General features: G+C 42.3%; 4 protein-coding genes, 1 long non-coding RNA gene and 1 pseudogene across 9 annotated transcripts; 2 read left to right on the forward strand and 4 right to left on the reverse strand.

The window, feature by feature from the left end:
- The first annotated feature begins 7,898 nt into the window (after positions 1-7,898).
- LOC146554285 (cadherin-12-like) lies at positions 7,899-57,678 on the forward strand. Of its 3 annotated transcripts, XM_085253497.1 has the most exons (15): positions 7,916-7,976; positions 8,081-8,110; positions 15,082-15,151; positions 15,325-15,915; positions 31,542-31,666; positions 33,180-33,349; positions 36,500-36,619; positions 43,192-43,359; positions 43,493-43,680; positions 47,719-47,972; positions 48,429-48,565; positions 49,967-50,088; positions 50,497-50,611; positions 53,937-54,188; positions 55,972-57,678. In XM_085253497.1, exons 4-15 carry the CDS (start codon positions 15,607-15,609, stop codon positions 56,562-56,564), a joined length of 2,553 nt encoding a protein of 850 aa, XP_085109623.1. In that variant the 5' UTR covers positions 7,916-7,976; positions 8,081-8,110; positions 15,082-15,151; positions 15,325-15,606; the 3' UTR covers positions 56,565-57,678. The 3 variants fall into 3 exon arrangements, with proteins under 3 accessions (XP_085109622.1, XP_085109623.1, XP_085109624.1); XM_085253496.1 differs by lacking the exon at positions 8,081-8,110 and having other exon boundaries at positions 7,899-7,976; XM_085253498.1 differs by lacking the exons at positions 8,081-8,110; positions 15,082-15,151.
- LOC146554286 (uncharacterized) lies at positions 25,470-27,026 on the forward strand. The gene is made up of 3 exons (XR_014889398.1): positions 25,470-25,995; positions 26,608-26,668; positions 26,844-27,026. It is a non-coding gene; the product is annotated as an uncharacterized LOC146554286 (long non-coding RNA).
- LOC146554287 (uncharacterized) lies at positions 37,562-38,443 on the reverse strand (annotated as a pseudogene).
- LOC146554288 (uncharacterized) lies at positions 57,000-70,571 on the reverse strand. Its single transcript, XM_085253230.1, has 6 exons — positions 70,549-70,571; positions 68,159-70,389; positions 64,615-64,838; positions 64,075-64,497; positions 62,884-63,666; positions 57,000-57,086 (listed from the first exon to the last, which is right to left on the reverse strand). The coding sequence occupies exons 1-6, from the start codon at positions 70,569-70,571 to the stop codon at positions 57,000-57,002; spliced, it is 3,771 nt and encodes a 1,256-aa protein (XP_085109356.1).
- Positions 70,572-83,622: 13,051 nt separating this feature from the next.
- LOC146554289 (protein NLRC3-like) lies at positions 83,623-107,993 on the reverse strand. 3 transcript variants are annotated; one of them, XM_085254813.1, is made up of 12 exons: positions 107,946-107,993; positions 98,008-98,139; positions 97,822-97,923; positions 96,615-96,693; positions 96,267-96,453; positions 91,647-91,797; positions 91,165-91,338; positions 88,264-88,437; positions 87,875-88,048; positions 86,631-86,804; positions 85,116-85,162; positions 83,623-84,954 (listed from the first exon to the last, which is right to left on the reverse strand). In XM_085254813.1, exons 2-12 carry the CDS (start codon positions 98,094-98,096, stop codon positions 84,407-84,409), a joined length of 1,899 nt encoding a protein of 632 aa, XP_085110939.1. In that variant the 5' UTR covers positions 98,097-98,139; positions 107,946-107,993; the 3' UTR covers positions 83,623-84,406. The 3 variants fall into 3 exon arrangements, with proteins under 3 accessions (XP_085110939.1, XP_085110936.1, XP_085110938.1); XM_085254810.1 differs by having other exon boundaries at positions 91,647-93,447; XM_085254812.1 differs by lacking the exon at positions 91,165-91,338 and having other exon boundaries at positions 91,647-93,447.
- Positions 107,994-132,824: 24,831 nt separating this feature from the next.
- On the reverse strand, positions 132,825-139,534 carry cyp7a1 (cytochrome P450, family 7, subfamily A, polypeptide 1). Its single transcript, XM_085254814.1, has 8 exons — positions 139,376-139,534; positions 138,512-138,752; positions 138,154-138,363; positions 137,766-137,960; positions 137,470-137,669; positions 135,029-135,159; positions 134,711-134,889; positions 132,825-134,612 (listed from the first exon to the last, which is right to left on the reverse strand). The coding sequence occupies exons 1-8, from the start codon at positions 139,456-139,458 to the stop codon at positions 134,310-134,312; spliced, it is 1,542 nt and encodes a 513-aa protein (XP_085110940.1). The 5' UTR covers positions 139,459-139,534; the 3' UTR covers positions 132,825-134,309.
- Between the last annotated feature and the right edge of the window lie 4,645 nt (positions 139,535-144,179).

The following is a 144,179-nucleotide window of genomic DNA, read 5'->3' on the forward strand; positions in this document are numbered from 1 at the left end:
TATAGAATTCATTTTGAAATCGTATTACTGACTTTTAAAGCTCTGACTCGGGACGCTCCTGTCTGAGTCTGTGATCTTTTAGAACCCCAGATTCTGTCTGGGTTTATCTGGAACAAAAAAACACCCAGAATACGCAAGACATATCTTCAAAGACCGAAAAAGATGGGGGGGATGGCTTTACCAAACTTTATGTTCTATTATTGGGCATGTAATATTCGTATTCTCAGGTATTGGCTACAGGGGGAAGACACCAATAATGCCCCGGCCTGGCTCAGTTTGGAGACTTCTTCCTGTGTCTCAGCCTCTTTACCAGCCCTGATTTATGCCCAAAAGCAGCCTTCGAGTACAGGCTCTTATAATAACTCTATTGTCAAAGTTACCTTGAAAATATGGTATCAATTTTGTCGTTATTTTAAGTTGACCTTTTTTCCCCTTCAATCACCCATCTTGAAAAATCCCTCTTTTCAGCCTTCGTTAGCTGATGGTGCTTTTTATTTGTGGGCCTCTTTGGGTATCAGGTCTTTTTCTGATCTGTACATTCAGAATACATTTGCCTCCTTTGAACAGCTCTCATTGAAATTTGGCCTTCCAAAAAGTCACTTTTTTCGCTATTTACAAATCCGGAGTTTTGTTAAGGAGAAATCCTCTCAGTTCCCATCTAGACCTTCTTATCATGACTTTGATAACCTTCTATTGCCTCCGCCCTCATTACAGGGCCTGATCTCCTGTTTGTATGGGAGAATATGTTCCTTTGGCAACTCTTCAATCTCGGCTATTAAATTGGCATGGGAGCAGGATCTGGGGTGTGTGATTCAGGATGACTCTTGGGATAAAATTCTTTACCGGGTCCATGGCTCCTCATTCTGTGCCAAACATGGGCTGATTCAATGTAAGATTCTGCACCGTGTACATTGGACTAAGGCCAGACTAGCTCAAATATACCCCAATCTTAGCCCTGACTGCGACCGTTGTCATCAAACACCTGCCTCTTTAATGCATATGTTTTGGTCATGTTCATCCCTCAAACAATACTGGATTAATATTTTCTTGATTTTATCTAAGATCATCCAGCTAACCCTCCAACCTGTGCCCTTAACTGCTTTGTTTGGGGTTCTTCCTGATTCAGTTGCCTTGCCGACGCCTCAAGCGGATCTGGTCGCATTTCTCACCTTATTGGCAAGACGCAGAATATTGCTATGTTGGAAGTCCCCTTCTGCCCCATCCTGGGAAATCTGGATCAGAGACGTTCTGCATTTTAGCAAACTCGAAAAGATTCAATTCACCCTGCGCGGGTCTACGGCCAAATTTTTTAAGACCTGGCAACCCTTTTTTGATCATGTTCAGACTTTGCGGTCTCGCAATGCTCCCAATTAGCCAGCTCAGACTCTATCATATTTTATTTTTTCTTATCTTATGTTCAAGTAAGAGGCCTAAGTTTAAGTATATGGATTCTATTGTGCCTGCGTTCTATGATGGTATTTATTTAACTACTTTATACATATTTCTTTTCTCTAACAGAATTGATTTATCCCTATAACTAAGCTGACCATTTATCATGTGTGGGTTGTTTTTTTTTGGTTTTTTTTTTGTTTGTGTCTGTGTGGAGGTGGGGGTTTTGGATACTCTCCACATCTCCCTTGTACACTCAGGAACTGTTGTCTTGTACCCTAGGGTTTGTTACTAGTATTATTAGATTGGATTTTTTCCTTTTTCTGTTTGTACACCCACTGGTACTGCTATAATTATGAGGTGGGAGTGTATGTCTTATATTGCTTTATGTTCTTTAAAAAGAAAACGGCATATTGTTCAATTTGTCTTTTGTAAAAGTCGATGCAAAAACTTTAATAAAAATATCGGGAAAAAAAAAAAAAAAAAAAAGAACCCCACGTTCCCTCTTTGCAGCCTGAGATCATCTAATCAAAGGCTGCTGGTAGCCCACACAGATTTATTTGCTGCTTTGCACAGTCTTAGTGCAGTTCTGACGTCAACCAAACCAGTGGTTTTATATATTATCCTTATTGCTCGTTTTTGCAGAATGTATATTATGAGAAGACCAGCAGGTCTGCAGTGTGGTTTGAGGAATACTCTGAGAAAATGACACCTGTCATGGAGGAGAAGAGAAAACCCCACCCACACAAAACCAGCCACTTCTGGTCCTCTGAGCAACCTGCAGCAGATTGCCAGGTGACAACGAGTACTGGTTCTAGCTCTGCTCTGACATACAGCTGACACAGGCTAGGACTGAATCAGGCAGGCTGTGGGCTCCATACAGAAGAGAACCACACCTCTAAAGTTCACAACAGGCAAGTTAATCCAGGATTAAGCACAACAGATGGAGGCTGAGTAGAGCACTACTCTGAGCTGTATGTCAGGGAGAACGTTGTAACTGAAGAAGCCCTGAACACCACTGACTGCATGTGCTAAAGCAGCTGGACAAACCCTCATCTAAAAGAACTCAGCAAAACCCTGGACTGTCTCGCGTCTGGCAGAGAACCTGGGAAACATGACATTCCTGCTGAGGTCTGAGAGTGCTGCAAAGGGACTATCATCATCAAACTGCGTGAAATCCTTTGCCTCTGTTGGAGGGACGGTTCTGTGCTGCAAGATATGATAAATGCCAACATAGTCACACTCTGACATAACAAAGATGACGGGAGCAACTGCAATATTTCTCTCCTCACCATCTCTTTACACAAGTTTCTCTGAAAAGCCATAATTGTGTTGGCAGAGAGAGTCTACCCACAGCTGCCGTTTGGACTCTGTGCCAACAGGTCCACATGGTGACAGCTGCAGGAGAACAGGGACAAAAGGCAGGGAACAATGGTGCCTGTTCATAGCCTTCATAGCTCTTACAGATATGAAAGAAGATTGAATGTCCTCCAAGGCTCTTCAGCATCATCAGGTCTTCTTATGAAGACATGAAGGGTAGTGTTGTGTTTGGCTATGTCAGGGCTACACCCTTGTATCCACCCTATCTGTAATATTCTTTGCAGTTCTTCTGACGCATAGCTTTGAATCTGCTGCAGAAGACATCAACCTCAGAAGCTGGTCATACGGCAAACTCTCCAGACTAACATCAAAATACAAAGTTTAGCTGAAATGCTGATGGTGGAAGTAAACACTAGTTAATATAGTGGAGAATACCTGTGGTAAATAACATGGGCGCACACTCACAGCTAAAAGTCCAGTGTCTGACGAGCTGAGTCCTTCCTTCACGCTAACACGTCCTGGATTGCACCACCTGTCATTTACAACACTGCAATCACACCACCTTTCTTCTAACTGCTCAGCTTGAAGTCTTCTGTTAAAGATATACTTAGTTTGCACAAGTTCACCTTAAAAATATAATTCTACATGATTGTATTGGCATTTGTACATTTTGTAAGCATTTACAGTCATGCACAAAGGTTTTGGCAGTATCACCACTAGCATCTAAGTCTTTGAACTCTGCGACATACTGATGATAGATCATCACTAAATACAAACGTGAATAATAATCTCAATAAAAATGAAGTGGCAAAGTGTATGAAACACAAAATTCATGCAGAAACCTTTGGCCATGACTGAAGTCAGACAAACTGTGAGAAAGTCGACGTTTTATCCTTTGGACTGTGTGTGCACGAGAGGGTCAGAGGGCATCAGGGAGAATGTTCAAATAGCCTGATACATGTTTAAATACATGTTTACTGCCCGTGGAACAGAGCGAGGAAGGTTTATGTCTGGAAAAAGTGTTTATAATCAAAGGTCAAACTCTTCTCACCAAGCTCATAAAGATGTCAGTGTTTTTGCCAGTAGATGGCAGTAGCGTTTTTTTTTTTTTTTTTTTACATCAGTGCCTGGTGCTTAAACATCTCTATGCATGATTTCAACAGTCACTGCTGGAAGGAAGTTCTCAAATGACGGTAATTCGTTGTTGGGGTCACTTTTGTCCATGAAAACATGTAACACACATCCAGAGGTTGGGAGTGCCACAACTGTCAAACATTAAAATAGTTTGCCAATGTTTGGCTTCAAAACTTTGGAAATATTTATGATTGACTTATGATTCTTTACCAAAAATAAAAATTGAAGAAACAAAGTGCATAAAACAATTTGTCTCACTGACAAAATAAATGTGGCCATGACTGTAATCTCCGTTGCAAACACTCGACTCTAGAAATAAAATGCTTTTTTAGATGAACCACTCTTCTCTTAAGTCTGATATTTTCCTCTTAATTCTTTTGGCGCACTCAGCAGCAGCTTGTTGGTAACCCTGGACAGGTTGCCAGAGTCTGTTCAGTGACAGGTTGCTTCTCCCCAAGACAAGAACTAACAGACTTAAAAACTCCTTTGTCCCACACGCCATCAGACTGTTTAACTCCTCTCTGGAGGGGAGAGGGAGGGGAAACAGGAGGACAAAGGAGGGGGGAACAACTAAGCTGCAGTGCCTCTGCACCTCACTGTACAATACCTTGTGCAATACTTTTTGTAAATAGTCAACAGACTCAATACTTGAAATGTGCAGTTCACTTGTATTTTTATTTTTTATTCCTATTTATTCTATTTATCCCCTTTGTATATTTTATTTATATTTGTCTCTGTATTTATATATGTGTGTGTGTGTGTGTGTGTGTGTGTGTGTGTGTATATATATATAACAGTTCTGTAACTGTAACTTCGGTCGTTGCTGTGCTTTTTTTGGAAGTCGAATTTCCCAGAGGAACCCACCCGAGGGATTAATAAAGTTCTATCTTATCTTATCTTATCTTATCTTAGTTTGTCACCAGAACGTTTAATAGAAATTTAAAATATTGTCGTACTGTAAAAATGCCTTCAACTTACTGCAGTTCTTTGTGATTTTCTTTAGTCAGCTTACACATTAAAACAAGTGATGGGTGGAATCAAAGGTTGGGAAGTTTAAAAAGAAAATATTAATTAATATATATTTTCAAGATACTTTATTTGTCATGTACATAGCGTTTCTGATTTGACCCTGATAGTGTGGAACCTTCTGCCTGATTGCAGAAGCTGAAGCAGTTTGTTACCTGGATGGGACGAGTCCTTTAACATCTGAGCTGCTCTGGACCAGCATCTCCTGGTGTAAATGTCCTGTAGGAACGGGAGAACAGACCTGCAGCAGCGTCTTGACACACAGATCACTCTCTGAAGAGCTTTTTGGTCCTGAACACAGATATCCGTATACCAGGATGTGATGTTTTGTGTGAGGATGCTCTTCAAAGAAAACAAAATGTGTGTATATATAATGACTGATTTTTATCCTGTTCTGGCAGCCATTCTTCCTTGTCTAAACAGTTTGAACTTATTTAAAAATTGTTGCAAGAAACAAGCTGATCTGACCATCCCTGCATTTTTTAACCAAAGGACACACCAAGTAGAAATAAATAAACTGTATAAAATGTCAGGTAAAGGTGTTCAAGATTGTGAAACAGTTGTGGTATGGAGTACTGTTGCCGTCATCTTCCAACTTCTGTAAGAAGAAAACTGATGACACGCATCTCCCGCTGTCGTCTGTCAGCCTTCCTTCACTGAAGTCAGGGCCCAGCACAAACAGCAGGACGTCTGCATCCACCTGCAAATGCATTAAATACAACATGGTTTACAATAACATTAACAATGCAAATAACCAAATTAACTGATGCAGTGATGTTCACACAATAAATGTGGGGTTCCTGAGTCCATAAGAAACAGATACCATTAGTAAAAATATATCTTTTTTACAACCTTGTTTACAACTTTACTTACAACCTTTGAATGTCCGGGAACGAAGAGCTGCTGGCTCTTGTAAACCACAGAGCTTTAGTCCCTGAGTGTTGGGATCAGCCGCACCAGTGCATGCAATGTCATGGCACTAAGACAGGGAGGAGATAATACTTTAATTCATTCTGAATGAAGACCAAATATTTATTGATGCTTTATGACTGCTTTTGTAAAACAAGCAAACAATTAAAAAAGAATGAAAGAAAAGGTATTGTTGGACTTTTTGTAAGCATGTCAAATGTTGCATCAGAACAGTTTCTTATGGTTTGTGACTCACTGTCACAGTTGAAATTGTTCTCCTGGTGGTCACAGATACTGTACTTAGTGGCTTTTGCCTTTTTGTCCTTCTCCATCAAAGAAATTACTCCCAGTTCCTCTCATTATTTCTGTGAAAAAGGCCGGTTTCTGTTCAAAGCACAACCTAATTATTCAGATAGCCTGACAGGGACAGAAACTGAAGATCATACGTGGGCGAAAGGGTTGTAATCGGAAGGTTGCCGGTTCGAGCCCCAGTCACAGTCTCGGTCGTTGTGTCTTTGGGCGAGACACTTGACCCGTTGCCTACTGGTGGTGGTCAGAGGGCCCGGTGGCGCCAGTGTCCGGCAGCCTCGCCTCTGTCAGTGCGCCCCAGGGTGGCTGTGGCTGCAACGTAGCTGCCATCACCAGTGTGTGAATGTGTGTGTGAATGGGTGGATGACTGGATGTGTAAAGCGCTATACAAATACAGACCATTTTACACAGTTTACTGATTTAATGAGATCTGCGATCAGCCTTCACTGACAGCCGAACAGGACAAACAGGTAAGAACTGTGCACCACTACTGAAATAAATAGGTTATTACTGAAATACAAGCAAACTATGATATAAATCTAAAGGTGCTATTAACACGTTTAGTTATGAAGGACTCATTAGTTTTCTTCTAACATCCAGAAGTCTGCACGATGTGTTTCATGGTTAAACGTAACATGACCGAAACACCAACACCCCACACAAATCTGATGCTAATCTGATTTTATCCACACTGGTCCACACCACCAACAGTTCAAAGCCATCGATTATCCGGGATCAACTGTCTTGGCTTAGTTTGCACGGTAACCAATCAGGTGTTAGACAAGCTGCAGTGGCAGCGTTAACCCCGCCCCCCTGACTTTGATAACATTAATTAATTACCACAGCCGCAGCGCCAGGAGTGCCAGAATGAATTAAATAAATACGCCATTAAATAATTAATTAAATGTGTTATTAATTAAATACAATTGGAAATAAAGAAATCACTTATTCATTTTTTAAATGAAACGAATGGACATTCAATGAATTATTGAAATATTTATTTAATCAATTAATTCCAATCCTAATTAATTAATGGAACATTTAATTAATGATTTAATGCAGTTTTTAATGAATTCATTGAATCTATACATATACAGAGTTACTTCTGTGCCAGCTACATGATGTAAGTCAGCCTGTGCTGCAGTGTTTCATCTCTTTAAAACAACACTAACAATATCAACATCAACAAATACTTAGACCAAGCAACAAAGCACTACAAACCTGACGTTACCATCGTATATGTTATGTCACGTCAGCATAAATGACAGATACATTTCCCTTTTTTGAAAATGGTGCACAGTAATATCTATTTTCATTTTTGCTGCAGTTTATAAAAATTAATATAACAGCTTTTTTGAGGGATGTATGTTTGACATTTCTGTAACTAGAAAATTGTGACACTTAATACTTACATGTGGACTGAATACATACATATTATACAGTTTTTTAAAATTTGGGATATAATGCTTGTACTGATGCATAGTGTTTGAAACTTGAAATGTTCCAAAAATGCCACAACAGCATGTAAAAATGTGAAAGAAACTCTGGTGGATTTGTTCTATGTTAGGTGTAAAAGGGTTAATTAAATTGTATTTTCATGCTATGGCATTATGGTTTAAAAAACTATTATATCAATATGGAACAACTGAACTGAACTGAAACAAAAGCAAGAGAAAGCGAGCGGGTCAAGAGTACGATGAGAAGGAGGGAGGGATTTAGAAGGAAAGAGACAGAGAGATTGGAGGATACAGAGGGAGGCAGGGGGTGAGTGCACATGGAGCATGGTTTTAGTTCAGTGGAGTGAACTGACAGAGGAGCTCGCCACAGAGGGAGAAATATTTGGACTTAACTTCCAGCAGCGTGGAGGGACACTGGAAGGCTTCTGTGAGGTAAATGCACTGCAAGTACCACGGGGTGCTGACTCTGCACACGGAAATTAAATGGAAGTTTCTGTGATTTCTTAACAAAGCTTTTATTTCTATGTGTCAACAAGCATCAAGGTTAGCAAGCTTTAGCGTGAGAGGTAAGCAGTAAGTCGGGGGGGGGGGGGGGGGGGGGAGCTTCCAGGCTCTGTCTTAAATCAGTTCAAGAAGTGTCAGCTGCAGTAACGGGAGCTGCAACAAGGCCGTGTTGTGCTTTCCCACACAGGAACACATGTTCACTTTCTGCACTGCACTGCAAGCATTGTTCAAAGTCAAAGTCAAAGTCAAAGTCAACTTTATTTGTCGATTCTGCCACATGTACAGGACATACAGAGAATAGAAATTGCGTTACTCTCAATCCCTAGATAAATAGCAAATGAACATTTAAATATATTTAAATATAAAAGTGATTAAAAATGCAAGTAAAATAATTAAAAAGTAAAAATTTAAATAAATACAATTTTACATATAACAAGAAAGCTATACAATATACAATATAATGGGTAAGTGACATTGAGTGTAAACCAGGCAGTTGCACTGTTGCATTCATACACGTTATAATAGTTTGAGAGTGCATCATATTCTTTTAACATGACTCGTTTGCCAAATGTGGACTGTTAAAAAAGAAGCTTCAATTGTGGCATTAAGAGTAAAACAATAATAATAGACACACAAAAACCCTGTGAACCACATTCCCAGCAGCTAACAGCATCTGTGTGATTAACCTCTTTCACCTGACATGATATTTATTTGGCCTGGTTCTTCTAAAGAGCTTTTTCATTATACCTGAGCACTCAGACTGCTTCCCTCATTTACACAGGATGTTTGTTCTACTGTCTATCTAAAACTCACACACATTCACACCCCGATGGGTCCATCGGACAGCAGCTTGGGTTTAGTATCATGCTCAAGGATATTAGGCATGCAGACTGGAGCATGGACTGAACAGGGATCAAACCAACAACCTTCCAATTAGTAGATGTCATATTTGAAAAATTCAGGGCATTAAAAATGAAAGCAACTTGAGCTGCACTTTAAATCTCATTTAAATGTTGAAAAGTTACACAATTGTTGTAATGTCCAAGGCAGCCCTCCATTTATGTCCCTTTTATTTAAAAAAATGTGTTCACTCAGAGAGAATCCATAAGACACTGGGAGAACACAGAGTAGCTTCAAACCCAGGACCGTTCTCCTGTGAGGCGATGATGCTAACCGCTGCACCACTGTACTGCCATAGCCTTATTAGTGTAAAAGCTTCGTCCTGAACCTTTAATTAGTATTAGTTTGTCAAGGAGCTCCTCTGTGTATCAAAGTATTCTGGAGTTAATTCTGCGGCCATCTGTCCGTCAGCTTAAGCTTTTCCCAAATCGGGTCATGCAGTAGGACAATGATCCCAAGCATGCCTGCAAATCTACAGCAAATGGCTAAAAAGAGAAAAGAATCAAGCCAAAGTCTAAACTTCAACCCAGCTGGCATGATGTGTCAGGACCTCAGGTAAGCTGTGGACAACTGAACGCACACAAACCCGAGCAGCGTTTTTCATTTCAATCAGGTTTATGTAGTGCCAAATCACAGCAGCGGTCACCTCAAGAAACTTCATATTGTAAAATAAAGACCATGCAATAATGCAAAGACCCCCCCCCCCAAAGACCCCCCCCCCCATCAGAAAACCAAAAAGCAAACAGACAAACAAAAACAGTAATATTCAAGTGCCAGAAATGTACCATCACATCAAAGTAAAGAAAGTTTCCATAATTAAATTACAGTAAATGTCCTCATGTCATAATAATTTAAATATGGTTGTTTTAGTTTTAAATTTACACAAAATATTGTGTATTTTAAGAGATTTTATATAGTAAATAAAGTTGAAACAATGAAATGACTAATAATATGGTCAAACACAGTTCTTTACATTTACATAAACCTAATATTGCAGAAATGCGCTGTTATTGGGTTTTATTATGAAATTTAATGTAAAACAAAATCTTGTACTTTTATTCCATAATTTAAGTCAAAATACTTTTATTAAACTAGTAACTGGGTTTAGAAATGACAGTAATCTAATGTTCATCTTTGTGCATATGACGTGTATAATTTTTCCATGTATTCTAAGATGGATTCAGCCTTTTACAGTAGCCAGAAAACGGTACTGTAATTATAATATAGTTTGTTACAGATCACATCAAGTAGATACTAATGGTGTGAATATTGAAAGAGCTGACTCCAGACCATCACACTTCCTCCTCCGTGTTTGACAGTCCACACACTATGGAACCGTCCTTTCACCCACTCGACGGTGTACAAAGATCCTGTCTGATGACCCGAAGATATCAAATTTTGATTTATCAGTCCATAACAGTGTTCTTCAAGTTACTTCAAAAAAGTAATTAGTTACTTATTCTCCAAAAAAGTAATCCCATTACATTGCTGATTACTTATTTTCAAACGTAATAGTTACTTTTAAAAACATGATGCACAACCTGAATATGTAGTAAAGCAACAGACCTTTCAGCCCAATTCTACTTTTCTGCATAATCCATCATATAAGATGTAATCCAACAGAAAGCCTCTTCCTAAAAAATGTTTTATTAGTTTTAATCTTTGAACTTTGAGCACATTGCATCGAGCAAGAATTTAATCATATGCAACATTCTCTGACTTGTGTTCAACATTTAAAGCTATTTTCTGCACATTCCAGCAGATAAAGTCAAATCATGTTTTAAGTAGATGCAAGTAAAAAAAATAAAATAAAATCAAAGACTCAGCAGCTCTTAAATCTATTGTCTGTGTTTATCAGGAGTGGGGCGGGTGGAGGTTTGCCCACAGTGGTCATGTCAGTGGGAGGATCCGGGGGTTTCTTGGTGAATGTCACGTTCCTGTGGCAGCGCGCTCGCTGCTCGCTCAGATTTCAAGTTTCATTTTTCGCTGTAAAAAGAAGTTTTCTTCCCACGCAGAGTGAACACCGGACACTAATGTTTTTGTCACTTTTTACAGAATCAAACTCAAAGTAATGTGATTACTTCCACACTTTAAACGCTGCATGGTCGTACTCTCTCCATCACTCCATATGATCCATTGTTGATCTCCACACAGCTGTTGCCACGGACGTCGCACACTCGTACGTCATTGTCATGAGACACTCTCACAAACAAAATCACGGTTTAGTAACGCAGTAACGCAGCGTGACTACAGGAAAGTAACAGTAATCGAATTACTTTTTTTTTTGCAATAGTAATCCCTTACATCACTCATTACATGAAATAAGTAATCCGATTGCATTACTGTCCATCTCTGGTCCATAATACCTTCTTCCAGTCTTCAGTCGTCCCGTGTCGGTGTTTCATGGCCCAGACAAACCTCTGTCTTATTCTGACGTCTGGCTTTCTTTCTGCAACTCGTCCTGTCAAACCTGCAGCTCAACGTTTCTCTTCACAGCTGGAACTGAGACTTTCTCACTACGACCACTATGAAGCTGCTTGAAGCTGCTGTCCTGTGAGCCGCCATCACACAGCTGTTACCTCTCAGAAACTTGTCCTCTGATTCAGTCGTGTCTTTGGGTCTGCAGACGTCTTCCTGTCACAGTTTGTGAGCCTTTGGATGCTGAAGGAAACTGGACTCACTGACACTTTGACTTTCTTTGCAGTTTCTCTGTAGGACAGACCGACATTTATAAGTGTTATGTTGGTCTGTCTCTCTTCCACTGTTAATCTCACGATTTTGTACCAACACACTACTACTGTACTGTACTGTACTACTCTCAGCAGTACAGTACTGTTCAACTGATGCTGACGAGGGTACCACAGTGTGTTCCAACACTGCTTTATGCAGACAGAGGGGGTTGGAAGTAATGCAGAAAATCCAGAGAAGTTGAAACAGCTGTAGGATTGAGTAGCACCAGCTTTCAAGGCTTGCTCAGCCTCCATCGCTGCAGAACAGCTTTAGGTTGTTAACCCACGCTGTGTTCCCCGAAAAAGTCTTTTTGTCTAATTCTGAAATGTACCTTATTTATTCTTTGTTTTTAACCTCTGGCATTTCACCACTTAAATTTGTACAATTTCAAGCTATTCATAGGACTTAAAATGCAACAAATAACTGGAAAAATTAGGATGTTCTAAAACTTGACCAGTAGTATATATTAGAGAATGGTGAGATTTTACTTTATAGTGACAACTCCTAAGCAATTAGGACACTAAATTACTGTGCCCTAATTTTTTAATTATTACTAACAAATAGACCACAACAAAAAACAAACCCTAACAATTTGATATTAAAAAAGAATAACTTATTCAAAAAGGTTTTTAATGAGCCATTAAAAACAGAAATGAAAATTAAAAACATTAAACCCTAAATTTAGAGTCACACTGAATGTGGCAAGTTTCCCTGATGATTCAGGCACCTAGAGATGCTTGAACAGCAAAGATATGTTTGAATCTGAGTGCAGTTAATTTCAGGTAAAGTTTAGGTTAACTGTGAAACGGTGCACAGGTAGTCTGGCTCTACCAGGATGGCACGTCCATAGATGCAGTTGCAAGAAGGTTTGGTCTGTCTCCAAGCACTGCCTCAAGAGTGCGGTAGAGATACCAGGGGATAGGCTATGACATGAGGAAAGCAGAACAGGACTGTGGAAAGGCATCGACTGTGCCTCGGGGCCAATGCCTTCATGCAAGGAGGAAGCGAACAAACCCAGCCATAGCTCACAGTCAGCTCCATGCAAACTGTCTGAGATTCCCCGGAGAATAACAGAACTGGCTGGTCAGCTGTTTACAGTGTTCCTCGTCCCTTTATCATCTTTTTGCTTTGATTTATCTTGATGAGGCATCTGTTGAATTCAGTTTAAATAGACAAATCTGAAGAATGGTATTGAGTGACTAAACATCAGCTTTACATTAATATATTGTTTTATATATCAGCAATGACCGCAGCAAAACAGGGGGAGTTTGCAAACTGTATGTTTGTGGTGTGTCATGGTGAGGATGAGGACACAAAACCAGGACTCAGACAAAAGGGTAACTTAGCCGAGGGTAGAGTCTCAGCTTCTGGTGGCCGGCCGTAGCCCACGGGGCCGGGTGCAAAAAAGTGGCACAGCTCTGTCCTCCTGTGGGCCCACCACCCACAGAAGAGGCCGTAGTTTGGTGCTTACTAGACTTAGCAGTCAGAGGCAGAGGTTCTGGCACTCTCAAAACTAGCTTATGGTACATGTAGTGTCCCCTGGTGCAGAAGGAGCTCGAGCTGGTGCACAAGGTTGGAAGATGCTGACTAGATATAGTCTGGCTCACCTCAACACAAAGCTCCAGTTTGGTGGAGAGCAGTTAGACTCTCTTGCACTGTGCAGTTGTCCAGGGTTAGGTATACCTGCAGCCCCTTGGCTTTCCCCAGTGGACAAAAGAGTTGCTTCCCTGCATCTTCAGGTTGGAACAGGCTCTGGCTGTTATTTGTGCCTATGGGCCAAATGACAGAGTGCCAAGTGTTGTTAGTCACAGGGTGGGGTGCTGGAGAGTGCTCCAATCAGAGTTATAACACCGACTGGTTTTATGAGTGGATTATTCTGCCACAATATTCAGTTAAAAAGGGTTGGACAGCTTTCACATTTGAACTTAAATACTGGTGTACTGTGAGGGTGGCATCACTGTTGCAGTTCTGGTACACTAAAATATTAAATGCTAATGTTAGATTGTTACTGGTTATAGTTGTGTTACATGAGGTACAATGACTAAAACCTCAGTGTGTGTTTGTTTACCAAAAAACAGCATTCTGACGAGAACGAGCAGCCATCAAGTGGATAAATGAATTCAATTAATGAAAACATAAACAACATCATGAAAAAAACCTAATCATTTGCCTGAACAAGATATAGATGGGTTTGACTTTTTTATGGTGGCAACAAATGTTCGAAAGTTAACTTTGGTTTAAACGTTTGATCGGGACTGTGTGTGAACAAACATCCTCTGTGATGAAGAAGAGTCTGGATGCAGATCCTCTCTCAGTGACTGAATGGGACTTTAAGACACTGCGTTCAGCCCAAAATGAATTCGATTTCTGTCACTGAACAAGAAAAAATAAATGAATAATTAAAGATGAAAGAGGGTCGTTCTACAATTACTTAAAAGTGATTTCTTTTTTTTAAATGGAACCTTTATTTGACTGTTTCTTGTAATAAATTTAAGAAAAACAAATAATAAACAACCAAAAACTTAGTCCAGCTCGGGCATCAGAAGTACAAATGTTTGGAGATATTTAGTTGCTGTGCTCAGCACAACAGTTAAGGATGAGTCGCCCTCATAATGAAACGTCATTCAACTTTAGATATGACGTAACTTATATTCGTATAAGCAACTTTCAAAATCAAGCATGCCCCAGTTTTCAGTAGTCAGCTGTTTCTTTTAGTAATTCAGTACTCATCATTTTTCTCATTGCCCAGATTATTATAATAATAATCAAAATGACAGAGCACTGCCAGAAGATTGTGAGTGATTTTTGTGGAAGCCTTTACACGTGCAGTCTGACAGTGTGTAGACAAAAAAGTTCAGTAAGAATTATTTAAAAACACGTGAGAGAAAATCATCAACCCCATCATAAGAACAACGATGATTCAGTCACTGAATCATGGGGGGGTCCATACCAGGTCCTTGGCCCTATGTCACAGTGATGGCAGCCGTTCAGACACTGCCCCTCTGACGGAGAGTACAACAATGTGAGCGTAGGTGTTGTTATGTATTCACTGTAAGTCTGTGAAGCAGGTGCATGACAAGACTAATCAGGTATTAACATCACCTCCCGCTTGTATTTAATGGTTCAAACAAGGCAAAATGAACTGCTTTAGAAAACCATTGAGACAGGAAGGAAGGGAAAAAAATTATGCTTACATAAAAAAAAGTTCATAATCCCACTTAAGTAATAGTACTTAAGTTTTAATAAGATAAGTAAAAATGTATGCTGAGACCACCCATCTATCCATTTTCTTCTTTTAATGCAAAACAAAGCAAACACAATTTAAATTGGCAATAAAACATTAAAATGACAATACCAGTGATCCTGATGTGTGATTAAGATTTCCTGTATGTCCTTGTGCCAGTGGATCTGTGTCACAGCAGGTACTCCACTACCTGTCCAATCAGCGCTGCAGAGCAGTGTCAGGATTACAGGTGGGATAATAGTTTGTTCTCTGACTTTGTCTCCACTAAAGCTTCAAATGTAATAAAGCATTAATAGATTTAAAGTTTATAAGTAAATGTAAGTAACAAAAGTGAGACTTTGTAGCTGAACTGTTTTGTTCAAGTCTACATTATAATGCTGCTATTTAAACCTGTTCTTCCAGGTGTCTCTGCTGAGGAACTGAGGAGAACACGAGGTGGTTCTTCTGCAGTCACAGAACAGGACGAAACTCATGGTCCAACAAACCCAGGCCAACCAACAATGACCTTCAGAGATTTGCCTGATTGAGCAATGACAGTATATGAATTATCTGGGAATACAGTGGAATTCTTGCCCAGTCCGTGCCAGCAGGTCAAATCCAGCTTTGGACGTTCATTCTCAACCTCAAACTAACCCAGTTTGTTTTTAACATTGCTTTCCCTTTTTTTGACAAACACATTCACTGATGATAACAAAGAGATATGTCACTATATTCCTGGTGGGATCCTGCTTGTTATTGGACCACTCCTCCCAAATCCCTTTGCAGACTTCCCTCCACAACAGAACTAGCAGGGGTGCCATTACATTTTCTGGTGGAGGGAGGAAAAATCTGAGTTTGAGGCCTTCTTTGGGGGAAGTTCCATCAGTGGAGGGCAAGAGGAGATGGCGGAGGCAGGGTAGGTTGGGAACTCACCGGATTAAGAGAGGATGGGTGTGGAACCAGTTCTTTGTCCTGGAGGAGTACATGGGATCTGAACCTCAGTATGTTGGAAAGGTAAGCGAAACAAAATCGTTATATACGATCGTTATATATGCTGTTACCAGATTATTTTGAGAGAGCTTGTGTGTACTCTGTACTTGTCTTTAAACAGCAACTTTACCAACATTACTGACTCTTTACCTTCTGTTAATTTTAACAGAAAAGACCTGATGTTTTTAGCTCGTCCATGTTGCTTCATTTTTACATTTTTCTGCTTGGAGCTCGCTTGTACCAGGAAGTGGATTTGGATGAAATCTTTAGAAAATATCCAGATAAGGCTAAAATATATGCTTTCATTTCAAATGCTTTGAGATGTTTTATTTGAAATAAGAAGAAAACAAAAAGGCATGAAAACTAAAAAATCTCACAGAACTCTAAAAATATCAGAGGAAAACTATCAAATCAGATAAAACTAAAGTGTACAAACTCCCAAACTTTGTAGTATAACACAGTAAGATACTTAAAAATGAGAGCAGATGGCTAAGCTAAGCTAAGCTAAGCTATGCTACTACTCCAGTACTACTAAAAAAAAAAAACAAATACCAAAAAACTCTTTGCTGTTGCACCTGTTCAAATTCTATCTAATCAGCAAATCACATGGAAGAAACTGAATACATGTAAGTATTTAAACATAATGAAGACAACCTGGTGATGCACAATAGAAGCCAGTACAGATGATGAACACCCTTCCTTGTTGACTTGAAGTCCACATCAGGGGTAAACGTGTGAAAAACCAAGAAGATAATTAAACCATGTATTTGGAGATTTGTTATACTCCTGCTACTTTATAACTACTACTACAGAGCTGGGCAGCCCAACTTTACTTACACAGAACATTATGACAGATGATCTCCATCTCTCTGTCTTTTTCTTTCCTTTAATGGAGATGGTCCTCTGTGGCTGAGTGCATCACTCTGGTTACCAATAGAATAAGCTGATTTTAACACATTGCTTCATTACAACATAATAGTATCAAAAGGTTGCACCATTTCTTGTCTAAATGAAATTTGCCCATTTCTAAGCCTTGTTTGGTAACGGTGCAGCTGAAGACAGCGTAGGCCCCGCTAGCTGTTCCCCGGCAGACTGTCCTGAGCAGCTGGGGAAAGAGGGCGGCTGGGTGATGGTGAGGAGGAAGCGTAGTCTTAAACAGAAGCCCCAGGTACACCACCAACCATGTGTCTGTTTTTCCCCACTCGGTGACACACCCGCCGGGGGTCAAACTCTGGTAATTGGTGATTCTGTTCTCAGACATGTGAAACCTTCTGGAGGAAACCTGGTCTTGTTAGGAGAGACGGCATCCATCCCACTTTGGATGGAGCAGCTCTCATTTCTAGAAACATGGACAAATTTATTAACCCCCCCAAAATATGACTATCCAGAGTTGGGACCAGGAAGCAGAGTTGCAGTCTTACACGCCTCTCTGCAGCTTCTCTCCTCCTGCTACCCCCCCAAAAACCCATCTCCATAGAGACTGTGTCAGCTCCCAAACAGACAAAAAACAAACTAAAAACCAGCAACAAACAACTTAAACATAAACAATTACAAAGAAAGAACAATACAGTATCCACATCTGAACCAAAGAGTAACACAGTGAGATGTAGATTATTAAATATTAGGTCTCTCTCCTCCAAGTCTCTGTTAGTACATGACTTAATAATTGATCAACAAATTGATTTACTCTGCCTTACAGAAACCTGGTTGCAGCAGGATGATTATGTTAGTTTAAATGAATCAACACCCCCGAGTCATTCTAACTACCAGAAACCTCGAAGCACAGGCCGAGGGGGAGGTGTGGCAGCAATCTTTCACACCAGCCTGTTAATTGTGGCTCAAGAGTTGGGAGTTCGCCTTGTAATCGCAAGGTTGCCGGTTCGAGCCCCGGCTCGGACAGTCTCGGTCGTTGTGTCCTTGGGCAAGACACTTCACCCGTTGCCTACTGGTGGTGGTCAGAGGGCCTGGTGGCGCCAGTGTCCGGCAGCCTCGCCTCTGTCAGTGAGCCCCAGAGTGGCTGTGGCTAAATGTAACTTCATCACCAGTGTGTGAGTGTGTGTGAGTGGGTGGATGACTGGATGTAGTGTAAAGCGCTTTGGGGTCTATAGGGACTAAGTAAAGTGCTATACAAATACAGGCCATTTACCATATATATATATATATATATATGTGTGTGTATATATATATGTGTGTGTGTGTGTGTGTGTGTGTATATATATGTGTGTGCGTGTATATATATATATATATATATATACACACACACTGTGGCATGGGTGTGGTCCCTGGCCAGCTGCAGAGGAGGGGTGACGCAGTGAGCTCCCGGGGCGGCGCAGGGGCGGGGTGAACAGGTGTGCTGGGATCTGACAGTGATTGTGTCTCTTTATATGTTGGCAGTGACAGACGGAGACAGGGGTGACAGCAGAGAAAGAGAGCGCGGGAGTATATGTGTCCACGTACAACCCCGAGTTTAATAAAAAGTTCTGCATTGTCAAAGTCGCTCCGGCTGGTATTTCTTGGGTCCACCGTTACACTGGTGCCGAAACCCAGTCGTGATGTCCGGTCCCCTGCCGGCTCCCCCTGCTCCCCCGGCGGCGCCACCGCCCGCCCCGCCGCCCGCCCCGCTGCCCGCCCAGCCGCTGCAGATCTTGGGCCAGATGATGGTGGACATGGCGGCGATGGCGGCTCGTCAGGCGGCCACGCAGGACCAACAGTTGGCGTTGCTTCGCCTGCAATCGGAGCAGCAGACCGCGGCTCTGGGGCAGCTGCTGGGGAATGCGGCAGCGCCGGCTCCCGCCCCTCCGCTGTCGGTGACGTTGCACCGGATGCGGGATGGGGAGGACCCGCTGGTTTTCATCGAGGCTTTCCAGGCCACGGCGGTGGCCTGTCGTTGGCCGGAGGAGGAGTGGGCCGCCCGGCTGCTGCCGCTTCTGTCGGGTGAGGCCCAGACGGCGGCGCTGAGCCTGCCCCCGGCTCGCGGGGGGTGTTCGAGGACGTGTGCCGGGCGGTGCTGGATCGTTTGGGGCTCTCCCCAGAGGATTACCGCCGTCAGTTCCGGGCCAGCAGGATGTCGGGGGGGGAGCGGCCGTTTGCCTGGGCTCGGCAGCTGGAGGATGCGGCAGCAAGGTGGCTGCGACCGGGCCCCTCGGCTGGGGAGACGCGGATGCTGAACATGGTCGTCCTCGAGCAGTTCGTGGGAGGCCTGCCCGAGGCGACGGCTCGTTGGGTTCGCTGCCACCGCCCGACGGATTTGACGGCGGCGGTGACGCTGGCAGAGGACCATCTGGCGGCCGACCCGGTACCGGGCCGTGAGGAGCCGCGGCGGGGCGCCCGTGTTCCGCCGCCCAGGCCACCGGCGGCGGCGTCGCACAGGAGAGGCGGCGGCCCTGCGGGAACGGAGCAGGCAGCAGGGTTCCGGCCGCTGCTTCCCGCCGGAACCCCGGCGGCCGCCGAGGTTGCCCCGGAGCCACGGGGAGCCGCACAGACGCCGGGGCCGGACTGTTGGAAGTGTGGGCGGCCGGGGCACCTGCGCCGAGACTGTCCGCTCATGGAGGTGGGGCAGGTGTTCCGCGTTGCCGGCGCTCCAGCGCCCGCCCCCGGTCCAGGAGTGACGTACCGCGTGCCGGTAAGGTGTCAAGGGGGTATTCGCCATGCTTTGGTGGACACGGGCTGCACGCAGACTCTGGTCCACCAAAGTTTGGTTCGCCCCGGGGCATTGTTGGAGGCTGACTGGGTGGAGGTTAAATGTGTGCACGGGGATATTCACAAGTACCCAGTAGTGTCACTGTTGCTGAAATTCAGGGGCAAAACGCATAGAGTGAAGGCGGCGGTTAGCCCGCGCCTGTCGCATCCCCTTATTTTGGGTACGAATTGGCTGGGGTTCCACAGCTTACTGGGGCAGTACGCGGGGATGCGATCGCGGTCTGTAAATTCGTGTGACGTTTGCGCAGCGCTCGGCGGTGACGCGGGGTCGACCGACGCTGACTCTGGGGGGGAGGAGGAGGCGGGGACTTCCACGGAAGCCCCGCCGCCTCCCGTTGTGTACCCCACGGAAGATTTTCCACTAGAGCAGTCTCGGGACGACACCCTACGCTCAGCCTATGACCAAGTGATGGATATTGATGGTCGCTCGGTGCGCCCCGACGCTGCGCGAACGTACCCTCATTTCCAATTGCGGAACGATCGGCTTTATAGAGTGAGCCGTGACACTCACACTAATGAAATCCGCACACAGTTATTGGTGCCGCAAAGCCGCCGGGAAATGATTTTCCAGGCGCCTCATTCGAACCCCATGGCAGGGCACTTGGGTGGCGAGAAAACTCTGGAGCGCATAATGGCCCGATTCTATTGGCCGGGCATTTGGGCCGACGTGCGCCGCTGGTGTGCGTCGTGCCCCGAATGCCAGCTGGTTAACCAGCCGGCCGTGCCAAAGGCGCCGTTGCGCCCATTACCGCTGATGGAGATCCCGTTTGAGCGTATTGGCATGGATCTCATCGGGCCATTGCACCGGAGTGCATGCGGCTATCGCTTTGTGCTGGTCCTGGTGGACTACGCAACGCGGTACCCGGAAGCAGTGCCGCTACGCACCATTTCAGCGAAGAGCGTGGCGCAGGCACTGTTTCAGGTCATCTCCCAAGTCGGTATTCCGAAAGAAATACTGACTGACCAGGGCACGTCGTTCATGTCGCGCACATTGCGGGAACTGTACGAATTACTGGGTATTAAATCTATTCGGACCAGCGTCTACCACCCTCAGACTGATGGGTTGGTGGAGAGGCTGAATAAGACTTTAAAATCCATGATTCGTAAGTTCATTCGCGAGGATGAACGCAATTGGGATCGCTGGTTAGACCCTCTGTTGTTTGCAGTGCGGGAGGTGCCCCAGGCCTCCACGGGATTTTCTCCCTTCGAGCTGTTATACGGCAGGAAGCCGCGGGGGGTGCTCGACCTGATTAAGGAAAACTGGGAGGAAGGTCCGAGCCCTGCGAAAAGTGAAATTCAGTACGTGCTGGACCTGCGAGCAAAGCTGCACACACTGGGGAGGCTCTCACGGGAGAATTTGCTCCAGGCCCAGCAGCGGCAGCGACGCCTGTACGACAGAGGGGCTAGACTCAGGCAATTTTCACCGGGAGATAAGGTGCTTGTGTTACTTCCTTCTTCCAGCTCTAAATTGCTCGCCAAGTGGCAAGGACCCTTCGTGGTCACACAGCGAGTGGGGGACGTTGATTATGAAGTGGTACGGTCGGACAGGGGCGGGGCCACGCAGATTTACCACCTCAACCTCCTCAAAGCCTGGAGGGAGGCGGAGACCGCTTCTCTAGTGAGCTTGGTAAGAGGGAGAGATGAGTTGGGGCCGGAGGCGCCAAAGTCTAGCATCCCCGCCTCCCTCCATTGCAGTGACCATCTCACACAGGCCCAGAGGGCGGATGTTGCTGCATTGCAACAGCGCTTTGCCGACGTGTTCTCCCCCTTGCCCGGCCGTACTTCTCTCATAGAGCACCATTTTGAGACGCGGCCTGGCGTGACGGTGCGTTCACGGCCCTACAGGCTGCCGGAACATAGAAGGCAAATTGTTTTCCGGGAATTGAAGGAAATGCTGAGGCTGGGAGTAATAGAAGAATCACACAGTGCTTGGTGTAGCCCCATCGTCCTTGTAGTAAAGAAGGATGGGTCTATACGGTTCTGTGTCGATTATCGCAGAGTGAATGAGGTGTCACGTTTTGATGCTTATCCCATGCCCCGGGTCGACGAGCTCCTGGACCGGTTGGGCACCGCTCGCTTTTTTACGACTCTGGATTTAACCAAGGGCTACTGGCAGATTCCCTTGTCTCCAGAGTCCCGGGAAAAGACGGCCTTCTCCACTCCGTATGGGTTGTACCAATTCGTGACGCTTCCGTTCGGCTTGTTCGGTGCCCCTGCCACTTTTCAGCGCCTCATGGACCGGGTGCTGCGGCCCCACGCTGCCTATGCTGCCGCCTACCTAGACGACGTCATCATTTACAGTGACATGTGGGCGGGGCATGTGCGGTGTGTGGCCGCGGTGCTGGAGTCCCTGAGGCAGGCGGGGCTCACGGCCAACCCGACGAAGTGTGCGGTTGGACGGAGGGAGGTACAGTATTTGGGGTACCACTTGGGGAGCGGGCAGGTGCGACCTCAAGTGGAGAAGACGGCGGCGATTGCATCCTGCCCGCGTCCCAAGACGAAAAAAGAGGTGAGACGGTTTCTGGGGCTGGCCGGCTATTACCGGCGGTTCGTCCCAGGGTTCGCGGACCTGACCAGCCCCCTGACTGATCTCACCCGCAAGGGTGCCCCAGATCTGGTCCAGTGGACGGAGCGGTGCCAGGCGGCGTTTGTGCAGGTGAAACGGGCTCTCTGTGAAGAGCCGCTGCTGTTCACACCTAACTTCTCCCTCCCTTTTTGTCTGCAGACTGACGCCTCGAGCAGAGGGCTGGGGGCCGTTTTGTCCCAGCAGGTGGGGGGAGTTGACCGGCCGGTCGCTTACATCAGCCGGAAGCTCACGGACCGCGAGTCACGGTACAGCACCGTGGATAAGGAGTGCCTGGCAATCCGGTGGGCGGTCGACTCCCTTCGCTACTACCTCCTGGGCCGCCCGTTCACCCTCTGCTCGGACCACGCCCCGCTGCAGTGGCTCCACCGCATGAAGGATGCCAACGCCCGGATCACTCGGTGGTATCTGGCCATGCAGCCCTTTAAGTTCAAGGTGATCCATAGGCCGGGCGCGCAGATGGTCGTGGCCGATTTCCTCTCTCGCTCGCGGGGGGGGGGGGAGTAGGTTCGGCCGGATGGGCCCCGGCCTCAGTCGGGCGGTGGGGATGTGTGGCGTGGGTGTGGTCCCTGGCCAGCTGCAGAGGAGGGGTGACGCAGTGAGCTCCCGGGGCGGCGCAGGGGCGGGGTGAACAGGTGTGCTGGGATCTGACAGTGATTGTGTCTCTTTATATGTTGGCAGTGACAGACGGAGACGGAGGTGACAGCAGAGAAAGAGAGCGCGGGAGTATATGTGTCCACGTACAACCCCGAGTTTAATAAAAAGTTCTGCATTGTCAAAGTCGCTCCGGCTGGTATTTCTTGGGTCCACCGTTACACACACATACTTTTATGTATTTATTCATCAAGATAAATCCAGCCACTTCGCACATAGGATTTGAATACAGATTGTTTAGATTACAGTTCTGGCTAACCAGCTATTGGCTGATATGTAGTTAAAGCTGTAGTGCTGTGTGTGTGTCTGTGTGTGTGTGTGTGTGTGTGCGCGCATTCCTTCTTCTGGAGGATTTGTGCTCCTCCCAGTGACAGCAGGTGTCTCCCCTCATAATCAGCTTTGCGGGTTTTAAAGAAGAAGAAGAGGGGAGCAAATAGAGCTGTTGGGCAGTGTTCACACTGTGTGTGTGTGTGTGTAAGAACACTACTGATTGTCGTGTTACTCCCATTGGGGAGGGTGTGCACTAAGTGTGTTGTTTAGCAGCAGATGTCAGTGGACTCTGGTCATCAGTTTGTATTACTCTGCTTTCCTTTGGAGTTGTTTACCTTTGTGTTTATTTATATACTTTCATTTATTTATACTTTTTTGTGAAGCATCTTTGAGGTTCTTGACAGGGGTTATACAAACCTGAGTTAATATTAATTTAATTGTCCTTGCTGAAATACACAAGGCCTTGCCTAAAAAACAAAAAACAACTGGATTCTAGTTGTTCTACGGATTTTTGGTCATATTCTTCATTTCAGTGCATCAAATGTTCGAAATTGGTGAGCACTGATTTGGAGCTCTCCTCTAAAAATCCAGGCTCCTGTAAGAGGAGAAAATGTGAGGCCTTCCCTGAAAAAGTAGTGTTCTTTGCTCTTGTATATACCTGTCAGCACTTATAGTTGTCAGTTACATAGGCGTTGATGCGCACCAGCTCCCCCCGCCCCCCCATCAACACCACCACTGGGTATTAAGCCGAATAGTCCCTCTCCTTTGTAGTTTTCCAAAGAGAATTTGAATTTGTCTGATCACTGAACTATTTTCCACATAAGCTTTGTACCAGAGCAGACGATGGTATTTCTGGATAATGTTGATCTCTGACTTCTTGATACCACAGCAGAGCTTTAAACAGCAAACTGTGTTCATAACTGATGCTGGAATCGTGCTGATGGCCTGACGGCTTTCAGTATTGGTTTTTAGCCTCGTCAAGATTCTTGGACTCTTTATGTCATTTTGTACGGTAGATGATGAGATTTTTAACGTCTTTGATGTCTATTTTAAATGATTCAAAAATAACTTTTAGGCAGAATTATTTCAGATTGGTTCACTTCTGTCCATCATTACTTATGATTTCTTATAATTGTCTCATTATAAATATTGTATATGTTTTCCTGTTGAGAGAAGAAACAATTCACAGATAAACATATCATGTTTTTATCATTGCATTCGGTTGATTTACATTTTACAACTTTTTTGGACATGTGGTTGTAAGTGGTTGGTTTATTAGCTCGTGTTGCTCTGAGTTTCATGCATGAACTGTTTTTGTCTGACACAGTGATCAGTGTTTGGAACGTGTGCCTCAGTACTGGTCTACCCCCGCTCTGTAACATCGTCACATTTCTACTGCTAAAAATCACCTGCAGCTGATCGTTGAATATCTAGGAGGGACTTCATTTCACAAACTGACTTGTTGCAATGGTTGCAACTTATTACAGTTTATTACGCCAACATCTTAGCCGACTGGTTATTAATTAAACTACAAAAGGTCTAAATAGATCCTCATTGCAATGTTTGGAGCCCACTGGTCAGTTAGTTGTTGACTTTCATATTTCATATATTGAACCCCTTTTAGATAAGTGTAATGCCCTGCACAGTAGAGCTTGTTTTGAAAATATTTGTTGACTTTATATTTATTATGGATGATTTATTTGGAAATAGTGTTAGTTAGTATAGTAATTGTAGTATATATTCTACAAACAAGAGATTATTCTGTTGAATGAGAAATTATGTTGTTTGATTAATACATTGTATTATTATTAGGCGTGGGACTCAATTAAAACAAATAATCTAATTAATTAGAGGCTTTGTAATTAATCATCTCGGTTAATCACATTTAATCGCACAAGAAAATATTCCTCAAAGTGCAAATGTTTTTTTTTTAATTTAAAAGGGTTTTAGTGGGCGACAGAATCAAATAATAAACATGGACATGAATATTGGAAACTCAAGCTCTTTACATTTCTGGAAAAAAAATCCCTGGGCAGGCTTAAAAATGAAGCGCTGTTTTAAGTACTTTAAGTATATTTTCAAAATGGCTTTGTTTTTAAATAATAATAATAATTTCAACATGAGTGAAGTTTAATCTTCTTAAAAAAATAAACATAAAAGGTTATTTGAGCAGCTTCACCTTTAAACTCTGAGTAACCTGAGCCAACATTATTTTGTACATTAGGCTAAAACAGTGAACATAAAACATGTAGCTCCGGCGGTAGAGCATCTAATGATTGGAAGGTTGGTGGTTCGATTCCTGGCTTCCTCCTAGTCTTCATGCCAAATATCCTTGGGAAAGATACTAACCCCCTGTTGCTCATCCATTGTATGTTAATGTTAGATAGGCACTAACGGTGTGTTCACACCGAACGCGATGGACGCGAATAGAGCGTCAGGTTTACATGTAAAGTCAATGGAAAGGCGCGATGACGCGCGATTGCGGGTCCCGCGAAAATTCGGAAGCAGATTTGCGTCGCGAAAACGCCAAAACGCGTGAAACGCGCGTCAGTGTAGCGCGTCTGGCGCGTTTGACTCGCGAATAAAACCACGCGCGTGAGTTTTTGTGTTGCATTTTGTGCATACGCGCGTTTCGCGTGTACCGCTCGAGTTGGAAAAATCTGAACTCCAGCGTCAAATCGCGCCGCGACAACCAATCAGGAGCCTGGTGACGTGGCTGTTACCTAGGTCAAAGGGGCAGATCCAGCCAAAGCCTTTCATACTTCAATGGAGGGGAAGGCTAATCAATGCGGTAGCAAACAACTCGGAGCTGTACAACACCAGCTGCTTTCAGTACCGAGACAGGAATAAAAAGGACCGAGCTTGGAGGAAGATATGTGAAGAGATCGGGCAACCTGGTAAGTTCATTCATTTCTCTTTTGAAAGTTTTTACTGACCCGGGAAGCCGCACAAAAGCTAGCAAGCCACCGCTATTTTCCCACTGACGTACAAATACCGTTCTGCTTTTATGCATGTTGTCATTTAGGAATATATTTTATTGTTTATTAATAAACAGCACACAGTGGTCCCGCTGTTCATCCGTCACTGCTTTGCTTTTTCGCTGATTTTTTATTGCACAGTACAGCATTGCATTCTGCAGCCTGATTGACAAATCTGCTCCGTGTCGTGTCTCCTGCGCTTGCCAAATTTATCACGTTTGGTTTTGATAACCATGGCGTCCAATAGAAAAAACAGCACAAAAACACCCATAACTATGAGCCTCATTCGGAAATAGACACCTGCACCGCGAGGGGAAAAGGCGCACGAAAGTGGCGGGCAGATGAAGACAAACCGCGGCATAATAATACTTTTACGTTTTGCAATCTACAAAGGTTTGCACTTTGAGAATCAATTGTGAGAACTGTGACCAGGGGCTAGTTATTCTGAGAACCCCTGCAATAAATGAGGGACCACTGTCTACTCTACGATTATTATATCCAACCTGTTAACATTTAATACTGTATTGATAGAACCAACTGATTCTGCAGCAGAGCATCCCCTGTCCCTGAGCTCCTGCTGCTGCACCCACAGGTATGTACAGCAAGCACTGATACCTTTTTAGTCGGTGGGATTCCCTTGTGATCACCTTTACTAAATATCTACAACCAATCTGATTATATCCTGTTATTGTTTTTTTTTTTTCAATGTTGAAATTAAAATCTAGTAGCAGCCTTCTCATTTCTTTGTGTTTTGTGCTGTTTTACAGGCCCACAGAGGAGGACGGCTCCGAGGCAGATGAGGGACGGGTCCCAGGACGGTCCATCGGCGGTGGAGCTGGCCATCCTGGAGTCCCTGAAGAGTCCACACCAGTCTCCAATGGAGCATTTCCTCCTCAGCCTTGTTCCTGCTCTGGAGAGCAGCTGGTCCTTTTTATTCCTGTCTCTCTGTAAATTCTTATATTTTATATATTTATGTTTAATGTTTTTCTGTTTGAGAATTTTAATATTATTTCAAATAAATGTTTATAATGACTAATGTCTACTAGTTCTACTACACAGCAAATGTTGGCACACGACTTGACACATGTAGAATTTATTTCATATTATATACTAATGACAAAATATACTGATACAGTGGGATGCAAAAGTTTGGGCAACCTTGTTAATAGACATCATTTTCCTGTATAAATCGTTGGTTGTTACAATAAAAAATGTCAGTTAAATATCATACAGGAGACACACACAGTGATATTTGAGAAGTGAAAAGAAGTTTACTGGATTTACAGAAAGTGTGCAATAATTGTTTAAACAAAATCAAGCAGGTGCATAAATTTGGGCACCACAAAAAAGAAATGAAATGAATATTTAGTGTATATCAATGTGTGTGTCTCCTATATGATATATGGGGTGCCTTTGTCTGGACGTGCTTCCCATCCAGAGCTGCACAGCACAGAGGAAAGTTCCAGCGCTCCTGGAATCCCTCTGTGATGGACCGCCAGTCTCCAGGTGAAGGCACAGCCATGAAGTCGTCCACTAGACAGTCCCAGATGGACGTCGCTGCCTGGGGGGTGATCTGGCTCACCGTGGACACACCGACTCTGAAACTGAACGCGATGGTCCTGAAGGAGTCCCCGGTGACAAGGAGCCTGGACAAAATTGTTCAAAATCAGTATTATGTGTACTGCAGTTACAAAATACATTATTCAAATTCCAAAATACTTTTGTGATGTCAGATATAAATCACAAAACTTAAATCTTACATAAAACATTTTGTAATTATAAGGATAATTACAAAATGTATATTAGATAATATCTAAAACAGTTGTTTTGTTTTAACTTTAACATATCATAATTTGATTGGTAGCAACTTTCACAACGACAGTGAGCCAATCACTCATAATTCCTAAACATGTCAATCAGGTAGGAATGAAGTAAGACATTAATAGAAATACAGAGTTGTGTGTTGACATGTAGCCCTTTCCTTGCTTAAATCATTAATATTTTTGAAAAATTAATCTGTGATAAGACAGCTTATCAAGATAGAACCATGTAACTAGAGATGAACCAAACTGTTCAGTTTTATCTAACTCTGTTTTAATAAAGGCTGTGACCCCTGCTATAGAGTCTGACAGCTGCAGGGATTATATACAAATATTCAACTATCCCAGAATTAAACCAGGTCTAAATAAAAAGGAGTGAGTATCACTACAAAGGTTAACTCAGTGGTCCTAATGCTACAGTTTGATATCAGCAAACACCGAGCGCATACATTGATGTGACACCACAGCCATGCTATCATGCAAACACTGATAACAGCATAAATCGAATTAAATCGGGGCTTGATGAGACCTTCTGAGTATCGCTAGAAATATTATAAACAGTCGTCTCTGTACCACAGTTTGCTTTCAGTAAACACCGACAGCATTCACTGTTAGCATAGCACATCCATGTTAGCAGTGTATAACTGGATGGATTAGCATATTAGCACAGATATCAATAAAGGACTACCATATTAAATAGTTTTACTAACCTCAGGCAGACGGACAGGCGCTCTGCAGGTGGGATTGAGCGTCTGTAGTTGGTGTCTAGGCGGGCGATGCTGGGACCGACGAGGGAAAGCAGGTCCTCAAACTGGCCGACGGTGATATCGCTGGAATCGGCCGTCATCCAGGCGCAGCTCCTGGAGCAAGTGGTGAAACTCACCAAACTGCTCATGCCTCTGGAGGACCTGATGGACCCAGGTACGGCGAGGACGTCTTTTACGCTGCTGCTCTGCTCTCCACAGTACATAGAGAAGGGAGACTCTCTCTTCAAGCGCTAGCTCGATAGCTGCCATCTTGCAAAGATACCGGTCTGGCACAACTCCCTCCCACATTCCTCCCACATTTCCGGTTCACGCGCGATGGATTTTTCTTGGACACGCGTTGAGACGCAAATGTACACGCGTCACATTAGGGGCGTTTGGGGCGTTTTATTCGCGTCCATCGCGTTCGGTGTGAACACACAGTAACAGCTTAGAAAAAGTGCTTGTGTGATTGGGTGAATGAATTAGTTGTATAAAGCGCTTTGATGCTCAGAGTAGAAAATCACTAAATAAGAACCAGTCCATTTACTCACAGTACCTCCATGCTTATTTACTGTCCGTCTCTTTCAGCCAGTTACAAACTAGCCTGTTCACGTGTTCAGAGCAGCTTTTTGTTACTATGTGACCTGCAGGTGAGAACAGTCTGTCACATGGGACAGAAGTGGCAGGACCAATCACAGACAGCTGTGGGTGGGTCCCTGCTCGACTGGACCACCACTGCAGCGGGCAGTCTGTCTGGCTGATGGTGGATTCTGCTCTGTGCAAACTCTTCCTCATCAGAGGGGAGGAGGAGGCTCTTTGTCTCTGCTGGCTCCTTTGTGGTGCCATCTTCACACTGTTCCTGCAGCAGGACCTCAAGGCTGCTGACACCTTTTCTTGTTACTGGGACTGCTAGCGCTAACAGCTCCCACAGTTTCTGTACTCACTGCAACATGTTTTGCATTTAGATGATGCCGTAAGGTTGAAGTGCTTCGGTGGTATGCAAACTCCTTTTTGCACAGTTTGCACATAACCACGCTTTTATCAAGGTTCCATTGGATAGTCTTTAGAAATCAAATTAGCCTCTGATCAGTCTGAGGTGACATGAGCCGGCTCCTTATTGGGAGCCATGGGTTTTTTTTCCTTTCTCTCTCTCTCTCTCTCTCTCTCAGCCTCTCTCTCTCGCACTTTTTTCCGCTTCACTCCGCACGTGAGCCTTGTGCTTTGTGCTGGGCAGAGGGGGGAGGGGCGGTAGTTACACTCAGTAGCACAGGAACAGAGCGGGAGGGAGAGAGAGAGAGAGCCAGGGACAACAACGTCACATTAGAAAGGTATAGTAATCATCCACAACTATTTTCAGTTGCAGATGATGAAGGATTCAGAAAGTTTATTCATGCAGGTCCATATGACAGAGAATGTGCATGTTCTTTTTGTTTTCATATTATAATTTAATTTATTTGTGTTGTGGTTTGCAGTGTTTTGTGTTGTTTCACTTTAAATTTGTTTAAAAGGAAAAAGCTGAAAATTGAAATAGTTAAAAGTTCAAATGTGAATAGTTGATTTTTGTATTATATGATTTATTTATTACATTTTATGTGGAGTGAATAAATAAAAGTATATTTACGGTGGCCGCTAGAGACAAAGCACGTACAAAACACAACAGAAGTGCTCCAGGACGCTAGGCGCAGTGTTACCTGGTGGCTACACAAGCCAGCAAGTACCAACGACCGGATTTGGTGTGTGGTAGTAACAGGTAAATAAAAAAATTTTTTTAATTATTTGAATATATGTGAGTGCTTGTGTATAAATACACAAACAAGATAATTGAATATGCTTTCAATTGTGTAATTTAAGTGATCTAGTAGCTCTGTTTTGGAAGTTCAGTTCATGCTAGAAATGTGTTTTGGAGTTTGTACATGTTTTGTCTCTAGGGGCCACCGTATATATTTATATATAAACATATATAAATAAAAATACTTTTTTTACATTAGTAATTCCTTTTTTGCATAATTTTATATTATTGTTAAAAATAAATTAGTTAAAGCAACAAAACAACCTGAAGAGCCGGTTCGGAGCTGAAAGAGCCGGAAATCCCATCACTATTCTTTGTAGCTCTGATGTGTGCATCAGTGTAATCGGTCTACCAGGAAATGGTGCATTGACAAACGTTCCTCTTTGCTTGGAATGCAAATATGTCAAGCCAGTGTTATTAAATGCGTTATTTTTTTATGTGTTATATTTTTCAAATTAATTAATCACAGTTAACGCTTGTTAACACTGAACTCATTCATCTGTTACAGTGTTAAACCCAAATGTTTCTAGTTAGCATGGGATTTGGACTAAAAATGGCATGTTAGTGAAAAATGTATATTTGACAAAGATGACCCAAATAAACCCAAAAAAATGAAAAAAAAAACTGTTTTAAATGATGATTTCATTTGCAAACAAAAAACATTAACCAAAGTTAGAGCAGTCTGACTATTCTACACTGACCTCTGGCATCAACGTGTGCAGGAAACTCCCAGCAGATCAGGGTTTCAAACTCCGGCCCTCGAGGCCTGCAGCAGATAGCTGCTTCTGAAATAAGCCCAGCCCACCTCACTCCCAAACTATGCCACCTTCATAGTCACTTAGATCACTCTTGTTCCACTTCAGCAGCTTATACTGACCAAGTCTACATGCTTACAAACAGATACACATTACACACTATGTCATGCTGATTAGATACTTGCATTAACAAGCAGCTGAACAGGTGTACCGAATGCAGGAGCTAGTCAGTGTATTCATATCGTTCTCATAGACAACAAATGAAGACTGATGCAGTTAATGTGCATATCATCTCCTAAATAAGAAAACAGTACAGTATTTGTGATGCTTTTCTGACACATAATTTCCTCTGCAGCTCCACACTGAGATGGACCAGGGAGATAATGCAGTGAAATATACACTCTCAGGAGAGGGAGTGGGGTCTGTCTTCACCATTGACCAAATGACAGGAGATATACATGCACAGGTGGTGCTTGACAGGTCAGTACCTCCCAATAATATTGTCTAAACTGACTAAGCACCTGAAAACAGTAATATCTAAGTAGGAACCTAGAGAAGGCACATCCTCCCAAACTGTTTTTCTCAGGAGTTGCAATGGACGGGGAAGTGAGACTTGGACAAATCAGAATCAACCTTTTTCTGTCAGAGAGATGATTGTGTCCACAGAGATGCTGACTTTGGCTGAGATTTTTTTAAAAACGCACAAAAGATTCAAGGCGATTTTTTTTTCCACAAAACAGGCTGAGGCTTGATCAACTTCAGCTGAGTCACCTGAGCAAGAATGTTTGATGTTCAAGACCTGAAACAGCTGCTGACCTCAGAAAACATCACTGAACATATGCATTACCTTTAAAACTGCAGATGTGTTATTACAGCTTTCTCTTGAACTGTCACTGCGGGCGGCCAGCCCTGTTGTTTGGAGACTTTGGGAGTCGTTGAAAAAAAGACCAATCATGAGTAGCATCTGCCTTCAGAGTTTCTACCGTTGCGGCTCGAGGGCTTGATAATATTCACATGCTGCTATCACATTGTGTTGCAGTCATTCGTTGCATACAATACACAGTAAAACTGTCAAATTTATAAATTGATTCTATACAAAATCAGCACGCTCTAAAGAGTGTGTGTGTGCGTGCGAGCGTGTGCGTGTGTGTGTGTGTGTGTGTGTGCGTGCGAGCGTGCGCGTGTGCGTGCGAGCGTGTGCGCGTGTGTGTGTGTGTGTGTGTGTGTGTGTGTAAGAGAGAGAACCCATTCCACCTAAACAGGACACATTCAACAGTGGCAGTTGTTTTGTTGTTGTTGCTTTTTTGCAATTGCAGGTTTTTATCACATGTTTACTTTTGTAGCTGCGTTGCTAGTGCAGTGATCTTTTATTAACAGTGGGGCAGCTTTCCAGCTGTCCTCATCGGCTCTGCACCACACGCAGCTCTCTCGTCAGGTCCCCGCATCTGACTGAAATAGGAAAGGCATGGGCAGGTCCGCCTCCCCCGACACCACACCCTGAACCCACTGCTCCACCCCTCCCCTGCAGCTGAGCCATAAACCACACCCCTCCACAATTAAATAAATAAGATATTGTTGGATATCTTAATGTCACATTAAAATTCAGAAAATCATATCATAAAAGAAAGTTCCTCTTTGATATGATGATAAACTAACTAAAATGATAAACTAAGCTTTGCACATGAACAACCCCCGCAAGTATAAAACTGTGACTATGCCAATAAAAGTCTACCTTTATTCATGCATTTGCATCAATAGACGAGCATTTCTATGGACAAAACACTTTCCTGTCCCAAAATTGAGTCACTACTTGATCTACAGCACATCTAATATTTCCATTTTCTTTAACAGTCTGTTTGGCAGCATGAGTGCAGCCTGACACGGAATCAATGCTGAGACACCATGAGACTCATAGCCTGAACACATAATCATATCAGTTGAGTATGTGCCAGTGAATTCAGTGTGTGTAAATTTAATACTTGATGTTTTGCAGGGAGAAAAAATCGTACTATACGCTGAAGGCCCAGGCTGTTGACGTTCATACAGGCATCCCTCTTGAGCCAGAGTCTGAGTTTATCATCAAGGTGCAGGATATTAATGACAATGAACCTCAGTTCCCAGATGGACCCTACAGCGCCAGCGTCCCAGAGATGTCCCCAACAGGTAAGACAGCTACAGGCTCGGATGCAGTAGGTGGATGAAGAATTTAGATAGCAGAACTCATAAAGATAAATGAAAGTGTACACTCCTTATCAAGGAAAATATATTTTAGGTATAAAAAAATACACAGTGCACAAAAATATATTAAAAATGAAACCAATTTTTTAGACAGGACAGTCTCTCGTAACAAGACCAGGTTTTCCCAGAAACTTTTCCAGTTATCTACATTGTGTTTTAGACACAACTGAGCCAGCCAGCAATCTAAGGAGATCTCCTTAGATTGCTGGCTGGCTCAGGTGCAGCTGAATATGTCACCCCTGGTCCGATAAGGTAGGGGATAGTGAATACTGTGAATGTAATTAGCAGGTGAAGTTTTTAAATCAACTGGCTCCACAGATAAGCTACACACTGTGGAACAGGAAGCAATACTCTGCTGCAGAGAGCAAACACCAAGTGACAGCGCCACTGTCTCTCTACTGTTTTCTTCTTCAGTGCCATGTGCCAAAACAATGCAGAGCGGTTACCTACTCCCACAGAGCTTAATAATTCTACATCTTCCCTGCGTACCACTACTGTAGCTCCTCTGAAAAAGAAAGCCCGAAATCAGAAATTCTTGATTCCCTGGTGTAACCGTCAAACATGCACCTTAACACAGAAAACTTGTAAACTGGAGAGAAACTGGGATCTTATTTAGAAGATCATCATTTAGCCTGAAAAAAACAGTTTGCTGCTCTACAGAAAAAAACTTCTGCAAAGCTAGAACGTTTTAGTATCCATCACTGATCGAAGAAAATAAGAACAACCCCAGGTTCCTCTTCAGCACTGTAGCAGGGCTCGCAAAAAGTCAGACCTCTGTTGAACCAAGCATTCATTTAACCTTATCTTGTAACAGTCTTCACAAATAAAATTTGAACCATTCATAACCATCTCACAGACTTAGATTTATGTTTAGCTACTTTCAGCACCACTGATATTCATTTAGACTCTTTTTCTCCATCTTTCTAAATTAACTTCAGTAATTACTTCCCCCAAACCATCATTGTGTCTTTTAGAACCCATTCTTATAAGACGTCCTAAAATTAATTACTTCTTCAGGCTATGATCAACCTATTTATCAGATTTTAGGTTTCAGAGCTCATCACAGCACAGAAACAGCTTTAGTGAAGGTTACAAATGATCTTCTTATGGCCTCTGACAGTGGACTCATCTCTGTGCTTGTCCTGCTAGACCTCAGTGCAGCGTTCGATACTGTCGACCATAATATCCTATTAGAGCGATTAGAACATGCTGTAGGTATTACAGGTACTGCGCTGCAGTGGTTTGTATCATATCTATCTAATAGACTCCAGTTTGTGCATGTAAATGGAGAGTCCTCTTCACACACTGAGGTTAATTATGGAGTTCCACAGGGTTCAGTGCTAGGACCAATTCTGTTTACATTATACATGCTTCCCTTAGGCAGCATCATTAGAAGACATAGCATACATTTACACTGCTATGCTGATGACACCCAGCTCTATCTGTGCATGAAGCCAGATAACACACACCAATGAGTTAAACTGCAGGAATGTCTTAAAGACATAAAGACCTGGATGGCTGCTAACTTTCTGCTTCTTAATTCAGATAAAACTGAGGTTATTGTACTCGGCCCTGAAAAGCTTAGAAATATGGTATCTAAGCAGATTCTTACTCTGGATGGCATTACCTTGGCCTCCAGTAACACTGTGAGGAACCTTGGAGTCATTTTTGACCAGGACATGTCCTTCAACGCACATATTAAGCAAATATGTAAGACTGCTTTCTTAGGGTGTGTTTACAAGATCAAATTATCTGATCTTTCTTTTTTTGTTCTCCAAAGTCTTGGCATACATCCATCCATCCATCCTCCATCCATCCATCCATCTATTTTCTTCTGCTTATCCGAACCAGGTCATGGGCAGCTTAACGCAGAAAATCCTCTGCTCCCCAGCCATCACATTCAGTATATCTGGGAGAACACTGGGGTGTTCCCAGGCCAGCAGAGTGATATGATCTCTCCATTCCTATCCTGGGGCCTCGTGGAGACATGCCAAGAACACCTTAGCCAGAGGTCACCCAGAAGGCATCCTAGTCAGATGCCCAAACCAACTCTGGCTCCTTTTGATGTGGAGGAGTAGTGGCTCTACTTTGAGCCCATCTCAAATGACTACAATGGTATACTGTCCTCCTCACTGTACCCACGACCCCATCTTACAATCTCCCTGTAAAATTCCTCTAACAACTGGGGCAGCAACTCTACCCTGACCCTGGGAGGACACTTCACCCTTTTCCAGCTGAGGACCATGGCCTCAGACATGGAGATGCTAATTTTCAATCACGTCACTTCACTGCAAGCTGGAGGCCACAGCATGATGAAGCCTACAGGGCGCATCATCTGCAAAAAGCAGATATAACATTCTGAGGCTACCAAGTTGGAAGCCTTCCACCACTTGGTTGGATCCTGTCTGTAAAGATTATGAACCGAATCAGTGACAAAGGGCAGACCTTCCCAGGGAGGCTAAGGAGTGTTTAGATCTCCATGTGATGTTGCAGAAGTGTGTGAACCAGAACAGCCTTACAATATTCAGGAACTCGTGGCAAATGTCACCCACCCCTGGGGCCACCAAGGAATTACTGCATTATTGAACTACGTCAGTGAACTCAGTGATGGCAAAGTTGTGCCCATTTTTCCCACATTCTGTTTCCTTTATAGGAGAATTTTAAAAAAAATGTCAGTATTGTCCTCTTACATATGGTGAACCTCAGTAGTGGTTCACTTCCACGGCCACAGACGCATAAAATCAAACAGGCTGCAAACATTTGTGAAATATTGGGTCATTCTCTGGAGCTCAGTGAATTCCAGCGAGGTACCATGATAGGATGCCATCTGTGCAACAAGTTAAGCTGTGAAATTTTATCACCACTTAATATTCCACAGTTAGTGATTAGTGGTATTATAACGATGTGGAAGAGAGTAGGAGTGACAACAGCTCAGCCACAAAGTGACAGGCCAAGTAAAGTCACAGAGCACGGTCAGCAGGTGTGTAGCACGCAGACGTCGCTGCTTTTCAGTTTCTAGAGAGAAACGTAATCTGTATTAACATAATCTGTGCAAACATGTTTGTGTTTGTTTAGGAACCTACGTGACACAGGTGACTGCCACAGATGCAGATGACCCCACGTATGGCAACAGTGCTCGCGTTGTCTACAGCATCCTTCACGGCCAGCCCTACTTCTCTGTGGACCCCAAAACAGGTGACAGGACAGCAGCTGGAACGTTTCTGTTACAAAGCAAGAATAATTGATACAGTTGTACTAACAGAACTCAGACGTCGCATGAATTCAGTTCACTTCATGATACCTCACGAGTTACTCCCCAGTCCTACCCCTGATAAAACAAGCACCACAAAGACAAGTTACCATGGAAACATGAGCTTTACGTTGTGACTGTTTCTATTGCAGGTCAATGTAAATATAGACCTGCAATAGAAACATAGGAGCACACATATAGTGAAAAAACAGCAGCTTTTGTTCCTGTAAAGACCTTTATTGGGAAAAAGCTGCCGGGCGTCCTTCATCAAACCGCACGTTAAACTCATTGGTACCACTTTACAATAAGGCTCCCCTTATAGATGCTAATAAATAGTTTATAGCTATATTATTAATTAATTTGTAAATGCTTTATAAACCATTATTAATGGTTTATTATGCATTAGTTAAGGGTGAGAAAGAGGAAAAAAACTGACCGGTTTCTTGCCAAATAGTGAGCCAAATGTGTTCACCTATATATTTCATCTAGAGTTGCTATATTAAACATTTCAGACTAAGTTACTATCCTGTAAGCACAATCAGCATTTGTAAACATATTTTTTATCATATAAAATTGTACTTCAGAAATGCATTATAAATATCCACAACTATCAAGCGGAGCTTTGTTGTAAAGTGTAAAGCATAACACCATTTATTAATCACTAATAAACATAAATGACAAAAGAGAGTTTTGTTGTAAAGTTTAAAACATGTCAACATTTATTAAGGACTAATAAACATTTATAAATGCCAAATGGGAGCCTTATTGTAAAGTGTAAAGCATAACACCATTTATTAATGACTACTAAACATTTATAAATGACAAAAGATAGCTTTGTCGTAAAGTTTAAAACATGTCAACATTTATTAAGGACTAATAAACATTTATAATTGCCAAAAGTGAGTCTTAAATGTATAATGTCACCATTTATAACACTTAGACCTAAATTACAATCAGTGCTTGAAATAACATTTAACTACTGTCAAAAATGGCAATGTATTGTAAGAGTAACACATGTAACATTAAATGTGTTTTTTAAAACACCAAACAGTCACCCACTCCAAAAAAAGTTCATGCCAGACTGGTTCAAACTGGAAATATTTTTTGTATGTCCTTAAATAAGCGTCCCAGTGGTCCATCAGGGTGTCGCGAACCAAGCCAAGATGACCACTCAAGAACCATCAGGTGTTCCTCCAGCAACTTCTCAGTGCGATTTCCTCTTAGTCTACGGACATGTCCTTTGATGGTCATCCAAGCCCTTTCGATATGCTGTGTATGACTGCCAGATTGAGGATCTACAAACCACCTGCTGTGATTTACAGTGTAATGTCTGTACCCTATGTTTGTCAAAACATTTTTCTAGGCTCTCCACTCATCACTGATAATGGCACTACCCAACTTAACATGCTGTCTGATCAGAGGAACAAGGTGGCGCCTTGATCGTTTTTCAACAAGTTTTAACACGAGCCTTCGCCTTTTGTCTTTAATTCCCATCATTCCAAATACCCATTTCTTCCTTTTCCATGCATTTCCAAAGCGTCCACGTGCATACTGAAAACAAAAAGAATAAAATTAAACAGAATTAAAATGAAAAAGAATAAAATTAAATATCTACAAAGAAACATTCAAAAAGATGGTTGCTTCTACTAATTTTTTTTACTTATGGTAAAGGTTTCCATGTTTAGAGGACACATTCAGATCTGCATTGATTCTAACAAACCTGTCTGAGAGTTTACCAACCTTTCGCTGATGACGGAGACAGCTTTCATCTATAACCACAAATTCTGTCACCACCAAGACGGTGTCCATTGTTTATTCTGTGTCTTTTAATTGCACGTATACAAACATGTCGAATGTGTCTTGCCATGCTACTTAGTGTTCTGGAGCTGCCAGCCACTTCATCATCGATCATATCTACTTGTCTGAGCCTGAGCCCTTGTGAAAATCTGTGATAGAAATTGAGGCAATTATTACTTACTGAGGCCCTAATTTTATTTCACAAGTCTCGTATTGGTGTTCAATTATGAAAGGTGCATTGCTATTAATGTCTACATCTACATATACCTGTAAATGAACTTCATCCAACTGAAAAGAGATGTTTTTGATTTCTCAAAGAGGGAGCCAGTTCTAATTGTTCTGGAAACTCTCCTATGACTTGCTCTTTTGCAGCACCTGAGAACATATCAATGAGTTAAGTAAAGAAATGGACCCTTAAACAAGAGCATTAATTGAAAAGATAATCACAAAATTAAGTATGAAGAAAATAATAATGAAAAGAGGTTAATGCTCCCTCTTGCATTGATAACCGAAATATTTTGTTATATTTACTACATGCACTACATTATCATGCATTATACATACCACATATATTGGTCTTTCTTCACCACGGAAATCATTTTCATCTTATGGTGACAAACAGGACATCTAAGCTTCTTTTTTAGCAGGTGTTTCTTCTGCAGCCATTTAATGAGCCTTAGTGCCTTATATTTAGTTTGTTTTCCTTCTATTCTGGCGCGCAATCTCATTCCCAAAGACATTCTGGTGGAAAAAAATGAGTAATTTATTTTATTATCACCTCGAAACACCGTAAAATACTCTATGGGAGTCTAGTGCAAATCGGTTCAGAGTTAAAGAACTTCACATGCTATATAAAACAAGCCCTATAATCAAAAATAGTCCCACGCAAAAAAGAGGATTGTCTCACCTGTTATAATGTATCTCCGACTTTGTTATGTAGATCTAACCCGCTGGATTCATGCTAAAAAAAATATGTTCTGCTGCCAAAGGGAGGGAAAACAAATTTAATTTAAACGCAGAGGAGCTTATACAACCATCCAATCACAGTTAACTTTATTAAGGAAAGCCCCTCCTCTCAGAGCGCGACAGGCAGTGGAGCGCTCTGGAAGGTCAAGCCAAAGGGGCACGAACAGACACACTGAAGGCGCTCGTTCAAGTTGCTGCGCCATGGATGGAGCAGCAGAAGATAAAAATTTGTGTGCGTCTGCGACTTACACAGTTAGCACACGTTCGAAGAGATACAAAAAGCAGAGACTGGATGATCTAGATTGCACTAAGCCAACGACGTCAGCAGTTAGACATGAAGGTGAGTATAATGCTAGCTAGCTAGCTACCGAGCCATTTGGCTGCTAGCTACAGTGGCTAACTAACATCACATAACATGTGAATAGCTCTATTACTATTGGTTATTCCAAACGATTGATATCACTTAGTTGTATATTTTTAGTTTTGTTTATGTGCATCATTAAATTTATATTAAACACCCTGGTAAGGCAGTACACATAAGAATTATTTGCCTTGTTTTAGAAATGTCTGAACCACCACATGTGTATATAACATAATTTTTACAAAGTGGCTTTTTATAAATTCAAGTTGTAACCGTTTTTAATCAATATTTTATTTGAGTTTCCCAAGTTTAGATTATAACTTATTTTAGTGTTGTAATTTAATAATTGTTTGTTCTTTAGATTCTTCTTCTAATCCTGCCCCTACTGCAACTGCCCTTCTTAACAAGGAGCGAGAGAAACTGACTTTTCTTAAGGAGGAACTGGAGCGCGACACCCTGATGGACCACTGGGACGCTTATTTAAGGACATACAAAAAATATTTCCAGTTTGAACCAGTCTGGCATGAACTTTTTTTGGAGTGGGTGACTGTTTGGTGTTTTAAAAAACACATTTAATGTTACATGTGTTACTCTTACAATACATTGCCATTTTTGACAGTAGTTAAATGTTATTTCAAGCACTGATTGTAATTTAGGTCTAAGTGTTATAAATGGTGACATTATACATTTAAGACTCACTTTTGGCAATTATAAATGTTTATTAGTCCTTAATAAATGTTGACATGTTTTAAACTTTACCACAAAGCTATCTTTTGTCATTTATAAATGTTTATTGATTAATAAATGGTGTTATGCTTTACACTTTACAATAAGGCTCCCATTTGGCATTTATAAATGTTTATTAGTCCTTAATAAATGTTGACATGTTTTAAACTTTACAACAAAGCTATCTTTTGTCATTTATAAATGTTTAGTAGTCATTAATAAATGGTGTTATGCTTTACACTTTACAATAAGGCTCCCATTTGGCATTTATAAATGTTTATTAGTCCTTAATAAATGTTGACATGTTTTAAACTTTACAACAAAACTCTCTTTTGTCATTTATAATGTTTAGTAGTCATTAATAAATGGTTTTATGCTTTACACTTTACAACAAAGCTCCGATTGATAGTTGTGGATATTTATAATGCATTTCTGAAGTACAATTTTATATGATAAAAAATATGTTTACAAATGCTGATTGTGCTTACAGGATAGTAACTTAGTCTGAAATGTTTAATATAGCAACTCTAGATGAAATATATAGGTGAACACATTTGGCTCACTATTTGGCAAGAAACCGGTCAGTTTTTTTCCTCTCTCACCCTTAACTAATGCATAATAAACCATTAATAATGGTTTATAAAGCATTTACAAATTAATTAATAATATAGCTATAAACTATTTATTAGCATCTATAAGGGGAGCCTTATTGTAAAGTGGTACCAACTCATTCAATTCAATTTCAATTCAATTTTATTTATATAGCGCCAAATCACAACAAAAGTTACCTCAAGGTGCTTTATATTGTGCAGTAGATACAGAGAAAAACCCAACAATCATATGACCCCCTATGAGCAAGCACTGATTCTAAATTCTAAAATAACACGTACCAGTTAAATTAAATTACAGGAGAGTCTTAAAGAGAAAAAGACATTTATACAGCATCAAATTGCAACATCAGTCGCCTCAAGGAGCTTTATACTGTAAGGTTGACCCTACAATAATACATCCAGAGAAAAACCCAACAATCATATGACCCCCTATGAGCAAGCACTTTGGCGACAGTGGGAAGGAAAAACTCCCTTTTAACAGGAAGAAACCTCTGGCAGAACCAGGCTCAGGGAGGGGCGGGGCCATCTGCTGTGATTGGTTGGTGAGAGAAGGAAGACAGGATAAAGACATGCTGTGGAAGAGAGACAGAGGTTAATAACAGATATGATTCAGTGCAGAGAGGTCTGTTAACACATAGTGAGTGAGAAAGGTGACTGGAAAGGAAAAACTCAATGCATCATGGGAATCCCCGGCAGCCTATGTCTATTGCAGCATAACTAAGGGAGGATTCAGGGTCACCTGGTCCAGGTTAAACTCATGTGTGAAGAAAAGCAAACTTTGTAGCTGCTTCATCCACCACAGCAAACATCTACTGTAAAGAAACAGACATTATACACATGAACTGTTAACTTTAAATTAGATAGCTCACAAAATCACTCATAGCCAGCACTCTTCTTGCCTTCTATTAATTTAAGAAAGCCTTCCAAGTAGACAGAGTATTTGTATATATAATTATATATAATTTTATGTTTTGCCTTGTTTTAGATCAAAAGTCAAATATAATAAGGTATACAACCTTATTATATTATGTACGCACCTGCATGTAGGATGATGCTGAATAACCCAACAATAACGTTAATGAGTGTCCGGATCTTGAGTTTCACTGATTACTATGAAAGGATGAAAATGAGCACATACTCAAGCTTAGATGATTAATCATCTTCAGGCTGTTTAAATCAGAGTGCCATACATGTAGTCTTACTATTTACTGATCCTCTGGTCATGAAACATCTGAGCCTATCAGGTCACATCACACGCAGCCATGCTGGGTGGAGTCTAACATTTCTCTGATACAGGGCTTGCTTTGAACAGTGCACTGATGTCTTGATAGACCCTTTTAGTGGTACCTTGATGTTTAAGCTTGTAGTTTGTGGCCCAGCGCAGTGCAGCTTCTTTCTGTGGGAATACGGAGAAGCTGACCAGGATAGTGTGGGGGTTATGACCTTTCACTGGATCTGGAGGTCGGTCGGGGTTTGTTGGACTCTTTCCAGTTCAGATGACGTAGGGAAGACTGGGGCCCATTGCCTGCATTGATACCTCCAACATAAACTTTAGAGGGTCCCTGCCATGTTTGCTCCCTTCAGGAATGTTTAGTATACAGAGATTAACTCTCTGTGAGCGGTTTTCAAGGTCATCGTTCAGTGCAGGAGCAACTGGTTTTGGTCTTGTAATGGTGGATTTGGCTGCAGTCAACCATTCAAACTTTTCACCAGTTAGAGACGTCACTGTTGTTTGTAACTCGTCTGGGGATGCCTGTAGCAGTTTTATGGGGGAGGGGGATCACTTTTTCACACAGGGCCATTTTGGCTTTTTCCCCCCTTAATAATAAACACCTTCATTTAGAAACTGAATTTTGTGTTTACTTGCATCATCTCTGTCTAATATTTAAATTTTTTGTGACAAATATACAAAAAATATTCAAATGTGGGAAGCACTTAGATACACTGAGGCAAAATTAGGCATAGGCATACAGCGTGTGTAGACTAAAGCCAGATTCATCTTTGTCTTTCTTCTTTGTTATAGTGAGGTCTAAAATGTTAAATCAAATCCTTTCAGGTATAATTCGGACAGCTCTGGCCAACATGGACCGTGAGGTGAAAGAGGAATACCAGGTTCTTCTCCAGGCCAAGGATATGGGTGGTCAACTGGGGGGACTGGCCTCCACCACCATCATCAATATCACCCTGACTGATGTCAATGACAACCCTCCACGCTTCACTAAGAGTAACAAACTCTTAGCAATGTCTAATTTGCTCATTGTTTAAAAAAATCTACTCATTCATTCATTCAGTTACGTTGGACTAATAATAGTGTTTAATTGGTTGTCTCTTTTTACTGATCTTTCTTACTCTTTAAGGTATTTTTAATCTTCATGTACCAGAGTCAGCATCATTGGGTGCAGCTGTGGGACGAATTCAAGCCCAGGATTTGGATGTAGGCAGCAACGCACGGGTGGAGTATGCCATTGTTCCAGGAGATGAGGGCAACGTGTTTGACATCATCTGTAATGGTCAAAGTCAAGAAGGGATAATTGTTCTGAAAAAGGTCAATTCACCCTTTAGTGCACGTTAGTTGCTTTCTAAGTGCTTCCTGCTGCAAAGCATTGATCCATTCACACAGCACTTTATTTTATGTCTTCAAGCTGATGATGGAAAGATTGTTTTATGCTGATGCAAAGTTCTTTAAATCATATGAATTAGGCCACGTTCACACTGCAGGTCTTAATGCTCAATTCTGATTTTTTGATCAAATCCAAAAAATTTTTGTCTGTTTTTCACACTACGAATAAAATGTGACAGCAAACGCGCTCCAGTGTGAACGGTTCACGGCCCTCAAAGCGTCACACGTGCGCAAAAGAAGACGTCACACACAACAGAAGTAAAAATGGCGGCTACAGAGCTAGTAGGTGTTGTTGCAGCAGTCGATCAATTTCTGCACAGTCGTAACCGACAGAATTTTGAAAAATTAATTAAAGAAAAGACACTGAGAAAAAAAAGAGCCTTTGCTTTAACAATGGCCGCCATGCTTTCTCGTTTGTCTTCTGATAATTGTTGTCTGTCTAGTGTCAGTGACGTAAAAGACGGATTTAATGCGACGTGACCATCAAACAGCAGTCGCTTTCTACAACATCGGATATGTATCAGATTCAGTACCACATACGAAAGTGACCCAGGTCAGATTTGAAAATATTGGATTTGTGCCATGATCGGATAGATGGGTCGCATAGGGTCAAAAAAGTCGGATTTGATGCGCTTTCGCCTGCAGTGTGAACGTAGCCTGAGACTGCTTCACAGCCACATTGTTAAATGTGGTTCATAGTTCTAAATGTGTTAAATTGTCAGTGAGAACAGAGAAACACTAACTGACTGTCTGGTCCATTGTAATTGCTGTCACTGGGGTAATACCATGTAAGGGACTATTGTACTTTGTACTGTATTCATTCCTTCATACTTTGTGCTCTGGTGACAATTTTGTTATTTTGTTGAATAAAAGACATATTTGGCTGACACGAGTATTTGACCAGGACTACACAGTGATGAGTGCAGGACAAACTCTCTGACTTTCCTTTGAGAGATAAAGACATGGATGTGTACATGAAATGGATTGAAAACATTAGATAGAAAGCAATTATATGTGACCCCTGACTCACTCTAAATAGTTTAGAACAGCCAAAACTACAGACTAGGTTTAGCAGGATTACAATAGGAAATGAGGTGACCGTGGAGTGAAATGGCTGGAGACAGGAAATGAGCAACAATGGTTATTATTTTGTACAGAATTGAAAATTAAATGGCCTGTATTTGCATAGCACTTTACTAGTCCCTAAGTAGCCACAGCCACCCTGGGGCGCACTGACAGAGGCGAGGCTGCCGGACACTGGCGCCACCAGGCCCTCTGACCACCACCAGTAGGCAACGGGTGAAGTGTCTTGCCCAAGGACACAACGACCGAGACTGTCCAAGCCGGGGCTCGAACTGGCAACCCTCCGATTACAAGGCGAACTCCCAACTCTTGAGCCACGATCGCCCCAGTAAATCAGACACAAATTCCACAATAACAGCAGTAATAGTAATGATAAGCCGGCATAACAAAAATAACCTACTGAGCTCAATATTTCAATTTCTGGTCATTTGTCAGGTCTGGATTCCTTATTAGTCTAGTCAGGGTTTCTTACTAGTCTAGTTCTTTTTTCCTTGGTTTTGTGGTTTGTGTGTTACCACTTTTATGCCTCTCTTGAGGGAGAGATTAGTTTAGTCTGGGCACAGGCTCGCTACCTCTATCCGGAGAGAATCCAAAATCTTAGTTGCTTTATCACACGAACAGAACACCTAGCCAAAATGACAGAAAATTCCGCACAGACCATCCGAAGCCTGTCTCGTCTACCTTCCACGTGCAAAAAACCAAGCTCGTGTGTAATGGTGGTCCGGTGCTTGGAAGGCGGGACTGAAACCGCTTCCAACAAATGAAATGGCCATTACCCAATGTGATCCGTAAAAAGAAAAATAAAGTTTGATAGAGGATCACACTTCTTTCAAAATAAATTTGTCTTTTCAAAATAAGAGAGTGGAAATACATTTATACAAATAAAGAGAAAGCAAGAAAGAATAACAACAAAAGCTACTGGGTTACATACACTTGTGTGTAAAGTGGTTAAGTAGAGCAGAGAAGTGCTAGTGTATATAAGAACCAGTCAATTTATCATAGTTGTCATTACCTGGATCTATAGTACCATTAGAAACCTTGAAGTTGTTTTGTGTCTAAGACTGCATTTTTGATCTGCATAATATTGCTAAAATTAAAAACATGGTGTCTAAGAGTGATATTGAAAAAAATTGTTCATGCATTTATGGATGGAACCATTTTGATTCCCTTTTAAATAATCCTAAGTCCTAAAAGCTATCTGTAAGCTCTTCACATTGTGTTCATTGTATTTATTCCACAACCAGTCAAGGCAGGTGTTCATAAAAAACAACTACCCTCTCAGATGCATCATTTCTAATTTGGTTTCTTTGACTTCGTCTACGCCTCCATTTCTTTATCTCTCACAGGAAATGTCAGAGCGCTTGTGTTCGGCTCTTTTTCAAGGGGAGGTAACATAAATGAGCCCAGAGACGGGGGGGGGGGGGGGCAGATTAAAAAAACACAAGGTTTATTACCACAACTGAAAACACATAGTGAAACGACTCACTAGGCACTGAGGCAATTCAAACAAAAAAACAACTCTCAAATTTTCAAATAACACAAGAACACTAATAGAACACGAGTCATCTCAAAGGCCACAACTCAAAAAACAGAGGCTCAAAAGGCAGCGGCACAAAGGCAGAGGCAGGAGGGACAGCCTACGTCTGTTCAAGAGAGTCGAACATGAGTGAAGAATCCTCAGCCTTTTGTACTCCCAGGTAAACGCAGGCAGCCGCAGCAGCCAACGGTGTGTGTGGACTGGTCAAATACTCGTGTCAGCCAAAAGCGTTTCTCTATTCTCACTGACAATTTAAAGCATTTAGAACTATGAACCACGTTTGGTAAATGAATTGATTTTTATATAGCCCTTTTCTATTCTCCCGGAGTACTCAAAGCGCTGTATAGCCTCATTTACACCCACTTCTAAACTCAAGTGTAAACTAACCAACATTCACACTCTGGGGGGGGGCATTTTTCTGTCCTGTACAATGAGATGATAAACATGTCAGCCGACTGACTAATTCTACATATACTGTGGTTTAAAATACAGGAATTTGATTGGACTGTTAAATTCAAATTTTAAAGATAAATGCCAGAGATTTTCACTCGTCTTTGATGCCATCAAAATGAAGTTCAGTGATCCCATATTTGAGCACACGTAATAAAAAACTTCACATTGCAAAAGGGAAGTAAAAACATTTTCTTAATGGCATATAGTTTCATTTTACAACACAATTACTGTGAAATAAAGCATGCAGAATACCTTTTAAACAATCACAGTCACATACATGAATAAAATGTCATTTTTATTTAACTTTCATACTGGATTGATTTTTTTTTTTGTGATCAACATTTTATTGATTTAAAACGGGGTTGGGGGGGGGGGGGTACAGACATATACAGTACAACTGTAAACTGCAGTAGCAAAGCAAACATTAGCAAACAAGGCATAGGGACAGCAAAGAAAAGACACAACAACACAAAGTTAAAACCAATTGTTGCCTCTTCCAGGAGATAACTCTGGATGAGAAGGTTTTCCAAGCGTCAACAGTCGTGGGTCGAGCTTTATTTAATTTTGCTGTGGTATGTTCAAAACCAATAACACGGATAAGACATCGTCTCCAGAATGATTCCATACAAATGTCAGGACAGAAGCATTGCTTTGTAATAGTCTTCTTTGCGCTGGATTGATATTTTTGTTTGGACCGCAAAAACAAAAATTTCCGTAGTTATCTTTTTAAAAAGTTCCCAGATGGTCCTAAAATTATACTTCAGAAAGTATTTTAGTTAAAATCACTGTAGACGGCCTGTGGGCGTCCTCTCTCTGCAGACATGAGGTAATATAAGGATTGCTCTGAATTTTTTGCTTCATCTCAGTGGATTTCTTCCCATGTTTTCCAGACTCTTGACTATGAAACCCAAGCGTCCTATACTTTCAAGGTGGAAGCATTTAATGCAGAGCTAGATCCCCGTTTCCTCCATCTGGGGCCCTTCAAGGACTCTGTGACAGTCGAAATTAACGTACTGGATGTGGACGAGCCTCCTGTCTTCACCACGCCTTACTATTCTTTGGACGTGTACGAGGACACTCCCCCAGGAACCATCATTGGCTCAGTGACCGCTTATGACCTGGATGCTAGTAGCAGTGCTGTCAGGTGGAAAGCGCTTCACAGATCTGTGGAATTATGTCAACAGACTGTTTATTTTTTTAAGTATTGTTAACAGTATTATTCATTTCCTGGAAGGCTGGAAATTGTAACGATGTTGTTCTACATTATAGTTTGAATTGGATTCTTGTTCACCAAGTAACAGTTTAACCAATTAAGAGAGTTAATTTGTTAAATAATCAAATATGATTCCATATAAAAAGCACGTTAAGAACTCTGAAGTGAAACTATTGATTAATTACCACGAACTGACAGATCACTGCAGACGTATAACTTTCAGGCAGAAAAAGCTTTTAAAACCAGTCAGTAATATTTTTAAAAGTTCTTTTTTATTTGACTGATGAGTTTATACATGCAATTAGTTTTTATGTCTGGTTGACCAAATTAAATTTCTATAAAAATGTAAAATGAAGTTAAAGTCCATGGACTGTCTGATGTGTGCAGGTATTCTCTGGAGTGGCAGACTGGCTCTGACAGCTTTTTTGACATTGAGACGGTGGAAGGAATCATATCCACTAATGAATACTTGGACAGAGAGACAGCTGTTCAGCACAATATCACTGTGGTGGCAACCAAACTTAGTAAGTATTCCACACCAATAACTACACACAACCACCAACAGTATACTTGTGTGTCAGAAACTGTACAGACACTAACTGTGCAAACAGGTCATCTCATAACCATCTCATCAACTAAACAAATGTTAGTTAGAAATTCCAACATAAATGTTGAGTGATAAGTTATCAATGGGAGAAAACTCGTATAAGAAAAGTGTTCTTATCAGGGGGCACACTATTCACCAAGACTGCATTTTCTTATATAGAAAATCCTGCTTTGCGAGGACCCAGGAGTCGATTTAGAATGAGAAATTTAGTATAATATACAAATTTAATTTACTTTTCAGACCTCACAAACGTAAAAAACATGAATCCTTCCTTTTTTCTTTTTTCAAAGCTTGTTCTTAGCACTGCTGCCTCACAGCTATAAGGTCCCAGGTTTAAATCCACCATCGGGACGTTTAATGTATCGTCTGCATGTTCTCCGTGTGGCTGCATGGGTTCACTTTGACTCTGCACTCCAAAGACATGCAGTTAGTGGAGATGGGTTCATTGGTTATTCTAGATTCTTGGTATTTCTCACTGAGTTAGCCCTGCAACAGAAATGTACCAATAATTGTTTCTTCTAGCCAATAAGTGTTTTGCGTGTTATATATTTGTCTTCACTGTATTAAGTGACAAGAAACAAATGCAGTGTGAACAAAACAGAACACTATCCCCTCACGATTCACACTTTACATACAGTGATGTGGGAAAAGGGTTCCTCATTTTCTCTTTTTGTGTATTTTTGTATAGAACCGGACCATCGAAAACATCCATAAATTACTACTTATTAAAAACCGCAGTCATCACAGCTTATAAAAATCACTGTCATGTATTGAAAAAAATAAGATCATGTAGAAACTAGAACATAACACTGAGAACAAGTTCATGATTCAGTCCTTTAGATGACAGCGTCTGTAAGGTGAATACCCAGAATGCCTCTCTTCAATGATAAGTCATGGTTTCCACTGTTGGAGGCACTGGAACATGTTCAATGGCACAAAACTGTGATGATGCTGCATCATGTTTCATATCATTAAAGTGGGCTGCTACTCGATAATCTTTATCAAATCAGTGAATAGCTTTTCGATGTTTGCCTTTTCTCTGCGGTTCCCTGTGCTGTTGCACATATATGCAACATTGTGATTCATGCAGAGTTACTTGATTAGAGTTGAGTAAAAAATGTGGAGCTGGAAGTAAAGAAACGTTTGCAGGACATGCCCACAATTGTTACCTAATGTATTCTTTGCAGGTGACCTACTCAAAAATCAGAGCCAAGCTAATGGTAGTTTGAAGCCCACAGGATGTTCGGGTCACACTGGCTGTGATGAATATATTTGGCTGTCACACTAATTATACACGGCTTCATGCTGACCCTCACAGATAATCCTTCGCTGTCTGCAGAAGTGTTAGTGAAGGTCAACGTCCTGGATGTGAATGAGTTCCCTCCTCAGCTCACTGCTCCTTCAGATACATTCGTCTGTGAGAACTCCAGAGCTGGACAGGTATGCTGAGCTACAGCACATACAAAGATCTTCATCACAGGTATTTGTTAAATACATTAACTGGGCAATAGTCAAGGATTTCCATAGCTCAGCCATGGAAATCCTTGACATGAAGCTCCCCATGCAGTGTTTGTGCTGATGTTGGTGTAAGAGGAGGTTTGGAACTGAGCACCGGCTTCAGCACTCAGCAACCTTGTCCTGTAACTACGTGATGACAACAATTGTTTTTACTCAACTGAGAATATTTCTGTTTCGTGGGGGTAGTGTGAGGTTGTCATCGGGAGTAGGTGTGCACTGCATCAGCACAGACTAAACCCGTGTGGTGAATCCAGATATTTTCAGTTCACAAGTTGTTCTGTGTTTTTCTTGAGTGTGTTTAGCACACAATCTTCCTGTTTTGCTGAGCAGGTGATCCAGACAGTTGGCGCTGTGGACGAGGACCAGCCCCCTGTAGGCCAGAGGTTCTTCTTCAAGTCCTCCAAGGAGCTCCGAAACAGAAACTTCACTGTTAGAGATTATGGAAGTAAGTCAAAGAGTAGCGGCTACTAAAGAGTAACTACAGCTTTTGTGTTGTGTGGGAGATGCACATGCATCTCTGAGATCAACCATAAACAGAGTTTTTCCCATTTGTAGTGCTCTTTGTACCTGTGACATGTTTATGGTGCAGAGAGTCTTCAGTCAGATATATCAGCGATGATACACTTCTCCTTGCAAACAGTAGGACTCAGGGTACCTTATCAAGCAGATGGCTCATGTCCAGTGTGACCGTGTCAGAATTTTTATTGACTGAGCTGCTGATTTATAAACATTTTGATACATGGAGGCTGTGAAAGGCTCCGTCTCACCTGGGAGGGTTAGACCCACCCAGGTGAGTGTGGGCGGTTTGGTGGGGATGAAATGCACGAGCTGCTCCACCGCCGGGAGTTCAGCGAGCCCCAAAATTTTACCGTCAGCGATCTCCAGACCAGAGTAAGACTTGATGGAAACTCTGTGGTGAAAGGTTTTATCCCAGTAACCCCTCATTTCCTGCATACATGCCACGACAGCAGGAATCAGCTGCTTGGTGGAGGACTGGAGAGTGTCTGACAAGCAGGCAATATTTTCCTGTCAGACAGATCCCTCTCCTCCCCCCTGTCATTCTGCGCTGCAGGCCGTCTAATGGACAGCGTGGCTGCTGCACGATTACCTATTGTCACGGTCTGCAGAGGCAGGTCGTGCGGTGGTGTGTGTAATGGACCCAGGAGCGTACACAAGTGAGTAGACGGGAGTGAGTTTAACAGAAAGCGAGCCTTTAATATGACTGAAGACCAGGAATACAAACACAGCAGGGATAGCGTGGCTAAACTATAACTAAACTGGGAAAACTAATACTGTGACAAACTAAGAGAACTCTGAGACGAAGATGATCACAAAAGACTGATCGTGAAAACATGGGGGTGAGAACACAGACGACGCGACACAGACTACATGAAACACAGAGACTAAATACACAAGAGGGATGATCAGGGGAAGTGGCCACACATGGGAACACAGCTGACACAGATAAACATAACAAGACATGGCAGGAGTAAACAACACTGACGGGAGACTGTCAAAGTAAAACAGGAAGTACACAGGTGCAAACAGGAGGAGAGAGAGAGCGCGGGCATAGTGGGCTGGGGAAACATGGAATGAAACAAGGAGCAGATGAGGGCTCACAGATACATAGAGGGGCACACAGGGGATAAAAGTCACAAGGGGAAGTCAAATAAGGAACAACACAACAGGACAACTTAGGAAACATGACCTAAATAAGGAATGAAATACAAAAATACAAGAAACTAAGAATACTGGGCCCACATGGCCCAGGACCATGACACCTATCTCATGTAAATCGACCTCAGTTTCCCCACCGGTGGAGCTGCCAGGCTGCGATGCCTGGGTAGAAGGCAGAACGGCATTAACTTTGTCCTGCTTGTTTTCATCTCCAAGGATATCCATATTAACATCCTCTTCCTCATCTTAATTCTTTTTTTCCAGTTCAAGAGGTTTTCTCCTCTCTTCAACCAGATATTTAAAGTCAAGGGGCAGATTGAAGAGAGGAGTGAACTCCGCCTCCAGGTCCTTGACCATTTCCCCCTAGCAAGCAGTGGCTTTGCCGAATTAGCCACTGGGATTTTCCTACATCGATGGGAAAGGAAAGAATCGATTTTTGGGCCCACCACCACTCGCAAACACCACTCCCACTCCTGGAAAAGGAGGGACCCTGTGTCTGTGAAGTGATTGGTCTGTCTTGGACAGGCATGGTGGTAGTTGAGCTTCTGTGATTGTTCACGCCAGAGGGCACTTCCCCCTTAGTGAGATACCAGTGTGGTTTGGAACAAAACGCGTGTCAACCTAAATAACACTTTAATGTCTAAATATGTCTGTGAAGGTTCTCAGTCATCCAGGTCATCGTAGTCTAAGGAGCTTGGAAAAAAAAGCGTCTGGACTTCTTTGAGTTGCTTGAAGACGTTTCACCTCTCATCCAAGAAGCTTCTTCAGTTCCCTGAACATGTTCCCTCTAAGCCTGAAGGGAGAAAGAAGGAACACACACATGTAAAGGAAGCACTCAAAACATGTAGTTATCCTAACTGAGAGTTTATAAAGTCAGCAAAGAGGCACAGAAAAGAAGACCAGACACCAGCGAGGGAGAATAAGAAAGACAGACCCAACAACATTGTCATCCCCTATGTAGCCGGTGTATCAGAGAAACTCAGGAGTTTTCGCCAAGCACGACATCCCAGTGTACTTCAGACCCAGCAACACGCTCAGACAGAAACTGGTTCACCCGAAAGACAAAACTCCAAGACACAGACTTAACAATGTGGTGTATGCTGTACAGTGTAGCGAGGAATGCCCAGACCTCTACATCGGAGAGACCAAACAGGGTGGGGCCAGGTTTCACAATGAGCTCACCTGAAATCCTGCCTGATTGGGACCCACACCCATTTTCACACCTTAGCTCATGTGATCATCAGGGGGTCCTTTGTCCCTCTTTGGGGGGAAAGTCCCACTGCGTTTTAAATCTGGGACTCTCCACCATTTGACTCTTAGAACTGAAGAAGCTTCTTTAATGTCTAAAAATAAAACTTGTGTTACAGAAATACAGTGTGTCAAATCATGGGCCCTGTGAATAATGGTGCATGAGACCACATTGAAACTGATGTTAAGGACAGTAGCCCCGTCTCACAGGAAAACATGCCTGTCCACCGTGTGCCTCTTCAAAGTGTGAAGTGGACACACATACAGAAGTTGCGTTACTTCAAATTATATTACCAACTTGTATAAAAGGCAAGAAGTTGGTAATGAGCAAAAAAACATATGAACTACATTCCAGAGTCTGTAATCACCAGAAGGATTAAAATTGACGGCTAATATGTATTTACATTAAAAATGTATGAATAATATCAGTTGTAATGCTGTCCTGTGATTATTTAATGTTGCCTTGAAATCACAAATCTCCATCTGCTGTTACTGCTGCGTACTGTTACTTATTGTAAATTCTGCATGTCGACCAGCATGCAGTATAACAGTATAACATTTTATCTACTGTCTGTATAAATGCTAAATGATACCAGAGGTCCCAGTTGTCCCTCTGGTCCCTCTTATGCTTTGCTTTTAGGACTAATTTAAGCCAAACTGCCAACTTACTTGTTTCATTTCAATGAAAGCAAGCCTGAGAGTGTTTATACCTGGCTTACATACCAATTATTACCTGACCAGTCCAATTATTAATTAGCAGTAATTATTATGTTACTATGCATGATGTTGTACATAGTTGTTGTATGTAATGTAATAATAACGCAGCATCCCTGTTGATCTTACAGACAACACTGCTGGGATTGTGACTCGACATTCAGCTTTCCAGCGGCGGCTGCAGGATGTCTACATCCTTCCTGTTGTAGTTGAGGACAGCGGTTACCCCGCTCAGAGCAGCACAGCTACCCTGACCATCAGAGTGTGTTCCTGTGAGACTGTGGGCTCACCTCTGACCTGCTCACCAGTGGCCATGTTCCTGCCCGCTGAGCTCAGTGCTCAAGCTTTGTTGGCTATTCTTCTGAGCATTGCTCTGCTGATTGGTAAGCTAGTCTCGCTATAATGTTGTGTCATGTATAAACACTCAAACTCTGGGGTTAGCACTGCAAACTGCAGTCTTATGTGCAGTGTGTTCTGACTGAATTTTACTTTTTGCACTGTTGACATTAGGTAGCCTAAAAATCTTTCTTAATGTTGTTTAATGAAGAAAATCATTCTTGGCACAACAGACCAGTTAATATTTTATTAACCTCCCACCAGGTCACAAGCAAATCAATTTATGTATTTATTTTTTGTTATAAACATTCTGTTTATATTGGACATACAGGTGAAAATACAATGTGCAAATTCCATATGAATATAAGGAGCTCTAAGGTTTTGAGCTTGATGATGACAAACTGATGCTGAACCTGAGCATATTACTCTGGTTCTCAGCCTGTTCAGGTAATCTGATGTTTTAAATTAGGGCTGATAATAAACCTGAAGTAGATAAATGAATAAATAAAGAACTTCATCACTTTTACTGCGTACACAGAACTGGATGGCTTTGAATACAATGTTGCTTTTACAAGACTGTTATTGAAAAGCAAAGAAACATTGTTTAGAAAACCTGCAGGATGTGGAAGAGTTTTGATGTAATGATGGATGGAGGGCTGCAGTGATCCATACAGGACACACAGCATGAAGGTGTGAGGGACCACACGACAGAGAGCAAGGGGCGACTCGAACAATATATACTTACCAGAATTCAATTCAATTCAATTTTATTTATATAGCGCCAAATCACAACAAAAGTCGCCTCAAGGCGCTTCATAGATACAGAGAAAAACCCAACAATCATATGACCCCCTATGAGCAGCACTTTGGCGACAGTGGGAAGAAAAAACTCCCTTTTAACAGGAAGAAACCTCCGACAGAACCAGACTCAGGGAAGACAGGATAAAGACATGCTGTGGAAGAGAGACAGAGTTTAATAACAGATATGATTCAATGCAGAGAGGTCTGTTAACACACAGTGAGTGAAGAAGAAACACCCAGTGCATCATGGGAATCCCCCAGCAGCCTACGTCTATTGCATCATAACTAAGGGAGGATTCAGGGTCACCTGGTCCAGCCCTAACTATATGCTTTAGCAAAAAGGAAAGTTTGAAGCCTAATCTTGAAAGTAGAGATAGTGTCTGTCTCCTGAATCCAAACTGGAAAGAATAACAACAAAAGATGCAAAGGGTGGGATACAGCTGGAAACTATAACATGATGAGACACGCAATAAACACACCACTAGTCTGAACAAGGAACCATGGTTAGTTTAACAGGAGGACCAGACAGGACAGCACAGAGAGACGGATGAGATCAGGGACACAAGAGAACAAATCAGGGAAAATGAGACACAAAGGCACAGAGGGACGACAACCACAGGAAACACCAGATCGAAGGTCCGTGAACAAACACAAGACTTACTTCACACACGAGACTAAAGGACAAAACACAGAGACCAAGATAAACAACAATAGGAGGCATGAATACAACAGGACACAAGCAATAAACTGAAACTAGATACAATACAGTAAACGACTCAATAAATGCAGAAAAATGACAAAACACTGGGTGGATGACCCCTTATGGTGCCTGTCTTGCCCATCCTGGTGTTTGAACCTCAGTGGGGTATACTGCATTGCAACACGTTCCTAAAGTATTGTCCAAACATTGATCTAAAATCCAGCAGATTTGATTGCACCATGTAATGTTTTATACATTTATATTTTTAAGGATCATGTATGTGTGGTCACCATGGTAACCAGTGCTTCTCTCTGTTTTCTGCCTTGCAGGTATGTCAGTGTTATACATGAGTCAGAGGCCCCAGAAAGTGAAAGACACGCTGATGAGATCAAAAGAAGACATCCGTGATAATGTCATTCACTATGACGACGAGGGAGGTGGCGAGGCTGACACTGACGCGTTTCACATGGGCACCTTGTGCAAAACAGACCACAGCAGCATCTCCAACAAGAAGAAAAATGGCTATGGCGACGGCATTCTGATGCATCTCAGCACCCACTGTGACAATGTCAGGTCACCTGACATCCATCTGCAAACAGCCAGCTTCATCGCCACCGGGAACAAGCCTCCACTCTTCTGCCGCGGCAGGGCGACCCAAGGCGATGCTGAATTGATCAGAGAGGTCATTGAACACCGACTGAAGGAGAGCCAGCAGGGGTACGCGGCCCTACCTGCTGATTCACTGGCAACCTACGCATACGAGGGGGATGGCTCAGAGGCGCGTTCTCTCTCATCCATAGAGGACTCTTTTGTACTTGACAGTTTAGGGGATTTTAGCTCGCTTGGCGACTGGGGGCAGCCATTTAAAACACTGGCTAGCATCCTTGACAAGCAGCCACCGTCTCTCTTTAACGAGAGCTGAGAGGAAATTGAACTGAATATTAGTTCAGTTAAGCCAAATATTATTGAACATGTCACTTGTCAATGTATTTCTAAAGGTGCTGCTGACGTTTTCATACAAAAGGTGTCTTGAAGCTGTGATCTCAACAGAGGCTTGTTGTTACATTTCAGTAAGTAGTTTTTTTTCCCATGTCATTTTCTCATTATTACATCTGTTTCTCTGCATGTGTGGACTGGATGGGTTGTTGCTGCAATCTGGTGGGAATTTCAAGTCAACGGCACCTTGAAAAATATATTTAGTTAAACAATTGGTGATGTGTGTGTATGTGTGCATAATATTCAACCATCCAGTTTCTTCCACTTATCTGGGGCCTCAGCCCCAGCAGAGAAGCCCAGACCTCCCTCTCTCCAGCAACTTCTTCTAGCGTGTCCAGGGGAACACCAGGGTGTTCCCAGATCAGCTGAGAACAATGATCTCTCCAGCGTTTCCTGGCTCTTCCCTGTGGGACATGCCTGCAAACCTCAATAAGGAGGCGTCAGATGCCTGAAATATACATTTTTAAACGTGACAGACACTAGAACGATGTAAGAATTGTCAGAATGATAAAACCAAACTTGTTCACGTCGGTAGTATTTATATGCTTCCACATCATCCAAGGGTCTGTCTTCTGTCTTCTCTCAAGTCTCAGCTTTCAAGCATTCTCCCAGTGGAACCTGATTTGGTTCATCTTTGGATTCACCTTAGTTTGGACAAGCTGGCAAGTAGGTTGCAAAAGTGAATATAAGTAAACCTCTTAACTGGTCAGTAAGGACCCATACAGGTTTAGAGTGGGGTTTTGTTTTAGCTACTATAAAACGACCATTTGTGTTACTTTCAAGTGTCATACGTCAATGAGCAGTAATGTTTTTCCATTTAACAATGTTCCAGATTGGTGATTTATTTTATAAAAAGAGCTAAATGTTGCTTTGAATCTAACTCCAGATGCATCTCAGTGGGTTAGTGCTAATGAGTTCATGTGTGTGACCTGTAAGCTAAAAATCCAGACTGGAAGGTAAATGTGTTATTAACTCATATTAATTTGTTTCATTGTTTTATGAAATGTTCAATCGTGCGCCTAAATAAAGTCAGAACCACAGCCACCAAAGCCACTTCTATGTGCTCATTATTATTTGAAAAATGTGATTTATTTACAAAACTACTGGTTTAAAATAACATAAAACAAAAATTGCAGTTAAAAATAACAGTTAATAACATGACAGCAAATGAGAGGGGCTATGATTGTGCTTGCCTTTCAAACACAAAGACAGGATTGTATTTTTTTTCCTGTGTTTTAGGTCCCTCACACCTTTCAAGAGCTACTAACATTAAATTGTATGTTTTATGAATGTTTTTAGGGAGTCTGCCCCTAAGTCACCAGACACTTTGTCAGAGCTTGCATCACTGAATTTTCCTTCTCCAGATTCAGAAGAGTTCCACCTCCTTTGTGGCCTATTGCTAATGACCTTTTCTTTGTCAAAGCCATCCATCCATCAGCTGCTGACCTCCCTTCAGAGAAAGACTGAACTCAGAGTGGTAAAGCTCAAAAAATCTTTATTTTACATTTCTGGAAATGGAGACTGAACACACATGCTCAGGTCTGAATTTTCTGCAGCTAAATCCATATATATATATATATATATATATATATATATATATATATATATATATATATATATATATATATATATATATTTCTGCACTACGTCACACCGACACACCGTTTACTTAGTTCCTCTTTTTTGTGTCTGGTTTCCTGTGCAGCTCTGCACTAAACTTCCCCTTTCTAAAGTCTGTTGCCAGATCGACCTGTCACCCTCTGACCTAGTTGTTTCTTATGCCTCTATTGCAAAGTACAAAAGACAATATAATCAGAAAATAAGCATTAAGAATATATATTTATATCGTAACATTACATAAAGTTTTCTGTACTTAATTTTAAAAAGGGGAAAGCCATTCAAATTCTGAAGTAAAAAAAGCTAAATGAACATTCTCCAAGTGTGGTGATTTCATATTTATTATCTGGGATTTTGAAAGACTTTTCTGCTTGGTTGCAAACCTGCCTAAATTCATATTAGTTATTACTTCCATTACAACAATTAATTTTGGTTCTTGTTGTCATCGTCCTGGGTCGGTGACCCAGCGCTTTAAGTTTATTATTATCATTTTCCAATTTATTATCATGATTATTATTGTTTGAGTTCTACGTGTTATATTCGGTCTGCCTCTGAGTCTGCGTCTGTATCTGTCTGTCTATGGCAGGGCTGCCCAATCCCAGTCCTTGAGAGCTACTATCCTGCAGCTTTTAGATGCATCCCTACTCCAACACAGCTGAATCAAATGGTTTGATTACCTCTTCAGCATGCCATCGTGTTTGGCAAAGGCCTGATAACAAACCATTCATTTGATTCGGGTGTGTGGGAACAAGGATGCATCTAAAAGCTGCAGGACGGTAGCTCTCGAGGACCGGGACTGAGCACCCCTGGTCTATGGTGTCACCCCGTCTGTTTGTGAATCTGTCTGTTTAGTTCAATGTCTTGTCTGGTTCCATGTGTCTGAGTTTCCTGTTTTATTGTGAAGGTCTGTGTCGTATGTGAGTGTGCTCAGTTTACGTTTCCCCTGTCTCATCAGCTGTGATTTCTCCCAGGTGTGTTCCCCTCCTGTCTCTCATCCCTTGATTACTGCCATCTGTGTATTTAAGCCCTGTGTTTCTCTGTGTCAGTGTCGCGTTGTACCCTCAACTTGCTGTGTGTTTGTAATGTCCTGTCCGCCAGCACCTCGGTGTAGAGTTTTGTTTTTGTAAGTTTTATTTCGTGAATCATTCCTCCAGGAATAAAGCTGCGTTTTCAGCTTATTCCCATCTCCAAGAGTCCTGCAATTTTGGGTCCACCACTTCTGCTTGCCTGCCACACAGCCAACCATGACACTTGTGACATGATATGTACTACTATGTGATCGATAAGCATTTAGGAAGCTTATTTCCAATCTTACCAACCACTCCAAGCCATTTAGACTTTATAAAAAGAAACAAATAGTTAGTGCCTGTTAGAACCACTAAAGATCCGAGGACGACATTATAATTGAAACCTGATAACTAGAAACAGAGATTACATTTGTTTAAAAAGAATATATAATTCAACACATCCCCCTTCCTTTTCAATTATCAAAATTTGTATATCTATGAGGGAAATGTACTGGTAGTTAGAAAAGCCAGCAAAAAACATTAGCTTTCTTAATAATAAAATATTGTTGAATAGTGTGAAATATATCACTTCATTAAAGAAACTTTGAAATATCGTATAGGTACGGTAATTCATGTAGAAAAACAATTGGTTGCATTAATAGTTTTATTAGGGTGAAAAGAGTAAAAGTCTACATTCAGGGGACACCAGAGTATCTCATCTTAAATAACATATGGTTAATATTCTGTAATTTTATAAATGTTAAAAGTAGGGCCATGTGTTACCATCAATATGATGAAAATAGTGACAGTCGGGACAATCATAACATTATACAAAACAAATATACTGCCATAGCTTTCTTTATTCCCCTTGCCATCAATGGGATATTTCCAAAGCAAAAAAACAAATCCCGTCATACTGTCTGTTGAAAACTTTGTCATGGTCATAGTTGTAATCCTTTGGCTTTTTTTTCTGGTGTAATTACAGTTACTAGTTTAAGAAATGCTGTCATTGAATCACATATAACAAAAATCCCAAGTACATTTTTTCAAGACATTTGCATAATGAGTTTAATAAATAGATAAATATATTTGTGGGTAAATATTAAATAGATATTACACTTTTTAACTTAAATCCCAACTAAAAAAGAAAAGAAGAAGTAAACAGTAACATAAAAAAAAATCCTTTCACAGTTGTAGTGTTTTTATGGGGTTTCCATGATTTACCATTTAATAGATGGTAAAGACAAAGAGTGCGACTAATAGAGGGATTACATTCATTCTGACAGAAGATGCGTGACTTGTTGTTGTCGTGGATGATATAGCTGTTGAAGGCATTTTAGTGGTTGTTGTTGCAGCTGTTGTCATGGTTGGAGCAGCTGTTGGTGGTGGTGGAGCTGCAGTTATTGTTGTTGTGGCAGCAGTTGTTGTGGTTGGAGCAACTGTTGTTGTTGTTGCTGTTGTACCAGCAGTTGTAGTGGTTCGAGCAGTTGTTGTGGTTGTTGCCACGGTAGTTGTGATTGGAGCAGTTGTTGTTGTGGTTGAAGTAGCTGTTGTTGTTGTTGGAGCTGCAGCTGATGTTGTTGTTGTTGCCACTGTAGTTGTGATTGGAGCAACTGTTGTCGTGGTTGTTGCCACGGTAGTTGTGATTGGAGGAGTTGTTGTTGTGGTTGAAGTAGCTGTTGTTGCTGTTGTTGTTGGAGCTGCAGCTGATGTTGTTGTAGAAGCAGTCGTTGTGGTTGGACCAACTGTTGTTGTTGTGGTTGGAGAAGCTGTTGTTGTTGGAGCAGCAGCTGATGTTGTTGTAGCAGCAGTTGTTGTGGTTGGAAAGGTTGTTGTTTGAGCAGCAGTTATAGTTGTTGGAACAACTGTTATTGTGATTGGAGCAGCAGTTGTAGTGGTTGGAGCAGTTGTTGTTGTAGCAACTGTTGTTGTGGTTGGTGTCACAGTTGTTGTGGTTGGTGTCACAGTTGTTGTGGTTGGAGCTGCAGCTGATGTTGTTGTAGCATCAGTTGTAGTGGTTGGAGTAGCTGTTGTTGTTGGAGCTGCCGCTGATGTTGTTGTTGTTGCCACTGTAGTTGTGATTGGAGCAGCTGTTGTCGTGGTTGGTGCCACAGTTGTTGTGGTTGGAGTAGCTGTTGTTGTTGGAGCAGCCGCTGACGTTGTTGTTGTTGCCACTGTTGTTGTGGTTGGAGCAGCTGTTGTCGTGGTTGGTGGAACAGCTGTTGTCGTGGTTGGTGCCACAGCTGTTGTTGTGGTTGGACCAGCTGTTGTTGTTATGGTTGGAGCAGCTGCTGTTGTTGTTGTTGGAGCAGCTGCTGTTGTGGTTGGAGCAGCTGTGGTTGTGGTTGGTGCCACAGTTGTTGTGGTTGGAGCAGCTGTGTTTTTTGTTGTAGTAGCAGTTGTAGTGGTTGGAGCAACTGTTGTTATTGTTGTTGGAGCAGCAGTTGTTGTGGTTGTTGCTACGGTAGTTGTGATTGGAGCAGCTGTTGTTGTGGTTGTTGCCACGGTAGTTGTGATTGGAGGAGTTGTTGTTGTGGTTGAAGTAGCTGTTGTTGTTGTTGGAGCTGCAGCTGATGTTGTTGTTGTTGCCACTGTAGTTGTGATTGGAGCAACTGTTGTCGTGGTTGTTGCCACGGTAGTTGTGATTGGAGGAGTTGTTGTTGTGGTTGAAGTAGCTGTTGTTGCTGTTGTTGTTGGAGCTGCAGCTGATGTTGTTGTAGAAGCAGTCGTTGTGGTTGGACCAACTGTTGTTGTTGTGGTTGGAGAAGCTGTTGTTGTTGGAGCAGCAGCTGATGTTGTTGTAGCAGCAGTTGTTGTGGTTGGAAAGGTTGTTGTTTGAGCAGCAGTTATAGTTGTTGGAACAACTGTTATTGTGATTGGAGCAGCAGTTGTAGTGGTTGGAGCAGTTGTTGTTGTAGCAACTGTTGTTGTGGTTGGTGTCACAGTTGTTGTGGTTGGTGTCACAGTTGTTGTGGTTGGAGCTGCAGCTGATGTTGTTGTAGCATCAGTTGTAGTGGTTGGAGTAGCTGTTGTTGTTGGAGCTGCCGCTGATGTTGTTGTCGTTGCCACTGTAGTTGTGATTGGAGCAGCTGTTGTCGTGGTTGGTGCCACAGTTGTTGTGGTTGGAGTAGCTGTTGTTGTTGGAGCAGCCGCTGACGTTGTTGTTGTTGCCACTGTTGTTGTGGTTGGAGCAGCTGTTGTCGTGGTTGGTGGAACAGCTGTTGTCGTGGTTGGTGCCACAGCTGTTGTTGTGGTTGGACCAGCTGTTGTTGTTATGGTTGGAGCAGCTGCTGTTGTTGTTGTTGGAGCAGCTGCTGTTGTGGTTGGAGCAGCTGTGGTTGTGGTTGGTGCCACAGTTGTTGTGGTTGGAGCAGCTGTGTTTTTTGTTGTAGTAGCAGTTGTAGTGGTTGGAGCAACTGTTGTTATTGTTGTTGGAGCAGCAGTTGTTGTGGTTGTTGCTACGGTAGTTGTGATTGGAGCAGCTGTTGTTGTGGTTGTTGCCACGGTAGTTGTGATTGGAGGAGTTGTTGTTGTGGTTGAAGTAGCTGTTGTTGTTGTTGTTGTTGTTGTTGGAGCTGCAGCTGATGTTGTTGTAGAAGCAGTCGTTGTGGTTGGACCAACTGTTGTTATTGTGGTTGGAGAAGCTGTTGTTGTTGGAGCAGCAGCTGATGTTGTTGTAGCAGCAGTTGTTGTGGTTGGAACAGTTGTTGTTGTAGCAACTGTTGTTGTGGTTGGTGTCAGAGTTGTTGTGGTTGGAGTAGCAGTTGTTGTGGCTGGAGCTGCAGCTGATGTTGTTGTAGCATCAGTTGTAGAGGTTGGAGTAGCTGTTGCTGTTGGAGTTGCTGCTGATGTTGTTGTTGTTGCCACTGTAGTTGTGATTGGAGCAGCTGTTGTTGTGGTTGGTGCCACAGTTGTTGTGGTTGGAGTAGCAGTTGTTGTGGCTGGAGCTGCAGCTGATGTTGTTGTAGCATCAGTTGTAGTGGTTGGAGTAGCTGTTGTTGTTGGAGTTGCCGCTGATGTTGTTGTTGTTGCCACTGTTGCTGTGGTTGGAGCAGCTGTTGTCGTGGTTGGTGCCACAGCTGTTGTTGTGGTTGGACCAGCTGTTGTTGTTATTGTTGGAGCAGCTGCTGTTGTGGTTGGAGCAGCTGTTGTTGTGGTTGTAACAGCAGTTGTTGTGGTTGGAGCAGCTGTTGTTGTGGTTGGAGCAGCTGTTGTTGTGGTGGTTGAAGCAGCTGTTGTTGTTATGGTTGGAGCAGCTGCTGTTGTTGTTGTTGGAGCAGCTGCTGTTGTGGTTGGAGCAGCTGTGGTTGTGGTTGGTGCCACTGTTGTTGTGGTTGGAGCAGCTGTTGTGGTTGGAGCAGCAGTGGTTGTTGTTGTTGCCACTGTAGTTGTGGTTGGAGCAGCTGCTGTTGTGGTTGGAGCAGCTGCTGTTGTTGTAGCAGCTGTTGTTGTTGTTGGACCTGCAGTTGTTGTGGCTTGAGCAGCTATTGTTGTTGTTGGAGCATCAGTTGTAGTGGTTGGTGCCACAGTTGTTGTGGTTGGAGCAGCAGTGGTTGTGGTTGGAGCAGCTGTGGTTGTGGTTGGAGTTGCTGCTGTTGCTGTTGGAGCAGCAGCTGATGTTGTTGTAGCAGCAGTTGTTGTGGTTGGAACAGTTGTTGTTGTAGCAACTGTTGTGGTGGTTGGTGTCAGAGTTGTTGTGGTTGGAGTAGCAGTTGTTGTGGCTGGAGCTGCAGCTGATGTTGTTGTAGCATCAGTTGTAGAGGTTGGAGTAGCTGTTGCTGTTGGAGTTGCTGCTGATGTTGTTGTTGTTGCCACTGTAGTTGTGATTGGAGCAGCTGTTGTTGTGGTTGGTGCCACAGTTGTTGTGGTTGGAGTAGCAGTTGTTGTGGCTGGAGCTGCAGCTGATGTTGTTGTAGCATCAGTTGTAGTGGTTGGAGTAGCTGTTGTTGTTGGAGTTGCCGCTGATGTTGTTGTTGTTGCCACTGTTGCTGTGGTTGGAGCAGCTGTTGTCGTGGTTGGTGCCACAGCTGTTGTTGTGGTTGGACCAGCTGTTGTTGTTATGGTTGGAGCAGCTGCTGTTGTTGTTGTTGGAGCAGCTGCTGTTGTGGTTGGAGCAGCTGTGGTTGTGGTTGGTGCCACAGTTGTTGTGGTTGGAGCAGCAGTGGTTGTGGTTGGAGCAGCTGTGGTTGTGGTTGGAGTTGCTGCTGTTGTAGTTGGAGCAACCGTTGTTGTTTTCTGAGCAGCTGTTGTTGTGGTTGTAAAAGCAGTTGTTGTGGTTGGAGCAGCTGTTGTTGTGGTTGGAGCAGCTGTTGTTGTGGTGGTTGAAGCAGCTGTTGTTGTTATGGTTGGAGCAGCTGCTGTTGTTGTTGTTGGAGCAGCTGCTGTTGTGGTTGGAGCAGCTGTGGTTGTGGTTGGTGCCACAGTTGTTGTGGTTGGAGCAGCTGTTGTTGTTGGAGCAGCAGTGGTTGTTGTTGTTGCCACTGTAGTTGTGGTTGGAGCAGCTGCTGTTGTTGGAGCAGCTGTGGTTGTTGTTGGAGCAGCAGTTGTAGTCGTTGGAGCAGCTGTGGTTGTTGTTGGAGCAGCAGTTGTTGTGGTTTGACCAACTGATGTTGTTGTAGCATCAGTTGTAGTGGTTGGAGTAGCTGTTGTTGTTGGAGTTGCCGCTGATGTTGTTGTTGTTGCCACTGTTGCTGTGGTTGGAGCAGCTGTTGTCGTGGTTGGTGCCACAGCTGTTGTTGTGGTTGGACCAGCTGTTGTTGTTATTGTTGGAGCAGCTGCTGTTGTTGTTGTTGGAGCAGCTGTTGTCGTGGTTGGTGCCACAGCTGGGCCCTGTTTCAGGAAGCCGGTTTAGTGGAAAAACTGAGTAAGTATACCCTGAGTTAACGAAAACTCTGGGTTTTCGGTTTCACAAAGCGAGTTCAGCTGCAGCCTGAGTGAGTCACTATGACGACACACTCCGTGAAGCTAACCTGCCCCCTAGCAGGTTTACTACAACTAACCCTGACTGTCTCCGCCCCTTTGTCGGAAACCTGACAGTAGGAAGTGTCGGACATGGCGTGCCACTTCCTTGAAGAGCCAGTAGATCGTGAAGCCCAAATTCTCCGCAGAGCTCTCCGCCGGGAGAGAGTGATTAGAGCGCGTTTGGACATTTTATCATTTCCTGATGATTTTCTGTGCGAACGTTACCGTTTCTCAGCACAATCTATAATTTATTTGGATAACATCCTCAGGCCATATATTACGCATGTGACACATCGCGGACATGCTCTCAGTTCATTGCATATTATTTGTATTGCACTTCGGTTTCTTGCAAACGGGAGCTTTCTGTATAATATTGGTGACGCTGAGCACGTTTCCAAGGCTACCGTCTGTCGGGCAGTCAGGAATGTTACAGTTGCACTGAAACGTCTCCTGTACTCGTCTGTGGTGTTCCCCGGTCACAGACCCACAAGATTTATCAAAGAGGGATGCCACAAAATTGCAGGTATCAGGATGACCAAAACTTAATGTATGATGTGGTGATACTTGGACTACTACTTAAATTGCACATTTATTTTCAGGGTTCCCAGGCGTGATTGGCTGTACAGATGGCACTCACATTCCAATCATTGCTCCTTCAGTAAATGAAGGAGACTATGTGAACAGGAAGTCTTTCCACAGCATTAATGTACAGGTACATAGTTCCCTGTAGCATGTCAAACTAACAAATTATTTCATTATAGTAATGGATGCTAATTTGTGTTCTCTGCACTGTGAAGATCATATGTGATGCTGCCAACATTATCACAAATGTGGAAGCCAAGTGGCCAGGCTCTGTCCATGACTCACAAATATTCCGTGAATGTACACTGAGCACAAAATTTGGACATGGTGAGTTGAGAATACTTTAAAATATATAAAGACCAATTGCTTCAGGGACATTTGAACTGAAGTGTACCCTTCTGTCTTAGGAGAGTTCACTGGCTACTTGCTTGGTGATAGGGGGTATCCATGTTTACCCTATTTGCTTACCCCTTACCCTGACCCTGAACCGGGCCCACAGCAGCGATATAATCTGGCTAATTGCAGGACAAGAGCCAGAATTGAAATGACTATCGGAATGCTTAAGGCCCGGTTCCAGTGCCTGCAAAGACTCAGGGTCACCCCAGAAAGGGCATGTGACATTATTGTGGCATGTGTGATTCTTCACAACATTGCCACAATTAGAGGAGAACACTGTCCTTCTGAACCAAACATCAGCAGTGATCCAAACCATGAACATCCTGACCCTCCCACGGACATACAAGATGGAAGCGCAGTCAGAGACACCATATGTCACAATCATTTCTTTTGACCCATCACCTCAACATGTTGAAAGAAGAATAAACAGATTTTTTGTTCAACTGGCTTTATTGGTCGCCTGTGTTTCCTGTACACAAAGTATTACTAGTACTGCATTTCGTTGCCCTGTACCTGTGCATGTGCAATGACAATAAAGTTGAATTCTATTCTATTCTATTCTATTCTATTAAAAGATGTAAACCTCATAAAGTGTCTCTGTTGCTTCCTCCTCTGTAACAGCTGTCAATGTTTCTTCATTATTTTCCTGTAGTAAAGAAATAAACAACATTGCTGTTCTACTGTAAACTCATATAATCTGTGGAGTATTACTCACAACTGCATGTTGGTCTGGCTCAACAGGAGGCTGCACCAGATGCAGTACACCATCACCATCAACTGATAGAATATGAGGTTTATACAGGTCACTTATAACTTACAAGGGACCAAATGGCAATTAACAAACATACCAAGCACCTTACACTTCATTGTCATTATGCTCTCAAAGACAACCAAGACTGAGGCAAGGCAAAATCAGTAGGAAAATAACTTCACTACAAAATAATTCATTATGGTAAAGAGTTTATCAAATGAATGTGTCGCACTGCAAAGGTGACTGTGAAGAAAGGATGTATGCACATCATGTATTATTTTGAATTTACCCCCTATGTAGGCACTTGTGTCTTGCGGGGTTATTGACTCAGAGGATGTCCCCGCAGAGATGCCTTCGGCCACAGGGCGCCCACTGTTTTGGCTGAGGGCCAACTGCTCAGCCTCTGTGAGTGGTGGTGGTGGAGGACCCCCACCTGTTTTTCGGGCCTCCGCTTTTTTTCTGTTGGCTATAACGGGCCACATTTGAGCATACAGAGTAAGCAAATATGTACTTGTAATGTGCTCAGATAATTTCAATAAGTGCTTACAGAAAGAAAATTAATGTAGCCTCTAACTGCAATTGATTTACATGGGACAAACAGACCAAGCACTATGGCTCATAATACAATTACACCTTACCTGTTTGGACTATATTTTTATATTTCATTTTTACTTGCTGCCAGGCACGTTTGGGGCCTGTTGGGTTGCACCTGCGCTCACATCACATCACAAAATAAAATGTATAAAATAACAAATAAAATAACATATGATAAAATAACGTGTTAAATGGGTGGAAATCCCTAGATCAATGTTTATATTAACACTCACGCATTGACTCTGTCGGCTATGTTTTGCCATGCATGCTCCCTTTCTTTTGCAGCTGTGGCTGTGTTACTTTTTTCTGCAAAATTTGCATGTTATCGGCATATGCTGCCATCAGAATTTCGGCCTCAAGCGCTGTGAAATACGTTGACCGCGCCTTCTTTCCCTCCGTCTCCATGGTGACTCGCTTAATCTGTGCTCCGCTTATCAGGGCTTTATGTATCCTCGTCCGCGCGCTTCACTTGGGGTTAAAGCAACTCCGCGTTGATTGAACTAATTGTTATCAGCCTTTCTGAAACCGAATATTCCGAGTTGGACAGTTCGGGGTTACTCAACCCTGAGTATCGTTTTTCACTCTGAGTTTTCTAAACCGGCTTCCTGAAATAGGGCCCTGTTGTTGTTTTTGGAGCAGCAGTTGTAGTGGTTGGAGCAACTGTTGTTGTGGTTTGAGATGCAGTTGTAGTGGTTGGAGCAGCTGGTGTTGTTGTTGGAGCAGCTGTTGTTGTGGTTGGAGCAACTGTTGTTGTGGTTGGAGCAGCAGTTGTAGTGGTTTGAGCAGCTGGTGTTGTTGTTGGCGCAGCTGTTGTTGTGGTTGGAGCAGCTGTGGTTGTTGTTTGAGCAGCAGTTGTTGTTGGAGCAGCAGTTGTAGTGGTTGGAGCAACTGTTGTTGTGGTTGGATCAGTTGTTGTTGTGGTTGCAGCAGCTGTTGTTGTGGTTTGTGCCACAGTTGTTGTGGTTTGTTCCACAGTTGTTGTGGTTGGAGCAACTGTTGTTGTGGTTGGAGCAGTTGTTGTTGTTGTTGGAGCAGCAGTTGTTGTGGTTGGAGCAACTGTTGTTGTTGGAGCAGCAGTTGTTGTGGTTGGAGCAGCTGTTGTTGTGGTTGCAGCAGCTGTTGTTGTGGTTGGTGCCACAGTTGTTGTGGTTTGTGCCAAAGTTGTTGTGGTTGGAGCAGCTGTTGTTGTGGTTGGAGCAGCGGTTGTAGTGGTTGGAGCATCTGGTGTTGTTGTTGGAGCAGCTGTTGTTGTGGTTTGAGCAGCTGTTGTAGTGGCTTGAGCAGCTGTTGTTGTGGTTGGAGCAGCTGTTGTTGTTGGTGGAGCAGCAGTTGTAGTGGTTGGAGTAACTGTTGTTGTTGTTTGAGCAGCAGTTGTTGTTGGAGCAGCAGTTGTAGTGGTTGGAGAAGCTGTTGTTGTGGTTGCAGCAGCTGTTGTTGTGGTTTGTGCCACAGTTGTTGTGGTTTGTGCCACAGTTGTTGTCGTTGGAGCAGTTGTTGTTGTGCTTTGAGCAGCTGTTGTTGTTGTTGGAGCAGCAGTTGTTGTGGTTGGAGCAACTGTTGTTGTGGTTGGAGCAGCGGTTGTAGTGGTTGGAGCATCTGGTGTTGTTGTTGGAGAAGCTGTTGTTGTGGTTTGAGCAGCAGTGGTTGGAGCAGCTGTAGTTGTTGTGGTTTGAGCAGCTGTTGTAGTGGCTTGAGCAGCTGTTGTTGTGGTTTGAGCAGCTGTTGTTGTGGTTTGAGCAGCTGTTGTTGTTTTTGGAGCAGCAGTTGTAGTGGTTGGAGCAGCTGGTGTTGTTGTTGGAGCAACTGTTGTTGTGGTTTGAGATGCAGTTGTAGTGGTTGGAGCAGCTGGTGTTGTTGTTGGAGCAGCTGTTGTTGTGGTTGGAGCAACTGTTGTTGTGGTTGGAGCAGCAGTTGTAGTGGTTTGAGCAGCTGGTGTTGTTGTTGGCGCAGCTGTTGTTGTGGTTGGAGCAGCTGTGGTTGTTGTTTGAGCAGCAGTTGTTGTTGGAGCAGCAGTTGTAGTGGTTGGAGCAACTGTTGTTGTGGTTGGATCAGTTGTTGTTGTGGTTGCAGCAGCTGTTGTTGTGGTTTGTGCCACAGTTGTTGTGGTTTGTTCCACAGTTGTTGTGGTTGGAGCAACTGTTGTTGTGGTTGGAGCAGTTGTTGTTGTTGTTGGAGCAGCAGTTGTTGTGGTTGGAGCAACTGTTGTTGTTGGAGCAGCAGTTGTTGTGGTTGGAGCAGCTGTTGTTGTGGTTGCAGCAGCTGTTGTTGTGGTTGGTGCCACAGTTGTTGTGGTTTGTGCCAAAGTTGTTGTGGTTGGAGCAGCTGTTGTTGTGGTTGGAGCAGTTGTTGTTGTTGTTGGAGCAGCTGTTGTTGTGGTTGGAGCGGCATTTGTAGTGGTTGGAGCAGCTGTTGTTGTGGTTGGAGCAGCTGTTGTTGTGGTTGCAGCAACTGTTGTTGTTGTACGAGCAGCAGTTGTAGTGGTTTGAGCAGCTGTTGTTGTTGTTGGAGCAGCTGTTGTTGTGGGTGGTGCCACAGTTGTTGTGGTTTGTGCCACAGTTGTTGTGGTTGGAGCAGCTGTTGTTGTTGGAGCAACTGTTGTTGTGGTTGGAGCAGCAGTTGTAGTGGTTGGAGCAACTGTTGTTGTGGTTGGAGCAGCTGTTGTTATGGTTGCAGCAGCTGTTGTTGTGGTTTGTGCCACAGTTGTAGTGGTTTGAGCAGCTGATGTTGTTGTTGGAGCAGCTGTTGTTGTGGTTGGAGCAGCTGTTGTTGTGGTTGGAGCAGCTGTTGTTGTGGTTGAGGTTGAGGACTGAGCTGCATGCTTTGCAGGATCTAAATAGATAGCCCTGCATGAGGAAGACGCAGCGGATACTCTCTGATCCCAAGCACCCCAGCCTTTTCACACTCCTGCTGTCCGGCAGATGGTTCAGGAGCATTCAGAACCACACTAGCAGATAGCAGGGATAGTTTTTACCCACAAGCCACCAGGCTTTTGAACTGCTGACATTCTTACACCAGCTGTCGTCATGGTGTAAGGCCAATAACCTCCTCCTCAACAACAACCAACGAACTCATAATAGACTTCAGAAGGAAAAAGGCGGAGACCCAACCACTATTCATTAATGGGGACTGTGTAGAAAGGGTGGCAAGCTTCCGCTTCCTGGGAGTCAACATAGAGGAGAACCTTTCCTGGAGTGTGAACACCTCCGAGCTGCTGAGAAAGGCCCAACAGAGACTGTACTTCCAGAGAATTCTCAGGAGGAATAACATCACACAGAGACTGCTGGTGTCCTTCTACAGAGCCACCATTGAGAGTGTTCTAACTTACTGCATATGCATCTGGTACACTAGCTGCACAGTGGCTCAGAGGAAAGCACTCCAAGGGATCATTAACACCGCCCAAAAGATCACTGGCTGCCCTCTCCCCACACTGGAAGATCTGCACCCGCTGTCTTAAAAAAGCCCAAAACATCATAAAAGACACCTCACATCCTGGCCACTCCCTGTTTGAACTGTTGCCCCCAGGCAGACGGTACAGAGCAATCAGTGTAAGGACTAATAGACTCAAACAGCTTTTATCCAACTGCAATAACATGTCTGAATACTGCTACAAAAAAAATGTCCATCACGCCACTCTTGTATTAATCTATGCGCTGACTGAAGCATGTATGTGGGAATGTATGTGAATGTTTGTTGATACTTCTTATTAGTACTTTAAGTATTCTATTTATTTTATTATTGAATTTTATTGTTTTATTTATATTTTGATATTGTTAGGGATGATGCATTGATTGGGAACCATTTTTAATTTCATTGTACCTGTGACCATGACAATAAAGTTTCTGATTCTGACCATTACACACTCCCTACAATTACTAGACTTTACACACTGCCACTTTATATCCTCACTGCATACTTTTTGCACAACTTTAAATACCAAACTGTAAATTCTGAACAACTGTCTCAAATTCTCTTAATATTAATACTTTAGTTTTTTGTTATTTGTTATCTTTATTATCATTATTCAAACATCAGTTTGCCAAACAGATTCAGAAACAGAATTTATAAACTAAAACAAAATGTATGGCATATCTTTCTCAGAGCCTCTTGGGTTTCTTTGTTTTTAATTGGCTGTATCACGCTCATTGATCTATTTTCTCTACATATATGCTGACAGATATCTGGTTTCCTGATAATGCTTTGAGAGAAAACTTAGTTATGTTTTTGGTGTGATGCTCATGTAGTTACCTAATCTTGTAAACTGCTTGGATGTTCCTGGAGGGCCCGAGGAGCCTGTTCAGCCTCACGCCTCATCAGCTGGAGGGCCCGAGGAGCCTGTTCAGTCTCACGCCACGTCAGCTGGAGGGCCCGAGGAGCCTGTTCAGCCTCACGCCACGTCAGCTGGAGGGCCCGAGGAGCCTGTTCAGCCTCACGCCACGTCAGCTGGAGGGCCCGAGGAGCCTGTTCAGCCTCACGCCACGTCAGCTGGAGGGCCCGAGGAGCCTGTTCAGCCTCACGCCACGTCAGCTGGAGGGCCCGAGGAGCCTGTTCAGCCTTCTGCCGCGTCAGCTGGAGGGCCCGAGGAGCCTGTTCAGCCTTCTGCCGCGTCAGCTGGAGGGCCCGAGGAGCCTGTTCAGCCTTCTGCCACGTCAGCTGGAGGGCCTGAGGAGCCTGTTCAGCCTTCTGCCGCGTCAGCTGGAGGGCCCGAGGAGCCTGTTCAGCCTTCTGCCACGTCAGCTGGAGGGCCTGAGGAGCCCGTCCAGCTGCCATTAGCCTCTGCCTCTGCTACGCCTGGTCCAGCCTCTGCCTCTGCTACGCCTGGTCCAGCCTCTGCCTCTGCTACGCCTGGTCCAGCTTCTGCCTCTGCCTCTGCTACGCCTGGTCCAACTTTTGCCTCAGCCTGTGCTTCGCCTGGTCCGGCTTCGGCCTCTGCAGCTCCGCCTGGTCCAGTTTCCGAGTGTTCAGCTTCGTCTGCGCCTGAGGTCTCCATGCTGTCTGTTCCTGCACGTCCTGTCCGTCCTGTCCGTCCTGTCCGTCCTGCTCGTCCTGCACGTCCTGCACGTCCTGTCCGGCCGATGACTGGACGTCATTGCCGTCATGGACAGCCCCCTGAATTACGCCGCCGTCGCTGCCTCCCGCCCGGCCGGCCTCCTGAACTGTTTTCTGGGCTCTTGGACCATCAGCCTCCGGGCCGCCCCCCTGACCTACCCGGGTTTGGACTGTTGTGCCGTCAGCCTCCGGGCCGGCCCCCTGAACTTTTTTGAGACTATTGCCTGGGCCTCTGCGCTTTTCGTGAGCTCTTTTGTTTGTTTGCTTTTGGACTTTGCCTGGGCCTTGGTGCTGTTGTTTTGGACTTTGTTCCTGTTTTTTTGTTCTGTTGCTTTCCGGGCTCCAGTGTTTGCATTTTTTTTTTTGTTGTTGTTTCTGGCTCCTTGTTTGGTTTCGGGCCCTCCATCCTGTTTCCCCCGCCGCCCACCCTGGTTGGGTTGTTTTTGTTTTTTTTGGTTTTGATGTTTTGGTTTGGGCTGTCTGGAAGCCAGCCCTTAAGGGGGGGTTACTGTTAGGATGCCTGGGTCGTTGTCCCAGGGTTTTTGAGTTTACGATATTATTTATACTGTCTAGTTTTTGGTTTCTTTGAGTTCTGTCTTATGGCTTATGTCTCTGTCTTCTTTAGTTGCTCTGTCTCCCCTATCACCTGCATCCCCTTGTCTAGTTCGCGTCTATGTGTATCTTAAGTTCCTATATCCCCGTGTTCAGTCAGTGTTTGTGTCTGCCCTGTTCCCACGTCTCTGTTCCCTTTGTAGTGCCTGCATGTGAGTCTGTGTCTTTGTTCAGTCTGCGTTATGTGTTTCCTGTTTTACTTTGAAGGTCTCCGTCTTTTCTCAGTGTGTTCAGTTTACGCTTCTTTGGTCTCGTCAGTTCTGATTTGCCCCAGCTGTGTTTCCCTCCTGTTACCCATTCCCTGATTGCTCCCTCTGTGTATTTAAGCCCTGTGTTTCTCTGTGTCCGTGTCGCGATCTACCGTTTTCCTAGCTGTGTGTTCTGTCATTTCTCTAGTTTAAGTTTGTTTTGAGTTTTTTCAGTTATGTTATATTTTGAGTATTAAATTAAAGCCTTTTTTGAGTTCACGTCTGCACCTTGGGTCCTATTCCTGCCTGCACACAGCCACACCTAACAGATTAATAAGCTGGAGTGGCATAATATGGCTTATGTCTTTCCTCCTTGGCATTTTTGTTTTAACACACAGAGTGCATTTAGAAGTACCTCCTTTTCCTAACCTGACCTTTACCTGACAAATCTTCAAGGTTGGGTAGGGGAATCATTAAGGACTTAGGGGAAAAAAGAGGAGGGTTCTACGAATGATATTACACAAGCCTTCAAACAATTTAATGTCAGATGCCTGCCTAATTGAAACTATAATGTGCAAAAGAAGGACAACAAAATACACATCTTACTTTATCCCATGTCCTTATTGTTATATTTTAGGCAGGCAATGTAACTGAGAATGTCGTTTACAAAGCTGGCGATACACAGTTAAATTAATGTCTAAATTCAATGACAAAAAAGCAGCGTATGTTTTATGCCTGATGTCATTAAGATAGCTGCTTCTAGGTAAAATTAAGTTATGCCTGTGATGTCAAAACGTTAGCTCTATCCTAAAATTCTTCACTTGATCCTTACGCTGAGTGTTTATACCCAAGCCCCACTCATTTCTGTTCTTCAGAAATACCGTTTTGAAACAGAGTAATTTTATTGAACTAACTTGTCTTTTCAGCAAACCGTTTCTCCATATTCATGCATGAAAAACCAAAATACAAATATTAATGAAACCGTGTTAATGTGCTACATAATAAAGTCTGAATATTACAATATGACAGCTGGGCAAAAAGACCTCAACAAACAAATAAAAAATGCATGCACACACAAAAAATGTTGTCATGGTCCTTGGGTCTTGTCCTGAATTCCTCCTCTCATCCCCGACTAAATGCAGCAGACGGCAGAGCGTGGTTCTGCTGGAGGATTTTTCCTGTTAAAAGCGAATTTTTCCTTCCCACTGTTGCCAAAGCGCTTGCTCATAGCGTCATATGATTGTTGAGGTTTTCTGTGTTATATTATTGTAGGGTCGATCTTACAATATAAAGTGCCTTGAGATGACTGTCGTTGTGGTTTGGTGCTGTATAAAAAAATTGAATCAAATTGAATTAAACCTTTTTTTGTTAATAGGTTATTACTTGCTCCCTCAGCGACCTTACCTGGTCTGCTCATTGTTTTGAGATGTTAGTTTGGGCTCCTCCTGGCAGAACACTGTACATTACTGACGTGAACTTGCTGGGTCTTTGCGTCTAAATTACACCACACTGCTAGTAGATCACCCTGTGAATACTTCACCATAATAATTTGACCTGTGCAGGATAACTGCTCCATAGTCTATACATTAAATCTTATTTTCTTTTATTTACCTGCTGGATAGTTACTGAGTGTAACGCCTTTCCTCCACTTTGTTTAACCACTGAAGTAGAATTTCCTCTATCGATCACTTTATCCCAATCAACTCTAATTAGAAGTTAAAATAATGATCATTCTAAAGAAATGATAATTAACCTTTGGCTGGAAAAGTATAAGTGTAGCTTGAATTGGATAATAACCACTACCTACTTTCTAGGAAGCATTTTCCTAGAAAGGAATTTTTTTAAACTTTTTAAATACATAACGAAAAGTGCTGTTTTTCGTTTGTTGGTTTGTTTTTACTCTCTTTATGTGTTTAATTGGTTGTCCCTTTTTACTGATCTTTCTTACTCTTTAAGGTATTTTTAATCTTCATGTACCAGAGTCAGCATCATTGGGTGCAGCTGTGGGACGAATTCAAGCCCAGGATTTGGATGTAGGCAGCAACGCACGGGTGGAGTATGCCATTGTTCCAGGAGATGAGGGCAACATGTTTGACATCATCTGTAATGGTCAAAGTCAAGAAGGGATAATTGTTCTGAAAAAGGTCAATTCACCCTTTAGTGCACGTTAGTTGCTTTCTAAGTGCTTCCTGCTGCAAAGCATTGATCCATTCACACAGCACTTTATTTTATGTCTTCAAGATGATGATGGAAAGATTGTTTTATGCTGATGCAAAGTTCTTTAAATCATATGAATTAGGCCACGTTCACACTGCAGGTCTTAATGCTCAATTCTGATTTTTTGATCAAATCCAAAAAATTTTTGTCTGTTTTTCACACTACGAATAAAATGTGACAGCAAACGCGCTCCAGTGTGAACGGTTCACGGCCCTCAAAGCGTCACACGTGCGCAAAAGAAGACGTCACACACAACACGCTCTGTTTACAGAAGTAAAAATGGCGGCTACAGAGCTAGTAGGTGTTGTTGAAGCAGTCGATCAATTTCTGCACAGTCGTAACCGACAGAATTTTGACAAATTAATTAAAGAAAAGACACTGAGAAAAAAAAGAGCCTTTGCTTTAACAATGGCCGCCATGCTTTCTCGTTTGTCTTCTGATAATTGGCGTCTGTCTTGTGTCAGTGACGTAAAAGACGGATTTAATGCGACGTGACCATCAAACAGCAGTCGCTTTCTACAACCTCGGATATGTGTCAGATTCAGTACCACATACGAAAGTGACCCAGGTCAGATTTGAAAATATTGGATTTGTGCCATGATCGGATAGATGGGTCGCATAGGGTCAAAAAAGTCGGATTTGATGCGCTTTCGCCTGCAGTGTGAACGTAGCCTGAGACTGCTTCACAGCCACATTGTTAAATGTGGTTCATAGTTCTAAATGTGTTAAATTGTCAGTGAGAACAGAGAAACACTAACTGACTGTCTGGTCCATTGTAATTGCTGGTCCATTGTAATTGCTGTCACTGGGGTAATACCATGTAAGGGACTATTGTACTTTGTACTGTATTCATTCCTTCGTACTTTGTGCTCTGGTGACAATTTTGTTATTTTGTTGAATAAAAGACACATTTGGCTGACACGAGTATTTGACCAGGACAATCCTCACAGTGATGAGTGCAGGACAAACTCTCTGACTTTCCTTTGAGAGATAAAGACATGGATGTGTACATGAAATGGATTGAAAACATTAGATAGAAAGCAATTATATGTAACCCCTGACTCACTTTAAATAGTTTAGAACAGCCAAAACTACAGACTAGGTTTAGCAGGATTACAATAGGAAATGAGGTGACCGTGGAGTGAAATGGCTGGAGACAGGAAATGAGCAACAATGGTTATTATTTTGTACAGAATTGAAAATTAAATGGTAAATGGCCTGTATTTGTATAGCACTTTACTAGTCCCTAAGGACCCCAAAGCGCTTTACACATCCAGTCATCCACCCATTCACACACTGGTGATGGCAGCTACATTGTAGCCACAGCCACCCTGGGGCGCACTGACAGAGGCGAGGCTGCTGGACACTGGCGCCACCGGGCCCTCTGACCACCACCAGTAGGCAACGGGTGAAGTGTCTTGCCCAAGGACACAACGACCGAGACTGTCCAAGCCGGGGCTTAAACCGGCAACCTTCCGATTACAAGGCGAACTCCCAACTCTTGAGCCACGATCGCCCCAGTAAATCAGACACAAATTCCACAATAACAGCAGTAATAGTAATGATAAGCCGGCATAACAAAAATAACCTACTGAGCTCAATATTTCAATTTCTGGTCATTTGTCAGGTCTGGATTCCTTATTAGTCTAGTCAGGGTTTCTTACTAGTCTAGTTCTTTTTTCCTTGGTTTTGTGGTTTGTGTGTTACCACTTTTATGCCTCTCTTGAGGGAGAGATTAGTTTAGTCTGGGCACAGGCTCGCTACCTCTATCCGGAGAGAATCCAAAATCTTAGTTGCTTTATCACACGAACAGAACACCTAGCCAAAATGATAGAAAATTCCGCACAGACCATCCGAAGCCTGTCTCGTCTACCTTCCACGTGCGAAAAACCAAGCTCGTGTGTAATGGTGGTCCGGTGCTTGGAAGGCGGGACTGAAACCGCTTCCAACAAATGAAATGGCCATTACCCAATGTGATCCGTAAAAAGAAAAATAAAGTTTGATAGAGGATCACACTTCTTTCAAAATAAATTTGTCTTTTCAAAATAAGAGAGTGGAAATACATTTATACAAATAAAGAGAAAGCAAGAAAGAATAACAACAAAAGCTACTGGGTTACATACACTTGTGTGTAAAGTGGTTAAGTAGAGCAGAGAAGTGCTAGTGTATATAAGAACCAGTCAATTTATCATAGTTGTCATTACCTGGATCTATAGTACCATTAGAAACCTTGAAGTTGTTTTGTGTCTAAGACTGCATTTTTGATCTGCATAATATTGCTAAAATTAAAAACACGGTGTCTAAGAGTGATATTGAAAAAAATTGTTCATGCATTTATGGATGGAACCATTTTGATTCCCTTTTAAATAATCCTAAGTCCTAAAAGCTATCTGTAAGCTCTTCACATTGTGTTCATTGTATTTATTCCACAACCAGTCAAGGCAGGTGTTCATAAAAAACAACTACCCTCTCAGATGCATCATTTCTAATTTGGTTTCTTTGACTTCGTCTACGCCTCCATTTCTTTATCTCTCACAGGAAATGTCAGAGCGCTTGTGTTCGGCTCTTTTTCAAGGGGAGGTAACATAAATGAGCCCAGAGACGAGGGGTGGCAGATTAAAAAAACACAAGGTTTATTACCACAACTGAAAACACATAGTGAAACGACTCACTAGGCACTGAGGCAATTCAAACAAAAAAACAACTCTCAAATTTTCAAATAACACAAGAACACTAATAGAACACGAGTCATCTCAAAGGCCACAACTCAAAAAACAGAGGCTCAAAAGGCAGCGGCACAAAGGCAGAGGCAGGAGGGACAGCCTACGTCTACTCAAGAGAGTCGAACATGAGTGAAGAATCCTCAGCCTTTTGTACTCCCAGGTAAACGCAGGCAGCCGCAGCAGCCAACGGTGTGTGTGGACTGGTCAAATACTCGTGTCAGCCAAAAGCGTTTCTCTATTCTCACTGACAATTTAAAGCATTTAGAACTATGAACCACGTTTGGTAAATGAATTGATTTTTATATAGCCATTTTCTATTCTCCCGGAGTACTCAAAGCGCTGTATAGCCTCATTTACACCCACTTCTAAACTCAAGTGTAAACTAACCAACATTCACACTCTGATGGATGCATCGGAGAGCAACTTGGGGTTAGTAAGGATATTTGGCATGCAGACTGGGGAAGCCAAGGATCGAACCTCCAACCTTCCAATCAGTAGCTGATCTGCTCTACTACCTGGCCAAGGTCTTTCTGTGTGGAGCCTGAATGTGATGCCTGCGGTTGTTTGGGATCTCTCCCAGTACTTTGGCTTCCTTCCACAATCCAAAGATATGCAGTTAGTGGGTTTTTGGCTAATTAGTGGTTCTAAATTCTAAAATAACATGTACCAGTTAAATTAAACTACAGGAGAGTCTTAAAGAGAAAAAGACATTTATACAGCATCAAATCGCAACATCAGTCGCCTCAAGGAGCTTTATACTGTAAGGTTGACCCTACAATAATACATCCAGAGAAAAACTCAACAATCATGTGACCCCCTATGAACAAGCACTTTGGCGACAGTGGAAAGGAAAAACTCCCTTTTAACAGGAAGAAACCTCCGGCAGAACCAGGCTCAGGGAGGGGCGGGGCCATCTGCTGTGATTGGTTGGGGTGAGAGAAGGAAGACAGGATATAGACATGCTGTGGAAGAGAGACAGAGGTTAATAACAGATATGATTCAATGCAGAGAGGTCTGTTAATACATAGTGAGTGAAGAAGAAACACTCAATGCATCATGGGAATCCCCCAGCAGCCTACAGCTGTTGCAGCATCACTAAGGGAGGATTCAGGGTCACCTGGTCCAGCCCAATAAGTCTCTTGATGGGGGTCCTGTACAATGAGATGATAAACATGTCAGCCGACTGACTAATTCTACATATACTGTGGTTTAAAATACAGGAATTTGATTGGACTGTTAAATTTAAATTTTAAAGATAAATGCCAGAGATTTTCACTCGTCTTTGATGCCATCAAAATGAAGTTCAGTGCTCCCATATTTGAGCACACGTAATAAAAAACTTCACATTGCAAAAGGGAAGTAAAAACATTTTCTTAATGGCATATAGTTTCATTTTACAACACAATTACTGTGAAATAAAGCATGCAGAATACCTTTTAAACAATCACAGTCACATACATGAATAAAATGTCATTTTTATTTAACTTTCACACTGGATTGATATTTTTTTTGTGATCAACATTTTATTGATTTAAAACGGGGTTTGGGGGGGGGGGGGGTACAGACATATACAGTACAACTGTAAACTGCAGTAGCAAAGCAAACATTAGCAAACAAGGCATAGGGACAGCAAAGAAAAGACACAACAACACAAAGTTAAAACCAATTATTGCCTCTTCCAGGAGATAACTCTGGATGAGAAGGTTTTCCAAGCGTCAACAGTCGTGGGTCGAGCTTTATTTAATTTTGCTGTGGTATGTTCAAAACCAATAACACGGATAAGACATCGTCTCCAGAATGATTCCATACAAATGTCAGGACAGAAGCATTGCTTTGTAATAGTCTTCTTTGCGCTGGATTGATATTTTTGTTTGGACCGCAAAAACAAAAATTTCCGTAGTTATCTTTTCAAAAAGTTCCCAGATGGTCCTAAAATTATACTTCAGAAAGTATTTTAGTTAAAATCACTGTAGACGGCCTGTGGGCGTCCTCTCTCTGCAGACATGAGGTAATATAAGGATTGCTCTGAATTTTTTGCTTCATCTCAGTGGATTTCTTCCCATGTTTTCCAGACTCTTGACTATGAAACCCAAGCGTCCTATACTTTCAAGGTGGAAGCATTTAATGCAGAGCTAGATCCCCGTTTCCTCCATCTGGGGCCCTTCAAGGACTCTGTGACAGTCGAAATTAATGTACTGGATGTGGACGAGCCTCCTGTCTTCACCACGCCTTACTATTCTTTGGACGTGTACGAGGACACTCCCCCAGGAACCATCACTGGCTCAGTGACCGCTTATGACCTGGATGCTAGTAGCAGTGCTGTCAGGTGGAAAGCGCTTCACAGATCTGTGGAATTATGTCAACAGACTGTTTATTTTTTTAAGTATTGTTAACAGTATTATTCATTTCCTGGAAGGCTGGAAATTGTAACGATGTTGTTCTACATTATAGTTTGAATTGGATTCTTGATCAGAATCTAAATTATTTAAGGTGTCGCTGAAAAATACAACAAAATAAAATGATCTGACCAAGACAAAAACTGGTATTTTGAAATTATATTAATAAACGCGAATTCACTGTGTAATTGTGTAACTTGATTAGAAGCGTCCTCCTGAAAATAAGCCATCAGAGTAACATCCTCCTCTCTGCCTCTTAATGCGCCCCGGTTGCTATGGTAACGTGTAAATATTTCTTTCAAAATAAGACTCACAATTGCAACACGGGAAGAAGGCCTTCCATTAGGCCTCCTGTCCTAATTTTCTCTCTCCATGAGGACACTCCAGGGCCAAGCGCAGCAGTGGGTGACCAAAATGAAAATGATGAGGAAGTGAAACAGCCACCAACGACAGGGAGGAACAGAAGAAGAGACAGGAATAATGAACTGCCAGACCTCATCAAAGAGTACATGAGGCAGAAAAGAGAGGCTGAGGAGAGGAGAGCGCAGGAGAACAGGGAGAGGATGGACAGACTGTTTTCACTTCTTGAAAGATTAGTTCCAAAATGGGGTAGTTTAATAATTTAGACTACCCCTCCCTCCCAGAGGCATGCCTACCTATTCGGACCTGGATATCGTCTTCCAGAGGTGGTGTGTGCCGCAACAATCTAAGTCATCTGCACCGTGCTACGAGCAGAGACACAACTATGACGCGGATGGCTCTACCAAATGTAAGGTCACAGGTGAACAAGACTTTTATTTTAAATTACTTTTTCCTCTCTTCGGGGCTTGACATCTTGTTCCTGACAAAGACATGGATTTGCCCTGATGACTCCTTCTCCTTCTCGGAACTTCTTCCTCCTGACTGTTCCTTCTTTAGCTCACGGGCTACGGGTGGAGGTGGTGGCTTAGCCTCATTTTTTTAAAATATACATAAAGCTTGGCAGCAGCCTTCTCCTACCTATGGTAGCTTTGAAGTTCAATTAGTGGAACTGGTCAATTCTTCTAAAACCTTGTGTGCCATGGTTTATCGACCGCCGAAGTATAATAAATTCTTTATTCATGATTTTACTGATCTGTTAGGATCTATTTTTGTTGAATAGGACTGTGTTCTTATTACTGGTGATTTTAACATTCATATTTGCTGTAAGGATGACCTTTTAGCCACAGACTTTCTTACCTTAACTGACTCTTTTAACCTTGTTCAGTGGGTTAGTGGGCCAACCCACTTCAAAGGCCATATTTTCAATTAGATGATGACGACCCATGATCGGAAGGTCGGGGGTTCGAATCCCCTGAACGGCTAACCTGAGGTACCCGTGAGCAAGGTACCGTCCCCACACACTGCTCCCCGGGCACCGTGCTGGTGGCTGCCCACTGCTTCACTGAGTAAATGGGTTAAATGCAGAGAAGAATTTCCCCACGGGGATCAATAATAATAATAATAATGGATTGCATTTATATAGCGCTTTTCGGGACCCTCAAAGCGCTTTACAATTCCACTATTCATTCACTCTCACATTCATATACTGGTGAAGGCAAGCTACAGTTGTAGCCACAGCTGCCCTGGGGCAGACTGACAGAGGCGAGGCTGCCATATTGCGCCATCGGCCCCTCAATAAAGTATACATTACATCATACATATACATCATTATCACGACATTGCTCCTTCGTTGCACTGCTTCCTTGAGTGCACGAGAGAAGTTAGAGAATGGCTTTCAGGCAATTCCCTTATCCTGAATGAAAAGAAAACGGAGATTGTAGTGTTTGGCAACCATATCCCTAGGGGCCTATTAACTGATACCTTTGGTTCCTTTGCCACTTCTTTCTCTGACTCGGTTAGTGACCTAGGTGTCCTGCTGGATAGCTCTTTCAAATTTAACAAACAAGTGTCTTCAGTAATCAAATCAACTGCGCCTTATTGCTAAGGCTAAGCACTATGTCCCTCATAAAGATCTTGTAAACTCATTCATGCTTTTATAACTTTTAGATTGGGTTACTGTAATTCTCTCTAATTTGGTCTTCACTCTGCTCTCCTTCACAGACTTCAGCTTGTCCAGAATGCTGCGGCTCGCCTCCTGACTGGTACTAGAAAGCATACCTCTATCACCCCTGTTCTTGCTGATTTGTATTGGTTATCCATAAAATATCATATTGAATTTAAAATATTGTTGCTCACCTTTAAAATTATAAATAATTTAGCCCCTCGTTATCTTGTCAGTCTTCTTAGTCTATATGTCCCTGGGCGAGCCCTCAGTTCTTCAGCCCAATTACTCCTGGCTCAGCCTAGATCTAGACGTAAATCTAGGGGTGACCGTGCTTTTGCCCTGGTTGCACCGAATCTGTGGAACAACCTTCCTATCACTACCTGTGCGTCAGACTCCGTTTTATCTCTTAAATCCCGTTTAAAAACGCATTTATTCAACATAGCCTTTCCATCTAGTTAGTGTCCCTATTTTATATTTGGTTCAATTTCCTAGTTATGTACTTTATCTTTCAGCTATATCTGTTCTTAGTACTTTGTTCTTATATTTCCTTCTATTGCCGTATAATTAGTGTCCTTTACCTGATGACATATGTGGTACTTTGTTAATTGTCTTTTATTTAATGTATTAATTTTCCTGTTTTTATTGTAAAGCACTTTGGTGTACCGCCGGTCTTTTAAACGTGCTATACAAATAAAGTTGTATTGTATTGTATTGTATTTGAATATATTTGTTTCATTGTTATATGTGTTGCATTAGTTTAAAGGTTTTATGTTATTAATAAATTGATTAACACAAACAATAATTGATACTGAACTCAATTTGATTTACAGGCATTTTTAACATGATGAACATAACGCTAACTATGAACAATATTACATGGATATTTATTTGATAGCAATAAAATAAATAACAACAATTAAACCAGAATATTTCAAATACACAGTATGTAAAGATGAAAAAACAATATTTACCATTGTTTACACAGGATTAACCTGAGTGACCTGTTCCTGGATCATTTCTGTAACAACTGTAATAGATTACAGGAAGTCTCTGGCAGTGTTGCTGAATCTGCTGGAGCAAAATCAGAAATAGATGGGGTGCTGCAACTGAGACCTGCGGTTTGTCTTTTCTGGTCGGTGATTGTAGAATCTCACAGGGTTGTCTGCAAAGAACTTTAGCATGCTTCCTCCCACTGTCCACTGCATCGTCCATCCACAAGGTTTGCAGGGCTGGCTCACTCCATGGCTGCCACACCACTAAGATGTTTTCAGAAATATGCAAGCAGGACATGGTGGATGCTATATTACTACTAGTATAATACTTGTAACTCTGTAGCAGACAACAGTTTGATAAAGTGCTATGTACAAAAAGAAAACAAAAGATTAGATTCTATAAGTTTCAATGGCATTTAGTTTATATATTTTATATAATAAATTACATGTGTAATAATGACCGGTGTTGTGCCATAAAATGATCGTCTGCCAAAAACCAATTTCTGGTTTTTGCCCAAAACTGATTACTTGTATTTAAATTGCTAAAAATACCTTGTTGGTCTATAATACGTGAAACATATGTCAAATGTATTAATGTCATTAATGATGTCATTCGTGATGACATGTTTCTCTAACAGGAGGACACTCTTTACACTCAACTCAGCACAGACACACTGAGGAACCTGGAAACAAGAACCTAAATCCAGGATAAAGAGTTTGAGTGAATGTGGTGTTGAAGGTGTGGAGGTGGATCAGAGTGTCAGAGGAGACTCTGTAGAAGGACAGAGTGCCAGCAGGACAGTCCACATACACTGCTGCTCTGTTAGAGACAGAGGAGGAGGAGGAGGAGGAGGAGGAGGAGGAGATGGATGTTCCTGTGTTATTGTGTCTGACAAATTGAGGACCATCATCAGTGCAATATAGACTCCAGGACTGATCATTAAATCCAAACAGACAGCCATCACCTCCTCCTTTTCTTCTGATGCTTCTGTAACTCACTGATATCTCAACGTCTCCGCTCCACTCGACCTCCCAGTAACAGTGACCAGTCACATCATTTCTACACAGTAGTTGAGTCCAGTAATCAAATCTGTCTGGATGATCAGGATATGATTGAACCTCCTCCACACGTTTCACCTTCCTGTTGTTGTCAGACAGTTGGAGGTTTGTGTTCACTGTGTTTGTGTCGATTGTGAGTTGACAGGAATCTGATGGAGAGAACAAACACAATCCAGCTGCAGTTATTGATCCATCATCTGTTCATTGATTGACCCTTTGATGATGACTCCTGACATCAGAGATGTGAATGATGAAGATGGTTGAATGTGTGCTGCTTTGTTTTCATGAATCCCATTAAAAACACACTTACACTTCCTCAGACCTGGTCTCAACCATCGGACTCCAGCAGGCTCCACCCTGAAAGGAGGAGGGGGGTCAGACAAGCACAGTCTCTTTCAGCATGCACACATGTACATTACATGGCTCTCATACACATGAACATTCATAGTGTTCATCAAAGTGAAATTCTGTAGAGATGTGTTTGTCCCATTTCCTCATTCCAGACTGTTACAGGTCCCGGATGGAGGAAACACAGCACAGATGACCCTCTCTAAAGACTTTATTGTCTGGCCCCATCCTGCTTTATGACGGAGGCGAATCAGATGTGCACAGGACAGACTGCCATTTCTCTAGACAGGGTTATCTTTGTATTAGTCCTAAAAGATTAATCAACATGATGTCTTGAGTCAGTGCTGCAGCACAGTAGTTTTACAAAGACTGTGACGCTGGCACTGTTTCAGGTAATCTCCCAAGTTAGCATCCCTAAAGAGATACTGGCCATCTCGTTCATGTCTTGCACACTGAAAGAACAGTACAAATTACTTGGCATTAGATTTATTTAGACCAGCATCTACCAGCCTCAGAGTGAAAGGTTGGTGGAGCATCTCAAAAAGACTTCAAAGGTCATAATTCATAAATTAATTCACAAGAAATGCAATTGACTTTTTTGTTTGCAGTTTAGGAAGTGCACCACACCTCTGCAGGAATTTCTCCTTTTGACCTGCTGTTTGGCAGCAAATCCTGTGGGTGTTGGACCTAATTAATGAAAAGTGAAGAAGGTCCAAACCGAGTAAAAAATGAAATATTTTCTTAGAGCAAAACTACACACATAGGGCTAGTTGTGACGAGAGAATATGCTCCAGGGCAAAATCAGCAGCACTTATAAAAAAAGAGGGGCTATGCTTAAACAGTTTTCACTAGGAGACAAACACCCTTCATCTAGATTAAACTTAGTTGCCAAGATGCAAGGACCCTTGGTTACATGGTGAATAAGGGCCATTTACCCCAAGTGATCTTGTGGCTGGGTACACTGTCTTCACTATTATCTAGTGGGATGCCACAGCTGGAACATGATTTTTTTTTTTTATATAATAAATTCACAACACAACATAATTTCCCTGTGGTTGTTAGGTTGTCACACAGTCCACTTAAATACTTTACCAATAATTTGTTTTTAACATTTTGATCAATTTAGGCTTAGTCCTTGCACTGTCCCTAAACAGAAATTAATCTAATTTGAATCCAGTCAAAAGTGAGGGAGGGGATTATTCTTTAAAAAGACTATGCCATTAAACATACAGACATCTATCCAAACAGGTTAATAAATGGTGAGCAAAATCCAGTTATGAATATTGGTCCTGGATTAGTCCTTTTTGTACACCACACTGATTAGTATTTCTTTATAATCCCGTTTGATTAATATTTGTGTTTCTGAAAATATTCTGGCATGTGTCATTGTCACATTTGCATCAATCAAATAGCAAGTGATTGAACAACACAGAAGATATTTCCAGCTCTTCCTCTTCTTCAGACATTCTTTTCATACCTTAGTGTGTCCAGTTTCCAGCGGGGATCCTTTAGTCCAGCCAACAGCAGCTTCATTCCTGAGGCTCCTGGATGATTGTAGCTCAGGTCCAGCTCTCTCAAATGGGAGGGATTAGAGCTCAGAACTGAAGCCAGAGATGTACAGCCTTCCTCTGTGATCAGACAGCATGACAGACTGCAGAGATACAAAACAATCAATCTATAAATATTTATGTAGCAGTAAACCCTACAACATTACAGAGAATGCCTGAAAAAACAGACATTTTATTGGAGTTCTACTTGGGTATATTGGGCAGAAAAAACTGCCTTTTAACAGGAAGAGATGTCCAACAGAACTAGGCTCAGGGACTGTTGATTCAACTGTAACTATATGATTCAATTTAAAAAACAAAACAAAAAACGTTTGAGGTGTAATCTTAAAAGCAAAGATTGTCTCTGTCTCCTCAGTGCAAACAGGGCCCTGGTTCACTTTGGTGTTGCTTTGGCCATGCACCTCTTGATTTTTTCCAACTTTGAATTTTGCACTGCTGCTGGGTTAACAGTTTTTACTGTGATTTTAATGATATTTCAATACAGAAACTCAGAGATTCATAGATTATAGTGGGGAGGGTTCGTTGTAACATTTTAAAAAAGTTCAACTTTGCAGACTGAGAGTAATTGGCTTTGTTTAGATATGGGTACTATGATGTCTCAAACATATAATATTGCAAATGGCAAAACTGTATTTGAGAACAAGAATTTACACTTTAATTCTAGACTCAATGGGGGACATAGGAAGAGAAGCCAATTTGGAAATAACAGTTTTTAACTTTCTATTCACAGTCACTACTCGCTGGAGCATTTTAGATCAACTGAAACCTTTTTAGTCAGTATGTACATAGTTTTTTCAGCATCAGTCAGAATCAGAATGTTTTAGATTTTATTGGTGTTGATCACAACGGGGATGCCAGTATTACATTTATCTTATTGTACTGTACAATATAAAGCGCCTTGAGGCGACTGTTTTTGTGATTTGGTGCTATATAAATAAGATTGAATTGAATTGAATCTTCCTTATACACAATAAAAGACATGAGACGATGAGAAAAGAGTCCAAAATTCCTGCTGATGATTTGGAAATATTTCAGACAATGATTCAGGGTCTACTAATCAAACCAAAGGCAAATAAAATGCACCTGACAATTTTATAAACATTTATTAGAAATTGTAAGCTTGATTATACATTATGGAGAGTTGAATCCTGACCTGAGACTTTCCAGTGTACAGTGTGGACTCTCAACTCCAGCACACAGAAGCTTCACTCCTGAATCTTCTAGGTTGTTGTCACTCAGGTCCAACTCTTTCAGACTAGAGGACTGAGAGCTCAGAACTAAGGACAAAGCTTCACAATTTCTCTCTGAAAGGTTACAGACACTCAATCTGGAAAATAAAGAACACAAAAACAGTTTGGGGACTGGCTGGAATAAATTTTGCCTTGTTTTAAACACATCAGAAATGTGGGAATTCCCCGTGATTTAGAAGAAATTAAAAAATACTGAGATACAACAAGAAACATGTTAAGTTCAAATTTATTAGCTACTTTAGATTGGTTAATCATGTCATTTAAAGAACAATATAACATTGTTGGATGGGACCTTAGTGTTTCCAGTGCACAATGTGGACTCTGCAGTGCAGCAGACAGAAGCCTCACTCCTGAATTTTGTAGGTCGTTGTTACTCAGGTCCAGCTCCCTCAGATTCGAGGTTTGGCAGGTGAGAACTGAGGACAGTGCTTCACAGCTTTTTTCTGAGAGGAAACAGCTACTCAAACTAGACATAAAGAACACAAGAATAAAATCAAACATCATGGATTCAAAATACTTTCATGGTGCAATGAGGAGGTTCTAGATTTGGCTATACACACACACACACACACACACACATCCATAGAGCGCAGTTCTAGGAACAGCTAAGAAAATGCACAGGACCCACAAGCTCCCAGACCTCTGGTAGAGGACCCGAGCTTGTCTATAAATATAGATATCTATCTATCTACATATATATATATACATACATACATGCATATACATATATACATACATATATACACATACATACATATACATATATACTAGGGGTGCAACGATACACAAAATTCATGGTTTGGTTTGATTTTTTCGATACAAAAAAATGTTCATGCCTTTTTAATTTGTCATTTATTAAAATTATAAATATATATTTTAACTCAAAAGTACAGTTTTTAAATTTAATGTTGCTGAAACAACAAAGTAATAAAAAAATAAATCTATCTGATTGAGGAATCACTCATCTTTGGAAAAGAGAGTTTATTACAGAGAAATGGCTCTTTCCAAAATAAAAGCTATACTATACGCTTCTTCTGGGCTATATTCTCAGCAGCATATTAAACATATCAGGTCCCCATAAGGAGAATCATGTGCTAACGGCTGTCTAAATGACTCGGGTAAAGTTTATAGCATGCCTGCTGGTTTTTGTCTACTTCCACTTGTCTTTGCACTAGGATGCTGTCGGAGTAAATGTGCAGTCATATTCGTTATGTTCCCACTAGTGCTGTCAGTGTTAATCTCGTTGAAATGACCTTAAAGCCACAACACGGCAAATCTCCATTAACGAGCTACCGCGGATCACCCCGTGCATGGGGCTGGACGGCCAACACGTTAACGAGCTAACTGCGCTAACACACTAGTTCCCACCAATGTAATTGAGCATTGCGTGGCACATCCAACATACTATATATATATATATATATATATATATATATATATATATATATATATATATATATATATATATGTGTGTGTGTGTGTGTGTGTGTGTGTGTGTGTGTGTACACATATATATACACACATATCCGGGCCATCAACACGTACGCCCTGCCCATGATCAGGTACCCTGCTGGGATAATAGGCTGGCCGAAGGAGGAGATAGAAGCCACTGACATAAAGACAAGAAAGCTCCTTACCATGCATGGAGGGTTTCACCCCAAGTCCAGCACCCTGAGGCTGTACGCTAAGCGGAAGGAAGGGGGCCGGGGACTGGTGAGTGTCAGCACCACAGTCCAGGATGAGACAAGGAACATCCAAGAATACATTGGGAAGATGGCCCCAACTGACCGAGTGCTCAGTGAATACCTCAGGCAGCAGAAACCCAAGAAAGAGGAGGGAGACGAGGAACCATCATGGAAGGACAGGCCCCTGCACGGTATGTACCACCGGCAGATAGAGGAGGTGGCTGATATCCAGAAATCCTACCAGTGGCTGGACAAAGCTGGACTGAAAGACAGCACAGAGGCACTAATCATGGCAGCACAAGAACAAGCTCTGAGCACAAGATCCATAGAGGCTGGGGTCTATCACACCAGGCAAGACCCCAGGTGCAGGCTGTGTAAAGATGCCCCAGAGACAATCCAGCACATAACAGCAGGGTGCAAGATGCTAGCAGGCAAGGCATACATGGAACGCCATAACCAAGTGGCCGGCATAGTGTACAGGAACATCTGTGCCGAGTATAATCTGGAAGTCCCGAGGTCAAAATGGGAGATGCCCCCAAGGGTGGTGGAGAATGACCGAGCTAAGATCCTGTGGGACTTCCAGATACAGACGGACAAAATGGTGGTGGCTAACCAACCGGACATAGTGGTGGTAGACATACAGAAGAAGACGGCTGTAGTGATCGATGTAGCGGTTCCGAATGACAGCAATATCAGGAAGAAGGAACACGAGAAGCTGGAGAAATACCAAGGGCTCAGAGAAGAGCTCGAGAGGATGTGGAGGGTGAAGGTAACGGTGGTCCCCGTGGTAATCGGAGCACTAGGTGCGGTGACTCCCAAACTAGGCGAGTGGCTCCAGCAGATCCCGGGAATAACATCGGAGATCTCTGTCCAGAAGAGCGCAGTCCTGGGAACAGCTAAGATACTGCGCAGGACCCTCAAGCTCCCAGGCCTCTGGTAGAGGACCCGAGCTTGAAGGATAAACCGCCCGCAGGGGCGTGCTGGGTGTTTTTTGTATATGTATATATATATATATGTGTGTGTGTGTGTGTGTGTGTGTGTGTGTACACATATATATACACACATATATAACAGGCTGTAATTACTGTCATTGAACTTTATGAAAATCAAATAGATATAGCAATTGACTGAGATTTGGAAATAATAAAAAATAGTGAGGCACAAGAACAAAAGGATGACGCTCACCTTTAGAGGTAAGTATTTCTCAGGTGCATTGAATATATAGAATAAACTGTAGAAAACTAAACAGCAGAAAGAAGAAGAGAAATAACAATTTTAACATAAACCAGTGGCACACTCAAGGGCCTGATCAACCCTGGCAGGGCCTCCTTGGATGAGCGTGTCTAGTGATAATGGCCGAAACGCCGATGAATCCTAGGTCCTCTACTGACGATGTGTCCCAAATTTTAATATGATAATTTAGATCAGATATTTAATCCCTAAACCTAACCAAGGAAAAATGGCAGATTAGACTGGGTAAAAAAACGAAAGTTATACATTTAGCCGACCTCAGACTTTCCAGTTTACAATGTGGACTTTGTAATGCAGCAAACAGAAGTTTCACACCGGAATCCTGAAGGTTGTTGTTACTCAGGTCAAGCTCTCTCAGCCTAGAGGACTGACACCTGAGAACTGAGGACAGAGCTTCATAACTTCTCTTTGAGAGGAAACAGCCATTAAGTCTGAAAAAAGAAAATCACCTACATTTATCACCATGTCCTAGACGTTTGGGAGAATGGAATGGATTTTTATTAGATATTTCATAGGGCCGCACAATCACAATAGATAGATTAGCAGCAGTTCAGTGTTACTGCTATGAAGCATTAAAAACATCTTGTATTTGACTGTAAATACTATCTAAAATACGTTAAAATTTCAAGGGATAGTGCTTTTAGTTTCTTCTTTTTTTTCCCTTTAAAATCCACAGGACAGTTTTTTTTAACTAGAATAGATATTTAAAAACTAAAAGTATAGTCACATGTTTACTTACAGAGCTTTTTTGGAGGCTTTGATCACTGGCAGCAGCCTCAGAAGAGCCTCCTCTGAAGCAGAGTATTTCTTCAGGTCAAATACATCCAGATCTTTTTCTGATGACAGTAAGATGAAGACCAGAGCTGACCACTGAGCAGGAGACAGTTTATCTGTAGAGAGACTTCTTGATCTCAGAGACTGTTGGATCTCCTCCACTAGAGAACAATCATTCAGTTCATTCAGACAGTGGAACAGATTGATGCTTCTCTCTGCAGACATATCCTCACTGAGCTTTTTTTTAATGTACTGGACTGTTTCCTGATTGGTCTGTGAGCTACTTCCTGTCTGTGTGAAGAAGCCTCGCAGGAGAGTCTGACTGGCCTGCAGTGAAAGACCCAGGAGGAAGCGGAGGAACAAGTCCAGGTGTCCATTTGGACTCTGTAAGGCCTTGTTCACAGCACTCCGGTGGAGAGATTGAAGTTTTGGTTTGTCAAATAATTTAGAGAATTTGAGGGTTGTTTGTTGTTCTTCCAGCAGATTGAGTCCAGAGTTGATGAAGGTCAGATGGACATGAAGAGCAGCCAGAAACTCTTGAACACTCAGATGGATGAAGCAGAACACCTTGTCCTGGTACAGTCCTCTCTCCTCTTTAAAGATCTGTGTGAACACTCCTGAGTACACTGAGGCTGCTCTGATATCGATGCCACACTCTGTCAGGTCTGATTCATAGAAGATCAGGTTTCCTTTCTGCAGCTGATCAAAAGCCAGTTTTCCTAGATACTTAATCATCTTCCTGTTCTTGGGACTCCAGTGTGGATCTGTGTTAGCTCCTCCATCATACTTGACCATCTTCATTTTGACCTGAACCACCAGGAAGTGGGTATACATCTCAGTCAGGGTCTTGGGCAGCTGTCCTCCCTCTCTGGTTTTCAGCACATCCTCCAGAACTGTAGCAGTGATCCAGCAGAAGACTGGGATGTGGCACATGATGTGGAGGCTTCCTGATGTCTTTATGTGGGAGATGATCCTGCTGGCCTGCTCCTCATCTCTGAATCTCTTCCTTAAGTACTCCTCCTTCTGTGGGTCAGTGAACCCTCTGACCTCTGTCACCATGTCAACACAGTCAGGAGGGATCTGATTGGCTGCTGCAGGTCGTGTGGTTATCCAGAGGCGAGCAGAGGGAAGCAGTTTCCCCCTGATGAGGTTTATCAGCAACTCATCCACTGAGGTGGACTTTCTAGGATCAGTTAGGATTGTTGTTTTGTGGAAGTCCAGAGGAAGACGACACTCATCCAGACCATCAAAGATGAACACAACCTGGAAGTCTTCAAAGCTGCAGATTCCTGCTTCCTTGGTTTCAGTAAAGAAGTGATGAACAAGTCCCACCAAGCTGAACTTTTCCTCTTTCAGCACATTCAGCTCTCTGAAAGTGAATGGAAATATGAACTGGATGTCCTGGTTGGCTTTGTCTTCAGCCCAGTCCAGGCTGTATTTCTGTGTTAAGACAGTTTTCCCAATGCCAGCCACTCCCTTTGTCAGCACTGTTCTGATTGGTTCATCTCTTCCAGGTGAGGCTTTAAAGATGTCTTCTTGTCTGATGGTTGTTTCTGGTCTGTCTGGTTTCCTGGATGCTGTTTCAATCTGTCTGACCTCATGTTCATCATTGACCTCTGCAGTCCCTCCCTCTGTGATGTAGAGCTCTGTGTAGATCTGATTCAGAAGGGTTGGGTTTCCTGCTTTAGCGATCCCCTCAAACACACACTGGAACTTCTTCTTCAGTGCAGATTTAAGTTCATGCTGACAAACTGCAGCAAAGTGTTCTTGATGGAAAGCAATATATAGAAACTAATTATGTTTTAATAATCACAAATTACATGTTTAATTTTCTAAAGAAACCACTGTTTGAATACATTTAATCCTTTAAAACCAGTCGGAGCGGGAACGCTCCATTTTGCGTAACTATTTTTAAATGCCTGTAGAACCACATAAGCTAGCGCAATAATTTTTTCTTGCATGTGAAACCGGAGGAGTTGTACTTGCATCTTATGCCATCAGCTTGTCCTAGGTCACTGTTTCTTTCCATATATAGCTTTGCAAAACTTGCGTAAAAATCACTGGCAGCAACAAAAACACAATATTCCAGAAACACGCTTTGCCGATCCGATCATAGCACTTCCTACATTGGAATAGACATCAGTGTGAACTAAAGGGCTTTGGAGAGTGATGTAACGAAAGGGGGTGTGGCCAGGATTTTTGGTTGAGGTGCCATCTTTCTGGGCCAAACAAAGTTCAAGCAAAAGAGGAGCGAAAGCACACACATCAGCCATGGTTCGCACTTGCTGTGTGGTCGGCTGTAATGTTCGATCGCACGACCGGCAAGGGAATAAGCTTGAGAATGGTATATCTTTTTATGCTTTCCCAACCTGGAAGCAACATGAGGGAGCTCATGTATCGGATGTTACCAAGTGAAGACGTCAAGCCTGGATAGCTGCTGTGAGATGAGCTGATATCCAGTTCTCTTCCATCTCCAAATATCTGTTGGTGCTCAAGACATTTTCATTCCGGTAAGTTCTAAATATGTTCATATCACTATTTATAGCTTATTAGTTTTATTTTCGATGCACTCTGAGGTCATAGCAAATTACAACAAACATCCTACTGAGTGATTTTGCAGAATTACTCTCTATTTATAGAGTTGCTAATTATTTGGCATTATTGCAGGCAAACCAGCCTATGAAATGGATGAAACACATCGTGACTGAGTTCCAGCGCTACACAAGAGACCTGCTTCAAACATACCACCATGCCAATCAGATTACTTCTTCCATGTGAGGGTGAAGAGGTGACCCTTCTGGATAAGATGGTGAACAGTATGGTAGTAAAACCAGGGAAAAATGAAACTTGTTCCTGTTAAATATTCTTAAGTCTTGTACTGTATAAATAGCAGTAATGTTTCAGAAGTACAGTAAATTAAGTAGTGTTAGCAGTGGGTGCTATCATGTAAACGCTGTCATGATTTTATGTGAACATTTTGTCATTTGTAAACTATAAATGGCATGGATTCTACATTGTAACTGATATGATGATCTATAAAGTGGTTTTAATTTTTTTTTAAAAAGGCAAAAATTAGTTTGTTTCTTTAGTCAACTTTTGAACAGTGGTACTCAGTCAGTACATATTCAGTAAATGTAAATTATTTACATGGCAGTGCACTTCAGGCATAAGTCTAGACAGTAGATAAAACATTATGGGTCATTCCCACAACCCACAGCTTTACTGTGTTCCAGCAAAGTATTCAATAGCAGTGACAACTCCTCCACCGTAGCAGGTGGGATTTTTCTTTTTTTGAGGACGGCTCCTTTTCCCTGTCACTACAGATGGTCTGTTTATGTTTTGATCAAGAGCCTTTTTTTGGGCAGCTGAAGAGGAGAAGTCCATCTTAGGGCCAACCTCTGGCTGCATCTTGGTCATATTCCCCAGCAAAACCCAGTATGCAGGTTCATCTGTAACAGTCCTTGTGCCACAGATCAACACTGTTGGTTCTACATTAAACAGAAGAGCAGCGACAGGGGTGCAGGTCTCCGTGACTCCAGCCATACAGGTGTAGTGGGCGGCCCACTACACCTACCCAATCTTTGGTGAATTGGATGTGTCCCTCCAGAAATTTCTAATTGCGAAACTGGTTCCCCTTGTACGCGCTGACTCCACAGACAAGGTACGATAATATATCAGGCTACGTCAATAGCGGTAGGTCTTCAGGGTTTCTACTCCACGGGTCCACATTTCCAATGTAGGGAATTTTATGCAAGTACTGCCTCTTTGCATCCAGATGCAATCTGTCTCTGTACCGTCCTTTTTCTTTTAAACTGCTTTAAGAATGTTTCTAGCAATCGTCCTTCCAAGATAGTGTGTTTGTTTTGATTAGTGGCCCAGGAAGATGGCGCGGCGCTCCCACAATGCATTGTGGCGTGACGTCAACTCCAAAGCCCTATCGTATGTCTGACATTACGTGCCCGGAACCGGAAGTGACATAATTTTCGCGGAAAATGTAGCTTTTACCTTCGTGGCCTTATAAGCCTACACTTGTGTTTTTAAAAGTCATGTTTGACTTTATGCCTTGTAAATTAGAATAGACAGCTAAAGCTAGAAAACTAGAAGCAAGGGATGAACAGAATGTGGGAAAACCGCCAACTGGACAACAAGAAAAGGGAGACTGAGGACTTAAACCCACACATAGGAAAACTAGGGGATGGGAAACAGGAAGAGACTATCAAAATAAAACAGGAATTATGGAGAAAGACTTACACACCAGGCTTTCCACAGGGACTGAGAGGGGAAAAAACAGACATGAGAAGAAGACTATCTGGTAAGACAGAAAGGGAAAACCAAATGTGAAGAAAATGCTGACTAAACCCAAGAGAAGAATAGATCCCTAGGGAGGAAAATGCTAAGATAACCAAGAGCAGAACTAACTAACTAACAACTAACCATAGCAAACTTTATGCATAAGGTAAACACAACCATGAAACTAGTGGTATAGGATATTCCAATAACCCAGCAACCCAGTAAAGTCCAGAAACATAGACATAGACAAAGTACCATGACACAGAAGGTTAAATCTTTAGATAAATCCTCTTACCGCTCTGCAGACGGTCAGCTAACTCATCCTGCTTCATTCTTTTTAGAAAGTCCACTGTGATCTTCATAAATGCCTCTCTGCTGCTGCTCCTCTGACTCTCTAAGCATTCTGGGTAATCTGGACTCAGAACCTTCTGGATCTTCTTCAGCTCGTTCCTCACAAAAGTGATGATGTTGTCCTCCAGCAGCTGGAACAGAATATTTATGAATGAGCCAATCAGACTGAAATCATGGAGCCAAACATCAGATCCATGTTGGACACACTGACGATCCACTGGTCTACAAAGAGCAGCATGGAGATGACTGTGAACAGAATAGATGTAAAAGTAGTTGTTGTACTTGTACAGACCATAAATATGGAGTCCAGATGTGTTTGATGCTCCTGGGCAGACTGACCACTGGGAACCTCTGAGCTCTCCTGGTCCACTCTGTGGCATAATCAAGGAGAATTACCGAATTTCCCAGAGGAACACACCCGAGGGATTAATAAAGTTTTATCTAATCTAATCTAATTAGTTCAAGGACAGAGCACAGATGAGTAAGTTTTCTTCTCTGTGTTAGTTCTCAGAAAATGCAATCCCAATCAAGTTTGTAAAGCTTTAAATGGTATCTCAGATATATTAGGCCAGGGGTGGGGAACTCTGGTGTTCTGCAGGCTTTAGATATCACCCTGGGTCAACAGACCGGAATCAAATGATTAGTTCATTACCAGGCCTCTGGAAAATTTCAGGACATGTTGAGGAGGTAATGTAGCCATTTGAATAACCTTTGTTGGATGAAAGACACATCTAAAGCCGGGAGGACACCGGAAGTTCCCCACCCCTGTATTAGGCAATTTCATTTATTTTTCCAGATGCATTCTCGCACCTACCCAGTCACACCAATCTCATATTGCACCATTTTGAGATATGATTCCTAAACAATAGCTTAAAAATGTGAAAAAATATAAAACAGGCTTATGTTGCTGCCACTTAGTTCAGCTCACAGATCTGGTTGCTGAACTGCACTCACTTTAGGTTCAGGCTTCAGCCTCCATTATAATAGTTGCCGACAAGTGAACATTTATTTCTGCATGTGCAGTTTTCCATTTGCCTCACTCCAGTTGAGTACCCTAATATTTGTCATAGTGTTTTCTTACTAAAGATCATCAAAGGCATCTCAGATATCTTCTAAGTTGTATTTTTGTTATACAGAATTCCTCTTTTGAGGGGACCAAATGAGACATTTTCAGTGTACTACGCACTGCATTAGTTCACATTAGAATAAAATACTTCAATGCAGAGTGTGTTTTTGATGTCTTTATTTTGTGCATTAAACATGGGGATGTTTTCTGTTGTTGGCAGGTGGTGGGACAGCCCTATTCTGAAAATTTTGTCACTTGTTGTCACTGATCACTTCCTGTTTGCTGAAGTGGATTCTAGTCATTTAGAAACCTAAGCCTTGTTATTAAGAGACAATTTAAATGTGATTGAGGTAATGACATGTTTGCATTGCAGCAACAACAACACCAAGCAGTTAAATCAACTCTCAAAGAGTTCATGTTCCTAACAACTCACCTCTCCACAGCAGACGCCTGATGAACTTTAAAATCAATGGGCCGGTCTTCAGACCAGTCACTCTGTAAGGACACAGAGCTGGGTGGAGGTGCAGGTTGGTTCCTGTGAATAATGATGGAGCAGTGATGGGAGTGCTGAGCTGTGACATGGAGAAGAGTCATGGGCAGTTAGAAATGGTCATCTCACCTCTGAGCTTTGGTCTGGCTCTCATGTTCCCCACACAGAGTGGTTTTAGAGCGAGGGACTCCCTCCTCTCTTTCCTTACACTGATCCATGCTGCTGAATTCACATCAGCTCACACACACTTTCTACCTTCACCTGCAGAGGAAACACAAATCATTCATGTGCACATTGTTAATCTATTGAACCTGCATCCCAATATTGTTGTTGTCCCAATGTCTCCCCGTCTTGTCTCCTGTTCGCTGCTCTATTGTTGTCTCTTTCTCTCTTGACCCTCATCTGCCGTGGCAGAATTCTTTGCGGGTTCCCGCCTCTGGCCAACACAACTGCAATCAATCTGTTGTGCATCATCCTGACTCACCAGTGACTATTTAAGATGGCTGTTCAGTGTTTCTCATTGCTGGATCATTGTACGACACTCGTCTTTGCAATGCCAGCTCTCTCTAGTTAATTCCTTGTCTCTTGTGATTTTCCTGGCTACTAACCATGTTCTCCATGTCAATAGAACCTGCCTTTTCCCCTGGAGTGTGTTCGTGAGTGTTTTCTCGAGTGGCGAGAGGACGTTTTCTGTGTGTGACCAAACAAGAGTGTGGTTTTCCCTTCCTGCCCCAGGTTTCCTTATAGCTGTTGTCTTCCCTTGCACATTTTTATATAGCACTTGGTTTTTTGGTAAATAAACTGTTCAATCTCTTTTTAAATGGAGTCCTGCTCTTGAGTCCGCTCAGTGACTGTGACAAATACAGGAAGTCTAAATTAGCTTTGTGTTTAAAAAGTCCAGTATCTAATCCTCTGAGTGTAGGTGTTTTAGAGCTCGGATGGAGCTGATGAATGAGAGAATATCCCAGTTCTAACTGCCTCTACGCTCTCTGGATGTCCACGCTGCCTACTCTGTTAAAATCTGGCCTTGCAGGCCTGGTACTTGCCTACCACGTTTGTTGCATCAGCTCCCCTCTAGATCAGTCCTGTTGGAATATAGCAGTTTAGCAGTGTGAAGAACAGGCCCCAGGAGTTCCTTTTCAAGCCTACAGTAAGTTGTAATAGCTTTTGATACTGCTGTAGATTAATTCTCAGTTGCTCACTTTCACTGTTTCACAAAGTAAGAAGGTAATGTTTACAGTTTAGTCTTTTTTAAAGATGTAGATGTATGACTGACTGGACCATACACTCTTCCTGAATTTGTACGGGTTTTTTTTTTACACTTTTAACACATTTCTAAAATTGGAAGAGAAAACACAACAACAAAAGAACAATTTAAAAATCAATTTTGTATCTGAGCGAGAGAGTATATCCATGTATGTGTTTATTCTTCTCCCGTTTTCTTTTGCCTTGTCCGCTCAGGGTATGGAGCTTTGAGAAACTACCTTGTTGTGACTGTAATCACTACACAAACTCACAGCAAGAAAGTCCCGTATTCAATTCCACCAGCAGGCCTCGGTCATTCAGTTTGGAGTTTGGAGATAAAAGACTTTTGCACCGGGTTGGACACATCCAAACTCTTGGTTATCTCTTCTCCAAGGTTATCTTTTCTCCAACCTTCCTTTGCCAATAGAGGAACCAGTTAGTGCCATACTGTCCTTCCAGGGCCAAATACTGTCCTCCATCACTCCTTTTAAAACTTCTGAACTCCGCTGTGCACATAATTTCTCCCTCACTTTCGCCAACATCACTAAACCTTCTCTCCTTGACACAGTCATTCGAGACAGGGCTCCAACAAGATGACTACTGCCTATAAGGCATTGTCATCTCCTATGAGGTTATTTGTCCCGACTGCAGTACTCTACTGGGCTCTGCCAGTTTTGGGGGGTTACCATCATTGAGGACAGGTCTCCTCTAATCAGTCTTTCAAGTCAAGCAACCCTTCCAAAACTGCTCAGCGTTGCCTCTCTTCATTTCAGAAATCTGCACAGTAGTTATTGCTACCCTACCCAAAGTAAATTAACCAGGCAGGCACCCCTTCTCAATCGTCTACTCTAAGATAAGCACACGTAAGCATTTACGAGCCATTAACTCGAGTCTCAAAATCCCGGCAGGCGTCACTGTCAGTACTTCAGTTCAGAGTCAAGCCTCGTCGCTACCTGACCGAGGGTTCCCCTCATTCATCAATCAAGGTCTTTCAATGTCCAAAAAGGAACACGCCTCCTCCGGGTCTTATTTATATAAACATATTTCGTTTTAAACATATTTCTAGTTAAACCTCTGGGCTCGACGGACGCGACGGCACGTCGAAATCACACGACCAAATCAAGACAACACAGCTACAAGATGCAGCGACTCAGAGTCTCCATTTCAAATTGGGTCGAAAGTGTGGACTTCAAACTATATACCACTCTTCACTTGCAAGTGAAAAAAGAAAAAACACCCCTTCCTTATTGGCGTTAAAGTGTACCATGTCAGCCAATCAAAAAAAAAAAAGATATGGCAACAGTGACACCCGCGACGCAAAGCGGGCGAGCGAAGGAAAGAGAGAGAGAGAGAATTTTCATATGTGAGACATTAGGGACGTTAAGTGTGTTTGGAGGCTACAGTTAGTGTGTTGTGTAGTTATTGTTTTGTATTGTGTGTCAGTTATACTGCTGAATGTCACATTGGCTCCAAAAAAGCCACCAAAACCAAATTCCAGTGTAAACGCTGTCTCCACATGGAAAACAGGACTCATACACCTCCTGCTGTCAGACCTGCAGGGTTTAGACCTGTGGTGTTCTCCTCTGTCTTATACTAAATACAAACTATTTTTTTGGACTGGCACAAATAATTTGTGTGCCTTCTTATTTGATGCAGAACACCTAATTGTTCTGTAAATAGTATTAAATGGTTATATAAAAAATGCCTGAGGCCTTGGCTGCATGTTTTAGGTAAATAGTACCATATAATTTTGTTGTTTGCAAAACTTGTCCATATTTGTTTTTAGAAATGTACAATTTCTATTTGCATTTCAAGTTATGAAAATGATTTGTTAAACATGTTTGTGGGTTTTACAGTAACAAATATATCTTTTTTCTACTCTGATTTTGAATTTGTTCTCTGAATTTAGATCAATTGTGCTAATATAGTATGTCAAAATGAAAAAATACCTCAAATTTCAGATATTTCAGGTTGTGCTGAAAATAATGATACCAAACAAGGCAAGATAAACAGTTTTTAGGTTTATCTTTTTAGAGGTAAAATCAAAAGTAGTCAAAAACGGCCAATTATATCCAGGACCCCAGAGGGTTAAAGAAATTTTAGAAGGATGTCCCTCAACAGTGTAAATGCAAAAAAGTTGCATAACATAACTTCCAACCATGTGAAATTTATTTTGAGTGTCTTCATAGTTTTATTTTTGAGATACACCAATTTTTATGTACTGCAGGAAAAACGAAAATAAATATTAAAATGCAAATTTGAAAAAAACAAAAAAACCTCAAAACAAACTATTTCCAAGAGTGTAGTTTGAGTTCTAAGGATCCCAGAAACTATACAGATAGACATGAAGTCAAAAATAAAAAAAAAACCCAAAAAGCAAAAAACACCAGGATATCTGTAAATCTGTAAACGCGCTATAGGAAAAAAAGCTACAATTTCCACGAAATGATGTCACTTCCGGTTCTGGGCAAGTAATGGCGGACACGCTGACGTATGTTGCAACGTGGGAAGTGTTATGAACGGCTAATCGTATCAGCAAAGCGTGGCCTGTCACTACCTGATCCGTACCGGAAACCTGATCAGTACCACGCATGTGCGAAAGGTGTCTACTTCCAGTCGAAGCATTTTAAGAAAGTTATGGGTCAGAGTATCTAAGATGTTAAGAATAATAAGTATCTCTTAAAATTTTTGCAATAATGAAACATTTCAATATAATGTAGACAAAAAAATGAAAAATAAAAAGATTGTTACGGATCAGGACTCTCCAATCCGTACCGCGCATGTGCAGATATTCTCTTCTTCTTCTGTTTCGTTTAATGGCAGTTTACTCCCCAGTGTACGAGGATACCGCCACCTGCTGATCTAGCGAATGAACCCTATTGTAAACTGAACTAGCGTCATTGCAAATGTGTGTTAAATTTGATTTAAATGGTAAATGGACTGGTTCTAATATAGCGCTTTTCTACTCTCTCTGAGCACTCAAAGCGCTTTATACAACTAATTCATTCACCCAATCACACAAGCATCTAACATTCATATACATCCACACTCCGATGAGTGCATCGGAGAGCAACATGGGGTTAGTATCTTGCCCAAGGATATTTGGCATGCAGCCTGGGATCGAACCACCGACCTTCTGGTTAGTGGCTGATCTGCTCTGCCACCTGAGCTACAGCCACCCCACACTCGCATAAACGAGTGATACTCGAGTGTGTTTATGCTTGTCTGTGTGGAGAGGATTGTTGGAATAGTGATGATGATGTCTGCTATCAATGTCAATTGTCAGTAAACTGTCATGGTCCGAGGAGCTGATGGGATGCCCACGCCCACGGGTGTGGCTGTCAACTCCACACCTGCATCCCATCCCAGGCGATCTTCAAATGGACTATTTAATCCAGCTCAACCAGCTGCTCCACACCAGTCCATTAGTCGCCTCTCAGCGGTAACATGCACCCACGTGAAGGTGGTTGCAAAATTGCTTCCTTGTGCGCTTAGGTAACAGCTCGGCGTGTTTTAAGCCCTCTCCTGCCTGTCTTCCTGCCCGCCTGGAGTTTTGGATCACTACCGGTACTCGTCTCCTCTATTCACCTGGAGTTCCCCTGCGGACCCTCACCCCCCTCCAGTTCCCACGGCCCCACCTAGACCATAAGATTAATTCTCTACCCACGTATGCTGTTATTTCTCCATTCCCCAGTAACCCTCTTCCTCTTTCTGTTGCAGCCTCCCACAGTCCCGATTACGGCATTCCTGAGTTATTTCCCGGTCCCTTGGTTTTCTAGTTACCTGGCGTGTTTTCCTTTGACCCTTCCGGGACACCCTTAGTTAATATAAAGTTTATTTTGTGTGCACCTTGGCGTGTTGTCTCTGCTTCTGGGTCCAGCTTGTGTGCTGAACTACGGTTCATGACATAAACACTTAATCTGGCTGATGAATCTTCACGTGACATATTACTAAGTCAGTATTATTAAGTCTGTAATTAGGCGCCATTCTTCTTATTTTACGGCGCTGTTGTTCAATCGGGGGACGTTCTCTGTTGAGGAGAAAACCCTGATTTTTTTTGTATACAGATTATCTATTGTTTAGGACCAGGACCAGACGAGGCGGGACCAGACAAGGCGGAAGCAGATGAGGCGGAAACTGACGAGGCAGGACCAGACGAGGCAGGGCCAGACGGCGCTGAAGCGGATGCGGAGGCTGGACCAGGCAACACTGAAGCGGATGCGGAGGCTGGACTGGGCGGCGGCGAAGCTCAAGCTGGACCAGGCGACGGCGTGGGCGAAGACACAGAGGCTGGACCAAGCGGCGGCGTGGGCGCAGACCCAGAGGCTGGACCAGGCGTGGATGAAGACACAGCTGCGGAACCTGATGGCAGTGGGACGGCTGCGGAACCCGACAGTGGTGATGCTGCAGGCGGTGATGCAGCTGGAGGTGATGCTGCAGGCGGAGATGCTGCAGGAGGAGATGCTGCAGGAGGAGATGCTGCAGGCGGAGATGTGGATGCTGCAGGCAGAGATGTGGATGCTGCAGGTGACGGAGTAGAAGTTGCAGGGGATGATTCAGCGGGTGACGGCTGAACAGACTTCCCCGGACTGTCACAAGACATGAGAATGTGCTGGTATGGTCCCCTCAGCTGATGAGGCGTGGTGCTGTGTGGGCTCCTCGGACCCACCAGCTGACGAGGCATGAGGCTGGATGGGCGATTCGGGCCCTCCAGTTGACGACACTTGAGGCTGGATGGGCGACTCCGGTCCTCCAGCTGTCAACACTTGAGGCTGGACGGGCGATTCAGGCCCTCCAGCTGACGACCCTTGAGGCTGGATGGGCGACTCCGGTCCTCCAGCTGTCAACACTTGAGGCTGGACGGGCGACTCGGGCCCTCCAGCTGACGACACTTGAGGCTGGATGGGCGATTCAGGCCCTCCAGCTGTCAACACTTGAGGCTGGATGGGCGACTCGGGCCCTCAACATTATGCTGGTTTTGGATCTACTTGATTACTCTGATTTGGTATGTGACAATAGCTTCATTCTCTTCCTGGATTTTTATAAGGCTTTTGATACAATTGAACATCAATTTATTTTCCACTCTGTGGAAAATAAATTGAAAGATTTGGCTTTGGAGAGTTTTTCTGTGAAGCTGTCAAAACCTTATACACAAATGACAATAGTTCTATTAAAATGATTAACGGCTCCGCCCCGAGATTTGATCTGAAACGTGGTATTCGCCAAGGATGTCCTATTTCACTATATTTATTTTTACTTTGGTGGTTACAATTCTACCGGTGTTCCAGATTAACTGGCGTCGCAGTTCAACTGGTGTTGGTCATGCAGATGTGTGGCAGACTTGCTTTAGAGGAGCCGCTACCGACAAAACAGCAAATAAACACCAAATATTTTATCTGTGACATTTGTGAGGTTACCTCAAGCATGAAACAAATTCAAAATAGGTGATAGAGCCAGCTGCAGATGTGTGTCACAAGTTAATCTGGCTGTATAATAAACAGAAACAAATGATCCCTGTTGTCTTTGCTTATTGACTGGCTTTACTCACGACAATCCACATTGCTGGCATTGCTTTTTTCAGTATGTTTGGGGGTTAATTTGAATGCACCAGTGTAAGAGCAGCCACTCAGCCTCTACTGCAGATGTGTGTCACAAGTTAACCTAGTAGTAGGCTATGGCACTTGGCCACAGGTGGCAGTAGTGGACTGACCTCCATGTGAGACTGCTCCAGCTGCTATGTGATAGTCAGTAGATCTGCTACCAATTTCTGATTATAAGCAAGTTTTGGAAATAAATCATGAATATTCCTAGCTTAGCTTTAAAACCAAGAAATTCTAACTCTCCCCCACACTCACAAACAGATGACAAATCAACTGACACACCTGACTAACTCACTTTCTTAAATCCACTCACTCTCACTGGCTCTGTTTATTACTAATCACTGTGTAACTGCTGTAAATTCACAGTATCTGCCATCTCCTTACAAATGTTTATTATATTAACCACACTTATACAGACTGTATATAAAAACCAACTCTCCAGCCATGTTGATGAATTATCTATATTCGCTGGAAATGTTAATTTCCGCAGAAAAGACACAGACAGACTATGCTTACAGGATGTGATGATACAACACTAATTAAATATGGATGTGTCATATATTTGCTCAGACATATGTCTTTGTTATGGGACGAAATATTGAAATCATCAGGAACAACAGGAATGGTGATTTCTATAACTTTGTGTATATAATTTGGCATTTCTTACTGATTTAGGCAAAAAATAAATACATAATACCATTTCATTTATTTTAATGTTTTATTTGCAAGACGCAAAAGCAGACAAAATAGAAAGTTCCAAATGTATTGTGCATGAAACGAATTCAAACATAGCGATTGAGCCAGGTGCAGATGTGTGTCACAAGTTAATTTGGCTGTAGACTATGGCAGTTGGACACAGGTGGCGGTAATTGACTCCACTCTATTCGAGTGCACACAAACCAAAAGAATGACAACGACAACAAGATTTTCCCGATTGTTTACTCTTGCTGTCTTGTGAACAGCATCGGTGTGGTGACGTTTATTTGTTTGCTGTTTTCACCTTCTTCTCATACATGAGGATATCACCAGGTAAACTCGCGACATTTTTTTACATTTTGTTGTTGAACAGCAATAAGACTGACTTAGTGTGTTTGAGGTAACCTCACAAATGTCACAGATGAAATATTTGGTGTTTATTTGCTGTTTTGTCAGTAGAGGCTCCTGAAAAGCAAATTTAACACACATCTGTTCGACCAACACATGTTGATCTGCGACGCCAGTTAATCTGGAACACCGGGGTTTAAAAGTAGTTAGGCAAAACAAAGCGTTTTCGCTCCGACCAGTCATTAAGGGTTTAGCCATTCGCCTTTATCTACTGAAAACGCTGCCAAACCTAAAATTCAATCACATGAATGAACTTTTCCTTTATCAAAATGCAGCTGTGCGTGTGTGTGTGTGTGTGTGTGTGTCTGTGTGTGTGTGTGTGTGTGTGTGTGTGTGTGTGTGTGTGCATGTGTGTGTGTGTGTGTGTGTATGTGTATGTAGGCTACAGCTTCAGCTTTTCACTCCAAAAGTACTGTGTTTGACCGAACTGTCAGAGTAAAGTTGACTGACGTGTGAGGACATGAAACCTTGTTGTAGCGTCAGTGTAAAACACTTATTGCTGTGACAGAGCTGACGTATTTACATAATCCTCTTCTTAGAAGTCCTGAGTGAACTCACACATAACAGCAAACATCCAAGTCCAAACTTGCTGTACTTGATATTTAGAAAAAAGACAGCCGTTACCTTGAATGAGTCAGGGCTCCACCTCTTATAGAACAAAGACAGTAGAAAGATTTCCCAACGAGAGACAAGCTCCAGGAGGTCTTTGATTTATTGACCCACAGAAAGATGAGATGCACTGATGCTACCTCACTCAAGGCCCAGTCTAACAGTATTTTGTAAAACCGTCACATAAATGGAATCTATGTTTTGTGCTCATGGTCCATTTTTATGCCGGTGAGCCTGGATTTTTAAGAAATTACTTTTGACAGGAGGGTGTTGACAAAACAGAGCTTGCCTACTGTAACCATGAAAACACAGGTTAACCACTGTATTTTAGTCCAAACCATGATTGTCTTTCTAAACCTAACCCAGTAGCTTCTTTGAAACTTAACCCCTCAACATGTTTTAATTAGAGATAATTTAACTGAGTTAAGGACAATATGGGACACCTCGTATGCTACCTGTCCTTTATATGCCTTTCTCATTTTTGTTGTCATTCTCATGCAGTCTCAGCCCACGATCTATTCTTATTCAATCTGCAGTAAATATTCTCTAATCTAATTGAGGATGAGGTCCCTATGATTGAAATTAACACTGGGACTCAAATTGGTGGCAAGAAATATGAATAGATTAAAGATTGCAAGCAATTCATGGGTTATCTGGGAGTCGCTCTATCTGCAGCACCCGTGTAGTAAATTGGTTAATGGTACAAACTCCAGCTACAGATCTTTTCACTGTATTTATTTCAGCACCAAATTCAAACTGCAGTAAAGTCAACTTCAATAAATAAACAAATAAAATCATTGATTTATTAAAATTATTAATGACCGCTACAACCGTTTTCTATTACTACAGACAAACTATAGAATAAGGATTTGCGTGCCACAGCTTCAGAAGGCTAATACTGCCCTGAAGATAATGGCAGCGTGTACATGAGTGTAAGGAAACACACCCATTTTAATTAGTAAAATTTATATGATAGCCTCAGAGAGTCGATGGTTTCAATGAACTGTGTGGCAGCGGCCAGCTGCCTAAACTGATTAAAGATTAGATTTGCCTTTGTGTCACTGTGAGCATTCTGCAAGTTCTTTAAACACTCAGTCATGTGATATAATCGCAGAAAATAAATAAAATGCGAACCCAACATCTGGAACATTCAGACTGGAATATGAAAACAAATCTAAACCAGTTAACATAAAAAAAACAGTCAACCTAGAACTGTATTCCTGGACTGTGCTCATCTACAAACATATACAGTATCTATTTCCCAGTTTCAGCTGTGAGTCCGTTACCGTGAACTACGGAGCGGCAGATTTGTGCTGCTTGTGCTGGAACTAAGCTGTACACAAGGTGATGTTAGCCAGGGAAACATTACACACTGACTTTAATGGAGAGACCGGAAATAAAAACACACACAGTTTGTTCTGTGAAGACATCAAACATGAGCTGAACAAACAGTAAAACAGTAAAGTTCCTAAAGACAAACTGTTAAAGGAGGAAACAAAGCAAACTTACAGTTTCTTCAAACACACACCAACAACAAGCTCCACTCCACACCTGGACACTAAACACAGACACGCAGGTGAGCTGCTTCCTGGAAGGAGGCGGGACCCCACTTGTCGTACATCAGGACAGGTGTGGGAGGGAGAGAAGGAAGATTTTCACAAAAGCAGCATGTTGTTTTTGAATGAGTATAGAATGAAAGCTCTGATTTGGACACACACACTCCAACTAACAAGGAAACAAGAAGCAGGCAGGAATGGTGCTTCACCTCACTATTGTGCTACAGAATAAAAGCTGATTATGGGTCAGCTTTATAAACACACTTTGAAATATGTCACGGGCAGAATAATCTGTTCCAAAGTGACTGCTGTAAGCCAGAAACCAAACTACTTGCGCTGATGATACAAAACCTAAGAGAAATAATGAAAAGCTTATTTAACTCTGTTTTAACACATGAAAAATGCAGAAATGATAAATCATCGTCATAAGGGTCTTCTGAATCGCTCTTTATCTGGTCCCTCACCCAGGACCAATTTGCCATGGGAGACCCTACCAGGGGGCAAGGGCCCCCGGACAACATAGCCACTTGGATCCCTGGGAAACACAAATCCTCCACCATGATAAGGTATTAATTCATGGAGTTGTAGGGCTGTCCTGGTTGACACGCCTCTACAATGATGCGTGGAGATCAGGGGGAGTACCCCTTGACTGGCAGACCGGGGTGGTGGTTCCCATCTTTAAGATGGGGGACGGAAGGGTGTGTTCCAACTACAGGGAGATCACACTTCTCAGCCTCCCTGGGAAAGTCTATGTCAGGGTACTGGAAAGGAGAGTTCGCCTGTGAAGGTTACAAATGATCTTCTTATGGCCTCTGACAGTGGACTCATCTCTGTGCTTGTCCTGCTAGACCTCAGTGCAGCGTTCGATACTGTCGACCATAATATCCTATTAGAGCGATTAGAACATGCTGTAGGTATTACAGGTACTGCACTGCAGTGGTTTGTATCATATCTATCTAATAGACTCCAGTTTGTGCATGTAAATGGAGAGTCCTCTTCACACACTGAGGTTAATTATGGAGTTCCACAGGGTTCAGTGCTAGGACCAATTCTGTTTACATTATACATGCTTCCCTTAGGCAGCATCATTAGAAGACATAGCATACATTTACACTGCTATGCAGATGACACCCAGCTCTATCTGTCCATGAAGCCAGATAACACACACCAATGAGTTAAACTGCAGGAATGTCTTAAAGACATAAAGACCTGGATGGCTGCTAACTTTCTGCTTCTTAATTCAGATCAAACTGAGGTTATTGTACTCGGCCCTGAAAAGCTTAGAAATATGGTATCTAACCAGATTCTTCCTCTGGATGGCATTACCTTGGCCTCCAGTAACGCTGTGAGGAACCTTGGAGTCATTTTTGACCAGGACATGTCCTTCAACGCACATATTAAACAAATATGTAAGACTGCGTTCTTCCATTTGTGCAACATCTCTAAAGTTAGAAATATCCTGTCTCAGAGTGACGCTGAAAAACTAGTTCATGCATTTATTACTTCCAGGCTGGACGACTGTAATTCATTATTATCAGGATGTCCAAAAAACTCCCTGAAAAGCCTTCAGCTAATCCAAAATGCTGCAGCAAGAGTCCTGACAGGGACTAGAAAGAGAGCAGATTTCTCCTGTTTTGGCTTCCTGTTAAATCCAGAATTCAAAATCCTGCTCCTCACATACAAGGTCTTAAATAATCAGGCCCCATCTTATCTTAATGACCTTGTAGTACCATATCACCCTATTAGAGCACTTCGCTCTCGCTCTGCAGGCCTACTTGTTGTTCCTAGAGTATTTAAAAGTAGAATGGGAGGCAGAGCCTTCAGTTTTCAGGCCCCTCTTCTGTGGAACCAGCTTCCAGTTTGGATTCAGGAGACAGACACTATCTCTACTTTCAAGATTAGGCTTCAAACTTTCCTTTTTGCTAAAGCATATAGTTAGGGCTGGACCAGGTGACCCTGAATCCTCCCTTAGTTATGCTGCAATAGACGTAGGCTGCCGGGGATTCCCATGATGCATTGAGTTTTTCCTTTCCAGTCACCTTTCTCACTCACTATGTGTTAACAGACCTCTCTGCATTGAATCATATCTGTTATTAACCTCTGTCTCTCTTCCACAGCATGTCTTTATCCTGTCTTCCTTCTCTCACCCCAACCGGTCGCAGCAGATGGCCCCGCCCCTCCCTGAGCCTGGTTCTGCCGGAGGTTTCTTCCTGTTAAAAGGGAGTTTTTCCTTCCCACTGTCGCCAAAGTGCTTGCTCATAGGGGGTCATATGATTGTTGGGTTTTTCTCTGTATCTATGAAGCGCCTTGAGGCGACTTTTGTTGTGATTTGGCGCTATATAAATAAAATTGAATTGAATAGAACTTCATCACTTTTACTGCGTACACAGAACTGGATGGCTTTGAATACAATGTTGCTTTTACAAGACTGTTATTGAAAAGCAAAGAAACATTGTTTAGAAAACCTGCAGGATGTGGAAGAGTTTTGATGTAATGATGGATGGAGGGCTGCAGTGATCCATACAAGACACACAGCATGAAGGTGTGAGGGACCACACGACAGAGAGCAAGGGGCGACTCGAACAATATATACTTACCAGAATTCAATTCAATTCAATTTTATTTATATAGCGCCAAATCAAGACAAAAGTTGCCTCAGGGGTCAGCGTCTCTAAAAAACCCAGCAAACTGACAATCACCTCTAAACAAGGGGGTTAGTTTATGGGCTTTTTGTTTGTTTGTTTTTTATCAGCCGCAACACCATGTAATGCATGGATGTTAGACTCTTTCACCAGACCATGTTGCTAGCCCAACCACCAGGCTCAGGGTGTCTGAACTCTAACCCTGGCTCTGGCTGCCAAATGTGCCTCTGACCCTCTTGTGCCTGTTCACCACCAGACTAAGTTTGTAGTCTCACCTACTAATATTATTTTATTACAGGGCAATATTCAGCTAGGTTACTACTTTGACTTTCTTACTTTGAGCACATTTCTGAGCCCATACATTATCAAACTTTTACTCGAGTATTTCTGACACTAGCAGCCATACTTCTACTTAAGTAAAAAAAATGCCTGCACTATCGGCATAAAGCTGTCTGTAATTCATTAACAGTTCATGCAACAATTATAAATTAAACCTGCACCACAGCTAACTCTTTTTCATAACCAATAACAGGTGTATTTCCTAGATCTACAGATACAGCCAAAACACTCTGCTTGTATAATGCCATATTCTCTCCCAGCATACCCTTGTCTCACAACAGGGTGATTCCCGAAGTACGACTCAATAAACAGAGACTCTAAAACCAGAACAGAAAGATAAAATTGGAAGATCAAAGATTAAGGTTTGTGTTTTTATAGCACAAAGTAAACTGTCCCCTTGTCTTCTAGGCCTTGGCGTGCGTACCTTAGAAGTCAGATTATACATTAGTCATACTTCCAAAAACATTTTGAATTCCATTTATAACCGAGATGTCAAGCTGTTATCAGACATCTTGTGCTCACCAGGAGCATGTATCCCCAACTTCAAAACCTTAAGGTGAGAGCATGAGGGTGGGAATGGATGTTTGTGTCTGTGTGTGCCTGTATGTCTGTGTCTATATGTCAGGTTGGGTATCAGACGCCACCTCTCTGGGGACACCTCAGGCCCTCCAAGGTTTGGAGGCCTATCTCCACCCACCACCACTTCCCCTGCCGGTGGCGGACTCCCTCAGGTGTCGGTGTGTTGGTGGTTCTTTGTGTCTGGGGGTGGGCGTCCGGGTACACACCGGCTCACTCCTTGGCGGCCGCTTGTCGGGGCCTGGGGCCTGGGGCTCGCTCGGGCCCCTTTGGAGGTGGGGTGCCCCCGGCCTCTCGGCCTAGGGCTCGGTCACTCAGGCGCAGCTGGGGGCCGGCGGAGCTCACGGGCGCGTCACTGCAACTCCCCCTGGCTTCTGCTCCGCGGCTGCTGAGTGAGCCCTCATCTGGGACTCTCCTCAGCTCTTACTGGGACAGTGGCGCGGCTGCCCCTCTGTTGGTCTTCCATGGTCTCTTGTGTTCTGGGGGCCTCTGGATGTCTGGAGTTTTGATCTCCTCCATACCCGCTTCACACCCTGGAGGACGGGGCTGTGGCCCCCCCACACTCCCTAGCAGATCATTACATGGAGAAACCTTTGGAATGCAAGCATGCTGATCCACACAGGTATGCACACATGGGTATTCACAGACGCGGACTAAAGCTTTCTTGGCTGCTGCCTCAAAGCACACTGTGCGCTGTCTATCTTGCGTGCTGCACAATATCGTTTATTACTTAGTAAATACTGATATCTATGACTAGCTAGTTTATTGTGATGGTGCTTTGTTTTCTCTATTATTATGTTGCTCTTTGTTGTTTGCTGTCTCCTCTGTTTGTTTTTGTTTGTTTGTTTGTTTGTTTGTTTTCTCCATACAGGTGACCCAGGAGTTTTGTTTTTTTTTGTCTCTTCTCCCCTTTGGTTTTCTTTCTTTCTCTCCCCCTCTCTTTCTCATTCATTCCCCCTGTCCTATTTATTAAAAAAAAAAAAAAAAAAAAAAAAAAAAATGACAAAGGATGAACTGAAGCTCTGCCATCACGTAATGTCGCATACTGCTGTTTCTGATGTCATTTAGAAAAAAAAACAAAAAAAACAAAAAAAAAAAACCTTAAGGTGTCAAATTCACAAACCCAATATGGGATCATTCAACACAGGGGCCAGAAGTGCATGTCACCCTTTACTGACATTTTCAGATGAAAATTTCTCTGCTTTTTTATTTTTTTATTTTATTTTACTGTAACAATCCCTGAATTGTTGAGTGAAATGGAGTGAGGGTATCTAATACACAAGTTTTCACTGTGTTTTGTACTACCAGCTGTGAGGGCTCTGCTTTTACTTTGTCTTGTGAGTATGTATTTTTCAAAGGAGATCTTCATCAAGTCGATTTTGGTACCAAAATCCAGCAAAAAATTCAAAAAAATATATTTTTAAATCAGTAACTTAGCAAATGAAATGTTTTTTGGACAACAAATGAGTCACGTTTTAAAAACAGTTTGAATAATCTGCGCTGCCAGACAGACATTTATGAAGTGCTGTCTATAACACACATGCTTACCGTGTGAAAGGACCGCGGATGTCTTGGAGCAGAGAACCTCATTGCATTGTCGCTTTTCTCTTATGCATAAGCAGCGCTGGCTGGTCATGAACGCTCTGTAGAAAATGGTCTGCACCGGCGCTGGTCCTGACGCGAAATGGCAAGGGTCTCACGCTCTCAGGAACGCTTCATATAGGACCGGGTGCTTCCAAAACAATAGATGGGGTGCCTATAAGTCTGGGGGGGGCATACACCTGCAGGGCATCACCTTGCTGTGCAAGTTTAAAACAATGAGGGTGGGGCACGCAGTTGCTGAGATCCGGTGTAACTGGCCAAGATAGGCCTAAGGGACCGCTGTTGCTGGCTACTTCAGAAAGTAGGCGAGACCTTGCTCGACTGGTACATCTGCGGGGCTTTTACCTTGTCAAGGAATTACAAAAAGAGCCGATACCGGCCACTTTAAACAATAGGTTGGGTCCCGGCCTTGCTCGACTGGTACACTTGTCGGCTTTTCCTAAGGAATCCCAACAATTAAATGATTCCCGTGGTGGGCTTTTGTAATCCTGAACAAATTCTAACAATTAGCCAGCTGTTGAAAATACGGAGCAGGTCTGGGCTACAGGTTTTGGAAGTATCACTGCAGCGTTTATTTTCTAAAGAGCTGAATGTTATTTGCGACCATCTGTTGTGTTAAAAACTACTCTGAAACCATGAAACCCCTTACAGAAGAAATGCCCGTTTGATCCGTTTTTAAATAAATAAAATGCTTGCATCGCTGTGACATCCGAATCACAAAATGAGTGTGATTAAAACACGATTAGTTTGAAAAGAGCGATACTGGTTGCTTTGGGGGGAAAGGTGACATCGTGTGCAACGTGTTTTAGAAGTAGCCCAATAGCATTTATTTTCTAAAGGACTGAATGTTATTTGTGACCATTTACTGTGTTAAAAACTAGCTGGCTTTGTCTCCCTCTTAGTTCAACATTCCGAAATCCCGATTTTTAAATAAAACGATCGCATCAACCCTGGAAAGAAACCCCAGTAGATGCGTAAAAACTAGTTAAATTAAAACTAGTGGTTTGATGAAATGAAACGCTTGTGAACATGCTGACATTACCCATTCAGAAGAAATTCCCATTTGTGCCGTTTTTAAAATAAAATGCTTGCATCACTGCAAGCTGAGATATTGTCAGAATCACAAAATTAGTGTGACTAAAACACTATTACCAACACTTTTGACTAGATGTAAATAAAAAGCATCCCCTCTTTGTTAAGGTGCACTGTGAACCAAAACAGCTTCCACTCCACCCACAAAACAAAGAATTGCTTTTAAGAACACATATGTCTGCATAACTGAATGTTGAGACACACCTAAGTGATAAAAATAGTTTAATTAAAAAACCCTATGGTTTGATTAAATTAAAACCCAGTTAAAAGCACATAAACTCATATAACCCCTCTGACACCCTGTGTGTTTCCACACATGAACTCGGGTACCCTCAACACACCTGAACGCGCATGCGCACACACACGAAACCGGTCAAACCGGTTGTCAAACCGGTTTGGTTGGCCGCCATATTGGACTAATGCCCCCTTATTACTACTGTCCTTGATAGCCAGCAAACCTCTGTGTGGAGTAATAAAGTCTCATGCTCGCTGTCCATCTCACTGCACAACGCAGCAAATAAGCAGGAGTTCACAAAGTTGACCATTTTTACTGTGGTGTCCAAAACATGTTTCAGACTGACAGTTATTATCTTTGCAGCAAGAGCCTCTCAGTGAATGCTGGAGGCCACTTCAACAGTCAGGTGGCTGTCAGTTTTGATTGATTGATTGAATCTTTATTTTGAACATGTTGAAAAAGTATATAAAAAAAAAATAGAATTAAAAGAGACAAATGAACAAAGCAAACAAAAGGAAAACGAGCAACCACAACTCCAAATAACGTCCATGTTCAAAAAGGAGCAGGAAGAAGCATAAGCTTATTTAATCCCACCCCTTTTCCACTATCTAGTATCAATAGACTACAGAAATACCTCCTTGTAATTACATTATATGTTATGTGTAATTTTTTTTTTTTTTTTTTTTTTTTAATATATACACATATATGTTTCTATCTATCCATACCTACGTATATACACACATACGCACATATACACATTTTCAATAACCCCATTAACACCTGAAGGATACACAACCTACAATTTTATATATATATAATATATATATATATAAAAAACACCCAGCACGCCCCTGCGGGCGGTTTATCCTTCAAGCTCGGATCCTCTACCAGAGGCCTGGGAGCTTGAGGGTCCTGCGCAGTATCTTAGCTGTTCCCAGGACTGCGCTCTTCTGGACAGAGATCTCCGATGTTGTTCCCGGGATCTGCTGGAGCCACTCGCCTAGCTTGGGAGTCACCGCACCTAGTGCTCCGATTACCACGGGGACCACCGTTACCTTCACCCTCCACATCCTCTCGAGCTCTTCTCTGAGCCCTTGGTATTTCTCCAGCTTCTCGTGTTCCTTCTTCCTGATATTGCTGTCATTCGGAACCGCTACATCGATCACTACGGCCGTCTTCTTCTGTTTGTCTACCACCACTATGTCCGGTTGGTTAGCCACCACCATTTTGTCCGTCTGTATCTGGAAGTCCCACAGGATCTTAGCTCGGTCATTCTCCACCACCCTTGGGGGCATCTCCCATTTTGACCTCGGGACTTCCAGGTTATACTCGGCACAGATGTTCCTGTACACTATGCCGGCCACTTGGTTATGGCGTTCCATGTATGCCTTGCCTGCTAGCATCTTGCACCCTGCTGTTATGTGCTGGATTGTCTCTGGGGCATCTTTACACAGCCTGCACCTGGGGTCTTGCCTGGTGTGATAGACCCCAGCCTCTATGGATCTTGTGCTCAGAGCTTGTTCTTGTGCTGCCATGATTAGTGCTTCTGTGCTGTCTTTCAGTCCAGCTTTGTCCAGCCACTGGTAGGATTTCTGGATATCAGCCACCTCCTCTATCTGCCGGTGGTACATACCGTGCAGGGGCCTGTCCTTCCATGATGGTTCCTCGTCTCCCTCCTCTTTTTTGGGTTTCTGCTGCCTGAGGTATTCACTGAGCACTCGGTCAGTTGGGGCCATCTTCCCAATGTATTCTTGGATGTTCCTTGTCTCATCCTGGACTGTGGTGCTGACACTCACCAGTCCCCGGCCCCCTTCCTTCCGCTTAGCGTACAGCCTCAGGGTGCTGGATTTGGGGTGAAACCCTCCATGCATGGTAAGGAGCTTTCTTGTCTTTATGTCAGTGGCTTCTATCTCCTCCTTTGGCCAGCCTATTACCCCAGCAGGGTACCTGATCACGGGCAGGGCGTACGTGTTGATGGCCCGGATCTTGTTCTTACCGTTCAGCTGACTCCTCAGGACTTGCCTGACCCTCTGCAGGTACTTGGTGGTTGCAGCTTTTCTAGCGGCCTCTTCATGGTTCCCATTCGCCTGTGGGATCCCCAAGTACTTGTAACTGTCCTCTATGTCTGCAATGTTGCCTTCTGGTAGTTCAATCCCCTCAGTTCTGACTACCTTCCCTCTCTTTGTTACCATCCGACTACACTTCTCCAGTCCGAACGACATTCCAATGTCATTGCTGTATAGCCTGGTAGTGTGGATCAGTGAATCGATGTCTCGTTCACTCTTGGCATACAGCTTGATGTCATCCATGTACAGGAGGTGGCTGACAACTGCTCCGTTCCGTAGTCAGTATCCGTAGCCAGTCTTGTTAATGATCTCACTGAGGGGGTTCAGGCCTATGCAGAACAGCAGTGGGGACAGAGCATCTCCTTGGTAGATCCCGCACTTGATGGTGACTTGTGCTATGGGCTTGGAGTTGGCCTCTAGTGTTGTACGCCACATCCCCATTGAGTTCCTGATGAAGGCTCTTAGGGTCCTATGGATTCTTCGATACCCAACATCCACAATGACGGCGAAACAACTAGTAGCTCAGTGTTCCAACATTCGAAAGAAGGGACTGCTCTCACAGCTAGAGATTGACGAGGTACAACACAAATGCTACGGCAAGGAGGAGTCAGGACGCCAGGTCAGGGGGGCGATTTCATCACCCCCACCCGAGATTGGGTACGTAGCCCCAAGTGCGATAGGAGAAGGATCGTTGAGTGCGAGAGGAACTGACCTGAAAAATAGAATCATGGCCAAGCTTGAAACCTGGATCCCCCGTAGCCGGTTACCAAGATTACGTGAAGTACCCTCAGAAGGTCTGCTAGATGATGTTAATGCAGCACTACGGGCAATATATATATATATATATATATATATATATATATATATATATATATATATATATATATACATACACATACATATATATATATATATATATATGTATGTGTATGTATATATATATATATATATATATATATATATATATATATATATATATATATATATACACACACACATACATACACACACATACACATATATATATATATATATATACATACACATACATATATATATATATATATATACACATACATATACACACACATATATATACATACACACATATACACACACATATATATACATACACACATATACACATACATATATACCCATACCAACAAACCCGTGCATGCGCACACACATGAAAATATTAGACAAGAACACCCTATCAAATCTCTACCTTTTCCCTGTACCCTGTAAAAACCATATCCTTAAACCGCTTTTTAAACTGCGCCATGCTTGGACATTGCTTCATATCTTTACTTAGTCTGTTCCACAGCTTCACTCCACACACAGAGATGCAAAAACTTTTTAATGTTGTACAGATACGAGGATGTTTTAAATTTAATTCCCCCCTCAAATTGTATCCCCGTTCCCTTTTAGAAAACATTATAGAATATTGTCAGGAAGCAGGTTATTTATTGCTTTATATATAATTTGTGCTGTGAGAAAATGAACCAGATCTGTGAATTTTAGAATTCACAGATCTGGTTAGTTTAGTTTACTGCAATATTTTTTACTGAACACCAGAGGGTGCTATATACACATGTATTTAACTGTATTAGTGCAAATTTAGACCTTTTGAATTCGGCGAGTCCCCCCACCACCAGCCTCTTGCGTACCACTGTGTTAGAGCTACTTCTGGGGTGAAAGCGCTCTAACATGGTTCTTAAACGTTTATGTGTGCAGAGAATGTGAGGCAGGAAGGGGTGGTTGATCCATTCAGGTTATTAGAGGGAGGAAAAGGCCATTGGTTTTAAGTGGAACTGATTTTTATTTTATTTTTTTAATATGGTCTTTGATTGTCCTTGTGCCTCAGCTGACCTCTGTTTCTCATTACTTCCTCCTATCTATGATTTTCTTATTCCTTCTTCTGCTTCATGATTCATCTTTTTCTTCTCTCTCTTTCTTATCCCATCCTAGTTTTAAATAGATCAGTGAGAAAATAATAATCATTGTCTCCATATAGTCAGACATCACCAAGTTCCTGGATCAAAAATACAGTATGAAAAGCTCAATAGTGGCTGAAATAGTAAGGTCAGAGGCACTGTTATTCTAAGTTCAATTCAAGAAACAATTCTGTGTTTGGTTTTGATTTTTGTTTTACTTTTTTATACACACATCTTCCATTTTTCCTCACAGTTGAAATCCTGTAATAGAAGTGCATTGGAAGCAGCAGTATCCAATGTGTGATTGAGAAAAGTAAAAAACTGATTTTCAGTTAGGACTGAACCAGACGGCACTCATCACAAATCCATGTGTCCTGAAAGGCACCACACCGACAAGGCTCACATTTAGCTTTCAGTTTGCTACATTTTCTGTCATAATCTGGTTTTACTGCCTATGCAAATATCAAAAAAGCTGTGTTTTTGTCTTTATTCAGTTCAATCTAAATATCTGATATTATATTCACTTTATCTGATTCTTGTGTCAGTATGATAGACTACAAAATCCCACCTTGGTATTTTGTATTTACTATGAATTTTAATGCGAAATCTTGGAATCTTCTCAGATCTTATGACTCATTATGCTAAAATCTTAAATGTGCAGTCACTTAAAATGTGATCCTCTAATGAAAGCTTACTGGAACTTCTCGATCCCAGAGGGTTTGACTTATTCAAAGTGTTACGTGTCTGAGAACTGCACGTCCATCTATCTAACATACACGTCCAGGAGACAATACTGAAGATGTCAGCCTGTTGTTGTTTTGCACATGAACTCCTCCCACCTCAGTAAGACTGTCACAGTCATGAACCAGAACTTGTTTGTAATCTCACACTTCATCCTTTTCCAAGATAGCAATTATCTAAATGCCTTTGCTGAAGTAATGCACATTCCAGCATGTGTGAGTCACATGTAGGTGACATAATTGTACTAATACAACCTGATATCACGGCACAGTGTGTAATAGACATGCCAGTTCAGTGTGTTCATTTCACGCGTTGCCTCTCCAAAGCGTGAAATGAACACGCCTGCAGAAATTGCAGAAATTCTGCATGCAGAAGTTGTAGTGCCGGCAGGAGGAGATAATGCATGTAAAGCCGAGAAGTTGGTAGTCAGCAACAAATCCACTTTTTTGCTCGCTCACTACCACAATGAATACAAGCTCCCCTTTCAGCCCTTTTTCCTGATGTTGCTGTCACTTGGCTTGGCTTACGGCCACACCACCCTTAGCACGCCCGAGCTCGTCTGATCGCAGAAGCTAAGCAGGGTTGGGGCTTGGTTAGTACTTAGATAGATGGGATGGGAGACCTCCTCGGAATACCAGGTGCTGTAAGCTTGGAGTGGCTGTGGCTCTGGTGGTAGAGCAGATCAGTCTCTGACTGAAGGAAGGTTGGGGGTTCAATCCTTGGCTTCCCCAGTCTGCATGCCAAGTATCTTGGCATGCTCTGTGATGTGTGTGAATACTTAGATTTAAGACTTAAGTATAGAAGGAAGTGCTTGTATGAGTGGGTGAAGGAGGCAAGTTGTATACAGCGCTTTACTCTGGGAGAGTAGAGAAGTGCTATATAAGAATCAGTCCATTTATTTGTTATCACAAGAGCCATCTTCCTCTGCTTGTGCATCACTACTATGTCTGGTTGGCCAGCCATCACTAGTTTGTCTTTCTGGATCTAGAAGTCCCACGTGTCCTGTTTGACCTCAGGACTTCAAGGCCATACTCAGCACAGATGTTTCTGTATACTGTGTTGGCTACTTGGTTATGGTGTTCCATGTCCTGCCTGCTAGCATCTTGCACCCTGCTGTTATTTGCTGGATTGTCTCAGGGGCATCTTTGTGCATCTGGCATTTTGTTGTAAGATTAGATTCCTTCGAACCTGTGTAATAAGGTGCACTAATTAATACTCATAAGTTCGAGCTATTAATCATTTGAAAAAGTAAAAAATATTTGTGTTATTTGTTTATTGAAATAGTTAACTGTCACTAAGCCCAAGGACTCTCAACCTCAACCTGGAGCTGCCTGAACAGAAGTTCAGATAATAAAAAGGATTCGATGAGATGAGATGCAACAAGACCATCAGAGCTGAAACACTGGTGCAGTGGGGGTGGCCAGCATCATTCTGCACAGCTGAGTGGTTCCAGCACGGACCTGACCAAGGAATAAACATGGAGGTGAGAGTAAGCTGGTATGAAGCTGCATTGTGACATTAATGTGGTCATTGAAAGTATCATGGATCTCAGTATTAGTAGGTCTATGGCAGCGTGGGGAGCATGCTTATATACTAAGGAGAGTGAAGCACGAGTATGACTCAGGTATGAATATGTTTCATGGTATTTTTCCTAAGTTCCTAGCTTTTAAATAATTATATTGCTAGCACTGAGTTATGATATCATAGTTATGATAGATTTGTATTGTCTAATTCGTTTTTATTTCACAATTAGCTTTCATTGTTAGGGTTTTGTTTTTAGTTTAGTTTCATTGGGTTCCTCATTACAATTTACTTTTTGATGATTTGACATTGTTTATTTTTTTTGAGTTTCAGTGTTATTTGATTATTTTCAGGTAATTTATTCTTTTGATAAAACCTGGACATACCTGGGTGTTCCAACAGGAATCACACTGACGACTGGGTTTGGAATAGATAAAGCAGGTAAACAGGCTTCAGTCCCCAACCTTAATTTGTAAATCAACCAATTTAACCTCCTAAGACTCGAACTCTTCCACGGCATGCATTTTTAAATTTCTCTTTGATATTTGGGCTGATTGGGACCTGATGAATGTAAAAACGAAGAATTACCAGATTATTTTTTTTACCTGATTTTTGTTTCTAAGAAAAATGAGAGCCACATATGAGTATATTCGTTTAAAATTTCAATAGAACAGTAGCAGGATAATGTCCTCGTAAGTGGATATCAGGCCCTTGTTGAGCAAAATTTAGTATTTTGGTCTAAATAACCCAAAATGTGATGTCCACATATGTGGACGCCAGGTCCTAGGAGGTTAAATGAATTATACCAATTTTACCAAGAAGAGTTGTTAAATATCCAGCCAGGTAGTTGATGGCTGCCAAAAGCAGTTAGTCGAGGTGCAAGTTGCTAAGAGATATGTATCCACAAATTAGTTGGGATGGATATATCTGAGTCTGCATGTATGTGGTTCTGAGAAAATCCAAAATAAATTCAAACCAAGGTAACCAATTCCTTTAATTCTTCTTTTTTCCCCTCCGGTGGTCCTCCTTGGGCTCTCGCACTCTGGGGCCTCTGGATGTCTGGGGTCTGGATCTCCTCCATGCCTGCTTCATGCCCTGGGGGCGGGGCTATGCCTCTCTACCTTTTGAATACAAGCGCGCTGATCCACACAGGTGTGCACACAGGTGTTCACTGTCCATAGACACAAACTACACCTTTCTTGGCTGCTATTTCCAAGCACATTGTGCGCTGTCGGTCCTGCTTGCTGCACAACAACATTCAATATTTACTGCTGTTTACACTTAGCTAGATTAATGCGATGCTGTTGTGTTTAGTATGTTGCTCTGTTTTTTGCTTGTTTTCTCTTTTTTCTCTCAACAGCTGATCCAGGAGATTTTTCTTCTTCTTTCTCTTTTTAAGTTTCCTTTCTCACTGTCCCTCTCCCCTTCTGTTTTTCTTTCCCTTCATCTTTCTTTCTCCCTTTCCTGTCCCTCAGTCATGTCTGTCCCGTCTGTAACAACTGAAAATAAAATAAAATAAAAATAACAACAAAGGCGACCGTGGCTCAGGGGGGTTGGGAAGCGCATCTGTAACCGGAAGGTCGCCGGTTCGATCCCCGTACTCTCTGTCCTGGTCGTTGTGTCCTTGGGCAAGACACTTCACCTACCGCCTACTGGTGTTGGCCAGAGGGGCCGATGGCGCAATATGGCAGCCTGGCTTCTGTCAGTCTGCCCCAGGGCAGCTGTGGCTACAACTGTAGCTGCCTCCACCAGTGTGTGAATGTGAGAGTGAATGAATAGTGGCATTGTAAAGCGCTTTGGGTGCCTTGAAAAGCGCTATATAAATGCAATCCATTATTATTAAATGGACCAATACGGCAAAGCTGTGATGATCCATTTGGCAAAGTAAATCCCTTGGGTCTCCTTGTTGGTCTTCAGACAACAGATCTGATGGCTAAAGAACCAAATGGGACAGGCAAACCTCTGACTGCACTGTAGTTGTAGTTAGATTTTACAAGGTACAAGGACTGGGCTGAAAATGGGTGAAAAAGAAGCAAATGTCAGATACTTAGACTGTCTGAAGAACGGCTGCAAGAGACTATTTTAAAAACACATCAATGTACAGCTCTTTAAAAGAGCACATTCAAAGGGACTGGATTACAATTACTTTCTTGAGGTATACTGAAGTTTCTCCATTACTGCTACACTGGAAACAAAATAAAAATGACCCTAACTTTAGACCAACAGTGAAAGTTTAAGGTAAAGTAAAGCACGAGATTTATAGAAGTTGCTCTTAAGCAACTTCATGAGTTCACCAGACAATAATTATGTTGTATTCTCCACACTTTAACAGATAACTCACACACACAAGAAGCAGCTGGGCTTGACGTTTCAGTTGTTGTGTTATTCTCAACAACACACCACCTCTGTCTTACTTCAGGTTCAGATTAGTGGATGACTCTGCTTTCAGCTGTGTACTCGCCTACTTCTGCCTGGACTCCAGAGGTTACTGCAGAGTACTGGGTTATTAAAGGTTACTTAAACTGGCTTCAGTTAAGCTCTCATAGCCTCACACTGGTAAATGTTGTGACATTATCATTTACATGAAGGAAATATATTCATTAAGTTTCAGTCTCCAGACTTAATCAGGCAAAATTCATACAAATGGCAAACATACAAGCCAGCACTCTTTCTAGTATCAGTATAAATGCAATTCAAGTATCACATTACTCACACTCTCATAACACATACATGTAGGGCCTTGGGGGTGGGCACGTTACACGGCGCCCACAGGACGGTCTGTGTATCCAACCTCACCTCTGTGTCCGGTGCCCACCTCTCAATTTTAAATGCATGTGGACATTGAGGTTCTCGGGAGGGGCCGTGCTGACACCTGCTGTTCTCTGGCAGCAGCACCATGCCCTCCTGTGTTTTAAGTGCACTTTAGAACAACATGCAGCAACACCACATATGAGCGGGCAGAGGGAGGTATGGGGTGGTCACAAACCCCCGTTCTCTGTTCGCCATTGGGGCGGAGGGCGCGGAGGAGGAGTTGGCCGTCCGGTCTGGGATGCTGGGCCTCCCTGCTACTGCGGGACCAGGGTCTGCCTGTCTCCACCCCGGGGGAAGGGTAACATCTCCTGGTTCTGGGGGCGGATTCCCCCTCTGGGGGCGAGGGTACCTGGACCTGGGGTATAGAGGATGTTTGGGCAGTGTGAGTGTGTGTACAGTGTCTGTTTGTGTGTGTCTCCATGTTGGGTGAGTGTTTGTATATGTGTGCAGGTTGGGAATGCACGTTCGTGTCTGCGTGCGCCTGTTCATCTGTGTCTATATGTCAGGTCGGGTCTTAGACTCCACCTCTCTGGGAACAGCTCAGCCCCCCCAGGTGTGGAGGCCTATCTCCACCCACCACACTCCCTGCTGTTGGCTGATGCCCTCAGACGTCGGTGGGTTGGTGGTTGTCAGTGTACAGGGCTGGGCGCTCAGGTATGTACCGACTCACTCCTGGTGGCTGCTTAGCAGGGCCTGGCATCTTTGGCTCGGTCGGGGCCCTTCTGGGTGGTGGGGGTCGGGGGCCCAGGCCTTGGGGCCTGGGACTCCGTCCACTCTTTCACAGCTGGCTGCCAGCAGAGCCCCCTCTGGCTTCTGCTCCGTGGCTGATGGGTGACCCCTCGTCTTCCCAGGAGGGTGGCACAGATGCCCCTCCGGTGGTCCTCCTTGGGCTCTCGTACTCTGGGGCATCTGGATGTCTGGGGCCTGGATCTCCTCCATGCCTGCTTCATGCCCTGGGGGGCGGGGCTATGGCTCTCTACACCCTCTAACTGACCATTACATGGGGAACCCTTTTGAATACAAGCGCGCTGGTCCGGGTGTACACACGGGTGTTCACAGGCACAGACTACACCTTTCTTGGCTGCTACCTCAAAGCACACTGTGCGCTGTTGGTCCTGCGTGCTGCACAATAATATTCAATATTTAGTATTTACTGTTATTTACACTTAGTTAGATTAATGTGATGGTGTTGTGTTTATTATGTTGCTCTTTTATGCTTGTTTACTCTTTTTTTTCCTTCTCTCAACAGGTGATCCAGGAGATTTTTTTCTTCTTTTTTAGAAGCTCCCTCTCTCACTGTCCCTCTGTTTTTCTTTCCCTCTCTTTCTTTCTTTTCTTTCTCCCTTTCCTATCCCCCAGTCATGTCTGTCCCATCTGTAATAACTGAAAATAAAATAAAATAAAAATATAATAATAACAAAGTTCAACCAAACGGACCAATACAGCAAGGCAGTGATGATCCACTTGGTAAGGTAAATCCGTTGGGCATCTTTCAGACAATAATTCTGATGGTTAAAGAAACAAACGGGACAGGCAAAAAAAAAAACCAACAACACACCACCTCTGTCTTACTTCAGGTTCAGATTAGTGGATGACTCTGCTTTCAGCTGTGTACTCGCCTACTTCTGCCTGGACTCCAGAGGTTACTGCAGAGTACTGGGTTATTAAAGGTTACTTAAACTGGCTTCAGTTAAGCTCTCATAGCCTCACACTGGTAAATGTTGTGACATTATCATTTACATGAAGGAAAAATATTCATACTCATATATAAATACTTCTCACCTCACCAACACGATTGTGCACTATGTGCTCATTATACCACGCATGATTATTGACCTTATTATGGGAAAATCCACAAACCTCATCTTTAGCACCAAAACATATGAGAAGATTTAAAAAAGTACACCAGTGAGGTCAGGAAAGCCTCATGATGTAGTTTTGTATTTCACATACAAACACTTGTCAGTGTGTTGATGCCATGAAACAGTTGTGGTCCCTGAGCAACATGACAGTGAAAGGAATTTCACCTCATGGCACTATGATCACTAATGCTTAATGTTAGTCTTCATCACAACACAAATACACAGTAAAGTTCTGGATACATCGAATTAGTGGGAGCAAATGCTTGTTTAATGGTGTCGTTTCACATTTTAAATGAATCTGTTCTGGAATGCACCTCCTTCGCCTCCACAGCTCATTATAAGAAAAAGTATCAAGACAAGAGAGAAGAACTGAGCTTGTTATACTTTTTGTAACTGGTCCAAAAACTCAACAATGCAAAATTACACAATGCACACAATGCAAAATGATTCCACAATTTTGCATTGTAGCTGGATAAAAACAGGATATACACTGGTCAGACTGGCTGGCTTATTATTGGTGGCTCAAACACAGCACACTCTAAAAGAACAACACATTATAGAAACATAGAGGCTCACTAGCTTAGCCAATGTACAATGCTTTTCTGTTTTAGCGCCTCACAATAGGCAATCTATTTGAGTTACAATCTGCATTCAAGACAGAAAAGCAGCTGCTGGACAACCAACCCAACGTAGCAGTGGCTGAGAGGGAACAGAAGACAGCAGATAGATGTGGCAATACCAGTGGATCAGAAAGTAACACTAAACAACAGAACAGTAGCATGGGCTGAAGGAACCAGATCAGCTGTGAAAGGTAAAGTCCAAAGTGGTCCCCCAGGAGGACTAGGTGCTGTGACCACAAACCACAGAAGTCTCCACCCTAGTGGAAATACACTATAAAGTGAAAATTTACAAGAATATAAAAGAGTGGGTCTCACAGGAACTCTGAGATTTTCAGTGCAGTATCATGATAAGATGCCACCTGTCCCACAAATGTGGAAGTGATTAGGACCAAAGCAACTTAGCCACAAAGTGGTAGGCCATGTAAAATCACAGAGCGGGATCAACGGATACGTCACCAACTTCCTGCAGAGTCATTGGACTGCAGATTGGTCTGTAGTCGTGCTCTGTAACCCAGTGACTTTCATTCACGTTTCCCTTCATTCATCTGTCCAGTACACAGAAATGAGTTGTCATGGCCAGGTAGCCCCATCTAAACCTTAGATCACTGCAAAGTGTTGGATTCAGTTATTTAAAGCGTGCTGTCACTGGACTCTAGAGCAATGGAGACGTAATCTCTGCAGGGATAATTCACACGTCTCCAACTTAAAAACCTTAACATAGTGTTTAAAACTGTAAAACCTTTCAAGCCTTTCCAGGGATCAATCACTGACTTTTTGATATGACTCCATGTATACTGTGCATTTCTACTGTGAAAGTTTCTGTAAGGGTGCTTAAACTATTTCTGAAGGAAGGAAGGAAACATGTGGTCCTGGATTATTTCTGTCCAAAGAGGGATTTTCAGTGCAATTAAAGTCAGTTCCGACAAACAGAGATCCCTCACCTCTACGTCTCTGTGTCACTTCACTTAAGACAGTTTTTAAAAAGCCCGTCTCCAGCCTAAGATTGACACGGTCCTGGGTCTGTGACCAAGTGTTTTGTGTTGTTTATTATTAATAGTCTTTTTTGTCTTAATTTGAATCTCTAGTTTTTTTGTTTCAGTGTTATTTGGAGTTCTTAGTCTTTTGGTTTCTGTCTCTGTCTCCCCTGTCAGCTGTTTCCTGTCAAGCCCGCTTCTCTGTTTTATGTTTCCTGTTTAACTTTGGTTCCTCTGTTGATGTTTCCATGTCTTAGTGTAGCCGGTCTGGCCTTAAACTCTTATTGCCGTTAGTTCTCTGCGTTGTGTTGTGCGAATGACCAGAGGAGTCAGCTCTCACTTTGCCAGCCGGGTGGATTTATTCTCCCAGAACTGTTTAAAATAAAAACAAAACAGTACAGCAACTTCACTTTACTGGACTTCTGCATGAACACCTCTCCTCAGCGGGGCCTCTAGGCGACTGAGGAAAATAGCGCGCAGCTACAGGAAGTGACTTCGTGGGAAGTCAAAGGTCACACAAACAAAATAAAAGCTCCCAAAATATAAATACAGAAAATAAACATATATAAATAAACACATATACATAACCAATACTGACAAAGCGAGATAACACTGCAGGATGGATCTTTGGTGAAATATAAATTCTTTTTTAATACACCCGTTACATCCACCCCTCCTAGATTTCACCAAAATCCAGAACAGTCAGGTGAACAATCTAATTGGAACACAGGGACAAATCTACAGAATTTATGGCTCCTGGGCACGGGTTTAAACCTCTGAGCTATAAGCTCTAGTATCAGCTGTATAAGCCACCTACCAGATAGGTTCAGAAAGAGCATGAGGGTGATCAGGCCTCAGCCTTTCTTAGATCAGTGTGATGCCATTTACACCACACACATTCCCAGCCATCCACATACATCAATACCTTAAAAACACACAGAAACTTGGATCAATATGGAAAAAGGAACAGACTTTGAACTGGAGGGTTATGAATTCACATTTATAACTAGGCGAAACAAAGGAGGAGAAGGAGTGGCCTTGAATGTGGACAAATCCTTGAAATTTAATGTGGTGGAAAAGATGACGATGGTGATTGATAATGTACTAGAATGTATTACAGTTGAAATTTGTAAAGAAAAAAGTAAAAATGTAATCATTAGCTGTATATACAGAGCTCCAGGTAGTAGTATTGAGACATTTAAAGACTGGATAGAAGAAACATTTATTGAAATAGCTCGCAAAAAAGTTTTCATTTGTGGAGACTTCAATATTGATTTGCTAAACCCAAATAAACATAAAACCACTGAGGAATTTATAAACACAATGCACTGTATGAACCTATTCCCTAAAATTACTAGACCTACCAGGATTACATCACATTGTGCAACTCTCATAGACAACATTTTTACAAATGACATTGAAAATAAGACTGTAAGTGGACTCCTGATTAACGACATAAGTGACCATCTTCCAATTTTTACAATCTATGATAGGAATTACAAGATCAATAAAATGGACAGTAAAAAAGAGTACAGACGAGTAAGAACAGAAGAAAGAATGAATGCATTTAAAAAAGATTTATTGAAGGAAAACTGGGGTGAAGTATATCAGGAACAGGACGTTAATAGTGCTTATAATAAATTCCTTAGAATATTTACATTACTGTACAATACCAACTGTCCAATAAAGCAATATAGTAGGAAACAGAAATATATGGACTGTCCATGGATAACAAAAGGTCTGCAAAATGCATGTATAAAGAAAAATGCTCTATACAGAGAGTTCTTAAGAACGAGAACTAAAGATGCTGAAATCAGATACAAAAGATATAAAAATAGGTTAACTAATATACTTAGATTTAGTAAAAAGGAATACTATAAGAAACAATTAGACATAAATAGAAATAATAATAAAAGATTATGGGAAATCCTGAACAGTGTTATAAAATGTGGGACTGGACGAAAGAACTATCCCAAGTATTTCATTTGTAATGACCATGAAGAATACAATATGGATGTTGTGGCAAATAGTCTCAATGAATTCTTTGTAACTGCTGGACCAAATTTAGCAAGAACAATCACTCATCCTGGGAAAGCACAGGAAAAACCCGATACACTGATTGACAGAAATCCATATTCTATGTTTCTCACAGCCGTTGATGAAAATGAAGTTCTTGAAATTGTCAAAAAATGTAAAAATCACAAATCTTTGGATTGTAATGATATTGATATGATAGTGGTTAAAAGAGTCATTGAGGCTGTTATAAAACCATTTACATCCTTCTTCACCATTGACCTTTCCTGTCACTATTTCTGTGGTAGAAATAATGTCAACATTAAGCTCTGGAAGAAACAAAATCTCGCTGGTTTAAACAGCAGAAAAATCAGTCAGATGTGACAAAAAAATCAGCTCTTCCACCAAACCACAAAGAAAGTAAAGAAGAAAGATCACCAAGTGCAGCATGCACTAGTGCACGAGTGTAATTATAATGTTATTATGCAGTCTTTAATTTCTTTAACCTTTTCCTTGTTTAACTATAAGTGTCTGAGACTTGTTGTGTGTTTTTTCAGCCAGATCCATATCCACAGAACTCTGCATGTCATGTTATACATGAAGTCGGCATACTTTTGACTTGTTTTGCTAAAACTGGAAAATACTCACTCACTTTACAGATTTTCCAAATCTTTCATTAAGAAAGTTACTAATTTCTTCCAATCTGTAAAATTCCCCATTGCATGACTATATATCTGAGACAGAAACATATTTAGGGTCATTATGATAGTACATGTCTTCTCCTGCAACAGCACCTGGCTCCCTTCCTCCTCACTTTTTAGATATTTAGATAGATAATTAGACAATCTGGAGAATGGTCTCTAAAGACTATTATTAAAAAACACGTGAAAGTATGGCTCTTAAAAGAGCACATTCCATTCAAAGGGACTGGCATTACAATCATTTTTCACCTACAAGAAAGTGCAATAAAGTATGAATGAGATTTGTAGAATATGCTTTTTAGTACGAGTGGTGAGTTCACAAATTCAATTCAATGTTATTTATACAGCACCAAATCAAAACACCAGTATTGTAAGGTAGACCCTACAGTGATACATACAGAGAAAAACCCAACAATCATATGACCCCCTATGAGCAGCACTTTGGCGACAGTGGGAAGGAAAAACTCCCTTTTAACAGGAAGAACCCTCCAGCAGAACCAGGCTCAGGGAGGGGCGGGGCCATCTGCTGTGATTGGTTGGACTGAGAGAAGGAAGACAGGATAAAGACATGCTGTGGAAGAGAGACAGAGATTAATAACAGATATGAGTGTCTGGCTCCTGAATCCAAACTGGAAATTAAGAAGCAGAAAGTTAGCGGCCATCAAGGTCTTTATGTCTTTAAGACATTCCTGCAGTTTAACTAATTGGTGTGTGTTATCTGGCTTCATGGACAGATAGAGCTGGGTGTCATCAACATAGCAGTGAAAATGTATGCTATGTCTTCTGATGACACTGCCTAAGGGAAGCAGGGGGAGCCCACATCGTTTCTGGGACACCACTCAGACAACCAGCAGTTTAAGGAGAACATGCGGCTAAACATGTCACTGCTGGTCTGATTGGGGAGGGGACCAGAGAAAGCTACAGAGTCCCACATTGTTTTGGCAAAGTTGCACACTGATTCGATATTGATTTTAGTGACCTCTGATTGGCGTAACTGGGTGTCATTAGTGTACATTACAGTGAATTATAGTAACCCTCAGCCAGCAGTTTTACATTTCCCTCAATGTCGCCTGCTCTGGCCCCTGGAAGACAATTGACTATGGTTGCCGGTGTCTCTAGCTTCACATGTCTGAGAACAGAATCACCAATTACCAGAGTTTGACCCCCGGCGGGTGTGTCGCCGAGTGGGGAAAAACGGTTAGACACATGAACAGGTTGGTGGTGTATCTGGGGCTTCTGTTTAGGACTATGCTTCCTCCTCACCGTCACCCAGCCGCCCTCTTTCCCCAGCTGCTCGGGACAATCTGCTGTGGAGAGCTAATGGGGACAACTCTACCTTCGTCTGGACTGCCTACGGGGATGTAGCTAGCTGCAGGTTTTCAAGAGTGCGAAGCCAAGCTGCAAATGGGCTACATTTATCACAAGTACCATTATTGATAAAGGAGGCTGAGGAGTAACTAAACATCTGACGCAATGAGCAGGAAATGGACAGATGAAGTGGCGGGTGAATTAATCGAGAATGTCCTTTGGATGAAACACATGCAGAAGGTGAGAAGCCCAGACTTCCCTCTCCTCGGCCACCTCCTCCAGCCTTTCCGGGGGAACACCAAGGTGTTCCCAGGCCTCCTCACCCTATCTCTAAGCAGAGGCCAGCCACACTTCAGGGAAGCTATCCCCGGCAGAAGGAACTGTTCCCTCGATCTTCTGCTCATGGGGGTCCTTTGAATTGCTCTTTGTCTGGTTCCTCACCCAGGACCAATTTGCCATGGGAGACCCTAGCAGGGGGCAAAATCCCCTGACAGGGGCCCTTGGATCCTTCCAGAGGTGTGTCCCTTCCACCACGATAAGGTAGTGATTCACGAAGGGGGAAACAACATTATGAAACAGGACATTATGTACAAGTTTTTAATTAAATTGCTTACGCAGATAAGCTACACAAGAACACCATTGTGTGTGTAACAGGAACAGGTTTCAGACAAACAGAGAATAATTATGTTATTGTCTCCACACTTTAACAGATAACTCACACACGTGAGAAGCAGCTGGGCTTGACGTTTCAGTTGTTGTGTTATTCTCAACAACACACCACCTCTGTCTTACTTCAGGTTCAGATTAGTGGATGACTCTGCTTTCAGCTGTGTACTCGCCTACTTCTGCCTGGACTCCAGAGGTTACTGCAGAGTACTGGGTTATTAAAGGTTACTTAAACTGGCTTCAGTTAAGCTCTCATAGCCTCACACTGGTAAATGTTGTGACATTATCATTTACATGAAGGAAATATATTCATTAAGTTTCAGTCTCCAGACTTAATCAGGCAAAATTCATACAAATGGCAAACATACAAGCCAGCACTCTTTCTAGTATCAGTATAAATGCAATACAAGTATTATATTTACAGTCTTTAACGTATTGAGGGGAAAAGCCTCTGAGGGATGTCTGCGTTTGCAAAAGTATGTTAAAGTGTGACACAAGAAGAATCAGACAGCTAATCTCTTGTTAGCTCAGTTGTGCACTATGTGCTCATTATACCACGCATGATTATTGACCTTATTATGGGAAAATCCACAAACCTCATCTTTAGCACCAAAACATATGAGAAGATAAAAAGACGACAGCAGTGAGGTCAGGAAAGCCTCATGATGTAGTTTTGTATTTCACATACAAACACTTGTCAGTGTGTTGATGCCATGAAACAGTTGTGGTCCCTGAGCAACATGACAGTGAAAGGAATTTCACCTCATGGCACTATGATCACTAATGCTTAATGTTAGTCTTCATCACAGCACAAATACACAGTAAAGTGGTGTGTGGCTGACTTCAAACTCAACACTTTATAACATCCCATTATCTCCATTGTTTCCTCCTTTCATTTTGTGATGCTTTTTGACTGTTTTGTATTTAACAACTGCAAAGTCTGATTTTCACCCATATACATAAATATTTACTGATATATGGTTTGTGTCAACATCTTGTGTCTGTGGGAAAGCTGTTAAATAACCCTGTTTATATAATTTATTGGAAGAGAAAGTCTTTCTTTTTTATTTGTATTGACTTTAACTAGAAGGTACATCAAAACAAACACACACAGATGAGTGCAATGTTATTGATTTATTATCTGTTTGCACAGCAGGTCAGTTAACAAAGACACATGTGGACTGTCCCTCAGTTCAATGAAAAACCTTCAGAATTTAAAGGGAATGTAATCTGTTCCAATTTACTCCCATGTTTGGAGGTAAATGCATTTAAATACAGCATGGACATAAATACTGATTCACCCTCTTTCCCCGAGCACTTAGACTGTGGCTCACAGTGTGTTTTATTCACAATATAAAACAGCCAAGCGTGCTGTTTACAAACCAAACATGGTTTTTGAATGAGCAATCACAGACACCTTCATTGTGCAAATGAGCATTCCTTCACATCCTGAATATATCCTCAGTTATGAACTACGGAGCTTATAATTCATGTCACGTAAAAGTATTTGCAGCTGCTTCTAAATTTGATATTTAGAAGCAGCTGCAAACTGATCTTTCTGAGTTAACTAACCAAAGTATCAATGGGTCTTTACACCACATCCCTACATTCTAGGTCTACCGATGTTCACTGCACCAATTAAAATTATCATTATTAAACCGCATGGCTTGTAATAATGATACTAAAAAGGTAGATGCATGCTAGCATAAAGGTCAGCGCTGGCTGACAGCATGAGAGTGCCAGCGAGAGCAAATTCCAAGGCTGATGGACAGTAAATGAGTCTGATTGCAGCAATTTGTTCACTGATAAAAAGGCTGCCCGCAGCAACTTCAACTCACAATGTACAATTTACATATACTAGAATATAAATACAGCAGGGAAAAGATTTCATTGATGAATGCTAATGGTAACACACTGCAGTGATAAGTAAAGAATTTTATTTAATCAAAGTTTCATTTGTTTTGGTTTTTTTGTTTTGTCTTTCCAAAAGCCTCTAATTTTTAAACTGATAACCTAACTTTCATTTTTATATTAACAAAAAAATGATATATATGTCATAACAATGGTTACCTGGAAGGAGTTTACGTTTATCTGAGAAGAAAAGAAAGAATGAATCTGAGCAGTGTGCACAAGGTTTCTGAACTGTCTTATTGACAGACACTGAGGTCCTGTGTATGATGTTAATGCTCCCTATACTTTAGACCATGTATATAATCACAAGTCAGTGTCATGGCATAGTGAATTCCTTTTATCACTGACTGCTTGGATTTTAGAAAAGCTCAGAAATTTGCTTTGGCAAACAGTTAACAGGATCAAATGCATACCTGGATCAAACATGAACCGCCCATGGTCAGTACTACAAATGTATTTGTCTCTCAAATATGTCTCCAGTCTGTCCACTGGAACTACTTATCATTTTTAACAAACTATAAACTAGATTCTCTGAAGCCTAAGAGTAAGGGCTCCTCCCATGTGTGCAACATATGTTCTTCAGAAGCAACGCAAAGCAGAAAAAACATTCATATGTAGTTATGGATCTTCATTAAAACTGTATAATATATACACTATTTACAATATGAGCTTTAATCTCTCTGTCTAAACACAACAGAACCTATTGACTGGATTTTAGTTTGTACCTGAAGTCTATATCATACGTAGGCTGAAGGATACCCAGGCCAGCACGGGACTGGTCAAGAGGCGGGGCTTTGATACCAGGGTCTAAAAGTTCCATGTCAAAGTAAGACAGAACAAGAGTCAAGAACTGTTTGATCTCATACACAGCGAAAAATCTGCCCGGGCATTTAGTGACCCCAGAGCCGAAGGGCATGTAGAAGTAACGCAGCCGCCGCCCACTGCGGTAGAAAGTGGTTTTCTCCTGACCCTTGTTGTCCAGAAAACGGTCAAACTTATACTCCTGCAGAGTGAAGAGGAGAAAGAAATGAAGAACAATAAAAAATGCAGTAATTTCTTGGTGAAGAGACTTTTCTTATTTATAACCCATCCGGCTCTTACATAAGGATCCTCATAGATTTCAGGATCATAGTGCAGCAAAGGCGGATACAAGGCTATGACATCATCTTTCCTTATTTGGTAAGCTTCTTGGTTATCAAGGTGAAGGAGGAAGTCTTCCTTGGCAACACGCACATTCATAGAAGCACTGGAAAGACGCATGGCTTCTTTAATGATGCTGTCTGTAGACATCAAGGAGACAGACATAAAGCGAATATGTTCATGCTAAAATTCTGAACGCTAGTCTTTTAATTTAGCAATATTAGGTATGTCACTTTTTCTTCTAGTGATCTAATGACTGGGTAAAATAAGTAATCTCACCCAAAACAGGCATGTTGTCCAGCTGGTCCCTGGTGAGGTTCAGTGAGGGGTCGCTGGGGTCAACTGTCTTACCAGAGTCTCCCAGGATTTTCTGCACTTCCTTGTGAGCGCCTTTCATAGCATCTGGACTCCTGCGCAGAGGTACAACCTCTTACTGTGTGTATTTCTTTCACTATTCTGTGCTTAGTGAAAGACGTAGGACAGTTTTTCCAATTTCATTGTACTACTGTACTATGTATGACTGTGCAATGACAATAAAGAGTTATCTTATCTTATGTTATCTTATGTCCTATATTATTTTTATTGTAATAACAATTAGTTTTCTTCAGCAGAAGTTATTGGTATTGGGCTGCGTACTGCATTTTAAATTAATACATTTGTTGTGTTTGAGAAAGGTGTTTATGGAAAAAAAATATTTGAAAAGCTGCTCAATTTTTAATATTTAGTCATGTGGGATGTATCACATCACATATTGTCCAGCACATGTAGATTTCCAATCTAATCGAGTCTTTGGCCCAAAACAAACAAAAATATGTAGCCTGTGCAAAGGCATGGCCCATGATAGTACCTGTGAGTGTAGAGGGTAAAAATTCATGTTCATGTTAGCGATCAATGTAACACTACAACGTACATCAGCATTACTTTTTATAATAAGTATTTCCTTAGATAGCCGGAAACAACTTACCTCCATGCAGTGCTGGACAATTAGTTTTTTATTGCATGTAATGTGACATATGACATAACTTAACCATAGGTACCCTACTTAGGATCTGTAAAAAAAAAAGAGCTGTGCTCTCGGATATAAACTGCACAGTGATTGGTCAACAAGACTTTGTGATAAGGTATCAAGAATACTGCGAAGTCTTGATGCATGCTCAGTCATCAATGTAAGGAAAGCTAATTCTGTTAAAGCTAAATCTGGTGGGAAACATTTCATCTCGCCATTCAAAAGTCTTCAGTCTCAGCTGACTGCAGGTTTCCCCATTGACTAACAATGTCAAAGGTCAATTTCATGATAAGAACTTAGTGATTCAATGTCAATAACACTTATCAATTCAGTTCCTTATCGATTCTCTTATCATCCTTATTGGGTTTTCATTGGCTCCCCTTTGAGAGTCACCACCACCGCTAAGAAGCATATCAAGAACATTGCATTTGTACAAATTAATTACATGCTGTGTGGTCAAATGTTCGGGTGTTGAAAAAAAAAATAAAAGTAATAAAAAAGTAATAAATGTAATAATTACACATCTTACACTGAATGCATTTCTTAAAAGTAATGCAGTATTTTACTTAATTACTCACAGGAGAAAGTACTTTCATGTTACTCTGTCTCATAATTACCATTTAACAATGTGAACCTGTTGGTCCTACAAACCAAGTTAAATCCCCATCCTAATTTCAGTTCAAATAAATTTTATTTGTACTGTGTTAAATCACAACAATAAGGTGCTTTATATTGTAAGGTCGACCCTACAATAATACATCCAGAGAAAAAACCAACAGTCATGACCCTCTCTGAGCAAGCACTTTGGCGACAGTGGGAAGGAAAAACTCCCTTTTAACAGGAAGAAACCTCCAGCAGAACCAGGCCCAGGGAGGGGCGGGGCCATCTGCTGCGACCGGTTGGGATGAGAATCAGGACAGACTGTGCTGCTATTTTCCTCCTCTGACACATGAATTGAAATCAGCTAATTGTAGCGTGATTGCAAGAACCAATAAGCAGGATCTACGGGCAGGTAGAACAGTTCCAAGGAACTGGACTACTGGGAACTGGTTCTCTACAAGAACCATCCATAATCTATACTGTGCAGATAGTCATGGTGAGCACTATTAACAGAGAGCTGAGGAGTGGCTACAATCAGAGCGTTGCAGGATGGGGAATGATGTGCCATTAGGCCCCCTCCTCATTTTCTTTTCACATGAATGACGTCCTTGACTGACGCTCAGACCAGCATACATCCTCATTATTGAAGCAGTGACATGTAGGGGACCACTGATACATGTCAGGGCTTTTTTGATATGATGTTTTTCTGCTTCCCTGGCTGCTGTGTCTGTAGAGATGGTGTCCCTCTATGTTATAGTGTATTTATGATACTGATTTGTATGCACTGGTTTTTCGTACACATAACCTTTTGAATGCCCCCATTACTGATTGAAATTTCACAGCAAAACAATGTCCAGATGAACAGCATCAACTTTCTGGTAATGTCCTACTACTGTACCATTTATTGCTGTATTTTTCTAATTATTTTTGTTATCGTGTGATGCTTTGCTTAGGCTGCTGCCCCCGCGACCCGGCCTCGGATAAAGCGGATGAAGATGGATGGATGGATCGTGTGATGTTCGTACACAGAGTAAAACTCACGAGACTGATTAGACACACAATTTGATTTACTATTCCTTATGGTTTTTCATGAGACAGCCCATTACCAGCTTACCTGATCATATAAAAGAGACTCCAGAAGGTAGCAGGCAAGGTGTTAGCCTGTGAGGCCCAGAGCAGAGCAACATGGGTCCTGGCTTTGCTGATGTCATTGAAGGTAGATAAGGAGTCATTCAAGATCATCCTCATGGAGATTAAATCGGACACATTCTCTCTCTTGGACAGGTGTTCAGCATGCATGGTCTTAGCTAGGTTCTACATAAGAGTGTAAAAAAAAGAACATTCAAACATATTAGAGGATGAAAATGTTACAAATGGCTCAGAGGCCTTTGACTCTGACAGCCTACTAACCTCTCGGGCACTGTAGGCACTTTTGAACACGTGAATAGGCAGCCCGGCCACAAGTGCCGGGAAGATTTTGTCAAATTCTTTGAAGTTCTCCAAAGCATTGAGCACCAAAGCTTTCTGGGCTGCCTGCCGAGCCTGACACTTGTCTTCACCAAGCTCTTTACCAAACAGAGTTAGGTAACCAGATTCAAACATCACCTGAAGAACAGCAGAGCACAAACTTATAAATGACTATTTCAAGGGTTTTTTACTCACATATGTGGCATGAATTGTGTCCCACCCTGAGTAGAGAATATAGGTGTAGAACCTTTGCAGTTACTACATCATGACTATTCAAGAGAAATGTATCTTCCATGGGCCAATGCTTTCACTCTAAATTCAAGTTACTGACCTTATAGCAAAAGGCAAATATGCCGTCCACCTGCCAGTGGTCCTTGCTTGGGCTGAGTGTATCTGATTTCAGCATGACATCCTGAAGGTGCCCCATCATTGTCTCAATAAGGGAGGGAAGAGCCTCCCCCTGTAGTGTTTTCAGAAACGTCTGATGGAGGTTCTCTGTGGTGTGGCCATGGCGAGGATCAAAGCTGTCATGACCAAACGCCTTGTAAAGAAAGAAGAGCTTCAGGACTATCGAAAGATCGACCAATACAATGAGAAAGTGGATCAAGAAAAGTGTCCTAACAGACTATATGATGTATTCATATAATATATCTTTTATAATAAAAGATCAAATCACGTCATAAAATTACCTTGACAGATGTAGCAAAATGGAACTTCCTCCAATCAAGGTGTCTTCCCTGCCTGATGACTGAATGGTAAGAGAAGGGGTCGCACAGGAAGTGGATGTACCTGCCTGCAATTTTGCAGGTGAAAATGTGGCCGTACTTCTTCTGGCGGCTGCGGAGGAATTGAAGTGGGTTGGCCCCGAACTGGAGAGCACAACCTAAGTAGGGGATCAAACCATTTTCAACTGCTGGCTCACCTGGTTGCCTGAGGACAATGACAAGAAAGAGATCACAGAGATAACTCACTTTGTTGGATCTCAGTTGTCTGGATCGAATTCTGTAACTTCCGGATGAAAAAGCTTTCATTTGTCTGGCATGTGCGTCAATGATTTCTTCAAGACTTCGGCTGCACTGACGTCTTTAGACTGATTTTGGCAGCAGCACATATTGTGCATTTCATATAGTTCAGCTAATTTAGTAATAAATTAATATCTCAGTATTATTAAGAAGTCATTATTTTACAAATACAGGTAAGTTTAAACTGAAATGTTCAAATAAAACAATGAATCAGAGAGAGCAAAATGTTGGCTGCATCTCAACAACAACTCCTAAACTTTGCAAACCTACAACTCAGGACTGATTGTTGACATAGCTACATAGCAGTCACCTCTGTGTTACTCATGTATTTGAAAATAATAATCATTCTTCTTGTGCATTTCTATTAAAAATGTTTCTTCTTTTTATGTGCTGTAAGCTGAAAATTAATCAAAATCCTAACATTCCTGTCAGTGTTTAATTCAATATATGCAGAAGTTAAGTAATATACTCAAGCCCAAATTAAGATTCATGTCCTTCATTACATCCTACATGCTCTTTCTTAAGTCTTACCTGCGTCTTATCCCCACAGCAAGCCAGAGGAGGCAGCAAAATCCCACAACAACTGCCCAAATCAGAGCAATGCTTATAATCATGCTGATGATGGTAGAAAGATCCACACAGTCGAGCCCACCCGTCCCTGCAGAATATGTGAGCAGCTTGTGTGCTATTGAGAGTGACAGTTGTGTGAGAACAGCAGCATGCAGCAGGTTTTTTTATACTTCCTTTGAGCCTCTGGGTGGGTCTGATGATGTCGTCACCAGATACATCTCAACAAGGAACCAGTTAGGCGTTTTCATTGTGCAAGATAAATAAATAAGCAATGAAGTTATTAAGTTAATTTTATAAAGAAGAAGCAAATTTATTTTCTTGGATGTGTGTGGATTTTTGTTTACATGTTGTATTTATTTTGTGCTGTCCGAAATCTGTGGCTAAAAACAGCTCTCATCTTAAGTTAAAAGTCTTTTATGATGCATTTGTTTTTAAATTTACAGAAATTTTGCAAGAATATTAGAATAAGAATATTTACATTTTACATGAAAACTTCAAACAGCAATTTCTTAGAAATGTACTGAATAAGTAACATGTTTATATTTTCTGAGAAATAGGATTCCAGGTGTGTGTGTGTGTGTGTGTGTGTGTGTGTGTGTGTGTGTGTGTGTGTGTGTGTGTGTGTGTGTGTGTGTGTGTGTAAGAGTTGGCCTTGACCGGAGTCCATGGACAGTGTTGCCTGACTGCATCCTGATAATGCATCTGGATTGATAAATAGATTCAAGGTCACTTCTGTGTCTGTTTGTGTGCATAATGAAAATTTCTTTTGACGTTGCATGGCATGTGCTTTCTGTTGAGACTTGCAGTTGAGCAAGAAGTGATAAAATCTGGTTCATCAAGAAAGACAACTAAAAGAATAGCAAATAAAACTGAAGTACATGCATTGTCGCACAGTGTGCCACCGAACATGTAAGAGTGATGAATCAGTAATCTATTTGGAAATACTAACAAGTCTCAACAAAGATTTGCTAGAAAAAAATAAAACAACATAGTAAAGCAACATACCTGAAACTGCAGCCTGATGAGTTAGTAACAACCATGTCTTAATGTACAAGCCCCCAAAACTATTATTGTTCAACTCAGGTACCAAAAAGTTGGAATGACATGCAAAATAAAAACAAAAATCAGGGATTTCCAAATTTCATAAATCCATATTTAATTCATGATATAACACGTTTATATAGAAATGTTAGGAACTAACTTTGTAGTTGTGCACATTCATTCCTGTCTGATCCCTCCCAGATTCAGTAAGCTTAAGTGATCAAAGTACCTTCATCTCATAATACAATAAATACTGCAGGGATAAATACATGGATGTGTGTTTTGTCTTTCTTGTGCACCTGTGGGTGCAAAAAGGTTGAAAAGCACAAAGCCAGATGATCTGTTAGCTATGATCTCTCTTTCACTAAAGTGTTTGTCTCAGTTCAAGGTCTTCAGCGCATGTTAATGACGGTTTTTATTTGTTTTTCTTTTCTTTTTATAAAATTTTCATCACAAGATTTTACCCCCACTTATCATTTTTACCAAAAGAGATCAAAAGAATGGAAAAGAAGAAAGTACTAAGTTTAAAGGCCAAAACACTGGTGCACAACAAACACCCAGAGAAAACTTCCTTGAGTTTCTTAAGAGTCGTCTGGGCAGCCTGGAAACCCTAGCAAAGCTGGGCAGTTGCAGAATGGCAGATAACTATGCAAAAGGAGTAGCATAACAGTGATTCTGAAGGCTGTGTCAGTGACTGGCATAAGGTCCAGCTGCAAACTGCATCGTTGACAAGACAGCGCAGATAAGGGTCGCAGGATACACTATAGTGATAAAAACAACCTGACAGAGACGCTCAGTCACAGCCAGACTTAAGTACACAGCCTTTGATGAACAGATCGCTTGAACATATGTGGCAGCAAGCTCATAGACTCGGCTCCACCTAGGGGCGGAAAAAAGGTGGATCCACTGTTCACACCACCTACAACTGAAGAGAGAAAAACAAAGACAGGTGTGTTCCAGAAGCACCGCCTGTCTTCTTTCCTTGACCTTGATGACATTAAAGTTAAGGAAAAGAAGTCAGGGGAACTGATAAGGACTTGGGAAAAGAGAGGAGCCCTTCTACAATTGGAACTGCTGTACACTCATCTCTGTTTAACAATGTGAAGACTGAACAGACTGTGAAAAGCAAAGGCTGGCATTTTAAATAAGGAAGTTTTAATGCATGTCTGCAGCAGCCAAAAACCTTCCAGTGAAATTAAAAAGCTTTTGAATTTACAAAAGAAGCTGAGTGTCAGTTTTGTGACTGTAAGTTGTGAATACACTGCAAAAGTTCAAACTCTTGCCAAGTATATCTGTCTAATTTCTAATCAATAATATCTCATCACACTTAAAATGAGACACAATCAGCTACAGAGTAACATTTCAGTGAGATTAAGGAAAGTGGATCTGGAGAATTTTCCCTTCTTCCATTGGCAGATTTTTTCCACTTAATAGAAGATATAGTTGCTTCAAATAGTGAAAAAAAATCTGCTAATGGAACAAGGGAAAATTCTCCAGACCGCGTGGAAAGTGGCAGCAGCACGGCCGGTGATGATGTGGTGTGGTGGATGAATGTGGACGTGCAGGCCGAGCAGCACACAGACGTATCTGAAGGCTCTTGGGAGGCTTGGCCGGTGACAAGAGCACAAGGCCAGATCAGACAGGACCAGGCGAGGCAGGATCAGACGGTGGCGTGGCGGCCGCAGGCAGTTGATCCGGTGATTGAGCTGTAGGTGGAGCTGACAGCTGGAAGACTCTCCAGAGCTGCGAGCGGAAACAGACGGCGGCGTGGAAGCCAAGGAGTGTTGGACCGCTTCACTGGAGCCCCCAGCAGAAACAGACAATGGCGTGGGAGGCGTGGAGTGCTGGAGCGGCTCCCACTCAGGTGGCTGAGCAAATCACTGAGCAGATGATTGAGCTGGTAACTGAGCTAATGACTCAGCTAGTGACAGAAGTAGGGGTTGAAGTGGTGGTTGAGCTGATTCTCCAGAACCTCCAGAACAGGAGACAGGAACAGGTGCTGCTGCCAGATACTAGCTGCTCACACACAAAGAGTAGGTATGGGTGCAGAGGTAGACTGTGTCCTGGTTGGCCTCACCCTGGGAACCCGCAATGGTTTTGGGGGCAGACCGGACACCAGTCATTCCCACCTGATGAGTAGGTACGGGTCCAGGAGTGAGCTGGCTCCCAGCCGCCTGCATCCTGCGAGTCAGTACGAGCACTGGCAATGTCTAGTCTGCTGTCCCCACCTGAGGAGCAGGCTGCCTCAGCCAGCCTGGGAACAGAGGAGCAGGCTCAGTGTGATGGCTGCACTTACAGCCACACAGTGGTAATACCCACCATGTTAGTGTAGAGGCTTATAAGTAATATTGCATTCACATTTCTTTCTTTAAATATAGGAATTTATTTACAGAACAATAAATAACTGGTTTTGGTTTAGTATTCATTCACATATCCACATAACGCTGCATTCTAAAATAAGTGCGCACATTTTAGTTTACACTGTTATGTATGATTAATCTTTTGTTTTCTGAGTTACCTTAGTTGCAGCTGTTCCAGTCCCTTGATTAAGGAGCCAAGAGGTGGAAAAGGGGCGGAGCGAGCTTTAAAGGAAGGCTACAAATTGGTTCACGCCATAACTCAGGACCATGGGGGGGAATTGGAGTTCATTATGTTTGGTTTAGTTAGGTTTTGTGTGTTTTACCCCTTTTCCTGTTTTTGTGGGCTGATCAGCCACTATTTAAGTTTCCCCTTTGTCTCATTAAGTTAGGTCAGTTTGTTTGAGTTATCAGTTGTGTTGTTAACTTTGAGTAGAGTTTTGTTAGTTTGACCTCTTTTATGGGCCCAAGATTTTGATTCTTTTTGCATGAGTTAACCAATTATGTTTTTTGGGTTAAATAAAAAAATCATTTTTTGGAATTTAACCTGTGCCTAAGTTTCCTTCACTGCTCGGTCCATCACAAGTGGTGTCAGGAGTGGGATCAGCAGTTGAAGGCACAGGATTTTTTTTTTCTCTTTTTTTCCCCCTCTTCACTCATCAAGCCATGCACAGAATGGGAAGGAGTGGCAGAGGAGCAAAAGGAGATTGTCAAAACCAGCCAGTTGGAGTTGTAGAGCAAGTAGAAGGAGGAGAGGAAAATGGAGCCTCTGGAGGGGTGGATAGTACTGAGAGCCAAGGTAAGGAGCCGACAATGTCAGAACTGATTTCCATGCTTCGTTCTCATATGGGTCAGCAGGAGGCCCAGGAAGCAAGAAGAAGGGAGGAGTTTACCCGCCAGGAACAGCGCTTTAGAGCACTGCAACATCAGTTTCAGCTGTTGCAGGTAGAAGTGCAAGCTCGTACCTCCCCGGTCCCTGAGCCTCAAATGGAGGTCTCTGAGCCTCAAATGGAGGAACCTGAACAACCAGAGGTAGAGTCCTTTGAAGAGGAGGATCCTCCCTGTGCTGGCTCCAGTAATGAGCAAATACATCCTCAGTCAGGTCAGTCTCGCTTTTATGAACCCAGGCTGGAAAAATTGACAGAGGAGGATGATATTGAACATTTTTTAACAACATTTGAACGCATGGCTGTAGTTTGCCGGTGGCAAAAAATGGACTGGGTTTTTCATCTGATTCCTTTACTCACTGGCAAAGCAAGAGGTGCGTATGTTCATATGGATATGGATGACTCTCTAGACTATGACAAAGTGAAAGCAGCTATCCTTCAAAAATATGACATTAATCCTGAGACATATAGACTGAGATT

Source organism: Mchenga conophoros, linkage group LG18 (assembly GCF_057382185.1).
Source record: "Mchenga conophoros isolate Kocher_MC1m ecotype Shallow Benthic linkage group LG18, M_conophoros_male_GT1.1, whole genome shotgun sequence".
NCBI classification, from domain to species: Eukaryota; Metazoa; Chordata; class Actinopteri; order Cichliformes; family Cichlidae; genus Mchenga; species Mchenga conophoros.

Coding starts and splice junctions, on each gene's coding strand:
- LOC146554285 (XM_085253496.1), top strand. CDS start 15,607: ATGATAACAAAGAGATATGTCACTATATTCCTGGTGGGATCCTGCTTG. Junction 36,620..43,191: donor CTCTGTGGACCCCAAAACAG/GTGACAGGACAG, acceptor AAATCCTTTCAG/GTATAATTCGGACAGCTCTG. Junction 43,360..43,492: donor CCCTCCACGCTTCACTAAGA/GTAACAAACTCT, acceptor TTACTCTTTAAG/GTATTTTTAATCTTCATGTA.
- LOC146554288 (XM_085253230.1), bottom strand. CDS start 70,571: ATGACGACAGCTGGTGTAAGAAT. Junction 70,390..70,548: donor ACGACAGCTGGTGTAAGAAT/GTCAGCAGTTCA, acceptor TTCCTCATGCAG/GGCTATCTATTTAGATCCTG. Junction 64,839..68,158: donor AAAAACAACAACAGGGCCCT/ATTTCAGGAAGC, acceptor CAACTGCTGCTC/CAACAACAACCACAGCTGCT.
- LOC146554289 (XM_085254810.1), bottom strand. CDS start 98,096: ATGGATCAGTGTAAGGAAAGAGAGGAGGGAGTCCCTCGCTCTAAAACC. Junction 96,454..96,614: donor ATCTGGACTCCATATTTATG/GTCTGTACAAGT, acceptor ATTCTGTTCCAG/CTGCTGGAGGACAACATCAT. Junction 93,448..96,266: donor AGCTGACCGTCTGCAGAGCG/GTAAGAGGATTT, acceptor CTTTCCATCAAG/AACACTTTGCTGCAGTTTGT.
- cyp7a1 (XM_085254814.1), bottom strand. CDS start 139,458: ATGATTATAAGCATTGCTCTGATTTGGGCAGTTGTTGTGGGATTTTGC. Junction 135,160..137,469: donor AGTCTCTTTTATATGATCAG/GTAAGCTGGTAA, acceptor ACCTCTGCGCAG/GAGTCCAGATGCTATGAAAG. Junction 134,890..135,028: donor GGACAACATGCCTGTTTTGG/GTGAGATTACTT, acceptor TGATGTCTACAG/ACAGCATCATTAAAGAAGCC.